This window comes from Zingiber officinale, chromosome 2B (assembly GCF_018446385.1).
Source record: "Zingiber officinale cultivar Zhangliang chromosome 2B, Zo_v1.1, whole genome shotgun sequence".
Lineage (NCBI taxonomy): Eukaryota > Viridiplantae > Streptophyta > Magnoliopsida > Zingiberales > Zingiberaceae > Zingiber > Zingiber officinale.
Window position 1 is genome coordinate 148203453 of NC_055989.1, and position 144179 is coordinate 148347631.

At 39.4% G+C, this 144179-nt stretch overlaps 7 protein-coding genes and 3 pseudogenes across 9 annotated transcripts; 4 read left to right on the forward strand and 6 right to left on the reverse strand.

Moving 5' to 3' along the window:
- Positions 1–6726: 6726 nt before the first annotated feature.
- Positions 6727–6910, reverse strand: LOC122049728 (annotated as a pseudogene).
- A 2400-nt stretch (positions 6911–9310) lies between these two features.
- LOC122049657 (transcription factor WRKY19-like) lies at positions 9311–10771 on the forward strand. Its single transcript, XM_042611014.1, has 3 exons — positions 9311–9726; positions 9802–9927; positions 10075–10771. Exons 1-3 carry the CDS (start codon positions 9413–9415, stop codon positions 10631–10633), a joined length of 999 nt encoding a protein of 332 aa, XP_042466948.1. The 5' UTR covers positions 9311–9412; the 3' UTR covers positions 10634–10771.
- Positions 10772–14223: 3452 nt separating this feature from the next.
- Positions 14224–15186, reverse strand: LOC122048838 (pathogenesis-related genes transcriptional activator PTI6-like). Its single transcript, XM_042610357.1, has one exon. It carries the CDS (start codon positions 15184–15186, stop codon positions 14224–14226), a length of 963 nt encoding a protein of 320 aa, XP_042466291.1.
- Positions 15187–21042: 5856 nt separating this feature from the next.
- On the reverse strand, positions 21043–69875 carry LOC122048839 (annotated as a pseudogene).
- A 111-nt stretch (positions 69876–69986) lies between these two features.
- Positions 69987–75345, forward strand: LOC122047733 (annotated as a pseudogene).
- A 13757-nt stretch (positions 75346–89102) lies between these two features.
- Positions 89103–90937, forward strand: LOC122047734 (probable membrane-associated kinase regulator 2). Its single transcript, XM_042609187.1, has 2 exons — positions 89103–90601; positions 90687–90937. Exons 1-2 carry the CDS (start codon positions 89332–89334, stop codon positions 90752–90754), a joined length of 1338 nt encoding a protein of 445 aa, XP_042465121.1. The 5' UTR covers positions 89103–89331; the 3' UTR covers positions 90755–90937.
- Positions 90938–102059: 11122 nt separating this feature from the next.
- LOC122047735 lies at positions 102060–104273 on the reverse strand. Its single transcript, XM_042609189.1, has 4 exons — positions 104121–104273; positions 103461–104011; positions 102765–102950; positions 102060–102656 (listed from the first exon to the last, which is right to left on the reverse strand). Exons 2-4 carry the CDS (start codon positions 103926–103928, stop codon positions 102378–102380), a joined length of 933 nt encoding a protein of 310 aa, XP_042465123.1. The 5' UTR covers positions 103929–104011; positions 104121–104273; the 3' UTR covers positions 102060–102377.
- A 359-nt stretch (positions 104274–104632) lies between these two features.
- On the reverse strand, positions 104633–106377 carry LOC122047736. The gene is made up of 3 exons (XM_042609190.1): positions 106190–106377; positions 105974–106092; positions 104633–105062 (listed from the first exon to the last, which is right to left on the reverse strand). The coding sequence occupies exons 1-3, from the start codon at positions 106342–106344 to the stop codon at positions 105043–105045; spliced, it is 294 nt and encodes a 97-aa protein (XP_042465124.1). The 5' UTR covers positions 106345–106377; the 3' UTR covers positions 104633–105042.
- Positions 106378–109327: 2950 nt separating this feature from the next.
- On the forward strand, positions 109328–120322 carry LOC122047737 (peroxisomal fatty acid beta-oxidation multifunctional protein-like). The gene is made up of 18 exons (XM_042609191.1): positions 109328–109591; positions 109776–109847; positions 110094–110156; positions 110255–110311; positions 110423–110490; positions 110567–110648; positions 110732–110787; positions 111111–111413; positions 111819–111905; positions 113977–114151; positions 114318–114439; positions 115308–115471; positions 116719–116973; positions 117774–117895; positions 117977–118098; positions 118894–119042; positions 119238–119376; positions 119878–120322. Exons 1-18 carry the CDS (start codon positions 109498–109500, stop codon positions 119923–119925), a joined length of 2178 nt encoding a protein of 725 aa, XP_042465125.1. The 5' UTR covers positions 109328–109497; the 3' UTR covers positions 119926–120322.
- Positions 120323–120784: 462 nt separating this feature from the next.
- On the reverse strand, positions 120785–123209 carry LOC122047738 (transcription factor bHLH68-like). 3 transcript variants are annotated; one of them, XM_042609192.1, is made up of 8 exons: positions 122901–123209; positions 122531–122789; positions 122340–122435; positions 122206–122271; positions 122063–122128; positions 121772–121834; positions 121350–121400; positions 120785–121256 (listed from the first exon to the last, which is right to left on the reverse strand). In XM_042609192.1, exons 1-8 carry the CDS (start codon positions 123065–123067, stop codon positions 121110–121112), a joined length of 915 nt encoding a protein of 304 aa, XP_042465126.1. In that variant the 5' UTR covers positions 123068–123209; the 3' UTR covers positions 120785–121109. The 3 variants fall into 3 exon arrangements, with proteins under 3 accessions (XP_042465126.1, XP_042465127.1, XP_042465128.1); XM_042609193.1 differs by having other exon boundaries at positions 122340–122420; positions 122901–123207; XM_042609194.1 differs by lacking the exon at positions 122340–122435.
- Positions 123210–144179: the final 20970 nt, after the last annotated feature.

Sequence of the window (144179 nt, forward strand, 5' to 3'; positions counted from 1 at the left end):
AGTCTCAATTTAGGTTTTCAAAATGGACCTAAATTAGATCGACGTCTACTGTCCTCTCAATCGGGACACATCCTCACTTAGTTACTCTCTTCCAGTGACTTACCTGCTAAACATCTAGTCCTTCAGACCTATTTGGACTTTGGCCTTGCTTAGTATCTGACTAAGCTGATCTACTAAGACTTGTCTACAATACTAAGTTAGTACAATATATAAAAAATGGTAAAAAAATAGTGTTAGCATTATTAATAATTTGCTGGTCAGGTGGTCTGTGCATGGTCGACCGGAAACTAGTCAATCACATATTACATAGGGTTACCTCCTCCTAGGGTTGCCCAGCTTCACTCACTAGGATTTTCATTGTCTGTTTTCACTCACTAGGACTTCCACCACCTAGCTTCATTCACTAGGGCTCAACTTCACTCACCAGGACTTCCACTATCTAGCTTCACTCACAAGAGTTCGACTTCACTCACCAGAACTTCCACTACCTATCTTCACTCACTAGGGTCCGACTTCACTCACCAGGACTTCCACTACCTAGTTTCACTTATTACGGTATGACTTCACTCACAGGACTTTCACTACTTAGGGGCACTCACTAGGGTCTAGTTTCACTCACCAGGACTTCCACTACCTAGCTTCATTCACTAGGGTCTGACTTCACTCACCAGGACTTCCCTTTGCCTGACCTCCAGTTAGGACTAGTCACTCAGTAGACTTCTCACCTGCCTATCCTTCGATTAGGACTTACCATTGCTAGTCATCTAATCTTAACTAGGCATTTCTCTTCCAAACATTAAGTCCTGATTGGATCAACCCCTGGTTAAACTGACCAGACTTAAGTACATTGTCATATGTCAAAGATCAAAACTCTAGAGGTCGATTGTACTAATACTATTCACCCCCTCTAGCTGGCTTACATGGGACCTACAAGTGGTAACAAAGGCAGACCACTCTAGAAGGACTAACCGCATACTAAAGAAAGGAGACGATGGTCGGATTAAGCATCTATCCACCAAAATTAGAGGGGGGAGCTTACACTTTGAAAACGCCAAATGGAGGTATTTCCAAAACTGATTTTGAAATTATTTTAATAATCAAATGTGGTTTTATATAGTACCTAAAGATCAATAAGGAGAAGAAAAAGAAGAATATCTTTGGACCAAGAAGGAGCAAAACGACTCCATAGCCAATGGCAGAGCGGAATTCTACCTACTAAGTGTGCTACTACCTAAAGAAGTCAATATAATCAACGCCTACGGATCAGCTAAAGAACTCTGGGAGAAATTCCTGAAGTTACACGAAGGGATCTCAGATGTCAAACTCGCAAGACATGACCTACTCTAAAACCAACTCAACGACCTCTAAATGGAAAAAAAAGAATCAGTAGCTCATCTACATGCAAGAATTAAGGAGTTAATCACCGGACTCACGAATCTCAGAGAAATGATAGCAAATCAAGACTCGCTAAGGTATGCATTGAATGTTTTCCCATGAACACTTGAGTGGACGTCCATAGTAGACCCTTTCTACATCTCCAAGGAACTCGAGGTAAGTGTTAGGATGTATACTAAAAGCTTAGCTTTTGGTATAAACATTTATCTAGAAATAAGAATCACATTGGTCAAATGTCTACATTTATGATAAATGTAATTGTTCAATTAATTTATATTGTAGATAACATGGTGTGTGGTGTCACACACAGAAGATCATGTTATCGGTTCCTTATAAATTATAAACAGTAGCTCACGACCAAGATGGAAAGGAACAAACCATTAGAAGGTCGTAGTGTAATTAGGTATTAGTCTATCTTAACTATATAATTATACTAGTACACTTAGAGTGTATTGAGTAGGACCATTTGAGGTCGTTTCTTTTATACTGACTTTATAAAGGAACAAAGACCTCAGTTATTATGGAAGTGTGTGCTCTTAATCCTAATATAATAACAAGCACATATATTTGATATTTATTTCTTTAATTTATCAATGGGTGAGATTTAGTTCGATAAATCAATAAGCTCGATAAGTTGGGAAATGATATCACTTATAGTGTGTGTTGTTGATTATAGAAGGAAACTGTGTCCTAGTAATCTAGGTTGAGAATGTCCCCAAGAGGAGCTCATAAGGATTGTCATGTTAAACCCTGCAGGTGGACTTAGTCCGACATGACGATAAGGTTGAGTGGTACTACTCTTGGACTAAGATATTAATTAAATGAGTTGTTAGTAACTCACTTAATTAGTGGACATTCGACATCTTAAACACAGGGAGACTAATACACTCATAATAAGAAGGAGCCCAAAATGTAATTTGGGATTGGTGCGGTAGTTCAATAATAGTTCTCTAGTGGAATTAATTATTATTGATAAAATTAAGTTGTGTGTTCGGGGCGAACACGGGATGCTTAATTTTATCGGGAGACCAAAACCAATTCCTCCTCTCGGTCCCTATCGTAACATCTTAATTATAGAGTACTATATCCACCTATACCCACCTTCTTACCCATCCCATAGGGGCCGGCCAAGCTAGCTTGGAGACCAAGCTAGGGCCGGCCAAAGTTTGGTTCATGGGTGCTTCAAGGTGGTCGGCCCTAGCTTGGGTTCAAGCTTGGTGTGGCCGGCCCAAATTAAAATAAAAGGATTTTTATTTTTTAAAATTTTCTTATGTGGATAACATGATTTAAAAGAGAGTTTAAAAATTTAAAAATTTCCTTTTATAAGATTCTACAAAAGATTAAGAGAAGACCTAAATCTCTTTCCTTATTTGTAGATTAAAAAGGTTGATTTTAATTTTAGTAAAAACTTTCCTTTTAACCATGTTCATGATTTAAAAGTTTAAAAAATTAATAATTCTCTTTTATTAGTTTCTACAAAAGATTAAGAAAAGATTTGATATCTTTCCTTATTTGTAGATTGAAAGGAGATTTTAATTTTTAGAGATAACTTTTCGGAAATTATCCACATGTTTAAAGAAAGATTTAATTTATAAAATTTCCTTTTAACCAATCATGAAGGGATAAAAATTATTGGAGAAGTTTTTTATAAAATTTCCGGAAGCAAATAAGGAAGTTTTAATTTGTGTTTAAAATTTTATTTGCTTGGAGATTTGGTTTGGCCGGCCATTATAATAATGAGAAGAAAATTTATTTTTAATTAAATAAATTTTTCCTTTTGCAAAAGAATTAAGGAAGTTTTTATTAAAATTTCCTTATTTGCCAAGACCAAGGATTATAAAAGAGGAGGTGGAGGAGCCTTCATGGGTGAACAACCTCTATTCTTTTCCTCCCTCTCTTCCTTGGTTTTGGTGGCCGGCCCTATTTCTCTCCTCTCCTCTTGTTGGCCGAAACCTATCTTCTTGGTGGAGCTCTTGTTTGTGGCCGGATCAAGGAAGGAGAAGAAGAAGAGAAAGCAAGCCTTGTCTCTAGCATCCCTTGGAGCATTGGTGGTAGCCGAAATTCTTCATCCTTGAAGAAATTTATTGTGGCCGAAATCTAGAAGAAAGAAGGAAGGTGGTTCTCATCTCGGAAGATCGTTGCCCACACAATGTCCGAGGTTAGAAGAGGAATACGGTAGAAGATCAAGAGGTCTTTGTCTTCAAAAGAAAGGTATAACTAGTAATGTTTTTCCGCATCATGCTAGTTTTATTTCTTTGTAAAAATACCAAATACAAGAGGCATGCGATTCTAGTATTTCGAATTTATTTTCGATATTGTGTTTTTTTGTTTTTCTTTTTCCTTGTGATTTGATTATTTTTTTCGGTTGACCTAAAGTTATTTAAGGAAATTAAATATTAGCTTTCCTTAAAAGGCTTTGTCTAGTCGGTGGTGGTTGATCCCATATCCAAGAAGGTCATGTGCCTTGCCACGTCAGTACTGGAAGCCAATTTTGGAAATTAATATTTAATAGAATTAATAACCTAGGTGATTTGGATCGAAAGTGTTAAGTTCCGCAGGAGATCCAAGTCTAAACCTAAAAGAACAAATAAATTAAACTTAGGATCAAACGTATTAAGTTCCGTAGGCGATCCGAGTTTAATTTAAAAGAACACATGGTAGCTAGGAAAAGGTTCAGACCTTTGTACAAAATTTTTGTACAGTGGAACCATTAGGTTTTCCGAGTAGCAACCAACAGTAAGTACTTTAGAGAATCTATTTTCAACTTTTGGACTTTACGAGTTGATATGTGCAGGTTTAAGAAATAAAAAAAAAGTTAGTTCAAAACCTAGCACTAAAAGCTAACCAGAAAGATGAATCAGATTCTGACATATCACTCGACGAAAATGAATTAAGCCGCTTTTATGGTAAGGAAAATTTTCAAAATATTTTAAGTCAAATAACTTCAGTAAGAAACAGACAACGAAGTTAATCTAAAGTAGAAGGAAGGTTCGATATTACAACTACCAAGAAAATTGATACATAAAAGATGACTGTCTTAAGCTGAAGAAAAGGGAGAAAGAAAAAGAAAAAGGGCTAAGATAGACGAAGCACAAAAATTTAAAATCCACGTGGGCGAGTCTTTGTCAACGTTTGAGATCGAGGCCTACGCCAAACTTGCACTTATGATAAATCATCAAGAAGTTGAAGGCAAAGCAAGATCATCCGAAATGATCATCGAGAGCATCGATGAAGAGGAAACTTCAAATTATGAGTTTGATATGATAAGTGAGGTACGACTCTTATCTCCTGATCAGTTATGTTGTATGAAGGTGTAAAAATGTTAAGTAGACCATTATCTAAAATGAGATCTAAGTATATAAAGTCAAAGAAAGACAATGAATGTTTATTAGAAGATTATGATTAAATGAAAATTGAAAATGAGAAATTAAACAATCAAATAAAAATATTAAAAAAGAATTATACATGTTCAATGTTTAGAATTCTAGAAATTTTAAAGAGCTTAATTAGTATTTTAGATTTCTTAAGAATTAAATTTTAAAAAATCCTAGAAATTATATTTCATAAATTTTTTTAATAAATTCAGTAACTAGGAACTTATTTTTGGATTCTAACAACATGTTTAACTTGATTAAAATTAATTTTTGTGAATGCTTTAATTTTAATTTATTTTAATTTTTAACATTGATAATAAAATTAATTATTTTATATATTATGTGTTGAAATTTTTTCTTTTAGTAAATGGTGATAATATCTACTAATAGAAATTTTTTTTTGAGATTTTTCAATAATTATATAATTTTTTATAAAAATGTAATTTAAAATTTTTTAATTTAGTAAAATTTAATATCTGCTAATTACTGTTGTATTTTGAATGTCTAGAAAGATCAGCCAAATTTTTTAGATTCAAAAATTATTTTAAATACTTATTTTTAAAAATAAATTTATCTTTTTTAAAATATTTTTTTACGATTAAAATAAAAGAAGTTTTATACTTGAAATTTGTATGATAGTTTCAAATTATTATGATTATTATTAATAAAAAATTTCAAGATTTTTTAACACATTAAAATATTTTTAAAATTATTTTTTAAAAACATCTAATTATATTAAAAATTATTCCTTTTTGAATTTAATTTTCATAGAAAAATAACTGATATTACTGGCTTATACACTAGAAAAAGTTTCACTATTTTTTTAACTATTCTTTTTCCTATTTTTTATGTGATCAGAGGGGAGACTTAAAAATTAAGTTTAGGGGAGGTGTATATTTCAAGATTTTATTCTTTACTTGTTATAATTGCCAATTTATTGTATTTAATTGCACAATTACTTACTTTATTATTTTTTTACACTAACTTAATTTATGTTGATGCACATCAAAAAGGGAGAGATTGTAAATATCCCGAGTGACTTTTGATGTGATCAATCGGGTTAAATTAGACTCTTCATTTTTTATGCTTTGTGTTTAAGTGTGCAGGAACTTAGGAACACAAGAAGTTGAGTGGAAAACACAGTAGATAAGAAGGATGACACAGGAAGCAAGTCGACGGGCTCGGTACATTAGAGGAATGAGAAGCTGTAGAAGAGTACATCGGCAGACGACAAGGACGCACACTACGCGTCCGAGAAGCTAGAGAGGAAGACTATTCGAGGAGAACGCCAGAGTTGGGTTCGGGTGAGCTCAACTCTAGATGAACGGAGAATCACCCAAGCGATTGAAGCAGCAGCTAAATAAGTTAACACAAAGTTGACTTGTCCAGGTGCCTCGACTTGACCAAACTTCAAGCGTCCGAGCCACCCTGGTATAGCACAGGGGCCTCTTTGACCGTTGCGGTGAGGATAACTCTCGAACTTCATGTCAGCACTAATGTAGGCGCCTGAGCGAGGATAAAGACTTATCATCAAGCAGTTGAAGAGTCGTTGCGAAACAGATAAGGTGTACCGCTAGAGGTACTAGGACCTGCTCTAGGTGCCTAGACTTGGCACATCAGCCAATGGACAAATTCAACTAGTAAACTATAAATAGAGCTCTGATCCTTGGAGTTCAACACAACACTCGCTTCTATTGTTTTACTACTTTCCATTTTTCTATACGTAGTTGTTGTAAGAGGTTACTCCGTTAGAAGGAGATTTTTGATGAAGCTTTCAAAGTCTTAGACTAACAACCTCGCTGGTTATAATTAAGTAATTCGTTCTTGCCTCATACTATTATTTTATGCATCTATTTCTGTTTAATTAATGTGGATTCTCTTTGCCAAAAAGAAAGCAAAAGATAATTGATTTTAACGTGCAGGACGCCATCCACCATCTCTAGCCTGCCTATACGGGACCTACAGCGCCAGACCCATGCAGTAATGAAATGCAAAGGCGACGTTAGAGAACCCCAGTAGCAAGCTACTGTAACGGGCTCTCCCTTATAAAAAATATAATTTAATTTTTTATATCAAATATTAAACTGCTAATTAAGAACAAATACTACACTTGATCTTAGCCAATAGACTGAGAAATGTATGTTTTCTAACGTCCCAAACTCAAGGTATTAATAGAAGATTCTCTACTCCCGGTGTTGCCAATCCAAAGATGTAAGACTAAAGAAATCCATGATAATACATATTTTTTATTTAAAAAATAACTAGAAAAAATTACTAATAAAGCTTAAATTTATTTTTTAGCGTGAAAAGAGAAAAGGACATTAACATAATTTAATTTTGAGCTCATTAAAATTAGTTATTAAAGGGTCCAGATTTTTAATTAAATAGTGAGATATGATAAAAATCAAAAGGCCATCCTTATTTTTTGGAATCATCCAAATATGTCCCTCTTTGATTTTTTTTTTTTTACCTTTTTTTTTAATGGACGACTATCCTTCATTTTATTATTTCTATTATTCTCTCTCACTTATATTTCTCATTTAAATTGTGAACAAGAGATGCGCCGCTATAGCAGTTACTACTACATAATTATAACAACTATTATTTCGTATATGTCTGTGTAGCAGCTACTAAACTGTTGTTATTACAACGTGAATAGTTAAGCCTTGAAATATTATAACTTTTGAATCGAGTTTAATTATGAGATACACAATATATAAATTGAAGTTTATTCAGAGATCTACATTTATTACTATGTATAATTCACAATTCTCTATCTTAGGCCTAAAAAAACATCGTTTAAAGTATTTTCAAAAGATCCAAAGAATTTTAGTTGTCTTTATTAAGGTTATTTTTCATATTATAGCAATTACGAAATCATAATAGCTACAATTATTGTTGGATCGAGGCATGTGAGGGGGAGGGAGTGAATCACATGTATTTAAAAAATGTTTCTTTTTCTTTTTAAACAAAAGTGCGGTGGAAATAAAAACAAAAACTAAAAGCAAACGAGACTCAGTCGTCGGTTTACTTGGTTCGGAATCTTTGTCAATTCCTATTCCAAGACCTACGATCCCTTGAATAGTATCAATGGATAATTCACTATAAAACTCTCTGAAACCGACGGAAGAGGAAATCAAATACAAGTATGAAAATAAGGAAAGTGTAACAACTTACACTTTCCTTTTGTAAGTATGACAAAAGTACAACATCACAAAATCGTTATCAACACTTGAAATTGTAGAGTCTGAACGGGCTCGTGTGTCAGTGTCGGTGTGTTGGCAGCGATCGGATGTCTTGGAGCAGTAGTGCAACAGTAGAATGGAGTTGAAGCAACGACAGAAGAGGTGTTGAAGCTTATAAATGAATTGTCAATTGATGACTGTTCGTCAACTTCTTTTATTGATGATCCGAGGCACCTCCTTTCTTTGAAGGCGCCTCCGATTAATCTGATCTTCACCGAAGATAATGGTTCTTATCCGCACAGAGGGACATCCTTCCCACTGAAGGTGCCTCGGTTCATCGAGGCTCTATCCTTCACGACCACAAGCCTTAGCTTATTCGAGTGGGGAGGCATGTCAGTGCATAGAAAAATAATATACCCTATAAAATTGAGTTAACACAATTTATGAGCATTATTAATTAAATCTTGATCTCTAGACCATGACCAAGTCTTGATCTCAACTTAGATTTCCAAAATGGATCTAAGCTAGATCAGCGCCTAAGGTCCCTAATTGGGGCTCGTCCTCACTGGATTACTCTCTTCTAGTGATTTATCTTTACTTACCATGTAGAATCACTTAACTCTCCTTTGATCCACCGGATCTTCCTGTCAGTTGTCAGGTCCGCAGACCTAACTGGACTTCGGCTAGCTGTTAGATCCCGCAGATCCAGTCGGACTTCCCGCCAGATATCGGGTCGCTCCTTGACCTATATGGATTCCCATCAGCTATCAGATCCCGTACATTTAACTGGATTTCAGCTTGGTATCAAGTCCTCTAGACCCGTTAAATTCTACACACTTAGTAAAAATATTAGACAATATAAAACCTAACTTTAATTATTTGTCATTTATCAAAAATTTAAATTTGATCATTGATATTTACTGCATCAATAATTATAACTAGTTATAATTATTGTAGTTATAGTATTTATGAAATAATAACTACCATAACACTATTTATTTGAGAGAATAATAAAAATAATATTAGAGGATAAATACGTCATTATCATAGGTGGGACGAATCATTCTTTTGATAAAAATATATATATATAAAGCCCTTTTACCTTTATTTCCCATTAACAAATTGAATCAAAATTAGAGTGCAAGCTCTTCGATTATGACTGACGTCGCACTCACGCGGCGACCAAAAGAACAAAATTGTAGACTAATCAAAATCTTCTTGATCAGTCAACCACTTGCTTTTCTATTCTGCTAATTGCCTGCTGTAGCTTTGAATCCTTCAACCATCTCCTCGTCAAACTGATCACATTCCTCGTCGTACGGACTCAACCCCTATTTGATCCTCCACTTTAAATTCTCAGTTCCTGCTTCCCTTGTCTCGCAATAACGCGTTGCATGATTATTCTGCGTATGCGATTCCAATTTCAGTTTCAGAGACACCTTCGTGCATCAGTTGGCGATGGAGGGCGCGCTGGATTTGAGTTCGCTGCTCAGGCTGCTGTCGCAGGCGGAGCGGCAAGCCGGGCAGCTCATGGCGCAGGTTCACGCCGATGGGAACCAGTACCGCCGAACAGCTCTGCTGCAGCAGATACGGTCTTGTTTGGAGGACGCCATCGCCACGGCTAAGATCATGGAGCCCGAGCCGTCGAACCTACCGCCGCAGTTACCCCTTTCCGACTCGCCGCCGATTTCAAACAGCGGCAGTCCCCGGAGCGAGTGCTCCGAGCGAGTACTGTTCAAGGAACACGAGCGCAGGGAGATGTGCAAGAAGAGGTGAGCTCCTGCGGTCGCAACGATAGGCACACGGCAGTTCAGAGCTTTCTAATTAAATTCTCTCTGTGGTTTCAGAAAAACTCTACCGAAATGGGCGAGCCGAGTTTGCGTGGCCGGCGGCGGGCTTGCGGAGGGGTTGGAAGATGGATATAGCTGGAGGAAGTATGGGCAGAAGGGAATCCTTGGAGCCCGGCATCCAAGGTTTGTAAATCTACCACATATATTTCATCTTTCATGGCGGAGGCATGAAGAGGCTACTGCATTCAGTAGAATTGGGCTCCTTTTGGTGGTTATGTTTTGCCCTTTTCAGTTGCTGTAAATAAATGATTTTTTATTTCACTCAACCAGAGGCTACTACAGATGCACTCACCGGAACACCGCCGGCTGCCTCGCCACAAAACAAGTGCAGAGATCCGACGACGACTCTTGTGTCTTTGACATCACTTACCGCGGCGACCACACCTGCCAGCAGAAGCTACAAGCTCCGCCGACTCCGGGAGCAGACGAACCAGCCACTAGCCAAAGCCATGACCACCACCAAGCTCAAGTTTTGAACTCTTCCTTCTTCTTCCCTTCCTCGTCCGCCCAAATCACAAGTTTCCCCCCTCAGAACCTCGTCTTCTCGTCGACGGCGGCAGTTGAAGACCACCACCGCAACTACTACACGGGGAGCTCCACTCCCCTGTTCATTTCGCCGGCGACCTCGGATTCCAATTACTTCCCAGTGGCTCCTTCTCAAGTAGCAGTTCATCCGAACGCTTCCGAGTCTGAGCTCACTGAGATCGTCTCGGCAGCCGCTTCGACGACCAACTCACCGAGGATGGACGCAAATTTTATGCTCGATCAGGCGGAGTTTGGTCCGTTGTTCAACTTTGATCCGTCCAACTTTTTTGGATCGAGTTTCTAATTCCTGAGCAAGGAATTGACGTAGTCAAAAATGTTCTTTCTAGTTTTGCCCATCTAGGATTCCAAAAATCTGGAATTTATTTATCTCTTATGTAATTGCTGAAACTTTAAGTTGTTCCTATGTTTTTTTTTTTTGCCCTATTGTGACGTTAGATTGAAATCGCAATAACTCGAATATATTATTAAAAGCAGTGACATTTTTAATGAGAGGAGACGAATTTAAGTTGGTAAATTCAAGCTCGCCAGGACGGAGGGCATGCTACTAGGTCGCGCCTAACCTTGCGACCTCACTGTGAGGTTGTGACTAAGGCGAGACCTCACTGTAGGACGTTAAGAGAGGTGAGGATTTTGATGGCTAAATTAGAGTTGGGAAGACAATAAGAAAACGATTAGGGGAGAAGAAAATATGGGAAGGAGAAAAAAAGGTTCAGTTCAGGGAAAAGATGTTCGGCTAGTGGATTTTAATTTTAATGGGACATTTTACCAAAAAAAAATGTCCATTTTTTTAAAAAAATTTATAGTTAGATTTTTTAAAAGGTTTCCCTAATATATTATTATTTTTTAAATTCCCAAACCTAGTTGCTACTATTAAAAATCATGAATAGCAAACCCACACAAAAACCTTCTGGATATGAATAGTGATGCACTTGTAATCCCCATCCTGGCATATATACCCGGACAAATCTAAGCGTGTTCACTAGAGACGTGACAAGTACTTGAGAACACACCTTTGGAAACATTATCTAAAATGACCTAATAATCAGATTGTTCAAATGAAAAAGTAGCGGTCCACCAGTCCTGTACGTAAAACCAGCAAGGGAGCATCCTTGCTCAAGAATGTCCTCAACACACCATCTAGGCTACGAGAACACCCTCAGTCAGGACATCTCCCCTGGACTTCTGCCCCTCCTCTTACTCTACTTCATCATTTATGCTAATGTCTCTCTAACTAATACTATCCCAGGCAATGAGGTAGGTCTCCCTACCTATGGAGAAGATCTCCCTTAGACCTCAATTATTCGAAACTGTGAGAGTCTCTACCTAGGGAGACCTTCCCTAGATATCACTATATCAAATTGTGAAAGTCTCCCTACCCATGGAGATCTTCCCTAGACATCATTATCTCAGGCTACAAGAGTCTCTCTACTTGTGAAAATCTTCCCTAAACCTCAACTATCCGAGGTTGCGAGAGTCTCCTTCCCTGCGGAGATCTCCCTTGGACCTCAACTATCCGAGGTTATGACAGTCTCCTTACCTACGGAGATCTCTCCTGTATCTCAACTATTTTAAGGCTGCAAGAGTCTCCCTACTTAGAGAGATCTCTCCGGATATCATTGTCCGTGAGAGTCTCCCTACCCGTAGACACCCCCCCTAGATCTCAACTATTCGAGGTTGTGAGAGTCTCCTTACTTGCGGAGATCTCCCTTAGATATTACTATCTCAGGCTGCAAGACTGCAAGAGTCTCTCTACCTGATAAGATCTTCCTTGGGCCTCTACCAAATCTAACTATAGACTCAATCCATGTTTTCATGGTCTGTGAAAAAATTTATATTTTTTTGAGATGAGTGTATTATGTAGATTCGATCTGAGTCCCTTTTAGGCTGAGTTTAATATCCTTTGGGTCATGTCTGATCCACTTGATTTTGATTTTGAGTGACAGCTCAACAAGACTCTTAGCCACGTGAGACACGTGGAGACTGAGACATCCGCTGTATCAATAAGATTATATCCAACTGGATTCAATAGGTAACGAACCAATAAAAGTTCTTCGATCGTTTACAGGCAACACAATTAATAAAGTAAATCGGAAGATTGCAAAACCAAAAAGGTAATTTAAAAGATTGTTCATGGACCTGGAATTCACCATGCAACTACATCTCACTTCACGATCTAGCCGTCAGTGCCGCATCAACTGCGGCGACTCTGCCGTAAACCCACCCCGGCAAAGCCATCAGACGAAGCTTCGGCACTCTCAGCCTTCTCCACCGTTCCTGAAAACCCAAACCCAATTAAGTCAGCAGGCCGAGGGCTCTGCTTCCTTAATTGACGTCGCAGTGGAACCACTCGGAATAATAGTTTGACGGGACTGGAAACAACACCAGAGCATATCTTCTTCTTCGCCGGTGGAGGTTCCGGTGGTGTGGTCATGGAGCTGAGCTTCTTCATGATGGAACGGAGCTCATAGGAGTCGTAGAGAGAGCTGTTGCAGTCCCAAATCTTGTACTTTGATTCATCACCATCCATGATCAGGAGAATTATATATATTACAGGAGGATTTGGAAATTGGAGGAGGAGCTAGGAACAATTAATGAAGAAGAAGACTCCAATTAAATTAAAGTCATACACAACGTTAATAATTGTGTTTAAAGCATCAACCAATATTATATTTAATTGGAGCACCAATATTATATTTTAAAAAAAATAATTAATCAAGCCTGTGATGATCGGTCCGATCCTACGAAAATTTTCCACCAACCACTAAGGTAAATCGGGAAGTGCTGAAAGCTTAGGACTCCAACATCTTTTAGTTGCGGTAGAAGGTGAATACGCTCGCCCCTAGCGCCCCCGCAAATTCGTCCCAGGTCAACACGGAGAAGGTAAATCACGGACAGCTACTAATCTTTGGAATAATGACTAGCACAAAAGGGAGGTATTTACCTCGACTTTGTCGAGATTCGAACTCTAAATCTTATGATGATAATATCTCATGTGTTAGTCATTAGATCCATGTGAGAGAACAAATTATATATTTAGTGGATACATATGTGATTAACGATAGTTAACAAAAACCATTAATCACGAGGTAAGATTTAGAGGAAAACTAGTTTTAAAACTTAAAATACTATTCGTACAATGAAATATTATATATTTAAGATGGTCACGAGTTAAGTATATATAAATAACCTTTTTAAGTATGACCATCTTATTTATTTAAGACTCGAAAGGGGTCTCATATTCAAATTATATTTCTATCCAAGACTAAGTTAGATTTCTAATGATACATAATCAAGGCCCCCTTGGCCATCACGTCAATTAAATTATTCACAAATAAACTATTTAGTGTTCGTATGGTCTTTGTAATTTTTTTTTTCAAACAAAATAATAAAAAAAAAAAACTATGCGATCAACTATATATTTTAATTTAATAAGGGAAGTCAAAGTTTCTTTACGTGTTTTTTGAGCTTTGCTAGATTTTCACACTATTTCTTTTCTGTGTGTGTTTTCTCTGCCGAGAACACTATGCATTTTTTTAAATGAATATACATCCTCTGGTAGTCTTACGTGGACCAGAGCCGACATTGAGATGCCAAATTCTACCGAATCTAACTATGGACGCGATCCACGTGTTCGTGGTCGTCGCCGGAAAACCCTTTTTGTTTTTGCAAGTAATAGTGAATACTGTCAGTTTTCAAAAGCAAGATAAACTATCAGTTCATCACCGGCCAAAATATCGCTCTATTACAAGGGGACAAAGAAAACAAACAAAAATTGTTTTTCTTTTGCTAAATGGTTGACGGCGCCGCCTTCCGGCGACGAAATCACAGTCGATGACTTTCGAATGAACATTAACATGGCGGCGAAATTACCGGCTACATCCGGAAGAAGTCGCCGATGTCCGAGAAGAAGCTGTCGCCTCCTCGCTTGAAGTCGAGGTCAAGCCCGGAGCTGAGGTTCAATACGTCTTTCAAGTCGTCGACTAAGAAGCCGGTTGGCAAGTCGCCTTCGTCGTTGAAGAAGTTGAAAGGGGAAGTCTTTTCCAGGCCGACGAAATCGTCGAAGAGCTCTCCGTCCTCGACCGGCAGCAGGAACCCGCCGGACTCCACCGGAGGCAGGCTCGTCTCCTCTTCGCCGTCGACATGCCGGGAGGGGGAAGTGGAGAGGCCGAGGACGGAGGTTGGGGAGCGGTGGTTGTGGGCCTTGCCGGTTCGGGAGGCCACGGTGCTCTTCTTCGGCGCCGGAGAGGCGCGGACCTCGGTGGCGCCATTACTCGCGGCGGCAATGGAGACCGACGCCCCAGGCCGTGGAAAGTTCGTGATAGCGTCGGCACCGCGCAGCTCGATGGCGGCGGAGTCGTACACCCTAGCCGCCTCCTCGGCGGTGCCGTACGTCCCCAGCCACACACGGACTTGCCGCCACGGATCACGTATCTCCGCCGCGAACTTCCCCCACGGCCGCCTCCGGACACCGCGGAACCTCGGCGGCCCGCTGCCATCTCCACCTCTGGTTACGTTAACCAAGACGCATTTCTTCCTCGTCGCGGCTACGGCGGTTTTCTTCCCAGTATTGGATCTCCGAACCTCAGCCGCGGTCTGCGCCTTCCCTCGCCGGACCTCTATTCGTATCTCCTGCACGATCCGCCGGACGCTATGGCCGCCATCCGCTTCCTCGTCCCCGGACGAGTCGGTGGCGCAGTAGTCGTCGTAGAAAACTCGCACCGTGCGCTGCCGAATCTCCGCATCGCCCGACCCCCTGCCCGGCATCACCCACATGACCTTCGGCGTGACTTGGACGTGCTCCGTCCGGTTCACCGGCGTCGAAGACACAGCGGCCATCACCATAATCTATTCTCAAACACCTGCATCAACCATCAAAATCCAATCTTTTCCTTCCCAAAACCTCGAATCGAACGCGAAGATCAACAGAAACACTAAAAGCAGGAATTTTTTCAGCAACACAAATCTAAACATTCCACGACTCAAACCTCTGCTCTGCTCTGCTCTGTTTTGATCGGCAGAGACAGAAGAGATCCAAAGACGACGACGATCGAACACTGAACCAGAGGAGAAGAACAGAGAAGAAGAACGAAATTGAAGAAAAATGGTACCAAGACTTGCAGTTTTATAGCATCGACACACTATCGAATATGGAAACCTCAAGATCTGGCGCGTTCTTATTGTTTTTCCTTTTATGTATTTTCTTCACACTCAGATTTAATACTTTACCATGAAAATGTTTTTTTTTTTCGTTTTATTCCATTAAATTGTGTTTAACAGACGCGGCCGGTGTTTTTACAAAACACCCTGAACTTTTCAAATTGGACCAAAATATTTAATGACATTGCAATTGCGCTTTTATTCGGTAATTAATTTTAAAGATCTGGGGAATTTTGAAAATTTAAAAGTTAGGCGAAGGGGAAAAATAAAAATAATAAAAATAAATTAATTATGTGACAAAAGATAATTTATTCGTTCCAGTATCCTTATTAATTTATCCCTAAGTCAATACGAATAAAATAGATCACATATAATTATTAATCATTAATGTAAATGATCAAGACATAACGTATCCTTATTAATTTATCCTCAAGTCAATACGAATAAGATAGATCACATATAATTATTAATCATTCATGTAAATAATCAAGACATAAGGAAAGATATACTCGGATGCATCGAAAATTCATTAGGTTGAGGAATGTTAATACATAGATTGGACAGCTAAATTAAGAAGCACGTGTTGAGTGTGTATCAGTGTAGAGATTGTACAAAATTTTATTTTATTTTTTAAAAAATAAAATAAAATGTTAAAAATGGTAAATCTTAGTTCATTCACTCTTCGGGGTCGATTTTTTTGTTCAATGTTTATTAACTACATTCCAAAATGAAAAGATCGATGAGATCTAGATGATATACATGAATAGGTGCATTGTATGATTTTATAACAACCCACGGCAACTTTATTGATTTAATTTATTCATTTTAAGGAGTTAGCATAATTAATTATCAGTTGATCAATAACTGATAAATTAATTATATATGATAGAAAAACTATAATATATATGTGGTGTATAGTATAATTAACTGATGAAAAAAAATGATGACCCATTTGATATAATTCCTAATCAATAAACACACAAAATTGAAATACTGTAAATACCTTATCAAAGAACAATGTAAATCTTTGTGTTTTGTAACTTTTGTTGTTGATTAAAAAAAATAATCAATGTTCTGGTCTGAGAATGAGGGGTGGATTTGAATCTTGAAAATAATCTTATTATCATTGAAAATTTTTTGTTTATTTGTCACGATATTTAAATTTATAAATTCATGATTTTTAATCTTCTCATATATTAAATTCATATTTATATTATATTTTATGAGTTTAGATTCATTTTGAGACTTGATGTGATTTATCTTACATTTGTGGAATTATTTCTAAATATTTGAATGTGATCTTCTTTGTAGGCAACCAAGGGAACATAGATTAGAGTTGGATCAAATTTAGAGTCAAATCTAAGGAAGAGATCCAATCTGGTCTAATATGGATCATTCATTCAAGATTCGAGAGATCTAAGTCATCTGTCAAAGATCTAATCCATCCAAGTCAAAGGAGAGTAAATCATAGTCATTGATAAAGATTTGAGGCCTTTGATCCAAATTTGAACTGATCCAACCATTGATCCAGATCTGGAGATTTCTTAGTTGTCCATCCAAATTCAGTTCAAATGAGAAGCTATAGTTAAGAAATGGATGAAGCATTGGGGGGAGGGGGACAAAGGAGGTGGGCGCGAGGTTGGGTAGTGGAGGAGGAAGACGACCGGAGCATCACCAACAGAGGTAAGGTGTTTTTCTATTCCGCAACCATCATCGGTCGGAGTCGTCTTCCTCTTGAATCCATCCACCAACGATCGTCAAATTCTACAGTAGAAGCTCGCGCGATGCAAAGGAGATCGCCGATCCAGTTCCTTCATCTCCGCTAGCCACTAGTGATCATCCATCTACCGTCGAGGAGGGTTATGGGATTTTCTTGCCCTATTCAGATTCGATGATCCATCCTATTCACAGACATCACCATTCAGGATTCCTTCTTCTTCCACTAATGCTGATAATCCATACTGCAAGCCACAGTGAGGACAAGGGTGTTTCCTTCCTTGGAGAATCATTTCTATTCCTCCGGCATTCCTCACAATTGTAATCATCCTTCTTCCTCCATCATTTCGATCAACTTCATCCACCTTTGTTGAGCATCTCTTCTTCTTCATCCTTGCATCAAATCTAACCATATGAGCTAGGTTGCCCTAGCTTGAATTGTAAGTACCCTTAGATTTATCAGTCCTCCAAGTAGAAATTAAGAAAGAAAAAAACTAACCGTATTATTGAATCCAAAAAGAATAATATGAATATAGAGTATAAACCCTTATATACTTAAGTTAAGAAATTCTAAACCCTAAATAGAAAAGGAAAATAGACTAAATTGCTCTAAAAGTTATAAACAAATAAATATATATAATCTAACATCTTCCCTCAAACGTACGATACTACAACTAGAATCATTGAGAGTTTGTCAGACAAGAAACGAAAGTGTGAAACAGAATGTATCTTGGTAAACATATCAGCAATCTATAAATTTAAATGAATGAAAGATAATGTGATGATGCCAATCTGAAGATGATAATGAGTAATGTGACAATCAATTTTAATATATTTCATATGCTTATGAAAAATTGAATTGCCCGCAATTTGAGTAGCACTCTGATTATCACAATATAGCGGAATAGGTTGATGAAGAGATATACTTATATCTGCAAGCAACCAAACTATCTCACAAGTAGTTAAGGTCATGACATGATACTCAACTTTTGTGGAAGATATTGAAATAACATCTTGTTTCTTACTCTTCCAAGAAATCAAGGAATCACCAAAAAAAATGCATAAACCAAAGGTAAATTTGTGATCCGTAGGATCACCAGCTCAATCAGCATCAAAGTATGGATCCAACTCTAGAGATGAAATAGAAGGAAATAAAAGGCTTTGAGATAACTCCACTCAACTAACTATAAAGAAGTTCAAGTTCCTCTCTGTACCCCATTTAAGAGCTTTAGAGAGCCTTCGTACCATGTGAGCAGCGGTAAGAATTGCTTTCAACCAAAAGACTCTAGCAACACTGACAGACAATAAAAATGAATAGGTTATTTCAACAAGATACCTATGTTTCTATTCAGCCACATCATATCTATATACGAGATTTGATGAATAGTACCATCATAAGTAAGTAAATGTGAAAAATGATTCAAAGTGTATTCACCTCCCAAATCACAATGAAAGCACTTTATGATACTAGAATGTTGAATTTTCACGAAAACTCTAAAGTTGTTGAAATGGGTAAAATAATCAGACCTATGTTTTATAAGATAGACTCAAGAATAACGAGTACAATTATCAATAAATAAAACATAAAACTTTGACCTCCCTTGTGTAGGAATAGGATAGGGTCCCTACACATCAGAATAGATAAGATCAAATGGAGTAGATGAAAAAGAAAGACTTTTAGTAATTGGACAGGCAAAAAATTTGACCAGTTTACAATTACTGCAATAAAAAATATCAAAACTTTTTAAAGGTCCTAATACTCTTGTAAAAGTTAAAAACTACAAACGAGATACTGAAACATGACCTAAATGAGAGTGCCACAAATAAAAATCAAAAGATGAACGACTCAGACAAAAAGATGATAAATCCACATTTGAAGCTGCAACTTCTAGTAGAGTTGATCCAAAGCATAGAGTTCTCCTTACCTATGACCTGTCCCAATCAGCCTATGAGATCATGAGTCATGATCATAACAATTAGATGAAGAAAAGGAGATTAGGTATCCAGACTCACATAATTAACTAATAGAAACAAGATTTAAAATAAGACTCAAAATATAATAAACATTAGTAAAAGATAAAAAGATGTAACAATTGAACCAACATCTACTTATGATATAAAAGTATCATCAGCGACCACAATAGATATAGAAGAACTGGGAGAAAAAAATAAAAAATGATAAATTAGATGACATATGATGGGAGACACCAGAGTTCAAAATCCATAAGGAAAAAGATATACTTGAAATATTAGATAATGACAAACATATATGAGAGGAAGCTGACATGGTAGAGTGCTGTGAAGCAAGGAACTGTTGATACTGCTCAAGTATATACGGATCATATTTCTATGAAGCATTTGTACGACCATGCATGATGACAGAATGAATAATGCTCAGAATAACCAAACTGCACGGATACCTATCGCGAAAACTGTGGATTGTATTTAAAGTTCTTCAATCAAACTATCGAAACCATGAAGATGAAGACTCTGATATCATGTAGAAATTAAAAAGAGGAAAAAATTAGCCATATTATTGAATCCCAAAAGAATATTAGAAATACAGAGTATAAAATCTTATATAGCTAAGTTAAGAAACCCTAAACCCTAAATAGAAAAGGAAAAAAGATTAAATTATCCTAAAAGCTATAAATAAATAAATATATATAATCTAATAGTCCACTTTTTAGTGTAGTTTTCTTTTCATGTTTGGAAGAATGTTGGGGTTTAATTCCTTATGCAATTGGTTTAAATTCATTTGATTGGTAGTTGTTGTTTTGCATCTAAGTGTTCCTTGCTCATGCTCAATTTCTATATTATGGCAGATTAGGGATAACTAGATTGATTGTGTTTTAATAGATTGAGTTAGTTTTTCTTCACAGTATAGTTTCTTTCACTCTCTTTTGATGCAAACAGGTTAAGTTAGCTTAAATTTCATTGAATGGTTCGTGTTCCTTAAGTTGGGATTCAACTAAATGAGCAAAGATCTGACTCGCGTTTCAAATTGAGCCCAAATTCTGAAATCCTTCCCCCTCGCTGTCGACTGCTTCCTTCTTGGACGATCAAGGTCATTTTCTCCTTATGGTTATTGAAGCCCAGAGAGAGCATCCTTTGGGCGTCTTGTTAATGGCTATCCTCCACGTTACATTTCAAGCTTGGACTCGGTTTCGGTTACTTCATTCTGCATCTAATTATGTTCAATATTAAGAGCTTTAAACTTCAGGGACTTGTGCTGTTCTAGCTATTGACTTATCAATCATCTACTGTATGTCGACAAATATTGGATGTGTCAATATTGCCTCGTGTTGTTGTGGACATTACTCGTGGTAAGCAGTTGGTCGTTTTAAGAATTTTGAGTCATTTGTGCTTTCCCGTCTCTACAATGGAGAGAAGAATTTTGAGTCATGTGCATATATTGTTGGATTTCAGTTTTTCTGTATGCCTAGGTCGGTCTATTTCATTTTCTTTCAATTTTACTGTGTCGAACGATTTTGAGTTGAAACATTTTATTTAGTTTACTTATACAAATTGCAGATGAGCTAAACAAGTTTATATAAATTTAGCGACTATCACTGATGATGTTAGGGATTGTGGAAAGGAAGAAGAAAAAGTGGTGGTTCCCTAATGGTGGAAGAGGCTCAATGAATTTGTGTTTGTTCCACTTAACTAGAATTGAGTACATAAATTTTTGTTTTTTGATAGGTTAGGTGTTTAAATTTCATCTGATTAATTTTGGAGGTGAATGGTTTTTTTGTTTGTTTGTTTTGATTTGTCTATTAGGTAAATTTGAAATACAGTTTATGCACATTCATTGGTTAGTTTTAGCAAATTAAAATTGAAAAGCAATTGATTTTGTCCAACATAAGAACAAGAGATTCAACTAGTTTTAACTCCTTTGAGATGTTAGTGAAGAGAAGTAGAAAACTCAAGGGTATGTAACATATTCCCCTCTTCCCTTTTAAAAATTTATCGATTCACCGTCGACTCGAGACTAGCGATCCGACAATGTAGGCTTCTAGCTCTCAGGTGTTTAGCATCGTCACAAAGCATGCACTCTTCAAGAATGCAGGCTATTGAGGAAGGGAGCATTATTAGTGGAGAAGTTCATTAGTAATTGTACTGTTTTGGATCGTTGAGCAAGACATTGTCCATTATGGCGGACCATGCGAAGATCTTGCTAAGTTCACATAAGGAACAGATGAAATGCTGATGCCACAGCGTGTACAAGATCTTGAGTTTCGATGCTTTTCAACAATGACCTGAAAAAGAAAAGCACTGTCATGGCCCTCACAAAGATTTCATTAGCTGCATAACAAAATGACTAGGATTTCACTACCAGTGATTTGCTACTCCAAAATGAGGAGTTAGGAATCTGCCATAGTTGCTCAGAAATCAACAGACCCACATTGTTTGCTCTGAAAGTTGGAATCAGTAATTTTGGGAACAGAATTTCCGTGCTTCCATTGCTTCTTCAGATCATTGTTGCCTATTGTTCTTCCGATACCGAATTCATAGGAAGTTCAACTAATGGATGCCACTTCAGGCTTCAGCCATTGACTCTGTTCCTTGAACAGCAAAAATTGAGTTTTCCATGACGATGGTTTCTTGAGAGCTTCAAATTGAACAAGATAATGCGGCATATCACCAATTCATAGGTTTCAAACAAACTTAACTGCCTTTTAGGTAAAAGAACATCATGAACTTTCAGGAAATCTTAAACTACTGTGCTTGTCCTGTAAGATTAGATTCAGCAATGAGAAGTTCAACATTAGCAATCCTGTCAATCATGCTATTAATCAAATCAAATTCCTATTTGGTGGTCCGGCAGAAAAGTAATTAAGAGAGGTGAAAGGAATAGCTATAAACCAAAAAACTTCTGAGCAATGAAAAGGTGTGGTTTTAGTACCTGGCTAGACATATAACTGCAACGTTCACAGATTCCTTGCTCTGGCAACTTGGTGCATGTTGCAATTCGAAAATTCTCACCTGATCTAATAATGTCAAGTATAGATCTAGGCCTGCAGGAGAAAGAGAAGATTAGTTGAATAATCTCTACTAAGAAACCTAAATTTATTTATGTGCATACGATTATTTAATCCGGCTTTTGAATTATAGACATAGGCAAAGAATTTACCTTATTCTTTCCAAGTCCTTGATTAATTCACGAGCAAACCCACGATATGCATTAGGTGAGTAAATGCCTGCACATTCATTATCAGTACTAAGAATTGACGAGACAAAATAAAAGTGCTCTGCGTAACATATAAGTCTGGTGTGTGCAAAACATATGACAAAAAAAAAATCAGAAAGCCACTGCACAGAACAAATTTCTGGGAAACGGTAAATCTACAGATCAATATATTAGTCAAAAGAAAAGGAGATCATTTATATTAACTGCATTCCAACAATATATGGTCATTTAGGTACCAGCATGTCCTGAGTCATGCACCAAGTCTGTTTTGTAGTGCTAGCACACATAAAATAGCAGCCATGACCCATTTTCATATGCATAATATTTCCATTTAATAAGTTGGCTGTACTTGACAAGCTACTACATAAGTTCCCCTAATCACCATTTATTCTAAATGTGCATGCCAAATCTCAGCGAACGAAAAGTATAAATAAGGGAAGGGCATGATAGATTACATTCGGTGGAGAAATAATCCAGCTTCTTGAAGTATGCATACGTGAAACTTGGTTAACGTCTGACAGTATTAAAAATCGACAAATTATCTGAATAAACATACAAAGACTGCATAAAAGAATTTCATTGCCAAGGATATATAGCAATTTCTTTCTCACAAGTGTATTTGAAAGGCTTGCATCTCGGAATAGGCCCATCTTCCCCAGTAGTAATGATTGTACACCTACTCAACCTAAGAGAAGTCCATGATTGTGATTATTATTTACTATTAAGAGAAATTGTAGCAGTAAGTGAAATGTGGAGAGTACATTACCTAGCAATATCACCTGCATTATGGCCAGTAACAATTTATATCTGCTTTCATTAATGCAGCACCTCGATCTAGAGCCTACAAGTAACATGGCATCCTACTGTCCATTATCACAAGATTGGCTCTTCATATAAGGAATAAAAATAAAGCATTAAAGAGAGCGGTCCGTAGATGTAAGGAATAAAATATTTGTTGTATTCTATAAGCAATAAATATAGTAATGTATTTGCACAAAAACAGCTAGCATGCAATAAACAGATAAATAAAAGAACAGGGTTAGAAAATAGTTATCCGGGGTTGAAGCGTCGGCGTGCCGACTGTCTTTAGAGAATTTATCGTCGCCTCACGGTGCAAAGGCTCTTCGGCAAAATCCTCCCAAGATCCGACAACCACTCGTGACGATCGTAGGTGCACTCCAAGACGATCGTCACACTCGAACCCAACCTCAGATCGCACAGACTAAGCCTCAGGACTGTAAAACTCGGGAATCAGAAAAAGACCTCAGATCGCAGAGAAGAGAAGAAAACAGGAATAGCTTGAGTGAATAAGAGAGGCACAGCGCCTCCCCTTTTATTCACTATGAAGAGACTCGAAGCACTGCTTCGCCAGCGAACAAACGCGTCGCTGTTTCGCCTCCTGCGTCCTTTGCTTCGCCAACGAACAAACGCGTCGCTGTTTCGCCTCCTGCGTCCTTTGCTTCGCCAGCGAACAAACGCGTCGCTGTTTCGCCTCCTGCGTCCTTTCCTCACGCGGGAGTGTCGCTTCGCCTTCTGAGTCCGGAGGCTAGCAAAAAACGAACAGAACCGGAGAATCAAACCAACTGGTTTGGTTCAGACCGAACCATACCAGAGACTGGCATAAACGTGTCGCGCCCGGTTTATGGATTTCCGGCTCGAACCCCCCGAACTCACTTGATTTGGGCTTGATCCACGCATGCGTGTAGGTCCACCCAACTTTGCTAAGCAAGGATGGAATGACTCCATATATAAGGTCATTCCAACCTTCTTTGCTTAGCAATGTGGGACTAAATGCATACACATATGCATTACAAAAAACAAAGAAATAATTTGAATTTTCAAAAGAAAACAATTTTTTTAAAACAAAATTCAACAATATTAACATTCAAAGGAGAGATGCAAATACACATGGAATAACCATACTCATACTAATGGTATGTTTAATTGAACAGAAATGGGATAAAAAAATAATTAAAGAAATGAATTTGTTAAAAGAAGAGAAAAATGATGGGAATTCCATCTAATTCCTCCATTTATTTTCCACACAATTTTGTAGAGGGAGAAAGGAAGTTTGAGGTTTGAGTTTCTAATAGAAATAACATAAGTCGCATTACCATATTTCTTTTGGTTTTGTTCAAGCAAACAAGTAATGTAATACTTTTTTTTTTTATCTCTTCTCACATAATCTATCTCCTTCCTCCCATATTTATACCCCTTCAAGTAAACACCAGATAATGGTAGGCACTTGGCAAGTGGAAGATTACCAAGATGGCTACAATAAAATCGCAACTTTAATCCTCCTTTTAATTATAATAATGGTAATACAAGCTAGCAATTTTCTTTTGTTGAAATGTAGTATCGAATGTAACTTATTTAATTAATTAATTTAGTGATATGCTCAAGTGATTTCTAGATCCACACGTCATTGTGTTCTTCACTTTACAAACACATCCAAAGATCAAGAATGGGAACAAAGAACAACAGGATTTAGTTAGCAGAACTTTTTTTTTAATATTCTAAAATTAATTTATATATCAGCCATTAAATTTGAGAAGACAAACAGGATTTAGTTAGCAGAACTTTTTTTTTAATATTCTAAAATTAATTTATATATCAGGCATTAAATTTGAGAAAAGCTTTTAGGACCAGAACTTTTCAGATTTTTTTAAAAAAATCTGTAAAATGATATTTGCAACTTAAAAAGCTGGGCAACCAAATAGCCAAAAAAAAGAAAATTCCACTAGTGCACAATCTACCAAGTAACTTATGATACCTGACGATGAAATACTCCACAAAAAGTACAGTTGTTTTTAAGCCTATTGCCTTCACTATCTCATCCATTGTCCAACCATACAGATCTTTGTAAGAAACCACCTTCAGGGGCAATCCATACTGCAGCAGATTTGTAACGCTAATAATTTAAAAGATATACAAGGATGGGTTAACTTCAAGAAGATGTGACTATAAATCATTAAATCACAAAAACAAATAATAACTACAACAACAATTAAGTCTTATCCCACTAGATGGATCTGCTAAAAACAGGCAATAACTAAAGTAGTATAATTGCGTAACCAATAGGGGTTAAAACAGTAGATTTTGCCATCCTTTGAGACAGTAAATTTAGTTCATGATACATTAGATGCAGATATTCTCTTTGGAGAAAAAGAGTCAATGGCAGTTAATTGTCTAAAATACTGGTGTTTCAAGGCTACATTTCTTTACCTTAATGGTACCATGAGGGAAGAGCAAAGATACAAGCAGTTGAATAATGCATATTATCCTTTATTCCAGAACTATGTCTACACGTGGCATGACAGAGCAAAGATACAACAACAACAAACAACAACAACAACAACAACTAAGCCTTTTCCCACTAGATGGGGTCGGCTGTATGAATCTTTTTATGCCATTGAGCGCTATCTCCTATTATATCATCATCTATATTTAAATCAATTTTATCTTGTTTTATTGTTGCTAACCAAGTTTTTTTTGATCTTCCTCTTCCTCGTTTGATATGCATGTTTATCATAGTTTCACATCGCCTAACTGGAGCATTTATTGGTCGTCTAAGTACATGTCCATACCATCTTAAACGTGTCTCTCGAAGTTTTTCCTCAATAGATGCAACTCCGACTTTCTCTCTAATGCTCTCATTTCTTATTTTATCCATCTTCGTATGTTCACACATTCACCTTAACATCCTCATCTCTGCAACTCTCATCTTCTGCTCATGTGCTCGAGTCATAGCCCAACATTCAACTCCATATAACATAGCAGGTCTAACTACGGTTTTATAGAACTTACCTTTAAGTTTGAGGGGTACTTTACGGTCACATAAAACACTCGACGCTCCCCTCCATTTCACCCATCTTGCTTGTATTCTATGTAAGACATCTCTCTCAATCCCTCCATCATTTTGTACAAATGATCCTAAATATTTAAATCTTTCGGTTCCAGGCAACTCGTCCTCTCCTATCTTAACAGTTGTTTCATTACTTCTAATATTACTAAACTTAAATTCCATATATTCTGTCTTTAATCTACTAAGTTTAAAACCTTTTCCTTCTAGTATTTCCCTCTAAGATTCTAGCTTAGCATTTACTCCTTTACGTGTCTCATCTACCAAAATAATATCATCTGCAAACAACATGCACCACGGTACTGTGTCTTGAATGTGCGCAGTGAGTTCGTCCATAATTAGTGTAAAAAGATAGAGACTTAGAGTTGATCCTTATGTAACCCTATCTTTATTGGAAATGCTTCAGTTACTCCGCCTGAAGTCTTTACTCTAGTCGTTACATCCTCATACATATCCTTAATTAGTTCAATATATGTTACGCTAACACCTCTCTTTTCTAAAATTCTCCATATAATTTCTCTTGGTACTCTATCATAAGTTTTTTCTTAGTCAATGAATACCATGTGTAGATCTTGTTTTTGCTCCCGATATTTTTCAATTAATTGTCTAAGAAGATGTATAACTTCTATTGTCGACCTTCCAGGCATGAACCCAAATTAATTTTCTGTCACTGTGGTCTCCTTCCTTAATCTTTTTTCTATTACTTTTTCCCAAAGTTTCATAGTATGACTTATTAGTTTAATACCCCTATAGTTTGCACAATTTTGTAAGTCTCCATTATTCTTATATAAGGGAACTAGAATACTTATCCTCCATTGATCAGACATTTTTTTCATTTTCAATATCATGTTAAATAATTTTGTAAGTCATTCAATACCTTGTTTCTCTAAGCACTTCCATACCTCTATCGGAATATCATCTGGTCCAACGACTTTTCTATTATGCATCTCACTTAAAGTTTGTTTTACTTCTGAAGTTTGAATTCTACGATAAAAATTAAAATTTCTCTGCTCATTTGACCTAATTAAATTACCTAAGTTAAGTTGGTCACCTAAACCTTCATTAAAAAGTCGATGAAAATACCTCTTCCACCGCTCTTTTATTTCTCCATCGTTTACTAATACCCTATTACATTTATCTTTAATACATTTTATTTGGCTAAGATCTCTTGTTTTCTTTCTCTCACTTTAGCTATTCTATAAATGTCTCTTTCCCCTTCTTTTGTATCCAATTTTTGATATAACCGTTCAAAAGTTTCATTTTTTGCTTCACTCACTACTTTCTTAGTTTCTTTCTTGGCTATTATATATTTTTTTAAGTTTTCCTCGTTCTTACAAATATATAATTCCTTATAAGCTATTCATTTTTCCTTTACTTTCTCTTGTACTTTCTCATTCCACCACCAAGATTCTTTGCTTAGTGGTGCATGTCCCTTTGACTCACCGAGTACACTCTTAGCTACTATTTTCAATTTTGATACCATCTTATCCCATGTTGTATTAGAGTCATTATATATTTCACCTAATGCTTGTACTTCTACCTTCTCCTTAAATATATGTTGCTTCCCATCTTTTAACTTCCACCACTTAATTCTAGGAATTGTATATATTTTCTTTCTATTGATACTATGTTTGAGGCGTATATCTAACACTATTACCCTATATTGGGTAGTTAAGCTTTCTCCAGGGATGACTTTGCAATCTTTACAAATCTTTCTATCCTTCTTCTGAACCATAAGAAAGTCAATTTGCGATTTATTATTCCCACTTTTGAATGTGACTAAGTGTTCTTCCCTTTTCTTAAAAAACGTATTAGCTAATATAAGGTCATATGCTATCGCAAAATCTAATATAGTTTTCCCTTCCTCATTCCTCGTTCCAAATCCATAACTCCCATGTAATCTCTCATATTCCTCATTTTTCACTCCGACATGCCCATTTAGATCACCTCCTATAAAAATCATTTCATTTAGTGGAATATTTTGTAATATTTCATCTAAGCCCTCCCCAAACCTTGATTTGGTAACTTCATCTAATCCTACTTGTGGTGCATATACGCTAATTATGTTCATAGTTTCTTTCGCCACTATTATTTTAAGGGCTATAATTCTATCCCCTTTTCTAACTACTCCTACAATTTCATCCTTTAACAAACTATCTACAATAATACCCACTCCATTTCTTGCTTTACTCTTTACAGTGCACCATAACTTAAAACCTGAGTTTTCTATCATCTTTGCCTTCTCACCTGTCCATTTTGTCTCTTGTACACACAAAATACTAATTTTTCTCCTAATCATCATATCTACTACCTCCATTGATTTACCAGTGAGAGTTCCTATGTTCCAAATCTTAGATTATTAGTTTTCCTATCATATTTGTTCTTATCTAACCTATGGTGTGAGAACTCTTGCCTATTTAACACTACACCCAAGTTCTCATGGAGATGTAGCGGTCCTTGCTGAGACGTTACAGTCGGACCCTGTAACGCGAACTCTTGCATATTTATCACTACACCCGAGTTCTGGAGATGTAGCGGTCCTTGCCGAGACGTTACAGTCGGACCCTACAACGCGTTCCTTCCGGGGAACAACCTAGCATTAGCACAATAGTTTAATGGATTCATTCATTGAATATTTGCCATAGTTTGACGTTGACTGGCAACCTAACATAACCCTCTTCCTTATCCGGGCTTGGGACCGACCATGACCGGTCATCATGGTCCAAAACTATGCTTACACATGGCATGGTAATATAAAAACTAGGCAGCATCGTACATATCCTGATAACATTAATTTATAATTTGTTATTATCTCAATTTTACTATAATTTATCTTACCTATCAAAAACCTAATACTATTGCTAATGAGTAACAATATATAATTAACAATTAGAATATAATTAAGTTACTATTATAGCATTACCAATTAATAATAATATTAATTATTAGATTATTACGCTAGTGCTCATGAACGAAGCCATCCTCTTCTTGTGAGCTTGGATTCATATTCCTCGTTCTCTTCTCCCAAAGCCATAAAGCTCAATCTTGTCCTTTGCTTCCAACTATCCCATAGCCCAATTTTCTCTTCCTCATTGATACGGCTGGTAATGGAGGGACCCAAAAGAAAAGAGTGCGAAAGGTCAAGGTCATATAGCGGTCAGAAGTTAAGGTGACTTAGCAGTCAATAGTCAAGCCGACGGGGCAGTCAGAGTCGAGCATAGGGGATAGTCAGAGGCCAGGCAGACTTGTTGAGCGAAGGGGCAAAGCAGTAGGAAGACGAAGGGAGACGACAAGCGAGGTACAAGTCACAGGTCGGGATCGGCAGAGCTGTTTAGAGATGGCTCGATCTACAGGCCTGCGATGCAAAAGACTGGAAGTACAAGTCACGGGTCGGGATCGGCAGAGCTGTTTAGAGATGGCTCGATCTACAGGCCTGCGATGCAAAGGACTGGAAGTACAAGTCACGGGTCGGGATCGGTAGAGCTGTTTAGAGATGCACGGCTCGATCTACAGGCCTGCGATGCAAAGGACTGGAAGTACAAGTCACGGGTCGGGATCGGCAAAGCTGATTAGAAGCAGCTCGATCTACAGGCCTGCGGTCGAGGGCCAGGAAACACAAAGCGCAGGGTACAGACTGGGATTGACAAAGCTATTCAGAGTCAGCCCGACTGGCAGGTGATGCGTAGAGGTTGGATCTGATCGGAGGATGCAAGGCAGATGCAGGCCACAATAGATCGGATGAGCTAAGCCGTGCGGGAGTCGGGGAGTCACAATTGTCCGTCAAGGGGTAATCACTACATACCAGCGATATGTGCGAAGGCGAAGGTTTCTAAATGAGAAGATGCTTTCACAACCAATAGCAGCCTGACAGATGGCCTTCATTACAAGACAAAACCCATGTGTAAAGGCGGAGGTTTCTAAAACAAGAAGATGCTTTCACGATCAATAGCAGCACGACAGGTGTCCAGGACTACACGACAAAGCCCAGCGTCTAACGCTTTCTGACAGGATGGCAGGTTCTAGAAGCGAGAAGGGGGCATAAAAAGGGGAGTCTTCTTCGTACGCGGGTACACTCTCTCGTCACTTTTTTCGACAACTTTTCACTTTCAGTCAGTTTTTTCCTTCTCTTTGCGTTTTCCGGGGAAAAAGTACCTGACTTGAGCGTCGGAGGGCCTGATCCGGGGACTTTTTTCCTGGGTTCTGGTCTCTAACGTGAGGAGGGGGATCGTCTGAGTGTGTGCAGGGGCCTGCAGCATCGTCAGCCGCCCGTGGGAGCCAAATCACCCACGACTTTCCATCAACAACCAGGCCGTCGCGACCAGCCTTCGTCCGACTCAGCTTTCGGACAGGATCAAATTTGGCGCCGTCTGTGGGAAACACAACAGCCTGATCCAAAGCGTGAAGATGGAGGACTCTGGTCGAAGTTCCAGCAGGAGGATTAATGTCACCATGACTGCGGGGGAGTGCGAGCTCTTCAAGGAGGTCAGAAAGCAAGCCGCCTCTGAAAAACAAAGAACAGTTTCACAACCTCGCCTAGCGCCTGAAGCGTCCAAAGAACCAGCTCCTGCCTCCGACAGGGGCTCAAAGAGTAAGCAACAGGAAGAACCCCCTCATACTTCATTCCGAGAGCCTCGCCGCAACTATCATCAGCCTGGACCTCGCGAGCATAGTCCGAAGAAAGAAGAGCCACAGGCGTCGGTGGCGGAGAGCTCTCTACATCCACCCCGGGATTCAGGAAAGGGAAAAGCTATAACCCCTTCCAGAGATTTGCCTGAAGACCCGGATGACAAGGTACCCTTCTCGGCTCAGATCTTGAGGGAAAACCTTCCAAGGGGTTATCGAGCCCCGAACATTGGAGAATACGATGGAAGCAAAGATCCGGAGGAGCATCTGCGAAAGTTCAAGAACGCGGCTATGCTATATCAATACAGCAATGCTGTCAAATGCCGAGTATTCCTACACACCTTGTCGGGTTCGGCGCAGAAGTGGTTCGATGGATTGCCCCTAGAATCCATCAATCGCTTCTTGGATTTCAAAACGGCCTTCTTGCGTCGTTTCGCCAGCAGTCGTAAGTATCAAAAAACTGACCACTGTCTTTTCGCTCTTAAACAGGGTCCAACCGAGCCTCTACGAAGCTACATCAACCGGTTCAGTCAGGTGGCCAATGACGTCCCCTCCGCCACCTCGGAAATACTGATGAGCGTCTTCTCCCACGGATTGCTGGAAGGGGAATTCTTTAGGGATCTCATCAAAAACCCCGCCCGAAGTTTTGATGACATGGTGGAGAAAACTTCTTGCTACATCAAAGTGGAGGAAGCTCAGGCAGCTAGGAGGAAGGCCGAAAAGACAGTGGCTCCTGGCAACCGACCTGAGAGGAGAGCACCACAGCCAGCTCAGCCTCTTCAGCGCATTCAACCCAGGCCTGCCCCTCAGCCTGCTCAGGGAGTCAGACCAGCCCCGCGAGTCGCTGCCATACACGCGCCCAGGCCTGGACCAAGGGGAGCACCATATTGCACATATCATCGGTCCAGGACGCACGATCTCAGTAACTGCTTCCAATTCGCCCGTGACTCCAGGCGAGCTGCAGAGCAGGGCTTGCCTCCCCTGGAGTTAGCACCCCAAATACAGAGAATGGAAGAAGAACGGGCTGCAGCGGGACGTGCTCGTCAGACCCGGCCCGACCTAGCCGGTCCTTCTAACCAAGCTGGTCCCGTGGAGGACCGAAGAGATATCGAGGAGCTAGAAAACCGAGGTAACGCCGCTGTACGAGAGATTGACATGATTTCAGGAGGGCCCACTGACGGGGACTCAGGCCAAGCCCGTAAGTCACATGGTCGGCAGTTGTATGTGGGAGCTGTGGGGTGCAGCCACGAGCAGGCGTCTGACCCTGTCATTAGCTTTGGGCCACAAGATTTGGAGGGTCTGGAACTACCCCACGACGATGCTCTCATAATCAAGGCCGTTATCGCTAACAGCCGAGTGGCCCGGGTCTTTGTGGATACCGGGAGCTCGGCCAATATTTTGTTTAGAGCTGCGTTCGAGGAGATGCAGATTGACGCCGCTGAGCTCCAACCCGTAACCACTTCTCTATACGGGTTCACAGGTAATGAAGTCAAGCCCATGGGTCAGATCAAGCTGGCCATATCCATGGGCACTGAGCCACTGGTGCGCACCAGGAGGAGCACCTTTATAATGGTGGACTCTCCTTCCTCCTATAATGTCATCCTGGGAAGGCTAGCTCTGCATGAGTTTAGGGTTGTTGTCTCTACTTTCCACCAGAAGATTAAGTTCCCGGTCGGCGAGCAGGTCGGAGAAGTCAAGGGAGAACAGAAGGTGTCCCGAAGTTGCTATATTGATATGGTCCGGGTGGAGGCACGCAAGAGCAGGAAGACTCAGGATGGTGGCGTACACGCTATCCAAGAGGAGCTTATCCCTTGGGAAGAGATTCAGTTGCACACTGACAGAGCAGAAAGCATCACTCGCATTGCCAGTGACTTACCACCGGAGCTTAAGTCAGAACTGATACAGTGTCTGGTCCGCAATAGGGACGTTTTTGCTTGGTCCCCGGAAGAACTGCCCGGAATCAAACCAGAGATAGCCGAGCACAAGCTGCATCTGATACCTGAAGCCAAGCCAGTCAAGCAGAAGAAGAGAAATTTCTCTGCCGACCAGAATAAAATTATCCGAGCTGAAGTGGATCAGCTCAAGAAGGCGGGATATGTTCGGGAGGTGCAATTCCCGTCCTGGCTTTCTAACATTGTATTAGTAAAGAAGCCTAACAACAAGTGGAGGGTGTGCATAGACTTCCGCGACCTCAATAAAGCCACCCCCAAAGACTGTTACCCTCTCCCGCGGATCGATCAGATGGTGGATTCAACTGCTGGCTGTGAGAGGATATGCATGATGGACGCTTATCAAGGATATCATCAGATACCCTTTGTTGGTTGCTACTCAGAAAACCTAGAGGTTCCACTGTACAAAAATTTTGTACAAAGGTCTGAACCTTTTCCTAGCTACCATGTGTTCTTTTAAATTAAATTTTGGATCGCCTGCGGAACTTAACACGTTTGATCCAAAACTTAATCTATTTGTTCTTTTAGGTTTTGACTTGGATCTCCTGCGGAACTTAACACGTTCGACCCAAGTCTCCTTAAGTTATTAATTCCATTAAATATTAATTTCCATAATTGGTTCCCAGTACTGACGTGGCGAGGCACATGGCCTTCTTGGATATGGGAGCAACCACCATCGACTAGACAAAACCTTTTATAGAAATCTAATATTTAATTTCCTAAAATAACTTTAGGTTAACCGAATAGAACAATCAAATCACAAGGAAAAGAAAAAACAAAAGAACACAACATCGAAAAACATATTCGAAATTCTAGAACGTAAGCCTCTTGTATTTGGTATTATTTCCATAAATAACTAGTATGATGCGGAAAGAAAAATTACTAGTTATACCTTGTAGAAAAACCTCTTGATCTTCTATCGTATTCCTCTTCTAACCTCGGACGGTGTGTGGGCAACGATCTTCCGAGATGAGAAACCACCAACCACCTTCTTCTCCTTCTAGCTAGGTTCGGCCACAAAGAAAGAAGCTTCACCAAGGAAGAAAATCAAAACACTAACCAAGCTCCAAGAGATGCTAGCTTCCTCTCCTTCTTCTTCTTCTTCTCCAAGTAGTATCCGGCCACCACAAGAGCTCCAAGCCTTTGAGAGAGGTTCGGCCACTAAGAGAGGGAGATGATGATGATGATGGCCGGCCACACCAAGGAACAAAAGAGGGAGAGAAAATAATAGAGGTTGTATCTAATGAAGGCACCCTCACCCCTTCTTTTATATTCCTTGGCCTAGGCAAATTAGGAAATTTAATTACAATAAAATTTCCTCAATTTCCTTGATATGATTTAATTGAGAAAAAAATAAAATAAAATTTCCCAAATTAAAATCTTATGGCCGGCCACATCAATGAAATCAAATTGGACAAGTTTCAATCAACAATTAAAACTTCCTAATTTGTTTCCGGAAATTTTAAAATTAAAATTTCTCTTCAAAAATCTCTTCATGGTTGATAAAAGGAAATTTCTATAATTTTAATTTTACAACATGTGAATAATTTTTAGAGAGAAAATAAAATATCTCACCAATCTACAAATAAGGAAAGAGATCTAATCTCTTTCTTTAATCTTTTGTAGATCTTTTATAAGAGAGATATTTTAATTTAAATTCTCTTTAATAAATTATTTCTTCCACATAATAAAAATTAAAATTAAAATTCCTTTTTAATTTAATTTGGCCGGCCCCCAGTAGCTTGGGTTCAAGCTAGGGCCGGCCACCCAATCTAGCTTGGTTCCTAAGCTAGCTTGGTCGGCCCCCTATTAGTGGGTATAGAAGGTGGGTATAGGTGGGTATAGAACTCTATAAATAAGAGGCTACGATAGGGACCGAGAGGAGGAATTGGTTTTGGTCTCCCGATAAAATTAAGCATCCCGTGTTCGCCCCGAACACACAACTTAATTTTATCAATAATAATTCATTCCACTAGAGAACTATTATTGAACTACCGCACCAATCCCAAATTACATTTTATTGGGCTCCTTCTTATTATGAGCGTGTTAGTCTCCCTGTGTTTAAGATATTGAATGTCCACTAAGTAAGTGAGTTACTGACAACTCATTTAATTAATATCTAAGTCCAAGAGTAGTACCACTCAACCTTATCGTCATGTCGGACTAAGTCCACCTGCAGGGTTTAACATGACAATCCTTATGAGCTCCTCTTGGGGACATTATCAACCTAGTATCTCTAGGACACAGTTTCCTTCTATAATCAACAACACACACTATAAGTGATATCATTTCCCAACTTATCGGGCTTATTGATTCATCGAACTAAATCTCACCCATTGATAAATTAAAGAAATAAATATCAAATATATATGCTTGTTATTATATTAGGATTAAGAGCACACACTTCCATAATAGCTGAGGTTTTTGTTCCTTTATAAAGTCAGTATAAAAGAAACAACCTCAAATGGTCCTACTCAATACACTCTAAGTGTACTAGTGTAATTATACAGTCAAGATAAACTGATACCTAATTACACTACGACCTTCTAATGATTTGTTCCTTTCCATTTTGGTCGTGAGCTACTGTTTATAATTTATAAGGTACTGATAACATTATCTTCTGCATGTGACACCTCATGCTATGTTATCTACAATATAAATTAATTGAACAACTACAAACAAATGTAGATAATTTGACCAAATGTGATTCTTTATTCAAAACAAATGTTTACAAAAGCTTAGGCTTTCAAGATACACCCAACAATCTCCCACTTATACTAATGACTAAGTCGCCATATCTTCTACCATACATCTGATTCCCATTCCTTCCACATGTCGATCGAAAGCTAAGGGCCTTAGTGAAAGGATCCGCCAGTTATCCGCCGATGCAATCTTGGCGATGACAACTTCTCCTCGCCTCATGATATCTCGTATCTAAACGTAGCCTATATGTTTACTTGCCTTATGAGCTCGTGGTTCCTTCGAGTTTGCAATCGCTATTATCACAATAAATTGTGATGATTTTGGGCAAACCAGAATCACATCTAAGTCCATTAGAAAGTTCCCGAGTCATACTGCTTCTTTAGCTACCCTGAGGTCGCTACATACTCGCTTCCATGGTTGAGTCCAAACGCATTTCTGCTAACACTCCTCCATGAAATGGCTCCACCTCCTAAAGTAAACACATAGCCGATGTAGACTTCATTATCTCTATCGGATTAGAAATCAATCCGTGTAACCCACGCACATCATTGGTAAACTAGCATATAATCTCTAGTCCTTCTCGTGTACTTTAATATATGTTTTACCGCAGTCCAATGTCCTTGTCGAGGTTACTCGATATCTGCTGACCATGCCCACAAAGATATCCGGTCTCGTATATAGCATTACATACATTAGGCTTCCTACAACCAAGCATAAGGAACCGCTTTCATGTCCTCTATCTCTTCGATGTCTTTGGAGACATCTCTTTAGATAGAGCTACTCCATGTCTAAAAGGTAAGAAACCTTTCTTGGAATCCTGCATGCTAAAACGAGCAAGGATTGTATCTATATATGAAGCTTGGGATGACACAACATTCTTTTCTTACGATCCCTTATAACTTTGATCCCAAGAATGTGTGCACAATCTCCTAAGTCCTTCATATCAAATTGTTTGACAACCATACCCTTACGATAATACCTTGACATTGTTGCCAATTAACAAAATATCATTTACGATAGTACAAGAAATACCACCACGTTTCCGTAATTTTTATATACACAAGACTCATCCGGACTTTGAATAAATCCATATGATGGATTACTTCATTAAACCGGATGTTCCAAGACCTCAAGCTTGCTTTAGTCCATAAATGGATCGATTGAGCTTGCACACTAGATGCTCTTTGCCTTTTTCAATAAACCCTTCTGGTTGCTTCATATGGATGTTCTCTTCAAGACTTCCATTAAGGAAAGATGTCTTGACATCCATTTGCCAAATCTCATAATTCATATGAGCGAATGGATAAGAGTATCCGGATAGACTTAAGCATGGCCACCGGTGAAAAGGTCTTCTCATAATCGATTCCTCTTTCCGAGTGTACCCTTTCGCAAGCCTAGCTTTGAAGGTTTCTACCTTCCCGTTTGTCCTCTCTTTCCTTTTGTAAATCCACTGCATCCACGGCTTTTACACCATCAGTGGTTCTACAAGCTCCCGGACCTTATTAGAGTACATAGACTCTATTTGAATTCATTGCCTTTGCCAAGAGATCTATATCTTGGAGTGCTTTGTCATATGTTCAGGATCAGGTTCATGTTTACCCGGATCAAGTCCGAAGACTCTCCCAAAACATGAATCTCTCAGTTGCCTTACAACCCTCCCACTACGACGAGACATTGTCTGCGTGGTTGTGTATCATGTGACACGTGTTGGTCTCTTGTGGTACTTCATCTTGTACTATTGGTACTCAAGTAGACGTGTCCTCTAAGTTCTTCTAAAACAACTTTACATCGGGCTTGTGATCCATTATATAGTCTTCTTCTAAAACGGGCATTGATGCTAACAATGACCTTCCGATCTTTAGGACTATAAAATAAACCACCTTTCGTTCCTTTGGGATATCCTACAAACACGCGAACTTCAGAGATTCTAACTTATCGATCGGTTTCAAAGACATGTCTTGGACTACCCCAAACCGAATATGTCTTAGACGGGTTTCGCCCATTCCACAATTCTACGGAGTAGAAGAAACTGATTTAGAAGGTACTAAGTTCGAACACACCTTTTCAGAGCATATCCCCAAAATTGTAATTCTGAATAACTCATCATCGATCTAACCATCTCCATAAGAGTCATATTCCTTCGCTCTGCCACACCATTCCATTGGGGTGTTCCGGTGCGGACAATTGGGATTGAATCCTAGCCTCGATAAGTAATTCCTAAACTCTCCTAAGAGGTATTCGCCACCACGATCGGATCGTAGTGTCTTGATACTTTACCTAATCGTTTCTCTACATCGGCCTTGTATTCTTGAACTTATCAAAGCACTCTTGTGTAGCATTAGGTAAATGTATCCGTATCTTGAATAATCGTCTATGAAAGAGATAAAATATTCAAAACCTCCTCTTGCTTGGACAGACATAGGACCACACAAATCAGAGTGAACCAATTCTAACACTTCTTTGGCTCTATACCCCTTGGCCTTGAACGGCCTCTTGGTCATTTTTCCTTCTAAGCAGGATTCACAAGTTGGAAAATTTTCCAACTCTAATGAACTCAAAAGTCCATCGGCTATAAGCCTCTGAATTCTACTTAAGTTAATATGACCAAGCCTTAGATGCCAAAGATATGCTTGGTTCATTTCCGAAGGTTCTTTTCTCTTATTAGAATTAGAAGATGAGTTATAAATTTCCATGTTATGCTTTGTGGAAGAAATTGGATTTAAAGTATACAAATTGCCAACTAATGCACCAGAACAGATAATCACTTTATTTCTTTTAATAACTACATCGTTACTAAAGGAAACTGAATATCCATCTAAAAACAGTTTAGAAATTGAAATTAAATTCTTTCTAAAACTAGATACATAAAGACAATTTCTTAAAATCAAATTTCTATTTCTACTAAAAGATAAGTAGACGTCTCTCACTGCAACAGCTGCCACTTTAGTAGCATTGCCCATGTAGATGGTAATCTCTCCTTCAGATAGTCGTCGGGTTTCCTGGAACCCCTGCAGGGAATTTGCAGACATGATCAGTGGCTCCCGTATCTACACACCAGGTGCTGGTAGATAACACCGCTAAACATGTTTCAACAACTAGAGCATGAGATATACCTTTGTTTTGGTTCCTACGAGGACAGTCCGCCTTCCAATGTCCTGCCTGCTTGCAGATGAAGCACTTGCCCTTGGGCTTCTCCACTCCAGCTTTAAATCCTGTACTCTGAGATTTATTCACTTTCTTTGCTGAGCCAGCTTGTTTCTTCTTCTTCTTTCCTCTCGGTTTAGAAGTAGAACCATTTTCAGCATAGTGAATTTGAGAATTGTGACGAAATAATCCTTCTACCGCTTGAAGTTCTGTCAGTAGTTCCCCTAATAAATAAATCCTCTTATTCATATTATAGTTCAGGCGGAACTGCTCAAAACTTCTAGGTAGCGTTTGGAGGATCATATTGATCTGGGTTTCCCCATCAATTTCTCCTCCAAGGATCTGTATCTCGTTCAGATAAGCCATCATCTTTAGGATATGATCCCTTACAGGAGTACCCTCTTGCATGGTGGCTGTCATTATCTTTCTCATAGCTTCTTCTCTAGAAGCCCTATCCTGATGACCAAAGAGTTCCTTGAAATCTAATATTTAATTTCCTAAAATAACTTTAGGTTAACCGAATAGAACAATCAAATCACAAGGAAAAGAAAAAACAAAAGAACACAACATCGAAAAACATATTCGAAATTCTAGAACGTAAGCCTCTTGTATTTGGTATTATTTCCATAAATAACTAGTATGATGCGGAAAGAAAAATTACTAGTTATACCTTGTAGAAAAACCTCTTGATCTTCTATCGTATTCCTCTTCTAACCTCGGACAGTGTGTGGGCAACGATCTTCCGAGATGAGAAACCACCAACCACCTTCTTCTCCTTCTAGCTAGGTTCGGCCACAAAGAAAGAAGCTTCACCAAGGAAGAAAATCAAAACACTAACCAAGCTCCAAGAGATGCTAGCTTCCTCTCTTTCTTCTTCTTCTTCTCCAAGTAGTATCCGGCCACCACAAGAGCTCCAAGCCTTTGAGAGAGGTTCGGCCACCAAGAGAGGGAGATGATGATGATGATGGCCGGCCACACCAAGGAACAAAAGAGGGAGAGAAAATAATAGAGGTTGTATCTAATGAAGGCACCCTCACCCCTTCTTTTATATTCCTTGGCCTAGGCAAATTAGGAAATTTAATTACAATAAAATTTCCTTGATATGATTTAATTGAGAAAAAAATAAATAAAATTTCCCAAATTGAAATCTTATGGCCGGCCACATCAATGAAATCAAATTGGACAAGTTTCAATCAACAATTAAAACTTCCTAATTTGTTTCCGAAAATTTTAAAATTAAAATTTCTCTTCAAAAATCTCTTCATGGTTGATAAAAGGAAATTTCTATAATTTTAATTTTACAACATGTGAATAATTTTTAGAGAGAAAATAAAATATCTCACCAATCTACAAATAAGGAAAGAGATCTAATCTCTTTCTTTAATCTTTTGTAGATCTTTTATAAGAGAGATATTTTAATTTAAATTCTCTTTAATAAATTATTTCTTCCACATAATAAAAATTAAAATTAAAATTCCTTTTTAATTTAATTTGGCCGGCCCACTAGCTTGGGTTCAAGCCACCCAATTTTATACCTAGGCCGGCCCTAGCTTGGTTCCCAAGCTAGCTTGGCCGGCCCCCTATTAGTGGGTATAGAAGGTGGGTATAGGTGGGTATAGAACTCTATAAATAAGAGGCTACGATAGGGACCGAGCGGAGGAATTGGTTTTGGTCTCCCGATAAAATTAAGCATCCCGTGTTCGCCCCGAACACACAACTTAATTTTATCAATAATAATTCATTCCACTAGAGAACTATTATTGAACTACCGCACCAATCCCAAATTACATTTTTTTGGGCTCCTTCTTATTATGAGCGTGTTAGTCTCCCTGTGTTTAAGATATCGAATGTCCACTAATTAAATGAGTTACTGACAACTCATTTAATTAATATCTAAGTCCAAGAGTAGTACTACTCAACCTTATCGTCATGTCGGACTAAGTCCACCTGCAGGGTTTAACATGACAATCCTTATGAGCTCCTCTTGGGGACATTATCAACCTAGTATCTCTAGGACACAGTTTCCTTCTATAATCAACAACACACACTATAAGTGATATCATTTCCCAACTTATCGGGCTTATTGATTCATCGAACTAAATCTCACCCATTGATAAATTAAAGAAATAAATATCAAATATATATGCTTGTTATTATATTAGGATTAAGAGCACACACTTCCATAATAGCTGAGGTTTTTGTTCCTTTATAAAGTCAGTATAAAAGAAACGACCTCTAATGGTCCTACTCAATACACTCTGAGTGTACTAGTGTAATTATATAGTCAAGATAAACTAATACCTAATTACACTACGACCTTCTAATGGTTTGTTCCTTTCCTTTTTAGTCGTGAGCTACTGTTTATAATTTATAAGGTACTGATAACATCATCTTCTGTATGTGACACCACATACTATGTTATCTACAATATAAATTAAATGAACAACTACAAACAAATGTAGACAATTTGACCAAATGTGATTCTTTATTCATAATGAATGTTTACAAAGCTTAGGCTTTCAGTATACACTCCAACACCCTTAGCTAGGGAGGATCAGGAGAAGGTTAGCTTCATAACGGCTGATGGTACTTTCTGCTATACGGTCATGCCATTTGGACTTAGGAATGCTGGGGCCACCTACCAAAGGATGATCGACAAAAGCTTTCGGGGTCAGATCGGGCGGAACGTGGAGGTCTATGTTGATGACATCCTAATCAAGTCCCCCCTGGCGTCCAGTCTAATAAAAGATGTAGAAGAAACCTGTGGGACTCTGAGGCAATATGGTGCAAAGCTGAATCCCCTGAAATGTCTGTTCGGGGCCAAAGGAGGGAAGTTTCTGGGCTATCTGGTGACTGAACGAGGGATAGAAGCCAATCCTGAGAAGGTTCAAGCACTCCGAAACATGCAGATCCCTCAGAATCTGAAGGAGATGCAGAAGTTAGTAGGCAGGATAACGGCGTTGTCCAGATTTATCTCCAGATCTGCAGATCGAGCCGCGCCCTTCTTCAAAGTCCTCAGGAAAGCAACTAAGTTTCAGTGGACGGAAGAGTGCACACAGGCCTTTGAGGAGCTAAAGCAATACCTGGAATCTTTACCAGCGCTGTTCAAACCTGTTGTTGGAGAACCCCTTTGGGTCTATTTATTGGCCACCCCCGAGGCTGTGGGGGTCGTGCTAGTTAAAGAGCAGGATAATGTACAACGGCCAGTGTATTTTTTCAGCCATCTATTGAAGGGGGCTGAGTCTCGGTACACAGCCCTGGAAAAGTTGGTTTACGAACTTGTTCTCATGGCTCGGCGCCTCCGACCATATTTTCTGGCACATCCTATTACCGTTCTGACAAACAGTACGATGGGGCGGGCTCTCACCAAGGTAGAGGTAGCAGGTCGACTTATCAAATGGGCAACCGAGCTAGGGGAATATGATATACAGTATCAGCCCCGAACCGCGATCAAGGCGCAGGCTCTGGCGGATTTCTTGACAGAGGTTTATCAAGCGGATTCGGAGGAGGTTTGGAAAGTTTACGTAGACGAGTCGACATTATGCAGCTGGCTGTACGGCTAAATTTCAGAGCTACCAACAATGAGGCAGAATATGAAGCCCTATTAGCAGGTCTGCAAGCAGCTCGGCATGTGGGGGCAAGCCAAGTAGCAATATACTCAGATTCGCAGCTAGTGACTCAACAGGTGACCGGACATTTTGAGGCAAACAACGAAAAGATGCAAGTTTACAAGGAAGCCTATGAGAAGATGAGGAAAGATTTTAAAGAGGTCACAGTCACTAAGATTCCCAGGACTGAAAATGAAAGAGCAGATGAATTAGCTAAAATGGCCAGCTCCCTGACCACTTGGGTACTTGACAGATCTATAGCACAGACCTTCCTTATAACTCAGATAGATCTACAAAATAACCTGGGAGGAGTAATTGATTGGAAGACGCCCATAATAAATTTCCTCCAGCAAGGAATTGTACCAACCAACTTAGAAGAGGCGCGTGTGCTCAGGAGACAGGCTCATTCTTATGTTATGATTGGAGATCAACTATACAAAAGGTCTTTCTCCAGACCTCTGCTCAAGTGCTTGGGTATGGAAGAAGCAGATCAGGCCTTGCGGGAGATACATTTGGGGTGCTGTGGCAATCATACAGGCGGAAGAACGCTGGCTCGGAAAGTACTACTGGCCGGGTATTTTTGGCCTACCCTGCAAAAGGATGCACAGAAGCTGGTGAATACTTGTTTGTCATGCCAGAAGTATCAGAACTTGACGCACCGACCCATAGAGCTGCTGAGAACTTCTATAGTGTCTTGCCCGTTTGACCAATGGGGTATGGATATCGTGGGACCTTTCCCGATGGCTACAGGGCAAAGACGTTTTTTGTTGGTAGCAGAAGACTACTTCTCCAAATGGGTAGAGGCGGAAGCTCTGGCCAGAATTACTGAAGATGCGGTGATCCAGTTCTTGTGGAAGAATATCTTTTGCAGATTCGGCTTACCTTATAAGTTAGTGTCGGACAATGGCAGACAATTTCAAGGACGCAAGATACAAAATTGGTGCAAGGGGTTCGGCATAACTCAGGCCTTTACTTCGGTGGTGCATCCTCAGAGCAATGGTCAGACAGAGGTGGTCAATCGAGAAATAGTGCGAGGGCTCAAGGTCAAGCTGGATCACACGGGAGGCAATTGGGTGGACGAACTGCCGAGCATTTTATGGGCTTATCGTACGACACCCCGAGAAAGCACAGGTCTGACGCCTTTCCATTTGGTATATGGCAATGAAGCAGTGGTACCTCTGGAGGTCGGGATACCGTCCGTCAGAAGAATGATGTACGACGAAGGGAACACAGAGCGACGGCTGGCCGAACTAGATTTCATCAGCAAAATTCGCGAACAAACAGCTGCCAGGCTGGAACCCTATAGACAGAGGATGAGACAAAACTATAATAGAAAGGTGATCCCTTGACTCTTCGGAGAATGAGACCTAGTCTGGAAGCAGGTGAAACCCTTAGGGGAAGTGACAAAGCTGGCGCCTCAATGGGACGGACCATACAAAGTTATCAAGAAACTGGTATCAGGGGCCTATTATTTGCAGGATGCTCAAGGAAGGAAGCTAGACCGACCTTGGAGTGCTAACTACCTACGGCCCTATCGGGTTTGAGGGTGCTGACTCTGTTGGTATAAGCCAGGTCAGGTGAAGGGCCTGAGGATAGCAGGGTAGTCAAGTAAAAGCTCAAAGATACATATGTACATGTAAAAATCTCATCAGTTTAAGTAGTTGGTACAGATCATTTAAAAGGGGCAAAGATCTCATCCGGAAAGCCTTGAATGATCTTGTCTTGATCCAAGAAGTTTGCGAGAGGGATGGAGCTTAGGAAGTTTTGTGCGTGAAGTTGCCGAATAACTCCAGCCACCGTGTAGGGCACGGTTGCAGAAAAGCGTGCCCCAACCTGGGATAAAAATTCAGGAGAGCTCAGATACAACATCCGACTTCGAAGGCAACGATCACTCTCTCCTTCCCGATAGACCGCCAAGGCGGTGGATACTCCCGTCAAAGCCGCTCGAGACTGGGATAGTTCTGCTTTCAGATGTTGGTTGCTACTCAGAAAACTTATAGGTTCCACTGTACAAAAATTTTGTACAAAGGTCTGAACCTTTTCCTAGCTACCATGTGTTCTTTTAAATTAAATTTTGGATCGCTTGCGGAACTTAACACGTTTGATCCAAAACTTAATCTATTTGTTCTTTTAGGTTTTGACTTGGATCTCCTGCGGAACTTAACACGTTCGACCCAAGTCTCCTTAAGTTATTAATTCCATTAAATATTAATTTCCATAAAAGGTTCCCAGTACTGACGTGGCGAGGCACATGGCCTTCTTGGATATGGGAGCAACCACCACCGACTAGACAAAACCTTTAATAGAAAGTTAATATTTAATTTCCTAAAATAACTTTAGGTTAACCAAAGAGAACAATCAAATCACAAGGAAAAGAAAGAAACAAAAGAACACAACATCGAAAAACATATTCGAAATACTAGAACGTAAGCCTCTTGTATTTAGTATTATTTCCATAAATAACTAGCATGATGCGGAAAAGGAAAAACTACTAGTTATACCTTCTAGAAAGACCTCTTGATCTTCTACCGTATTCCTCTTCTAACCTCGGACGTTGTGTGGGCAACGATCTACCAAGATGAGAAACCACCAACCACCTTCTTCTCCTCCAAGCAAGGTTCGGCCACAAAGGAAAAACTTCACCAAGGAGGAAAACCAAAATACTAACCAAGCTCCAAGAGATGCTAGCTTTCTCTCCTTCTTCTTCTTCTTCTTCTCCGAGTAGTATCCGGCCACCACAAGAGCTCCAAGGGAGAGGGAGAGGTTCGGGCACCACAAGAGGAAGAGAAGGAGATGATGGCCGGTCACACCAAGGAACAAAAGAGGGAGAGAAATAATAGATGTTGTATATCATGAAGGCACCCTCACCCCTTCTTTTATATTCCTTGGCCTAGGCAAATTAGGAAATTTAATTACAATAAAATTTCCTTAATTTTCCTTGACATGAATTAATTGAGAAAAATAAAATAAAATTTCCCAATCAACTTGTAATGGTCGGCCATAATCAAAAGGAGCAAATTAGGAGAGTTTCAATCAACAAATTAAAACTTCCAAATTTGTTTCCGGAAATTTTAAAAAATAAAATTTCTCTTTAAAAATCTCTTCATGGTTAATAAAAGGAAATTTCTATAATTTTAATTTTATTAACATGTGAATAATTTTAAAGAGAAAATAAAATATCTCTCCAATCTACAAATAAGGAAAGAGATCTAATCTCTTTCTTTAATCTTTTGTAGATCTTTTACAAGAGAGATATTTTAATTTTAATTCTCTTTAAATTATATCTTCCACATAATAATAAAAATTAAAATTAAATTTCTTTTTTAATTTAATTTGGCCGGCCCTACTAGCTTGGGTTCAAGCTAGGGCCGGCCACCCAATTTTATACCTAGGCCGGCCCTAGCTTGTTCCCAAGCTAGCTTGGCCGGCCCCTATTGGGTGGGTATAGAAGGTGGGTATAGGTGGGTATAGAACTCTATAAATAAGAGGCTACGATAGGGACCGAGAGGAGGAATTGGTTTTGGTCTCCGATAAAATTAAGCATCCCGTGTTCGACCACACAACTTAATTTTATCAATGATAATTCATTCCACTAGAGAACTATCATTGAACTACCGCACCAATCCCAAATTACATTTTTGGGCTCCTTCTTATTATGAGTGTGTTAGTCTCCCCGTGTTTAAGATATCGAATGTCCACTAATTAAGTGAGTTACTGACAACTCATTTAATTAATATCTAAGTCCAAGAGTAGTACCACTCAACCTTATCGTCATGTCGGACTAAGTCCACCTGCAGGGTTTAACATGACAATCCTTATGAGCTCCTCTTGGGGACATTATCAACCTAGTATCTCTAGGACACAGTTTCCTTCTATAATCAACAACACACACTATAAGTGATACCATTTCCCAACTTATCGGGTTTATTGATTCATCGAACTAAATCTCACCCATTGATAAATTAAAGAAATAAATATCAAACATATGTGCTTGTTATTATATTAGGATTAAGAGCACACACTTCCATAATAACTGAGGTCTTTGTTCCTTTATAAAGTCAGTATAAAAGAAACGACCTCTAATGGTCCTACTCAATACACTCTGAGTGTACTAGTGTAATTATATAGTCAAGATAAACTAATACCTAATTACACTACGACCTTCTAATGGTTTGTTCCTTTCCTTTTTAGTCGTGAGCTACTGTTTATAATTTATAAGGTACTGATAACATCATCTTCTGTATGTGACACCACATACTATGTTATCTACAATATAAATTAAATGAACAACTACAAACAAATGTATACAATTTGACCAAATGTGATTCTTTATTCATAATGAATGTTTACAAAGCTTAGGCTTTCAGTATACACTCCAACAATCTCCCACTTATACTAATGACTAAGCTGCCATATCTTCTACCATACATTTGATTCCCATTCCCTCCACATGCCGATCGAAAGCTTTCGCCGGAAGGGCCTTAGTGAAAGGATCTGCCAGGTTATCCGCTGATACAATCTTGGCGATGACAACTTCTCCTCGCTTCACAATATCTCGTATCAGGCGGTACTTGCGCTCTATATGTTTACTTGCCTTATGGGCTCGTGGTTCCTTCGAGTTTGCAACTGCACCGCTATTATCACAATAAATTGTGATGATTTTGGGCAAACTATGAATCACATCTAAGTCCATTAGAAAGTTCCTGAGTCATACTGCTTCTTTAGCTGCCTCAGAGGCTGCTACATACTCAGCTTCCATGGTTGAGTCCGAAACGTATTTCTGCTTAACACTCCTCCATGAAATGGCTCCACCTCCTAAAGTAAACACATAGCCTGATGTAGACTTACTGTTATCCCTATCTGATTGGAAATCTGAATCCGTGTAACCCACAGGGAGCAAATCGTCTGTTTGATAAACTAGCATATAATCTCTAGTCCTTCTCAGGTACTTTAATATATGCTTTACCGCAGTCCAATGTCCTTGTCCAGGGTTGATTTGATATCTGCTGACCATGCCCACGGCAAAACAGATATCAGGTCTCGTACATAGCATTGCATACATTAGGCTTCCTACAGCCGAAGCATAAGGAACTGCTTTCATGTCCTCTATCTCTTTTGATGTCTTTGGAGACATCTCTTTAGATAGAGCTACTCCATGTCTAAAAGGTAAGAAACCTTTCTTGGAATCCTGCATGCTAAAACGAGCAAGGATTGTATCTATGTATGAAGCTTGGGACAGACACAACATTCTTTTCTTACGATCCCTTATAACTTTGATCCCAAGAATGTGTGCACAATCTCCTAAGTCCTTCATATCAAATTGTTTGGACAACCATACCCTTATGTCTGATAATACCTTGACATTGTTGCCAATTAACAAAATATTATCTACGTATAGTACAAGAAATACCACCACGTTTCCGTTACACTTCTTATATACACAAGATTCATCCGGACTTTGAATAAATTCATATGACTGGATTACTTCATTAAACCGGATGTTCCAAGATCTTGAAGCTTGCTTTAGTCCATAAATGGACCGATTGAGCTTGCACACTAGATGCTCTTTGCCTTTTTCAATGAACCCTTCTGGTTGCTTCATATGGATGTTCTCTTCAAGACTTCCATTAAGGAAAGCTGTCTTGACATCCATTTGTCAAATCTCATAATCCATATGAGCAGCAATGGATAAGAGTATCCGGATAGACTTAAGCATGGCTACCGGTGAAAAGGTTTCCTCATAATCGATTCCCTCTTTCTGAGTGTACCCTTTCGCAACAAGCCTAGCTTTGAAGGTTTCTACCTTCCCGTCTGTCCCTCTTTTCCTTTTGTAGATCCACTTGCATCCAACGGCTTTTATACCATCAGGTGGTTCGCTCCCAGACCTTATTAGAGTACATAGACTCTATTTCAGAATTCATTGCCTTTTGCCAAGATGCTGCATCTATATCTTGGAGTGCTTCGTCGTATGTTCGTGGATCAGGTTCATGTTTACCCGGGATCAAGTCCGAAGACTCTCCCAAAAACATGAATCTTTCAGGCTGCCTTACAACCCTCCCACTACGACGAGGCACTGTCTGTGGTTGTGTATCATGTGTGACACGTGTTGCAGTCTCTTGTGGTACTTCATCTTGTACTGTTGGTACTGAAGTAGACGTGTCCTCTCTAAGTTCTTCTAAAACAACTTTGCTACTAGGCTTGTGATCCATTATATAGTATTCTTCTAAAAACTGGGCATTGGTGCTAACAATGACCTTCTAGTCTTTAGGACTATAAAATAAACCACCTTTCGTTCCTTTGAGATATTCTACAAACACGCGAACTTCTGTATGAGATTCTAACTTATCTGCATCTGGTTTCAGCACATGTGCTGGACTACCCCAAATCCGAATATGTCTTAGACTGGGTTTTCGCCCATTCCACAATTCTATGGGAGTAGAAGAAACTGATTTAGAAGGTACTAAGTTCAGAACGTATACTGCTGTTTCCAGAGCATATCCCCAAAACGAATTTGGTAATTCTGAATAACTCATCATCGATCTAACCATCTCCATAAGAGTTCTATTCCTTCGTTCTGCTACACCATTCTGTTGGGGTGTTCCAGGTGCAGACAATTGGGATTGAATCCCAGCCTCTGATAAGTAATTCCTAAACTCTCCTAAGAGGTATTCGCCACCACGATCAGATCGTAGTGTCTTGATACTTTTACCTAATCGTTTTTCCACATCAGCCTTGTATTCTTTGAACTTATCAAAGCACTCGGACTTGCGGCGCATTAGGTAAATATATCCATATCTTGAATAATCATCTATGAAAGAGACAAAATATTCAAAACCTCCTCTTGCCTGGACAGACATAGGACCACACAAATCAGAGTGAACCAATTCTAACACTTCTTTGGCTCTATACCCCTTGGCCTTAAAAGGCCTCTTGGTCATTTTACCTTCCAAGCAAGATTCACAAGTTGGAAAATTTTCCTACTCTAATGAACCCAAAAGTCCATCGGCTATAAGCCTCTGAATCCTACTTAAGTTAATATGACCAAGCCTTAGATGCCAAAGATATGCTTGGTTCATTTCTGAAGGTTCTTTTCTCTTATTTGAGTTAGAAGATGAATTATAAATTTCCATGTTTTGCTTTGTGGAAGAAATTGGATTTAAAGTATACAAATTGCCAACTAATGCACCAGAACAGATAATCACTTTATTTCTTTTAATAACTACATCGTTTCTGAAAGAAACTGAATATTCATCTAAAAACAGTTTAGAAACTGAAATTAAATTCTTTCTAAAACTGGGTACATAAAGACAATTTCTTAAAACCAAATTTTTATTTCTACTAAAAGATAAGTAGACGTCTCCCACTGCAACAGCTGCCACCTTAGTAGCATTGCCCATGTAGACGGTAATCTCCCCTTCAGATAGTCGTCGGGTTTCCTGGAACCCCTGCAAGGAATTGCAGACATGATCAGTGGCTCCCGTATCTACACACCAGGTGCTAGTAGATAACACCGCTAAACATGTTTCAACAACTAGAGCATGAGATATACCTTTGTTTTGGTTCTTACGAGGACAGTCCGCCTTCTAATGCCCTGACTGTTTGCAGATGAAGCACTTGCCCTTCGGCTTCTTCACTCCAGCTTTAAATCCTGTACTCGGAGATTTATTCACTTTCTTTGCTGAACCAGCTTGTTTCTTCTTCTTCTTTCCTCTCGGTTTAGAAGTAGAACCATTTTCAGCATAGTGAATTTGAGAATTGTGACGAAATAATCCTTCTGCTGCTTGAAGCTCTGTCAGTAGTTCCCCTAATGAATAAATCCTCTTATTCATATTATAGTTCAGGCGGAACTGCTCAAAACTTCTAGGTAGCGTTTGGAGGATCATATCGATCTGGGTTTCCCCATCAATTTCTCCTCCAAGGATCTGTATCTCGTTCAGATAAGCCATCATCTTTAGGATATGATCCCTTACAGGAGTACCCTCTTGCATGGTGGTTGTCATTATCTTTCTCATAGCTTCTTGTCTAGAAGCCCTATCCCGATGACCAAAGAGTTCCTTGAGATTGTTCATAATATCATAAGCTGTTGGTAAATCTTGATGTTGCAATACATTTGACATTGAAGCCAAAATGTAACACCGCGCCATCTCATCTGCCTTTACCCATCTCTTATGATATTCAATCTCCTCTTGGGTAGATTCACCAGTGGGTGCATCAGGACAAGGTTCAGTCAGTACAAATTTATAGCTTTCAGCAGTCAGAACAATATCCAGGTTTCTTTTCCAATCTATGTAATTTGGTCCAGTAAGTCTATTTTGTTGAAGTATGATGGACAGTGGGTTGAAAGTCATCCTAAGAATCACAAATAACTTTTGGTCAGAACTCTAAATTTAGAATAATATTGATTCCTCAAACAATACTATTTTAAATTAACCAACACCTCATAACACCGTGAATTTTGTATGCCACGTTAGTGTGGACGTATACAATTTCAACATTTGTAAAAGGAGGGTTTTAACCCATTAATTTTATTATCTTGTCAACCTAACTTTTTGACAAATAAAATTAATAGTTGGTATTATTTGGTCACACAAATAGCAGTGACTCCGTTGGGGAGGATACTATTAGATGTGTCTAAGTGTACACCATTACTTGACACTAAGTCCATTAATAAGATTATGCTCCTTCCGTTGGGGAAGATCACACGCTCTTAATTAACTTCCTATAGTCATCCAAAAATGGAAGTCTGATCTAGTGATCCGCAAACAAGCTCATCCGTTATGGAGGAAGGCACTCAGAGCCAACGCACAAGCTTGTTTGCATCACTTACAAACCAGTAATGGAGACCATGGGATTTACTTAAAAATCCCTCTCCCACTTAGTTATTTATAAATGAGGAATTTTAACTATGCTAGCCTACTAAACTTATAAACTAACATGCACACACAGCACAATATAAAAGCAATAAATAGAAAATCAAAGTTTCAACTATTATGGCTTTTATCTTTAATTGTCTTCCGTGTGTTGTCATCCGAAGCTTGGCCACCGCCACCGGGTCTAACTGTCGCATCCATCTTGCTCCTAGTTCCGCTGCGCCTCTGGTCCTTAGAAGGTTCCACGCTTTGCAAGATTCGATCCGCGACATAAATAGAATTTTACATTTTTGATCCTATATTCCATAAAAGGAATGTACATGTATCTAGATCAAAAATAAAATCCTAATAAAACTAAATACAGCTCCTGCTGTATTTTAATACAATCATGCACACACATATAAATGCCCTTGACATGTCCAAGGGTCCAATTACACATATAATAACTAAAAGCCATAATAGTTGGATCCTGCATCTATAGAGTTAGCACATCCTACTATTAACCTGCCTAAATTATGTATGACATGTGCATAATTAACCTAATACCAAATACACAGAGGCAAAACCCTAGCTCTGATACCAATTGTTGGTTGCTACTCGGAAAACTTATAGGTTCCACTATACAAAAATTTTGTACAAAGGTCTGAACCTTTTCCTAGCTACCATGTGTTCTTTTAAATTAAATTTTGGATCGCCTGCGGAACTTAACACGTTTGATCCAAAACTTAATCTATTTGTTCTTTTAGGTTTTGACTTGGATCTCCTGCGGAACTTAACACGTTCGACCCAAGTCTCCTTAAGTTATTAATTCTATTAAATATTAATTTCTATAAAAGGTTCCCAGTACTGACGTGGCGAGGCACATGGCCTTCTTGGATATGGGAGCAACCACCACCGACTAGACAAAACCTTTAATAGAAAGCTAATATTTAATTTCCTAAAATAACTTTAGGTTAACCAAAGAGAACAATCAAATCACAAGGAAAAGAAAGAAACAAAAGAACACAACATCGAAAAACATATTCGAAATACTAGAACGTAAGCCTCTTGTATTTGGTATTATTTCCATAAATAACTAGCATGATGCGGAAAAGGAAAAACTACTAGTTATACCTTCTAGAAAGACCTCTTGATCTTCTACCGTATTCCTCTTCTAACCTCGGACGTTGTGTGGGCAATGATCTTCCAAGATGAGAAACCACCAACCACCTTCTTCTCCTCCAAGCAAGGTTCGGCCACAAAGGAAAAACTTCACCAAGGAGGAAAACCAAAATACTAACCAAGCTCCAAGAGATGCTAGCTTTCTCTCCTTCTTCTTCTTCTTCTCCGAGTAGTATCCGGCCACCACAAGAGCTCCAAGGGAGAGGGAGAGGTTCGGCCACCACAAGAGGAAGAGAAGGAGATGATGGCCGGCCACACCAAGGAACAAAAGAGGGAGAGAAATAATAGATGTTGTATATCATGAAGGCACCCTCACCCCTTCTTTTATATTCCTTGGCCTAGGCAAATTAGGAAATTTAATTACAATAAAATTTCCTTAATTTTCCTTGACATGAATTAATTGAGAAAAATAAAATAAAATTTCCCAATCAACTTGTAATGGCCGGCCATAATCAAAAGGAGCAAATTAGGAGAGTTTCAATCAACAAATTAAAACTTCCTAATTTGTTTCCGGAAATTTTAAAATTAAAATTTCTCTTCAAAAATCTCTTCATGGTTGATAAAAGGAAATTTCTATAATTTTAATTTTACAACATGTGAATAATTTTTAGAGAGAAAATAAAATATCTCACCAATCTACAAATAAGGAAAGAGATCTAATCTCTTTCTTTAATCTTTTGTAGATCTTTTATAAGAGAGATATTTTAATTTAAATTCTCTTTAATAAATTATTTCTTCCACATAATAAAAATTAAAATTAAAATTCCTTTTTAATTTAATTTGGCCGGCCCCCACTAGCTTGGGTTCAAGCTAGGGCCGGCCACCCACTTAGGCCGGCCCTAGCTTGGTTCCCAAGCTAGCTTGGCCGACCCCCTATTAGTGGGTATAGAAGGTGGGTATAGGTGGGTATAGAACTCTATAAATAAGAGGCTACGATAGGGACCGAGAGGAGGAATTGGTTTTGGTCTCCCGATAAAATTAAGCATCCCGTGTTCGCCCTGAACACACAACTTAATTTTATCAATAATAATTCATTCCACTAGAGAACTATTATTGAACTACCGCACCAATCCCAAATTACATTTTTGGGCTCCTTCTTATTATGAGTGTGTTAGTCTCCCTATGTTTAAGATATCGAATGTCCACTAATTAAGTGAGTTACTGACAACTCATTTAATTAATATCTAAGTCCAAGAGTAGTACTACTCAACCTTATCGTCATGTCGGACTAAGTCCACCTGCAGGGTTTAACATGACAATCCTTATGAGCTCCTCTTGGGGACATTATCAACCTAGTATCTCTAGGACACAGTTTCCTTCTATAATCAACAACACACACTATAAGTGATATCATTTCCCAACTTATCGGGCTTATTGATTCATCGAACTAAATCTCACCCATTGATAAATTAAAGAAATAAATATCAAATATATATGCTTGTTATTATATTAGGATTAAGAGCACACACTTCCATAATAGCTGAGGTTTTTGTTCCTTTATAAAGTCAGTATAAAAGAAACGACCTCTAATGGTCCTACTCAATACACTCTGAGTGTACTAGTGTAATTATATAGTCAAGATAAACTAATACCTAATTACACTACGACCTTCTAATGGTTTGTTCCTTTCCTTTTTAGTCGTGAGCTACTGTTTATAATTTATAAGGTACTGATAACATCATCTTCTGTATGTGACACCACATACTATGTTATCTACAATATAAATTAAATGAACAACTACAAACAAATGTAGACAATTTGACCAAATGTGATTCTTTATTCATAATGAATGTTTACAAAGCTTAGGCTTTCAGTATACACTCCAACATCAGAGCCCTCAGTTCAGCTGCTTGAGTTTCCAGTTGAGCTGCCTGAACCTCCAATTTCTTGTTCCTCTCCTGCAGAAGGGTATCCTTGGACTGTATTTCCTGAGCCTGGTGGGCTAGTTGTTGCTGGTACCCTGCCTCGGATGCAGCTCTCCCCTCCTTCAACGCGTGGAGCTCATCCTTGACTTGTACCAGGGACCTTTTCTGTCGGTTGGTCTGATTGGTCATGGCTTGGATTTCTGCCCGCAATGCATAACTAGCTTGGGCTGGGTCATTCAATTGCAGCTCTAATTCAAAGACCCTCTCTCGGAGTTCTTTGCTTTCATGATGGAGGTTGTGGAAAGACTGGTTCAGAACTAAAGATTCTGCATGAGTCTGGATGGAAGATATAACCTTCAGTTAAGGCAAATTAATAACAAGCGTAAGGTATGGGGTACTTACTTTAGCCCAGGACTTCGAGAACCTATCCATCTGGACTAGTGGCGGCGCGCTATCCATTTGACTCATGCTCTCTGCCCACAAGCTGCCAAGACAGCCTTTCATCATCAGAAGGCTCGTGGGGACGTCATGTCGCCGAACTAAGGCAGCTTCAGAAGGGATAGTGGTCTTGTAACGATAGCGACCGGAGAAGGAAGGTTGAGAAGGGCCGACGGCAGAGCCGGGAGGAGCAGGAGGAGGCCCTGGAATGTGCTCAGGTGGCGCTGCGTCATGATGCTCGCTTGAGCTAGATTCCTCAGCAGGGGTAGGGGCAGAGCGGGATGTCGCTGGTCTTCCCCTGTAAGGGTTGGAGGAGGCTGCCAGATAAACAAAACAAGAATGACGAGGGGAATGGTGTTAGAGCCAGCCACAGTGGCAGCGGGAGGCAATTGGGTAGTAAAAGGAACATGATCAAGCGTTTGTGAAGTCAGACCTGGTCTCCGACGCCGTCTGTTAAGCAGGTGCTGGTTGTCAGAATCAGAGTTATCAGAGCAAGGCTGACCCTGTGGAAAGGCGGAAGCACCCCCGTCTGTGGCGCCCCGACCGGATGAGCCTCGACCTGCGCGATGGAGGGCTGCGCGAGCACGTCTAGAGGCCCGGGAGGCTCCTCGGAAGACGCATCTGGCCAGACGGCCGGCTTGATCGAGACCCCGACCTCGGCTCGGGACGGCAGGTGAAGGAGAAGCGTCGTGTGAAGCGGGGCTGGAAGTAGGCTGAGTCGTTGCCCCAAATGAGGTGGACCCAAGATGAGGGAGTAGCCTCCTCTCCAAGATTGCCCGACCACACCGCAGTATTTCCATATCACTGAGGGGTAAAGGCATGTAACGCCCGAAAATTCTCAAAACTGTTTTAGGAATATAGTATGATTTTTCTGGAATTTTTAGATATTTTTCCGGAATTTTCCGAGTAGCGAAAGTAGCAAAAACAATTAGAACCGCAAAATAGCTTAGGCGGGAATCGAACCCGAGACCTATGGTTTCGGGATAATGTTAGTAACCGGTTGAACCCAGCAGGGCCGTGCTGAAAGGAAAGGGGATCATGTATATTTATAGTTGGGTTGGCCGAATTAATCACTTGATTTAAATAGGAAGATTAATAAGGTGAAGAGTTATTTGGTTTTATTTTCACCGTGACCTATTCCTCTTCCAAAACTTCACCGCCGCCCACACCTCCTCCTCCTCTTCTCTCGGCGCCCAAGCCCCAAGGGCCCTCGGTTCACCTTCCGGCGACGACTCCAACACGAAAGAGGTTCTTCTCCGCGAGAGGAACGCGAAGACGTGATCGGATCGTCGAGAGGATCATCTCCACCAGAACTCTAGCGAAGAGAATCGTAAGAAATTACGATCAAGAGGTAAGAAACCCCTCACCTGCAGTATAATAGCTTTCGTTTGATTGCATATTGTTAGATTTAGCTATATGCAGGTTTTTCGGCACATAGGGTGTGTTTTAACCCTCCTCGAGGATTTAGGGATCTAGTTGAACACCTCTAGACGGGCCGGACACGTTGTTCCCCTTTAGTTGGAGATTCTAGACGTTGTCGGGTGCCTAGAGGTGATCTCCCCATTAGAGGAGAGAGTTGGAGCACACCAAGTGTTCGGTAAAATGTTAGTGTAGCTAAATACCACCTCAGTTATGTTTAATAGCTCAGTTAGATGCATTAGAGGCATTTAAACCAGCACATTAGTTTAGTTCAGTTTTATGGGACTACGGTCCAATGGGTGGGCTCCACGTCGCCTCTAGGTTCAGATAACCTAGCTCTAGGTTGAGATAACCTAGAAGCGACATGTTATATCGATTAGCTATAGATATCAGATTTTATTTTCGGTGCATCTTGGATTAGATATCCATTGGGTTGGACTCCCGCAGTCGTCCCTAGGTTCAGATAGCCTAGACAACCCCGCTAAATTCGGGACTTGCAACCCGGGTCTAGTAGGGATGCTCGCACAGTAAGTACTGGGCCCAAACAAGATGTTTAGTATTTTCACTTATTATGTATTAGATTTCAAAACTCAAAATCAATTATGCTAGTTGAGTTTGTTTCTAGTGACAGATTTAGTTTCAGTTAGTTTAGCTTATGTTCAGTTCAGTGCTTTTATTGCTTGCTACGATATGATCAGTGCTTTTGCCATGCTCATGTGTTGTGCTTTATGATTTCAATATACCATGACTTAGCAAGTTCAGTGCATAATTTCAAATAGCATGCTTTAAAAACCATATTGCACCGAATGCATGTTTTTGTGAGGTAGATGGTTTCTTACTAAGCTTTAAGCTTACAGATTCTACTTTTCCTTATACTGCAGATAAAGGTAAAGGAAAGATGGACTAATAGAGGAAGCTGGAGGGCAATGCAAAGATGGTGTGTGTGGCAGGAACTGGAATCAAAGATCTTTAGGGGACTTAAACATTCTAGCTTAGAATTATGAACTTCAGTATTTTGCTTTTTATGCATTTTAAGTTGTTCAATGCTAGAAATTAAAGAACCATGCACTATAACAAGTTAGATTGCTAGTCATATGTTATTAGAGTGTTTATTATGCATTAGATAGTTGTAGTGTGAGGTTTTGGCACGAACCAATGCTGAAATCAGAGTTTCAGTGCGAAATCAGACACCCCAATCGATCGGTGGATCGATTCGGGCAACTTGCTCCGCGAACAGTAGGTTTCTGGATCGATAATCCGATCGATCCAGCAATTTCTGTCGCGAACAGAAGGTTCGGGGATCGATCCCTGGATCGATCGGTCAGTCTGGATCGATCAGCCGATCGATCCAGAATATCGTCCCGAGCACAGTAGCGTGCTGGATCGATCACTGGATCGATCCAATTTATGTCCCGCGTACAGTAGCCGGCTGAATCGATTCCTGGATCGATCCGACGTTCCAATCGATCAACGGATCGATTGGGAGGTCTGATAATAGCCGGAGAACGTTTATTTCAGCTCCTTGACCATAGGGGATGTAGTATATGTTAGGTATACTTTAGATTACATCCTTCAGTACATGTAGAACCAGGAACAGTTATCAGTTAGCAACTAAAATTTAAATTAGATCAGTTTTCCGCACAGTTAGCACAGCATAACTGTAGCGATCGGCCTTACAGCTTAGTACCTAGAAGGCGGGTCGTTACAAGGCAGGACCTCTGATGCGCGATGCAAAATCTCAGCTGTGTGCACCAACACGAAAGGTTATTATAGCGGAGAAAATGATCGAAAGGAGGGGGGGCTCAGCGCGAACTTACCTAAGGAGTGCGGTGTTTCAGGAGAAGGGGGGCTTAGCCTGAAATAAGAAAGTAGGACGTCGGACAACAGTCTCGTCAAATTTAAGCGCCAATCCTCCATGCAGGTCGCAGCCACAGTATAAGGAAGGTCCATATGGAAGTCTTCCAACGCCGGAGTCAGAGGCAGCGCAGATTGTCATCGCAGAGGCCAGTCCACTTCCTCTGGAAACCGGAGAAAAAAGAACTTTTTCCTCCAGTCAGCGCTGGGAGGAGGAAGAGGAGAGAAGAAAGCAGTGTGGCTATGAGCTTGGACATAAAAAAGACCGTCAGTCTGCCGAGCAAGAGCAAAGAAGCAGTGAAAAAGAGGAGCTGACCAGGAAACCTCACAAACTTCGCAGAGTATTACGAAGCCACACAAAATCTTTATGGAATTGGGAGTCAGTTGACCTAGGGGAATCTTAAAGTAGCGGCACACTCCAGATAAAAAAGGATGTGAGGGTAGACGAAGGCCAAATACAAATTGTTCGGTAAAGAAAGTACAAGAACCAGGCGGAGGATCGAAGTATAGGTTCACACCTGTAGAGATGATGGGGTGAAAGCTAGTAGGGATTTCATAAGTATACCTTAGGTCATCCTAATCCAACTCAGCAAAAGTCGAAGCACCCGGGAAGTGCTTCGCTAACATGGAGAACCAAGAAGAATAGGTCATTACAAAAGAGATTACCTCCAAAGGGAGAGAGAACAAACGAAAAGAAGAAACCTGGAGAAAAGGAAGGATCTCGGCAGAGTCTCGGGAGAAGTCAGTCTGCGGCGGCGACGCTTGAGTGCTCCGTGGTGACGGCGAATCATAACAGAAGGAAGAGAGTAAGAAGATACTTATAGGTATTGCGGAGGAAGGACATTTTCGTAAGTCGACAACGGACGGTTGATACAGGGGCTGAGATAGGCAGGGGACGCCTTGTAGGAAAATATAACCAGGGGGCATTATAGGAAAGGCAGGGGCTCAAGATGCGAGGCGCCTCATAAGGTACGAAAAAAAGAGGAAAAAGAAAAAAGGGGAAAAAAAGGGCACACTCAGTTCAGCCAGCTTTTCGTCGAGCAAGTGATCGCCTCGTAAAGACAAAAGTGTACGGAAGCGGCCATCAGAAAGATAGGTGGAGCAGATCAGCCGGCTTCGTGGACATGCGTCAAAGACAAAAAGTAAAATCTGGCCCTCGCCAGGCTCGGTATAAAAGCGATTATTGGGAGGAGAGCGACGTAGCAAAAGCAAAATAAGCAAGGGCAAGCTGAGTATAGTCATCAAAAGTGCAGCATGATCACACAGATAAAAGAAAGATTCAACATCACAGCATGTCTCTGGTTACACAGCATTCGGGGAAGAGGGCGCAGGACCAATGGAGGCCAACGGAGGGAGCACGGGCTCAGCCAGCACTACGGAGGAGGGCGCGAGATTAGCAGACGCTGCAGGAACGGTAGCGGGAAGAGCTTGGGCAGAAATATCATCGGAGGTCTGGTCGGCCGCAAGGGGAGGAGCCTCCAGAAGGAAGAGTCCATCATCCACTTCAAAAGAAGGAAAAGTTTCCTCCGGCAATTCCCTGGATAAGCGAGCTGTGTCCAGAAAAGTGGCAGGGGGTGCTGAGCGTAGAAAGTCTTGCTCGTATGCCTGTCTGACCCCGCCAACGGCCCCGTGGCATAGCAGCAAGATCATCCAGCTCCCCAGCTTTCGAAGGAAGAAGGAAGAGCGGACATAGGCCAGTCTGTACGCCTTCAGCCGCTCTGATTCGCCAGCTCGGTACATTTCCAAACTGTTCTTGTTCTCGGCAACCTCGACGCGGGCCACGGATAAGTCGCTCAGGCCCTGAGTTGCTTCTTCCTGGGCCTTCAAAAGATCTGCTTGCAAAGACTGAAGAGTGGCTTGGCACGCTTCCCATTGAGCTCGCATGGTCGCCTCCCGATCAGCGGCAGCAAGGGCCAGAGCTTGGGCATCGGCCAGTCCCATTTGCAAGATCTTCTGACTTTGACGTAGCAGTGTCAGCTCAGCTGATCTGGAAAGCAGCTCGGCCTCCTTATTTTTCAGTTCAGAAAGCGATGTGCGATGGCCCTCCGCCTTAGAGGCCAATGAGGACTCACTCGTTTTCAAGACCGCCTCCAACTTCTGTAGCTTCTCAAAAGCGGCATGGGAGATGGCTCGGGCAGAGGCCGCAGATTCCCCAACGGCACGCAGATACGCATCCAAGTTTCCCAATGAAGGCTCAGGGGGAGCTGAGGAAGCCACAGGAGGCTCTAGTTCCCGAAGGCGGGCCTTGAGCGCCGCATTCTCTCGTTGAAGCTCGGCCGCTTGTTGAACGGTGCTCAAACTCGCGGAACAGGTCTGCAAATGGTCGCAGGAAAGGAAAGGGGGTTACAGAAATGTATGAATATCCAGGAGAAGAAAAAGAGCTCACCGATACCAAGGAACGGGCGATTTGATCAAATCCCTCCAAACGGGAACTGCTCTCCCAGAATTGACGATTTGCTGATTGCCAGGAGGTAGTCAAGTCCCCATAAAAGTCAACCCTACCAAGGATTGAAGATAGGGCGGCAGCAGGTGCATAAGCCGGATCGGCCTCGGAGGGAAGTCTCCAGGAAGCCTCGAAAGATAGCTCCGTGGAAAGCAGTTCATGGGTCGGTGAGGCCGAGCTTGTAGGCATAAGAAGAGGGGAGGCTGAGGGAGTCTCCGAGCCCTGGGGCTGGTCGCTAGAGGACGAAGGCGGGGCAGGTAACGAGCTCTGGACAGGCACCGGAGCTATCACGTCCAATGGCAGGTCTGCAACTTCCAGATCAGAGGCCCTCTCCTGGGCGAAGCCTGTATCCGAGGACCTGGAAGGAGAAGAGATACCAACTACACGTTGACGGCGAGGGGGTGGCGAAGAAGTTGCGGTGACCGGTGCTACTCTCTTGCCCCTGCGTGCAAGACGCAACTTCATAGTAGGAAGGGGAGAAGGCACTTGCCTTGCTGGCGATGGCTCAGTTGCGGGTGGATCAGAGACTCGGAGTGGGGCTGAGTCTGCAGGGCTGGGAGCAGGTGGTTCAATAAGTGTCGAGGTGGTCATTGCGTCAGCAGCTTGGGGTTCCGAAGGCTGTAGACCGGTGGAGGCAGCCGGATCAGAAGACAGGCTTTGTGTTAACTCTTCATTTAGAGTTTGCAGAACAGCCACAGATGGTTTTTCCTGGCTGGCAAAAGAACGGAGAATGACAGCCACTGCAAAAATAAGGGGAAGAAACACCTCAATTAGCGAAGAACGGCATATGAAAAATAGCAACTTACCAAAAGGAGCTCCGATTTCTGTCGAAACAGGGCTAAGACCAAAAGCGTGCAGAATGCCTTCTAGCATCAGCACGGACAAGTGAACAACAACACCAATCAGCTTGTCCGAGGCTGTGGAGCAGGCGTGTTCATGAACATGTGAAGGGAAGTCCGAAGAAAGGATGGAACGCCATTGAGAAGACCCAGCTAAGGGGACGGGGGGTTTAAGAAAGAAAAAGCGAGATCTCCAGCCTTTGTTGGAAGAAGGTAAGTCATCAAAGAATTTATAGCCCGGCTTTGCCTGTACGTTGAACACCCCCGGCTCGGCCCACCTGAAGGAGTAGAAATGATGGAATAGTTGAGCGGTCAAGGGAATTTGATAAATACGGCACAAGATGATGATTCCGCAGACGGCTCGGAATACGTTGGGGGCAAACTGAGAGATACCAATACCGCAATACTGACTCAACTCGGAGAGAAAAGGGTGTAAAGGAAAGCGAAGACCGCCTAAGATTTGATCCCTAAAGACAGTGATAAACCCTTCGGGAGGAGAAGAAGGATGTTCATCTGGCGAGGGAAGACGAAACTCATAGGCGGCGCCTAGCCCCAAGTTGGATTGCAGTGAAGACAGGTCGTGATGGTCTAAATCAGAGATGTAACGTGAATACCAGAAGAGTTCCTTACCATCCATGATTACGAGGAGTAAGCAAGTGAGGAGGTTGAAGACAAGAGGGGTCACAGGTCGGGCGCAAGCAGGGAGACGAGGAGTTGCACTGCCAGAAACGGCCACGAACGAAGGGAGGAGGATAGCGAAGTGTCAAAGTAAGGACGGCAGACTGCCTTTAGGGTTTATAAAGCCTATTCATTCCTAGGAAACATCGAGAGTCGAGCTGAGTATCTTTTTGGGTAACACGCCCCAGCGCCGTCTGATAGGAAGTAAGCGCCGAAGGGTGCAAAAAAGGGTCAAAAGCTGGCGTCAGGAGGCGTGAGCAGTAAAGGCGTCGAACATGTGTCATCCCGAGAAGAAGTGCATTAAGGATTGACATGGCAAGACAATCATAAAGGGGCGTGGCCTACAAAAAAATGCATTCTCCTCGAAAGGCCCGAGACTAAGCAGGAAGTTTCATAAGGCTGCGGAATCCAGGCAATTCAAAAGGGCCGAGAATGAGACAGGTCAGGTCAACAGGAGTGAGTGTCAGATCAGAGAAATAGCGAGCAGGCCTGCGGGGATGTTGCTTGCTCGGAGCATCCGAGTAAGTAGGTCCGCATAGGCATCTCCAGATCAGATCATTTAATCAAGAGCGTCGCGAGAGCTACGGGGTCGTCACAAGCTACGAGGGCGTTATGGCCCAAGGGTCAAGTAAGGTTTATGTACTTCCTTCTTTATTCTTAGTCCTATACCATACATAATGCGGTTGCAGGGAAAAAGGTGGTGCGGATGAGTAAGCCTAGGGCTAACAATATCGACCAGATCGACAAAAGCCATCAGGTCGGCATAGGCGAGATGGATGAAGGCGGAAAAGAGCAATACCTTTGCCGTTTGGGGTACAACTGGTCTCGGACCAGCGCCATCGCCACCGGTCTCGGACCGGAGTATCATTACTGGTCTCGGACCAGCGCTATCGCCACCGGTCTCGGACCGGAGTATCATTACTGGTCTTGGACCAGCGTCATCGCCACCGGTCTCGGACCGGAGTATCCCAGACTCTCGCCTCAGTGCGAGTTATAAGTGAGCTCTGTTCTCACGCCCAACGACCTTTCAGGTCGGCTCCCATGCGAGAATCAAAAGTGAGCCCTGTGCTCACGCCCAACGACCTTTTAGGTCGATTATCCCAGACTCTCGCCTCAGTGCGAGTTATAAGTGAGCTCTGTTCTCACGACCAACGACCTTTCAAGTCGGCTCCCATGCGAGAATCAAAAGTGAGCCCTGTGCTCACGCCCAACGACCTTTTAGGTCGGTTATCCCAGACTCTCGCCTCAGTGCGAGTTATAAGTGAGCTCTGTTCTCATGCCCAACGACCTTTCAGGTCGGCTCCCATGCGAGAATCAAAAGTGAGCCCTGTGCTCACGCCCAACGACCTTTTAGGTCGGTTATCCCAGACTCTCGCCTTAGTGCGAGTTATAAGTGAGCTCTGTTCTCACGCCCAACGACCTTTCAGGTCGGCTCCCATGCGAGAATCAAAAGTGAGTCATGTGCTCACGCCCAACGACCTTTTAGGTCGGTTATCCCAGACTCTCGCCTCGGTCACGAGTTATAAGTGAGCTCTGTTCTCACGACCAGCGACCTTCGGTCGGCTCCCATCGAGAATCAAAGTGAGCCTGTGCTCATGCCCAACGACCTTTAGGTCGGTTATCCCAGACTCTCGCCTCAATGCGAGTTATAAGTGAGCTCTGTTCTCACGACCAGCGACCTTTCGGTCGGCTCCCATGCGAGAATCAAAGTGAGCCACGTGCTCACGCCCAACACCTTAGGTCGGTTATCCCGAGACTCTCACCTCGGTCACGAGTTATAAGTGAGCTCTGTTCTCACGACCAGCGACCTTCCAGTCGGCTCCCCATGAGAATCAAAGTGAGTCCCTGTGCTCACGCCCAACGACCTTTAGGTCGGTTATCCCAGAACTCTCGCCTCGGTCGAGTTATAAGTGAGCTCTGTTCTCACGACCAACGACCTTTCAGGTCGGCTCCCATGCGAGAATCAAAAGTGAGCCCTGTGCTCACGCCCAACGACCTTTTAGGTCGGTTATTCCAGACTCTCGCCTCAGTGCGAGTTATAACTGAGCTCTGTTCCCACGCCCAACGACCTTTCAGGTCGGCTCCCATGCGAGAATCAAAAGTGAGCCCTGTGCTCACGCCCAACGACCTTTTAGGTTGGTTATCCCAGACTCTCACCTCAGTGCGAGTTATAAGTGAACTCTGTTCTCACGACCAACGACCTTTCAGGTCGGCTCCCATGCGAGAATCAAAAGTGAATCCGTCACCCATGCCTAACGAGCTTTCAGACTGATATGCCTCACGCTGAGCAGAGCGTTTTCAAATAATCAGGTTAACTACATCTGACTTTATTTTAGCTCCTTTATGCAAATTGCGAATATGCAGCAAATATGCGAGGTACCGAATACGGAGGGCCATCCATCACACTCATAAAGCATCAATATTAACTGCGAAATCAGGTTTTGCCCGTTCATTACAGTTTTAATTTTCAAGTATTATACTGGTTTAATTATCCAAAATTCATAAAAATGAGGCATGATGCAACTCTTGTCTCTTACATACGGATCGGTTTCTAAGAATGCTTGCTAGATGAAAATTAAACAGGAAAGACTAGGCAGGAAAAAGACAAATATACAGGTATAGCAGCACAGCTCGATAGGTGGGCGATACAGCCAAGGCTATAAGAAGGAACATCCCGTGGGTCAGGGGCCACGGAGACAACTGAAACCCCGACTAACTTTAACTCGGGGAAAGAATTGGTTTTGGAGCATGAGCACTGCCGTGTGAAGAAACATCTGGGGACCCAGGAGCCCCTGGGGCGTTCAAAGCCCGAGCCAGCTCCGCGTGTAAGGATTCGATGACTGCTTGTTGCTGAGCAATCGTGTCTTGCTTGACGTCAAGGCACGTGCGGAGAAGAGATAACTCCGTCTCATGCTCCCGCTGCAAACGTTCTTGGAGGCTAAGTTGGTGTTGCAGGCTAGACTGGTATTCGTCCTTCATCGCCTTTTCCGCATGCACGTGAGATTTCGCAAGACGATACAGGGCGTCCATGTCCCGCAAGGCAATCAGCTGACGAGCTTGGTCCCTGGACAGGCGCTCCAGTTCGCGTTCTTTCTCGGCAAGTTGCGAGGTGAGTTGATCTATCCGCATTTGGGAGGACGGTTGATCAACTTCGTCAGAGGAAGGAGAATGCATCGCGTGGGGAAGAAATTGGTGGAACGCAGGTTATCAAAAGGAAGTAGGGAAGCATGAAGGAAGAATGGCATGACAAAGAAGCGGCTGGACGGCTCTTTATAAAGGGGAGCTTGCCTTCAAGTCAAAGCAATTACGTAAGCACTGTGCCCCAAGCGACTGGTAAAGTAATTAAGGAGGCATAGTATCCCAAGCGACGGGACACAACGGTCAAAGGTGGGTACGTGATGGCAGAAAGAGGACGCAGGGGGACGGTAGAACACAGAGATATGCTGAGATCGCAAAGATATGCTGAGATCTTGGAGATGTGCTGAGGTTTAGTCAGTCAGACTGTTGTCCTCCTTCGACTAGACTTGTGGGGAGGCTTGTAATACGGCTGGCAATGGAGGGGCCCAAAAGGAAAGAGTGCGAAAGGTCAAGGCCATATAGCGGTCAGAAGTCAAGGTGACTTGGCAGTCAATAGTCAAGTCGACGGGGCAGTCAGAGTCGAGCATAGGGGATAGTCAGAGGCCAGGCAGACTTGTTGAGCGAAGGGGCAAAGCAGTAGGAAGACGAAGGGAGACGACAAGCGAGGTACAAGTCACAGGTCGGGATCGGCAGAGCTGTTTAGAGATGGCTCGATCTACAGGCCTGCGATGCAAAGGACTGGAAGTACAAGTCACGGGCCGGGATCGGTAGAGCTGTTTAGAGATGGCTCGATCTACAGGCCTGCGATGCAAAGGACTGGAAGTACAAGTCACGGGCCGGGATCGGTAGAGCTGTTTAGAGATGGCTCGATCTACAGGCCTGCGATGCAAAGGACTGGAAGTACAAGTCACGGGTCAGGATCGACAGAGCTGTTTAGAGATGGCTCGATCTACAGGCCTGCGATGCAAAGGACTGGAAGTACAAGTCACGGGTCGGGATCGGTAGAGCTGTTTAGAGATGACTCGATCTACAGGCCTGCGATGCAAAGGACTGGAAGTACAAGTCACGGGTCGGGATCGGCAGAGCTGATTAGAAGCAGCTCGATCTACAGGCCTGCGGTCGAGGGCCAGGAAACACAAAGCGCAGGGTACAGACTAGGATTGACAAAGCTGTTCAGAGTCAGCCCGACTGGCAGGTGATGCGTAGAGGTTGGATCTGATCGGAGGATGCAAGGCAGATGCAGGCCACAATAGATCGGATGAGCTAAGCCGTGCGGGAGTCGGGGAGTCACAATTGTCCGTCAAGGGGTAATCACTACATACCAGCGATATGTGCGAAGGCGGAGGTTTCTAAATGAGAAAATGCTTTCACAACCAATAGCAGCCTGACAGATGACCTTCATTACAAGACAAAACTCATGTGTAAAGGCGGAGGTTTCTAAAACAAGAAGATGCTTTCACGATCAATAGCAGCACAACAGGTGTCCGGGACTACACGACAAAGCCCAGCGTCTAACGCTTTCTGACAGGATGGCAGGTTCTAAAAGCGAGAAGGGGGCATAAAAAGGGGAGTCTTCTTCGTATGCGGGTACGCTCTCTCGTCACTTTTTTCGACAACTTTTCACTTTCAGTCAGTTTTTTCCTTCTCTTTGCGTTTTCTGGGGAAAAAGTACCTTACTTGAGCGTCGGAGGACCTGATCCGGAGACTTTTTCCCTGGGTTCTGGTCTCTAACGTGAGGAGGGGGATCGTCTAAGTGTGTGCAGGGGCCTGCAGCATCGTCAGTCGCCCGTGGGAGCCAAATCACCCACGACTTTCCGTCAACAACCAGGCCGTCGCGATCAACCTTCGTCCGACTCAGCTTTCGGACAGGATCACTCATGAAGGTGAACTCGTGACATCATGTCAGTTGGGCACTCCCTCAGGTGGCTCTAGCATGGGATGCGATGTGAATATCTTAGCAGTGGCAATTGCATCCAATGGAAGAGCTTCATTCTTCCAGTGCATTTGCTTTTCTTCCATGCCTTCTTTCTGGTTGGCCCAAAATAATAATTCAGCAGGAATCAATCAATTTTGAGAAAATCACTGATCCCTCTCCATTTTTCTTGATTTGATCAGTTAAAATGAGATATATATCAATTCCCATTGCAACTATAGTGTCCCAGCAAACCCCAAACACACTTCTGAGTCATCAGGCAGAATTGGATCAGCTCTTATCACTTACTATCCAGCTTGGCCGATCTGTATCACAATTGGCTGAGTTTGACAACCACGATAGTGGCAAGGTTGAATGAGTGAATAAATGATCTAGATAAGACTCATAGCTAAGCAATTCAAGCGAGTAAAAACAAAAAATTTTGGTCCTTGTGTGACTTCGCTAGGTTTCAATGGGACTAGGTCAATCGAGTTTCTAACATCAGCCCAGTTTTAAAAAATTCAATCCACTTGCACTCTCTAGTTGAAAAAATTTCAAATGATTTGATTGATTTTCTAAAAAAAAATATTAACTCATTTCTAGCTAGTTTTAGAAAGTCTAGTTTGTCAAACTTCTCCACAATCTTATTGAGATGCTCAATTTTATAAGAAAAACTGAACTGTTTATGCATGTACCTATCCAGCTGGGGCAATCTGTATCCATATAAGGCGGCCAACTTTGACGACCATGATTAAATCAATAGTATCTCATAGTTAAAAATAAACTTATGCACTGCAAAATAAATAAAAAATGTAATATGAAATGATAATAACCTAGATTACTAAGAGCATAATAATATAACAGAACCGCCACCAAAAAAAAAATCAAGAAGTAACAAAATTCAATTAATAAAAGAAGAATTCCTAACATGGTAATTATACCATAGCCTTAGAAAGTAGCAGTTTAACTAAAGTTAATACCTCAATTTCATTTCTTTTAACTGTTTCAAGTGAATCATCTTTGTAACCTGTAATGCCTTCATCAACAGATAAAAGGAAGAGATCTAATCCATAGTTGTGTCGGCGATTCAACTGTGACATAACATATACAAGAACAGTTGAATCTGCATAGAAGAAATTTATCATTTGTGTGAGAGGAAATTAGAAAACATATTCATCTTTGAATTGAGGTAATTCTAATTAAATGGAGACTGAAACTATTTAATCTTGGAACATGACAGTAAAAGTTTCCAGTAAACTCCTGTAGAAGCACTGTGTTAATAAAGAAGCTTCACCTTGTATATACAAACACATTTTTGTTAAAGGGGAAAAGAATAAATATGACTCGGCATTTGATACTTGTAAAAACTTGTCATTCACCTTTTCCTCCGGGAGCTACAACTGCAACATGCTCACCAGGTCTAAATAGGTTGTTATCCATAATAACATTATGTATCTCGTCTTCAAAAACAATGTAGAAGCATTCCTTACAAATCTACAAAAAAACAAAATGAAATATTCATTGAGTGTATGCCATTTTACATATGTAACATTCAAACTTGTTCCTAGGAAATTGCAATTAGTTTGTGTTTGAAATATAGGCCTCAAAGGAAGAAGTATTTCCCAATTTCTAGATCATCCCCATCATGTCATTGAAGCTTTAATTTGAACCCACCTCAGAATGCAATCAGTGAAGGTCCTTCCACAGAAATTTGGAATCCAAAATCCACAATAGTAATTTCATCTTAATCTTAATCTAAGGCTATTGGTTAACTACATATTCCTTTCTTTTCACAATAAGTGAAAGTGTCCAGTACGACATCTAAGCTACAATCGCCAACAATACCATCAACAAAATTAGCATATTCCACATTTGAGGATATATTTAATTTCATAGAAAAAAGATCAAGATCATCAGGAAATATGGATGATTAGTGCATCTAGTGTAGCTTTTGCATCCCACATTGAGTAGGAATTGTTTTGTGCTCATAAATATCTGCCAAAAAAGTTATCGAGTATTGTGGAGCTACCACTATAAATACAATATTAAATTGTACAGATACCTCATGAACTACATTATTAAAATTGTGTAGATACCTGATAACAAATGTGTACCAGATGGTTTGAACTTGATTCTAAATATATGTTAAGCCTGAAAACTTGAGCAGTTGTACCTTTTGATTATGGTATGATATTGTCAGATAGGAACATGGGGCTACTTTTCTGTTTGCCATATCTTCACTAGGTGTTTATGGAGTCAAGTCTAAGAGATGATCCGGACTTGTTAAAGCTAACAGCTTTTTTGAAACCATATGAAAACATGAATTCACATTCATATTTTGTTTCTAAGTTTCAGTGCTCCATAATGTTGGTCCAGTGATAATGACTTGGCATTAAGGAATCAGGCATTGTAGAAGCCATGCCAATCACTTCTCCCCTATTAACAGACTAAGTTACGCAAGTTTGCATTTTTAAGATGACCAACAATTCATGGGTAACGAAAGTTGACGATAATAATTATCTTTACAAGTTTACTAGTCCTGTCTAAAAAAATCTGCAACAGATTGAACAAAAAAAAGTGAATCACAACCATAACATTCACCCTATCCAATAGAATTCCAATTCCGACGCATAAACAATCCCTCCTAAGAAAGAGCGGAAAGAGTAGTCCTGCTGCAGGGTTTTAGGTGGTTGCAGATGGAGCAGAGACACGCGGCTGCTCTCTTCGACCTGGAGCTGGCGTCAGAATCCTCCATGTAGACTGACCCCTGCCGCAAATTGCGGTAGAGGACTGGGCGGAGGGGAGATCAATATCTAAACCTGCGAACAGAATGCCGTATCGATCGCCGTTGTGCCTCCGCCGCGGACGAGAAAACGTCGTCGTATTGATGGGCAACACCTTGCTGATGCTTATGGGCCGTAAAGCCAATAAATGGGCCGAACGATTTTTGGGCCACCCTATAATATATCAGGTTTGATTCGTGCTGTGAATATTATAAATATAAATTTTACTCATTCATGAAGAAAAAAAGTTTGATGATTTTTTTTTAAAAAAAAATGAATAAACAAAGTTGTTGAACGGTTTTGTAATTTTCTAATATTAAAAATATGCTCAATCCTACTCGCATAACCCCGTCGATCTCTCCCACACCATGGCGACGGCAGCCACTCCCACCACGACGTTCCCTCCGACCAGGACTCCACTTAACCGGAACCGGCCGTTTTCCCAGTTATCCCGCCTCCGGTGCTCCGCCGGTGCTAAATCCCCGATTTTGACCGCCTCCACAGCCTCCAACCTCACCGACCCCTCCCCGGTGTTCCGATCTCTCACGGCCTTCGCTCGCGCCACTGTAGCCAACCTCGGCCCCGGTTTTGACTTCCTCGGCTGAGCCGTCGGCGGTGACCTCTGCGACACCGTCACCGTCTCCGTCGACCCCGCAGCCGCGCCCGGTACTCTCTCGATCGCCGAGATCTGTGGATCCTCTTGTGCCTCCAAGCTTGGGCGTGACCCGCTATGGAACTGCGCTGGCATAGCCGGTATAGCCGCGATGCGCATGCTCGGCGTCCGCTCCGTCGGCCTCTCCCTGTCTCTTCACAAAGGCCTCCCGCTCGGTAGCGGCCTCGGCTCCAGCGCTGCTTCCGCCGCCGCCGCGGCGCTCGCCGTCAGCGAACTCTTCGGCTGCTGCCTGACCCCTGACGAGCTCGTTCTCGCCGGGCTCGAGTCGGAGAAGAAGGTAAGTGGCTACCACGCTGACAACGTGGGGCCTTCGATCTTGGGAGGCTTCGTCTTGATCCGGAGCTACGACCCGTTTGAGATCATCCAGCTGGAATTCCCACATGACCGGGATCTCTTCTTCGTGCTGGTGAGCCCCGATTTCGAGGCGCCCACCAAGAAGATGAGGGAAGCATTGCCGGCAAACATCCCATTGAAGGACCATATTTGGAACTCGAGCCAAGCCGCCGCCTTGGTGGCCGCTGTGGTGCAAGGCAATGTGAGGGTTCTCGGATCTGCAATGGCAGCAGATGCAATCGTCGAGCCAAGGAGGGCACCTCTAATTCCGGGGATGGTGGGTGTGAAGAAGGCAGCAATGGAGGCAGGTGCCTTTGGTTGCACCATCAGCGGCTCCGGGCCGACTGCTGTAGCAGTCATCGACGAGGAGGAGAAAGGAAACCAGATTGCGTCGAGGATGGTGGAGGCTTTCACCAAGGAGGGTAATCTCCAATCCATTGCAACTGTGGCCAAGCTTGATAGAGTTGGAGCAAGGGTCATTAGAACAGAAGCAGCCTAAAACAAACAGGTAACTTTCCTCTTCACTTCTCTCATCCACAAACTTGAAGTGTTATTTCAACATATCAAAGTTTCCATTGGCATACTTTCCTGTACCTCATCTCTGCTAATCATATAGACTGGATGAATGTAAATCCAATCCAATTCTAGTTCAGTAAGATTCATTATTTTAGCTTTCTGAATTATCATCCAAACTACTCACTCTGTTAAGGGTTAAAATTAAAAACTTTAAAGATCATTGACAAAATCATTAGATGTTACAGCCCATTTTAAAAATCACCCCTAACCTGTGAAATTCTATGTTCCTTTTGCAGAATGTTCAGGGTTGGCCGCTGCTTAACGGGGAGGTTTGAGCACACAGGAGATGAGTTCCAAGCAACAAAGAAGTGTCAATCCTTTGATTCTTACCAGCAAAGATCAGCTGTAGTTGTAACAGGATATTGTAAACCTGGTGAGATTGTCATATTCCTACTAGTATATTATCACTTTGATCTAGTGTTTTGAATTATAGTTTATCTGGCGGTGAAATAACTTTTTCCTTCAAACCTTCTTGTGGGATGATGTCTACAATATTTATTTGTTACTTATTTTAACTGCAAGCTCTGTTATTTCTCTTTCCCTTTTCTTGAAGCACACTTGGGTTTTGACAAGGAGATAGGCTATCGTTAATCACTCATCTCCACCAAACATTAGATCATCATCAATTGTCATCATCGTTAGTAGTTTTGATTGTTCATGGATCATCATCGACTATTAGGTCTGATTGTTAAATATTTGTTAGCCATCGATTCCCATTGCTAGTTTGTTAAAAGGGTCCATTAAGTTTCATTTTCGCTATACTAGAAAACCTCAGCTGGTTAAGCCTGTTTTACCAACTCTAGAGTAAAGAATGCAACAGAAATAAAAACACGTATAATACATAAATACCATGAAAAGATAAGAATGTGGTTGGTGGCGCCAGGGAAGATCTCAACCAGAAGAAATTAAGGCCATTGCCTAATGCAGCCAGTAGTTTGGAGCCAGGGGTTCGTGTCGCAGATAAGAACGCGGTGACCGAAACGAAGGAGCAGGACAAAGCTGTTGGATTCACATTTTCAAGGAGATATCAGGATATTGTGGAAGTAATTCATGAGATAAAGAACTAGTTTGATGGGGCATCTGCTTCAGCCGATCATGTGGCCAAACTGCTTGAAGTGGGAAAATTTTTCTATCACCACAAAATTCTGCATATAAAGGTGGAGCTATTGTTGCAATTCTTTTTTTCTGAGTATTTCTTCATCTCGTTGTGCAAGATTTCCAGCAAAATCTGAGTTGTCTTTTCTTTTTTCCTTGACTTTCTTTCCCTCTAAGCAGTTTCTGCAAGGATGATTTGTGGTTTGTCTCCTCTTTTAACCTCAAAATTGATGATCTTTTGGTGTTTGAGGAAGATGAGGTAATTGGCACTAGATATCTTTCATCAACTCTACAGAAGATTTACAATTGGGAATTAAAACTCCTTGAGGAAGCATGGTCAGTATAACTAGTTTTCTTGTTTTCTATTAGTCTTATTTTTTGCTTTGATATCTTTGCGGAATGCATATCTACAAGCAAATCAAGAAGGGATTTACCTTTTTCTTCGATTTCATAATTAAATTGGTTATTTTAGTCATCTTTTAACAAGTTTCTTTCATCCATAAGGTGACTTTTTATTTCTCAAGAGTTCGGCTTCAATATAGTTATCAAACAAAAACATAGAGTTTTTAGAAACTTCTCTGATTTTTTTTTTCAGAATCACTACTGATTCTGTTTAGAACTTAATTTTTATTTCCTGAAAAGTTCAAAAGACATTGACAATGAAAAAAATTATCAATTATTTTTTATAATTATTTTATTTATATGTTATATGTATTGGGTGTTAATAATTAATTGTAGTGTAAATAAAGAAAAGATAGTCTTGCAAAAAATTATATTTTTGTAATTGGTATTAATCATTTGATTATTTTTAGAATTTTTTTCTTTTAATAATTATTTGATAGTGTCACCAAAAAAATAAAAATAATACTTTGGTATTAAAAATAAATACATCTCGAATAGATTGTATTTATTTATTTTAATCATGAATTTGCTACTGAAATATTGCTTCTATATGACCAAACAACATTTCATATTTTTATCTACCAAATTATTTTTTATTTTTTATATTTAAATTAGAATATATATATATATATATATATATATATATATATTTATGTATATCATTTTTCAAAATTATTTCATTAAAAATGAAAAAAAAATTTAAAAAATCTTTTGCCGTTATGGTTCCTCCTTGTATCATATTCATTACAGTTTTACTCAAAGAATATCTAAGTACAATCAAATAATTAATAACACATATACCTCGAACGTTCTTTCTTTATCATTTAAATGACTTCTTACATTTCATATGATCTTGAGCTGATCTAATGGTTGTAGCACTATGCAGGTTTCTTTTTACATTATTGACATCCTAGGTCTTAAGACGAACCAAAAATGCCTGAAATATATCCATTGTTTAGTTCCTGGACTACGCATCCACTGTGGCTTTTTCTTCTTTTCATAACATTGTTAAAAAACAATATTGGAGTACTTTTCCTACTTTGTGATAATATTAAATCCTCTTCAAATAGAGAACTTTTATTGATTGTTATAGTGACAACTTCTCATGCATTTGATTGTGTACTCAAACAATAAAGATGTGTGTAATTGTGTAGCTTACCTACATTCTATTTAAACTTCATATAGGTCGAGGAAAAGATGAGGGTTTTATACAATAGAATGTGAGCAGCTGAATCGACTAAGTAAAATGTGTGCAGAGGCTGAAAAGCTGGCGTCAGTTGAAGTGTTCATCAGAAAGCTATCTCTGAGGATACAAATAGCCATACAGATAGTAGGTTCAATTTCATGTAAAATCAATCAAGTCAGGGATGAAGAGTTGTATCCGCAAGTTATTGAACTTATCCATGGGTAAGCCATTCTTGATTATTTATTATGCCTTGTTCTTATATTTGTGATTAATTCTGAGCTTGCACATGTGCTCATCTGGAAGTAGAATAATTTCTTCATATTCTATATGATTCAGATCTGCTACGACTTTGTGTATTGGCATTTTACTTGATCTCAATTTTTTTTTTATATAAATAGTAGAATCTGTATTTTTATAATTAGAAAAATGAAATCGGGTTAAAGGTGTTAAGGTGGAGGGAAATCAAAATAGAGTAGAAGGTGTTAGGTTAGGTGGAACTTAAAGAAAACACTACTTGTGATTCTTGAGGAAGGGATGAGCTTGGTGCCCTTTCTTGTATGGTGCAGTGAAGAGGATGTGAGGTAGGGAGCTAGGTGAAGATTGAGGCTTAGCTTGGATCGATCGGTCAATTGAGATTGTGGTAGTTGAAAGAGAGGGACTAGAAGCCTAGGGCTCAGATAGTAGGTTGCAAGCAAAAAAAAAAAAAATAGTTAATAACTCTGGAAACTCCCCTCTACTTGGATATATCATTAATGAATGCATATTAATACAACCATGTCCCGACATTAATGCTAAATTTGAAATTTTTGTACTCATTTCATTTTTTGATTAGAGAAGGTAAAATAAACCATTAGATTAGATTGTTTAATTAAATTTGTGGTATGAGGGTATAGGTTCAATTTAGGTAGCCAAGATTGTTTAACTACTGGTTATTTTCTTTATCTCTATATACGGACTTTCAATCATTTAGCGAACCTACTTTTCACTTGTTTTATGATGTATGATGATTTCTTTTGGATCAATTTGACATTTCAGATTTAGAACAACGTGGACAGTTTTGTCAAAATGCCATCATATTCAATGTCAAGCAATATCAGAAGCTAAAAATCTAGATTCTATTATCGACGGAGTAAAGCTGAATGACCATATGGATGAAATAAAGCGACTGGAGATGGCCATAGTTGATTTGGATGTTCATTTTTCTGGTTGGGTCAATGCTCAAAGGAGCTACCTCAAATCCTTGAACGATTGGCTTATGAAAGGTGTTTGTTCTATACCTGAAGAAACAGACGATGGCATTGCTCCTTTTTCACCTAGGAAATTAGGTGCACCTTCTATAAAAATATTGTTTAGTATATTTTTTAGTTTAAAAATATTATTGTTGTATGAATAATTGTTATAATATAATGCATAATATTATTATATTAATTTGGTGAATTTTTTAAAATTTAATCAAAATTATTTTTATTGGGTATTATTATTGTGTTTATGGAGTTTTTGATTAATTCAAAAGTAATTTTAATAAGTTGATTAAAAAAAAGTATTTTGATATAATAGTAATTTATAGATAGTAATTTGATAAATTAAAGTAATTTTATTTTATATTATAATAATTAATTTAACATATAATAATTATGTTTTATATGGTACAATAATATCGAAATATAACGTTTTTAAAATAAGAAATATGTTAAATTTTCCTTTTAATATATTTTATAAGAGATAGAAAAACACTAATAGAGTAATATGTTAGGGTGTAAATGAAGAGTTAGGTGGCGTTTGATTTTCTTGTAGAAATCGGAATGAGAATTGATATCATAGTATTATAGAATGAGTATGAGTTTGAATATTATTTTTAAAAATAATATTTGGTTAGTTGAATATTTTTATTCGGAATGAACCTAAATTTCTTTTTTAACCCTTAGAGGAAAATAAGAGAAAAAATTATGTGGGAGAAAAAGTTAAATGTGAGAGAAACATATGATGAGAGAGAATGATGAGAGAGAAAGTGTGATGGGAAAAAATAAAAAGAGAGAAAGTATGATGTGAGAAAATGAGGAAAGAGTGCATGATAGAGAGAGATTGAGAAGAGAAAAAGTATGATGAGAGAGAAAGTGTGCTGAGAGAGAAAGAGTGATGGAAAAAATGAAGAGAGAGACAATATGATGAGAGAAAATGAAAGATTGAGGAGAGAGAAGTATGATAAGAGAGAAAGAGTGATGGGAAAAAATAAAAAGAGAGAAAGTGTGATGAGAGAAAATGAGAGCTTGAGGAGAGAGAAAGTATGATGAGAGAGAAAGAGTGATGGGAAAAAATAAAGAGAGAGAAAGTGTGATGAGAGAAAATGAGAGCTTGAGGAGAGAGAAAGTGTGCTGAGAGAGAAAGTGTGATTAGAAAAAATGAAAAGAGAGTGTATAATGGGAGAGAATGAAGAGAGAAAATATAATAAGAGAAAATGAGGAGAGAGAGTATGGTAAGAGAGATTGAGGAGAGAGAAAATATGATGAGAGAGAAAGTATGATGAAAAAATAAAGAGGAGAGTGTGTCATGGGGGAGAAAGTGTGGTGGAAGAGAATAAAGAGAGAGAAAATGAGGAGAGAGTATGTGTGATTGGAGAAAATTGGAGAAAATATAGAGAGAAAATGATAAAGAATATGTGATGAGAGAGAAAGTGTGATGATAGAATAAGGAGAGAGAAAATATGATGAGAGAGAATAAGGAGAGAGAGTGTGAAATGAAAGAAGAATTGAATAAATATGCTAAGGGTATTTTTGTCCAAAACTTAATTTACATTCCTATTCTATCAAAATCCAAAGGAGGGGTGAGTTTCATTCATACCCAAGTTTTTGATTTTCATTCCAAAATCTTGATTCCATTCCCATCAATCAAATACAAGATTTGGTAATGAATCCATTCCCTTATTCCTAAACTCCTAAACCAAACGTTACCGTAGTGTTTTGTTTGGTAAGAGATTATTTATATTTGTTTAATACAAACAAAATTAATTAAATTAATAAATTCAAACAATTTGTTAAATTAAACAAATGAACTTGAATATTTGTGAGCATGTTCATAAATAATGTTCATCAATAAAACTCTCATCATATTAAATAAATATATAATTTTTTAAATGAATATATATATTGATCAAACTCAATAACCAAACTCAATAATTAACTAAACAATCTTAAAATATAAAAATTTCAAATAATCAAACAAACTTAAATTAAGAGTTTGATGATATTTAAACGAACCAAGGTCAAGCTAAACTTGAATTGAACTCAAGCTCATAAAAAAATTAAGTCAAACTTGAACAATCAATTCAGTTCATTTTAGATTCGACTAATTTGGTTCGATTGTCTTATCAAATAAATTTGAATACTATGAAGCTCGATTCAAATTGGCTCGTTTACCATCCTAGTAATATTGAGTGCACTTTTGATTCTTCCCATCTCTCATGCTATTTCATACAATCGGACAAAGTTGTTGAACAGCGAGGACTCAGGAGGGTTTTGTAATTTTCCAATATTAAAAGTAGCATTTAGATAATTGCTCAATTCCTACTTGCAATCTGACTCATTAACCAAATTGCGAGCGCATAACCTGTCACCATCCTCTCCCACTTTCGCCCTTGGCGACGGCAACCAATCCCACCAGGACCTTCCCTCCGACTAGGACTCCACTTAACCGAAACCGCCCGTTCTCCCACTTCTCCCACCTCCGATGCTCTGTCGGTGCTAAAGCCCCGATTTAACTGCCTCCACAACCTCCAACCTCACCGACCCCTCCCAGTGTTCCGATCTCTCACGGCCTTTGCTCTCGCCACCGTAGCCAACCTCGACCTTGGTTTCAACTTCCTCGTTTGCGTCGTCGACGGTGGCCTCAAGACACCGTACGTTAACCTCGTAGTCAAGGGCGGAAGTGGGAGAGGATGGTTGCATGTTAGGGTTGATTGACGGTTTATGCGCTCGCAATTTGGTTTGACTTAATTGAACTGAATTGATTGTTCGAGTTTGACTTAATTTTTTTTTTATGAGCTTGAGTTCAGTTCAAGTTTAGCTTGAACTTAGTTCGTTTAAATATCATCAAACTTTTAATTTAAGTTTGATTATTTGAAACTTTTATATTTTAAGATTGTTTAGTTAATTATTGAGTTTGGTTATTAAGCTTGATAAATATATTTATTTATTTAAAAAAATATATATTTATTTAATATGATGAAAATTTTATTGATGAATATTATTCGCGAGCACGCTCACAAATATTAAACACATATGTTTAAGTTTATTTATTTAATTTAACAAGTTGTTAAAATTTATTCATTTAATTAATTTTATATTTATTAAATAAATATAAATAATCTTTTATCAAACAAAACACTAAATTGTTCATTTACACCCTAACATATTACTGTATTAGTGTTTTTTGTTTTGCCTCGTATAAAATAAATTAAAAGGACAACTTAACATATTTCTTATTTTAAAAATATTTTATTTCAATATTATTATAAAACATAATTGTTATATGTTAAATTAATTATCATAATATGAAATAAAATTATTTTAATTTATCAAATTATTATCTCTAAATTACTATTCCATCAAAATACTTTTTTAATCAACTTATTAAAATTACTTATGAATTAATCAAAAACCATATAAATATTATAATAATACCAAGTAAAAATAATTTTGATTAAATTTTAAAAAAACACCAAATTAATATAATAATATTATGCATTATGTTATAACAAAAATAATATTTTTTACACTAAAAAAATATACTAAATACTATTTTTTATTTTAAAAATATAATGTTTAGACCAAAAGATAGAGCACCTTTTGTTTTTTTTAATAGGAATAGATAACTGTTCGATTTATTAAATAATTGTATAGAATAATTTATATTTTATAAATTTAAAAATAATATAATTAATTAATTTTATTTCATACAGCTGTTTGGTAAAATAACACAAAAAATAATTTAAAATTTCAATTTTAGTTTGTAGGATAAATTTAATAAGCTACTTTAATTAACTGATATATGTATGCTTTAATTTGATTAATACAATGAAACTAATAAAAGAATATTTTTTATTTTTATACCTAATTTATAAGAATTTTATAAATAATAGATAAATCTCCTAAGTTAATGAATTAACTACCTTAGATATCAGTGATTCTCAATACAGATAAAGAATTAAATGTACATCACTAACCTTATGCTTCGTGTCATGATTGGAAAGTTCAATAGAATTAGAAGTGACTATAAAAGCGACAGATACTCGTGAACTTATACTGTCTTATATTCTTCAGCATCATGCACAACAGTACCTTGGTGCTAGTGGTCATGAGAACTAACACTGCTTTAGTACCAGCATCATGAGCATCTCACAGCTTCGACCGAGCGATAAGTGTTTCGAAACAGGGGACACTGCAGTTTGGTGATGTTTCAGGAGAGATGCATCAGATACCAGTATCGATGGCATTTTCAAACATTTTCATACTACTTCATAGCTTGTGATCAAGTCTTACCCAAAAAGTGATGAAAAGCACTATAAGATGCTCTCGACATATCTGTACCACTTACTTATCTGACATATTGTTAGTTTGTAACGGTCGAATTTCACTTAGGACCAGACGATTGGTGGTTGTACCAATCGACTGGTGGTGAAAAAACACTTGATGTTTCCCTCCCGAGCTCTATTTAATAGAGCTGGGTGCTTGGGCAAAGTTGACAAAATAGACTTAGTTAAAGTCTATTAGAGTCTCCCAAGCTCTCGTGTGATCGGTGTGCTTGTATTCAAGTGTTTGTGGTAAGGTTTCTCTACCAACAAGGAGCTTGAGCTAGCCGCAGGTTTTTCGGAGAGTCATCCACCGACATATCAAGATCGTCCACCTTACAGATAGCAGTGGAGTAGGAGTAAATAATCTCCGAACCACGTTACATAAACGTGTCAGAGGTTTGACATGTCTTGGTTATTGCCTCTAGGTTTAGCTTTTTATTTGATAAATTTGTTTTGTATTTTCGTTGTGCACCAACAAGCATAGGAAGCGACCATTTGGGTGAGACGTAATTCACCCTCCTCTAGTGGACGTCAAGATTCCAACAGAAACTGGCCGACTCCCTACCTGACGATGTGCTAGACTACTTAGAGTAGTTTTTACCTTTTTAATTGTAACTTCCTTTTGTCACCTTTCATTTTGAATGAATGCTTTTTTCTTGGTAGGGCTGTAAACAATCTGAGCCGAGCAGAGCTTTGAGGTGTTCAAGCTTGTTTGATAAGATAACTGAGCCGAGCCGAGCCGAGCTTAAAATGAACCGAGCTTTTGAAATAAGTGTTCAAGCTTGGCTTGGTTTATTTTTTATGAGCTTGAGCTTGTTTGAAGCTTGGCTTGAGCTTGGTTCGTTTAGATGTTATCAAGCTCTCAATTCAAGTTTGGCTTGAGCTTGGCTTGAGCTTGGTTTGAGCTTGACTTGAGCTTGGTTCGTTTAGATGTTATCAATCTCTCAATTCAAGCTTGTTTGATTGTTTGAAACTTTTAATTGTTTGATTGGTTATTAAGATTGATAATTTAAATTTATTTATTTATTTTATTTTATTTTATTATTTATTTAGGATATTGAAAAGAGTTTTATTAATAAATATGGTTCGTGAACATTGTTCATGAACGTTGTTCACGAACATTGTTCACGAACGTTAACGAGCTGAACACATATGTGTTCAAGCTTGTTTGTTTAGCTTAACGAGCTGTTCAAGCTTGTTTGTTTAATTAATCCTATGTATATTGAACGAACATAAACAAGCTCTTACCAAGCCGAACACCAAGCTTGTTCACGAACGCTTGGTTCATTTACAGCCCTATTTCTTGGCACCTTTCATTTTGAATGAATGCTTTTTCAGCATGTTTTCCCTTTAGACTCGCTTTTCCTTCCGTTTGGGCTCATTCGTTAGATTGTCGTCGTTTGGCTAATATAGGGTCGGTCCAAATCGAAGTCAATTTTTCACTTAGCTCGAACCGCTCTTATAACAGAGATGCGTAGATAAAGTATCAGACGTTGACCGCGGGCGTCCGATCGGGCTGACCCTCTTCAGCGAGAGGTTGCCCTTTGACCATTTGTCCCTCGCGGGCTAGAGTTTAAGGTCGCCACTCGACCGTTGATGAAGTTCAGGGTCTAAGGTCGCGTTGGTGGAGACAAGGATTTAAGGTCGTCGCTCGACCGTCGATGGAGACAAGGATTTAAGGTCGTCGCTCGACCGTCGGTGGAGACAAGGGTTTAAGGTCGCCTCTCGACCATCGGTGGAGACAAGGGTTTAACATTGTCCCTCGACGATTTGGCGTAGACTAGGGTTTAACGTCGCCGCTCGACGATTTAACGTAGACCGGAGTTTAATATCGTCACTCGACAATTTGACGTAGACCGAAGCTTAACGTCGCCGCTCGATAATTTGACATAGATCAGGGTTTAACGTCGCCGCTCGACTATTTATTTTGTCGTTCGGCTAGAAGCCTAAAAGCCTTATTTTTACTCTTTTCACTCCTGCACTTAAAGAGGCATACAAATTCATTGATATTCACCCGCGCATCTCATCCTGCCCTGTAGGATTGGAGATGATTCACACTCCATGGTTGGTCGACCCGCCTCCCATGCTTGTCCTCAACGTAATATGCTCCCAACTGTAGCTTTTGGATGACCTTGAAAGGGCCTCCCATGGCGCTTCTGGCTTGGCGACGTCTCCGACCAGCTTCATCCTCATTCATACCAGGTCGTCAACTTGAAAAGATCGCGGAATTACTCTTCGATTGTAGCTTTGCTTCATCTGCTGTCGATACGCCGTCAACCGAACAACGGCTTTGTCCCGTACTTCGTCGACCAGGTCGAGTTCCATTTCCCTCCGTCCGACATTCTACTCATCATATTGTTGCACGTGATCAAACTCCACCCCCACTTCGATGGGTATCACTGCCTCGCTCTCGTATACAAGATGAAAGGGTGTGACGCCAGTTGGCTCCTTTGGAGTAGTACGAAGAGCCCACAGGACACTGTAGAGCTCGTCCACCCAACTACCCCTTGTGTGGTCGAGCCGAGCCCGTAGCACTCTTAAGGATTTCCCGATTAGCGACCTCCGCTTGACCATTGCTCTGGGGATACGCCACGGAGGTGAAAACTTGTTGAATGTCATAGTCTTTGCACCATTCTTCAAGCTTTTGTCCGGCGAATTATCTCCCGTTGTCCGAGATGAGCCGCGCGGGGAATGCTGAATCAACATAGAAGATTCTGCCAATTGAATTTGATAACTATCTGTTCAGTTATCTTAGTCAGTGGCTCAGCCTCCACCCACTTGGAGAAGTAATCAACCGCCACGAGCAGGAATCTTTACTGAGCAGTTGCCATGGGGAATGATCCTACTATATCCATGCCCCATTGGTCGAACAGGCAAGACACCACGGACACCTTCATCTCCTCGGTTGGTCGGTGCGGGATGTTATAGTATTTCTGGCAAGACAAGCAAACAACTACTGTCCGAGCGGCGTCTTCTTGCAACATTGGTCAGAAATATCCGGCCAGGAGAATCTTCCGAGCCAACGACCGACCACCCGGATGTCCTCCACAGGAGCCTTGGTACACTTCCTGAAGAATGTATTTAGCATCCTTCGGTCCGATGCACATGAGCAAGGGGCTTGAAGAAGGCTCTCTTATATAGCTGATCGCCAACCAGGGTGAACTGGCTAACTCTCTTCTTCAACAAACTTGCTGCTTCTTGATCAGCTGGTGTGACGTCCGATCGGAGGAATTCTATAATTGTCGTCCTCCAGTCGTTCGGGCAAACTGCCGCTCTCGTTCTGTCAATATGTGCTACCAACGTGAGTTGCTCTATCAATTGACCTATCGCGATTGGCGGCAACGAGTTGACTAACTTAGCTAGCTCATCTACGGCCTGATTCTTTGCTCGGGGGATCTTCTGTATAAGGACCTCTTGGATGTTCACCTTCAGCTTCTCGAATGCATCTACATATAGCTTGAGTCGGGTGTTGTTTATCTCAAACGTCCTGGTCAGCTGTGAGCGACCAATTGAGAGTCCGAGTGAATGAGAACTCTTCTAGCTCCAACATGCCGAGCTGCCTATAAGCCGACTATCAATGTTTCATATTCGGCTCCATTATTGGTAGCCCGATAATCTATCCGCATGGAGAATTGCATCTGATCTTCCCTTGGTGAAATTAGAAGTACGTCGATCCCGCTGCCTTGCCGAGTGGAGGAGCCATCAACGTATATCCTCCAAGTTGCTTCCGTCTCAATGTTCTGGATCTTCGTGACGAAATCTGTCAAGGCTTGTGCTTTGATGGTCATCCGAGGCTGATATTGAATGTCGAACTCTCTAAGCTCTGTCGTCCACTTGATTAACCGTCCGGACGCCTCGGGGTTGAGCAGGACTCTACCCAAGGCGTTGTTGGTCATCACAATTATGGAATGCGCAAGGAAGTACGGGCGAAGCCTTCGAGCGGCGAATACTAATGCGTAAGCCAATTTTTCGAGACCAGTTTAGCGAGACTCAACATTTTTTAATATATGACTTAAAAAATACACTGGCTGTTGCTCTTCGCCGTCCTGCTTAACTAAAGCCGAGTCAACCGCGTGTTTAGTAGACGATAGGTAGATCCAGAGCGGCTCACCAACACTTGGCTTAGCTAAAACAGGCAGGGAGTTGAGGTACTCTTTAAGTTCTTCAAATGCACGGTCGTATTTTGTGCCCCATTGGAATTTTGTTGCTCGGTGCAGTATCTTGAAGAACGGCAGACTCCGGTTGAACAACTTGAAGATGAATCTGGATAATGCAGTGATTCGTCCGGTCAGCCGTTGAGCTTCCTTCAGGTTGCGAGGTGAGGGCATATCTTGTAGTGTCTTTACTTTGCTTGGATTCACCTCGATACCCCGTTCGATGACGACGTAGTCAAGGAAGCACCCACTTCTTGCGTCGAACATACATTTACTTGGGTTTAGCTTTATCCCATAGGTCCTCAACGTCCGACAGGTCTCCTCAATATCTACGCATAGATCAATGGCTCGGAGGATTTTATCAATATATCGTCGACGTATACCTCCAAGTTACGACCGATCTGTCGTCGAAACACCTTGTTCATTAGCTTTTGGTAGGTGACACCCGCATTCTTGAGTCCGAACGGCATAACGTTGTAGCAGAACGTTACATTGGCCATGATAAAACTAATCTTTTCCTGATATTCTCGGGTGAGCGGTACTTGGTGGTAGCTCTGTTAAGCATCGAGCATGGAGATCAATTCGCACCCCGCAGTAGAATCCACCATTTGGTCTATGCAAGGCAACGGATAGAAGTCCTTCGGACACGCTTTGTTAAGGTCGCAGAAGTCAATGCAGACCCGTCATTTGTTACCCGGCTTGTAGACCAGTACGACGTTAGCGAGCCAACTTGGGAATTGGACTTCTCGTATGTGGTCGGACTCCAGCAGTTTCTCTATCTCCGCTCGGATGATCAAGTTCTGCTCGACACTGAAGTCTCATTTTCTTTGCTTCACCGGCCGAGCGTCCAATCGGACATGAAGCTCATGCTGAGTCACGCTCAGGTAGATTCCGAGAAGCTCATGTGTCTACCAGGCGAACACATCATGATTTTTTATGAGGCAAGCGACCAACTCTGCCTTCTGCTTATCCTCCAGATCGGCGGCTATAAAGGTGGTCGCCTCCATACGACTTGGATGGATATGCACTTCCTCCTTGTCTTCGTACACCAGTCTGGGTGGCTTCTCCATGATGGCATTAACCTCTGGCGTGGATTCTTCCGGGCGACCTTTGCTTCGGACTTGATCATCTCGATATAGTAGCGCCGAGGGACTAACTGATCGCCTCTGACCTCGCCCACCTGGTCCTCCACATCCTCCGCTAGGAACTTAATTTTTTGGCAATAGGTGGATACAACCACTCAGAACTCATTGAGGGTCGGTCGGCCTAATATGACATTGTAAGTCGATGGTGCATCCACCACGATGAAGTTCGTGGTTCGGGTCCTCTTCAAAGGCTCTTCTCCGAGCGAAATGGCGAGCCTTGCTTGGTCGATCAGCAAGATTTCGTTGCCTGTGAATTCGTAAAGCAGGGTCGTCATGGGCAGCAGTTCACCCCGATCAATCTACAGCTGATCGAACACCTTCTTGAAGATTTTTAACCGAACTACTTGTGTCAACAAAATCCAGTGCTCTTGATGTCACTCTGGTGTTGGCGACTGGCAACGGTATCCCCGTGGGGCCTGTCGGTTTGCGATTGGTGTCATACTATGATAATCGCGGGTATTATGAGTCGTCGATTGGTGGAACGAGTAAAACATAGGCATCCACCTTTTTCCTTTGCCCGCCCGTGGGTGCTCGGCCTCCACATATTGTACCGCATGCGTCCGTGGCTCCGAGTAGTGTTGAGCTCCTACCGCTCGGGGCCCTCTGGGGGGCTGGTGGTTGCTTGTTAACCGTCATTCAGGTACGGCTTGAGGCTCGACGAACGCTTCCTTTCTCCTTGCCGCCTGAGCTTCCTCTACATTGATGTATTCGGTGGCCTTCTTTTGAAGTGGTTGAAATCCCTGGGCGGCCTTCGAATGAGTGATCAAAAGAACTCTCCTTCGACGTACCCTTGGGTAAAGGCATTCACCAGTATGTCCATTGCCACTTGATTGAAGCGTTGAATGTACGCCCTCAATGCTCTGGGCCCTTGCTTCAACGAAAATACATTTACGCTGGTCTTCTGGTGGTGGCGGTTGCTGGCGAAATGGTGTAGGAATGTCGCTCGAAAATCCTTGAAAGTACGGATTGATCCACTCGACAGTCTTTTGAACCATCTCTGGGCCGGTCCAGAGAGAGTAGTGAGGAAGACCCAGCACTTCATCCCGTCTGTGTACTGGTGAAACATGGTCATATTGTCAAACTTGGCCAGATGATCGTCAGGGTCGGTGCTGTCGTTGTACTCCCCGATCGCCAGTGGGGTGTAATGTCTAGGCAGGGGATCGTTCATGATCCCCCATGAGAACTACTCGTTGATCCGCTTGGGCGAATCATCGTCCCTTGGTGTCTTTCCTTTCCTGGCATCTCGAACGGGCGCCTCATCAGACGAAGATCCTCTTTCTCTGTTTACTTGGCCCCGCTCATCCGATAGGGTTCTAAATAGTGCTCAGTGTAAGGGAATGAGTGCATTCGGCGCTGCTCCGCATGTGTCAAACGACCTCTTGTTGTTTTCCTGAGTGAATGCTGGCTCCGCTCTGTCACCATGCTCAGCCGGTCTGCCGGCAGCGGACAAAGCGGGCTCGTGTACTTGGCGTTCGGTCAGCGCCTGTTATTGCTGTTGCTCCACTAATTTCGCCGCTCGGGCTTGTATCAACATGTCGAGCTCTTCTAGCGTCAGCGTCACCGCGGTTAGTCGTCCGACGTCCTCCATCTTCTTGCTTCGAATGCATGTTACACTCCCACTAACGACGCCGATTTGATCATGTCCAGAAGCTGAGAAGGTGGTTGCCGGGGATGTGGACGCTGAGCTGGCTACACGTAGGTTGTCCTCGTCCCTGCAACACAAAATTGTTAGTGCCGAGCCGGGGAAGGGGTCCCCGGCGGTGACCCTCCTACGTTCAAGTCAGTCATCGGAGTAAAGAAGCAGGGTAACAGTAGAACAGTAGCGCACAAATATGAATAGTAGAACTATGCACATCTCCACCAGTGTTGGACCCCCCTTTATATAAAGCTCTTGTAGCTTATGGGCTTGTTTCCCCATACGGGCGTGCTTTCCCAAGTTTCCCATGAAAAGACCAAGCAAGAAAGTGCTCCATACCTTAACGGGGCGTGCATATCTTATGACAGTACGGTGGAAGCTTCCACCGTACGATCCGCCCACTGGCCATGCCGCCTGTCAGTGATACTTTCTCCCAAAAGGATGTCGAAGGTACTAGCGATCCTGCTGCCCGGCAAGCTGGGTAACCGCTTGGGCGTGGCTTTTCCGTCCGGCCAATTCGAGATGCTCCGCGCGGGTTGCTTTTGACCTTCGCTCGCGTTTGTTGCCCGCGCGGCAGGGCTTGAGCTAGGCTGACCAGTCTTTGACCTTAGGTCGATCGGCCTCTCGGTCGGTTTCGACTGACAGACGCGTTGATTCTCTTGCCTTTTCCTATCGGTCGGGCTTGACCCTGGGCCAACCGGCTGCTCGGTCCTCCATTTGGACATATGATGGAGCGTTGATCATTTTAACTTTGACCTCCATATCACCCATTGACTTCCACAGGGTGGAGGCCCTCTTCTGCCCACATCAAATATGATATTGATTTTTAATATGATATCCTTCATTAAAACTATTTTTTTAAAAATTGTAAGTATTTTATTCTTAATTATTAATATACTTAATAAATAAATAAATTGAATAATCAAATATGAAATAAAAGTACTGATTTAAATAGGATTGGGATCGAACAAAATCTAACCGGTAGATGAAGATAAACAATATGTTGGCCTAAATCAAAATTAATTTAAATTTGATTTGATAAAGTTACGATCAAGTTAAATTTAATCTAGATTAAACTGATTTATTCCTTTTAAAACTGAGTTAGGAAGTTTTTTCAAAGAAAATATTCATGCACCGATTTCTTCTGATTTTTTTTCCAACCATATTTAATTATTTTTTCTTATTCGTGTTGTTTTCTTTTTATATATACAGAAACTTTATTTTTTGTAACCGTGGCTTGGGCTCCGTAGGTAACCAAACGTTGCCCTTTAAGATTACTCTGCAGTCTGCACACTGCGAAAGGTATGCTGCGAGCAATTGTGGCAATGGGCTCATGTGCCAAGTTAATCGTCACCCAATAACAACAGAGGAAAAACAGAGTCATGTGAGCAATACGTCAAATCATAGTTTGTAAAATCACGATCCAGATTATAAGATCATACGATTTTACGATCCGAAAATCCAAAATCGATCCAGAATCATGCAGAATCGAGTTTTGCAGTAGGATCGCAGCAGGATCGGTAGGATCGGAACAGAATCGGTAGGATCGGAACAGAATCGGAGCAGAATCGGAACAGGATCGGTGAAAGCTTTAAGAGGTCATAACTTTTGACTCGAATTGAACCATGAGGCCTATAATATATCAAATTAAAGTTCGTTCAGAGATCTTTAATAAATTTCAAGGTTTATCCTTAACCACCCTATTTCAAATCTAAAAAATATCATTTAAATCCTTTTCAGATGTCTAAGTAGATTTTATCTTTTTTTTTATTATCTTTTTTTCATCTTATTAGGGTTTTAAAGTATTTAAACATATGTTTAATTATTTTTGAGTTAGTTTTTTATCAATAATATTCTGTCATTTCTTTTCCCTAAAATAATGAATTTTTGGATATCTATTATCTAGTATTGTGTGACATCAACTAGTCTTTAAAAGATTATTTCCAACGTTCATATTTGAATAAAGGATTCAATAATTTCTTAGGTGCTTTGTTGGCCTGTAAATTGAATTATCTTATAAATCAAGAAAATATTTATTACATTGAATGTGTTATTATTATTGTATTAATAGAATTTTTATATTTTTTTTTATTTTAGATATGAAAATATAAATTTTGAGGTGTTGAGTGTAAATGATTACACATATATACAAAATTAATTATTTATTTATATGTAAATAAGTTTTTTAGGTATTTTTTCTAATTATTAATCATGTATGATAAGATTTTAAGAATTTTTGATAGGATCGTACGATTCTACGATCCGATCCTGATCCTAAATCGATCCTGCATAGAATCACGATTCTACAAACTATGCGTCGAACACATAGGGATTCGCTCGCTCGTCCCATTACTGTAACACTACTACGCCTCTGCCACTACAACCATCACGTCTTCCAGTCCTGCATATGCTCTCCGCTCGCATCCACGCACGCGTGCAATCTCTGACGTTGATCGGACGCCGCGCCCGCAAGGGCTCGCTCGCCACCACCACCTTCATCGACGAGCCGAGCCTCGCGTCGGTCATCTGCCGATTCGTCCTCGCGCCGTACCATGCCATGTTCCTCCCCCTCCCTCTCTCTGGCAAAGAGACGAACAGGTGGTGGGCGTCACGGTGCAGTGAAATGGTCCACAGTGATAAATGATACCCATTGCAGTTACAGGGGCTCTGTTGCATGGTTGGATCATTGGACTGATTGCTATTATAGATTTATCGGTTATAAAAATATTAGCATAAATCATCGGTGTTTTTTTCATTTAAATTTATTTCCAAATTCGAATTAAAATGAGTGTGAAAAAAAATGGCATTAAAACAGTGCGTGGCAGTGGAACCGGCAGAGATCGCTGAAGGAAGAGAGAGACACGACGACGACGAGAGTTAAAAAAAAGCGAGAAAGAGGCTTCTCCTTTGCATTTACTGACCATGGATTCCTTCAGCTTCCTCAAATACTTACGCAGCGGCGGCGGCGGCGGCGGCGGCGGCGGCGGCGAGGCTTCCTCCCATGCCGTTGACCCGACCGGCGCCGGCTCCACCCTCGCAGCCTCCGTACTCTGCTCCTCGAGCGATAACGAGGAGGAGGACGATGATAGCGGGGACGACGAGGGGCCTTTTTTCGACCTCGAGTTTGCTGCCGTTTCAGACGGCGAGGAAGAGGATGCGTCGGAAGAGAAGAGTCTCGAGGAGATGACTGGCGCGGGGAAGGAGGTGGAGAGGGAGTTTAACTTCGCTGTGAGCTCCGATGGAAGCGGCGATGGGGTGGGTTTTGATACCTTGTCCTCCTCCGATGACCTGTTGTTAAAAGGAAAGTTCGTTCATTTCGACCCTTCTTCCATCGTAGTCGCTGACGGCAGTGGTTCCGAGGCTGATTCGAAGCCCCAGTTGCCGGCGTACTTCCTCCGGACCGCCACCAAGTTCCGCGTCTTCTTGCTCGGGCTTCGAAAGCCGAAGTTATTGCCAGAGGAGGACGAGCCCGCCGCAGAAGTCTCCGGCTCCATAGCGACGGAGGCAGCGGCATCGGCATCCCCTAAGAAAGAGCAACCCCAGCAAAATAAGTTTTTTATAAAGTTCAAGGTGGTGGAAGCCCCCTTAGTCTCTTTCTTCTTGAAAGACGGCGGTTCCCGCAGCACTGGCGGAGGCCGTGCAGCCAAGCCCCTGGCGGAGGAGTCAACCGTCGCTGGCGCACCGACCACGGAGGCAGAGAAGAAGCTGGTTCGAGAAATGCTGCAGAAATACCTCGACAAAATTAAGCCGCTCTACGTTCGCGTGTCGAGGAAGTACGCAGAGAGGCTGCGGCTCACCAGCCATCTACCTCCGGCTGCCGATGCGGTGGCCGCAGAGCCTATCGCTGCCGAGGTCGAGGCCGAGGAGACAGACGCGGAATCCGAAGACGCACCGCCACCTCCGCCGCCGCAGGCAGAGGAAGCCGCCCCGCCGGTTACGCTGCCAGCTGAAGAAACGCTGGAGCCTTCGCCGCAACCTGTATCGTTCGCGGTCGCAGGCGGCGGCAAAATCCTGGCTGCAGGGTTAAGAGTAGTCTGCAAGAGGCTTGGAAAAAGCCGCTCCGCGTCGGCTGCCGTGGCGGCGGTTCCTTCGCCGCCTCCTCGCCGGCGCGACGACTCTCTCCTCCAGCAGCAGGACGGGATTCAGAGCGCCATCGCGCACTGTAAGCGTTCGTTCACCGTCGCGGAGCAAAGTACGATGCTGCAACAACTCTCCATATACATCACATTTCTTCTGCGTCGCCGAATTAATCTATGAATCGTCGGTATTCTTTTCAGGTTCCGAGACTCCGCTGGCGAGATCGATGAGCAATCCCGGCGATGGCAGAGCTGAAGCATCTACCTGATCTAGCTCTTAATGCTCTGTTTTAGCTCATCTATATGTCTGTGTGGTATTAGTCTCCATGTAGAAGAAGAGAAAGACTCCGTCTTCATCTCTCTGTCGATTTATTAACTAGTTACTCTACTCGTTCATGTGTCAATTAATTCTCCCCAATCCCCATAATGCAAATCAGGTGTTATGATGCGAAGAGATGGCCTGGAAAACAAATAACTTTCTCCGTGAGATTGATAGCATAAGTGACGAGGAAGATGTGAAAGATCTCCACGGCATCGGGAAAGCTGCTGTCATCTTTCCCCAATCACCATTGCTGTCCGACTGCACCAGCGCTACTGTTTCTGTACTATGTCGTGTTTCTTGTCCGCCATCTCTTTCACCTTTCCTCTGTCTCCCTCTCTGCTTTCCCGGCGTGGGTTGGTTTGAGGTAACTCGAAGTCCCTTGCGTTTCCGTGTTCGGGCGAGAGAGAGATGGCAAAAGGCCATCTTTCCTTCGATTCTCCGTCGCCTTTTCCTCCTGCTTCAAGTTTATGGTAGGTTTTGGAGGAATAGCAGCGAGAGGTCAGCGCACCTCGTTCTCCACGTACGCTGCCGCTGTTTCTGGCTATAAGTTCTCGCTCGTGCTCTTGCCAGTGCGTCTTCTTGTCTGCTGGAGTTGCAGGAGACGTGCGACTTCGCCACTGCAAATGTTTTTTACGTCGCCATTAACGATCGCTGAGGACGGTGAAACAGAGAGATGTCAGCTTTGTGTATACGGATCGCAGTCGAGGACGCGAGCGAATCCGATGCTCCGTTTTGCTTGCGACGGGCGGGCAAATTAATCAGCTTACCCGATCCGCAAAAGCCTAACTAAACGGATCCAAAGTGGAGTTTGGATCCAAACTGATCCTGTCCGTGCACTGAGTCGACGGAATTTGGGGATGTGACATTCTCTGTGATGCTCCCAAGTGATTTTCACAGTGACGTAAACCTCCGATGAACCTGCAACCAAGTCGGGCCGGGAAAGGGTTTTCGGCGACGATCCTTCGACGCTCAAATCAGACGATGACGAGAAAAAACAAAGGTAAAATAAAGACTGTGGCTAAGAAAATCATACCTCCGTCGAAGTCCGAGGGTCCTTATATATAAGACCCCGGAGAGCCGCGTGCACGTTTCCCAAGGCGTGAACGTTCCTCAAAGCATACCTTGAAATGACTGTGTCAGAAAAGCATGTTTGACGTCATACCTCAATTGTCCGAGCATATCTCTGTTATGGCAGCGGAAACTTCCTCCGTACGATCCTTGGTACGGCCCGGCCGTCGACCATGCTACTTGTCGGCGGCAGACGTCTCAAGAATTATATCACTAGTTGCCTCTTTTGTCCTCTTCTAATCCATTTGTCTTTAACAGGGCCGATCGGGCTGATCGCTTGACCTCCTGGGCGCCCGGGTATACACGCACCTCGGACTGGGTGAGACGGTCGATCGATCACATACTCGGATGGGACACCGACTAGTTGTTCCGTCGTTCGGCCTAGCAGCTTACCTATTCGGCATAGCGGTTTCTCTATAAAGGAGCTTGTGAGCGTCGGAAGCTCAACCCGAGGTCGAGCTGTCTTTATGCCGGTCCGGAGTCTATCCAGGCCGTTCGGCCAAGAGATTCCTCCCTGTTCGGTCAGACCTTTGACTCTCCCGTGTCATTGATCCCTTCCTCTTTGGACCCCCAATCTTTATCACCGGATCCCAAACTAATCATTTTTTATTTATTTTTATTGAGTTACACGTATAAATTATATTTAATTATTTTTAATCGTAAAAAACTTAATTGTCTTAACTTTAAAATAGTAAATCGGTAAAAAAAAATAAATAAATAAAATTGCTGTAAAAAACCTTCCGCATCGACTCAGGAAGTGGTCAGAGATTTAGTGGGGGTCGATTAATGCTGCCTTTTCCTCGTGCCTCTGTGAATGCATTGAATTAAATCCAATATTAATTAGTTTATTTTATTTATTTATTTATTTTATGTATATATAAATTTTTTTTAATGATGAGTCCAAAATTGAATCAATGTGGGGTAGTGGTGCGATACTTGGGAATGATTGTGATGGTGACAATTGATTTAGTGTTATGAATTACACATGATTCATAAATCATTTTCATAGCAATAGGTGACTATGACATTGTCTTTCACACACTGATTTTGTCTAATTATAATATTTTGACAGAAATTTATTAGACAAAAAGTTAAGAACGTCGTTATTTCTTCAATTTTATTTTAATTTTTTAAAATATCCCATCATCTTATGAAATGACATAATTATTCTTCGTTATATTATTTGATATTATTATACTATTTCTATTATTATATTTTACCCATATTTCTATTTAAATCTTAAATAGGAAGTGAACCAACTTAAAACTTATTGCTTCCTTCATTGTTCAGATAAAAAAGGCCGTGCATATCATTATCTCACGTTAAGTCAGAAAATTTAAAAATGATAGAAATTCTTTTTTTTTTTTACTTTTTTATAAAAATTCGATTCAGGGTACGAATATCTTCATCACATAATTTAATAAAATCTATTGAATCTATATCAATGTCAAATTGGTATATGTAACAATCAAGTAAATCTCAGTTTGATTGGTTAGTAAAAATAAACAAGAATGTATTGTAGCACTTACAATTTATAATTATTATAATATAAATATTAGATAAATAACTTTAATTCACATTATATATTAACGCTGGACATATAGATCAAAGTAAAATTTTCTTATATATTTTCATTTAAATAAACACACTATCAGTAAAATTTCAAAAACATAAAGGTGAAAATGGAAATGAATAGAATAATACGAACAAAGGAGTAGAGTTAAAAAAGGAAGGCCTCAATGAAGAGCCAAGTGTCCCTCCTCATTTTGTGTTTGTCACTCACTTGGTAAACTTAGAGAAAAAGAGAAGCAGCTATTTATGTGCCTATATTTTGGATAGTTATTTAAATTCAATTTCCTTATCTATTTATGTTATAATAACTACGAACCCCGTATCTGTTATAATTATATAATAATTATAAAATCATAATTGTTACAATTATGTGACAGCTTAGTTGTAATAATTACGAAATCATAATTACTACAATTATGTAGTAAATACGAGTTCGTAGTTGCTACAGTACGCCCTAGTATGCACTCCAGATTCAAAATTTAGGTGAAAAATATAGATTAGAGATAATAATAAGGACAATATAGTGGATGATAGTTGAGTTATTTTACAAGATGATGAAATATTATTTTTATAAAAATAAATAAATAAATAAAGTGGGCATCTTTTGACTAATTGAAAAAAAATACCCTTTTAATTTTTGCCCAAATTTATTTTTTTTAAAAAAACTATTAGTTTAAGCTAAAAAAATTAAACTTTAAAAGTGATCATCTTTGATTCTTATAGTTTTTAATAATGTGAGCTAATTTGTAAATTAATTTGCAAGATTAAAATTTAAAATTCATGCCAAATTCAGATAACAGCATTCCTTATTCACCACATGCAATTTTGTCTATAAATCTAGTTCCCAAATCAGAACACAAAATACTTCATACTATTTTTCCATTAAAACTAATTCCTAAGTTAGAATTTATATAAAATGGCAGTGTTTAAATTTTTATTCAAAATTTAGATTACAAATTGCTTTGTAATTTTCTTTTGAAAATCTCAAAATTCAAAGAGTATTTTGAGAAAAAGATTATAATTGGTTCATATTTTGATTAAAAACTAACTTGTCCCAAGCATAAAACGATTTAGTCATCATAAAAAATAAAATAAAAGTAAATAACATATCTTTTTCGTGAGGAATGGGAATAGGAATGGAACTCATGATTTGAGTAAAGAACTGCCTTCATCATGACGTTTGTATAACTCGACTTCTTTCTTGCCCTTTTTTCCTTCCATTCATATCAACCTTTATCCAAATGAAATGATGAATTCCCGCACTCAATAAAAATTGATTATTTTTTTTCTTAATTAGGGGAGCAAGTTGATCTCAAAGCCACATAGTACGTACGGGCCATTAAATGATCAAAAACAACACTTCACTATTTCCTTTTTTGAAAAAAAAAATAATCAAACTATAAGTTTTATAATTTTTTTTAAAAGAAAATTTGAAGGAATAAGAATAATAGATTGTTTATCTCAGTCCATTTACCTATTTTAATTATTATTATTATTATTATTATTATTATTATTATTTAGTTATATGACCAATTTAATTTTATAAAAAAATTTCATTGACCACAATAAATAAAAAAATGTTTAAACAATCTATCAACTTAATATTCTTAGATTAACTACATGGTTTCAAAATTGATAGCACGGCAACTTGCCATGCTTTTTCTCATCATAATCAACAAATATCGTCTCATTTGCAATTTAGTAAACTTATCGAAGAAACTTTATAATTTTAAGAGCGGTGAATAAACAATTTTAGCTATAATTTAATTACATGATACAAGACAATGGCATTTTCTGAAGGGAAAAAATGATATTTAATTTAAATACTTTGAACTACAGCTAGACGCTGTCTCAGTGAGTGGAGTATAAATTATTCTTATACAAACGAGGAACATGCACAGAAAGCCAAGCTAAATTTACTAATGGAGAACTAGTTCGATTCATTTCACCCAGTTGGAAGTATTCAGTGAATCAAGACAAGGAACATCAAAATCGATTAACAAAGTTCATGAATGTAATTAATGTTTAACAAACCAATTAAATTGCCCAGCAAAAAGCTTTCATAGTATATCAGACATCATCAATTCCTAACCGTGGCACATTACAAATTAATTTGTTTCAATGGAAATACAACTCTCAAACGTTGGCTACAGAGCAACCAGCCATTACATTTTTAAATTTACTTGAATAATCGGTAAAAAAAACCTTTTTTTTTATAGAGCAATTGATCAATTTGAAAAAGTATTGAATTATAAAAATAATAAAACCAATAAATTAATCATCACCGTGAACCATTTAAAATTTTTTACTTGCAGTAGAATGATAAAGATATGCTGGTGTCCAAGTAATTCTATTCATCGTTCATCTAGAGGTGCGATCCTACTAAAGTTTTCACTGTCGATAAATTTAAAAAGCACATATAAATCATATGGATGGCCTAACATCACAAATAATTCAAACACCATAGACATTAATTTACTCTATGTTAGAAACAAACTTTTTTTACAGGAGAAATTTATTCGTTTACACATAACACCTAGATAAACCAGAGAAATACATATAGAGGTTCATCTGACAATCAATATTCTTAGGTCCACTATCCATTAAAAAAAAACATCTATAATACGTTAAAAATTATAAATGAGAAATTAAAAGGTTTAAGTACCTTTTGGATAGTTAAAGGATGACATCTTATGAAGAGGTAGTATGTCTTTTAGGAAAGGATGCAATCTACATCATCCAATTCAAAATGGATGGATGAGATCTAGTTGAACCAAGAAGTTCTTATATCCCTCATTTAGTATAAATAAAGTCCCTTGCATCATTATTTCACTCACTCAATTCCTTCCAAACAAAGCAAGCATTGCATTCATACTTGCATTGGAGAGTTCAAGAAGCCTTCTTCGGTTCGGAGGTCTTACAATTTACAGTGCTGCTATCACAAGATAAATTCGTTGTATCTTGAGAGACGATTACCGTGTTCCGTGAGCACTGTGTGCGGGGCAAATTCGCCTTAAAGAGATAGAGTCTAACTCTAGTCTCGACTCAACCAAAACGGTGGTATACCGTCATTCTGTCCGAGCTCAGATTGCACCAAAACAAAGATCCCAACAAGTTTAAGATGAATTTTTTTTTAATCGTGCAAACTGATGGCTGGGATCAACGACGGTTCAACCACCATTCCACACGAAGAAAAGCCGGAGAAGTTCAACGGAACCGACTTCAAATGATGGCAACAAAAGATGTTATTCTATCTGACAACGCTAAACCTCGTATGATTTTTGTATGAAGACCCATCGGCTGCTATGGAAGGCAACTCTGATAATAAGACTGCACGCAATACATGGACGCACGGAGATTTCCTATGCCGCAATTACGTTTTCAACACATTGGACAACACGTTGTATAACGTGTATTGCTTGATGGAAATGACAAAATCTCTGTGGGAATCACTTGAAAAGAAATACAAAACTGAAAACGCTGGATTGAAAAATTCATTGTCGGACGGTTTCTAGATTTCAAGATGATGGATTCCAAGAGCGTGACATCTCAAGTCCAAGACATGCAACTGATAATATATGATCTGGATGTCGAAGGCATAAAGCTGAACGAGTCATTCAAAGTAGTCGCGGTAATCGAAAAACTCCCTCCGTCATGGAAGGATTTCAAAAATTACCTAAAGCACAAGCAAAAGGAGATGGACTTGAAGACATAATCCTAAGGCTACGAATTAAGGAAGATAATCGAAAGATGTCCAACTCCAGAGGAAAAAAGTGGGCAGTCGACGAGATGTCGAACCTGGTTGAGCCAAAAGCCAAAAAAGACGAACCAATCCAAAAAGAAGGCTCAAGGCAAGAAATTCAATGACATATGCTACAACTGTGGAAAATCTAGGACACATGTCCAAAGACTGTAGACACCCAAAGAAACCAGTCAAGAGTCAGAAGGATGCTGCGAACCAGGTCGTAACTTCTGATGACATGGAATTGGATCGCATTGTGGTTGTGTTTGAAGCCAACACGATGATGGATAACCCGAAGCAATGTTAGATCAATACTGGAGCAACACATCATATCTGTTCTGATAAGACGATGTTCTCCAAGTATACTCCGATAAGTGGAAGAAAGCTCTATATGGGCAATTCCACGACATCCCCGATTGTCGGACTCAGGAAGGTTATTCTGAAAATGACGTCTAGGAAAGAGCTAACACTCATTGATGTGCTCCATATTCCCGACATTAGGAAGAACCTAGTTTCTGGATCAGCACTTGTTAAAGTCGATTTCAGACTAGTGTTCCAGTCAAATAACTTTGTACTTACGAAGAATGGTGTATTCGTAGGTAAGGGGTACTTAGAACAAAGTCTGTTCAAAATGGTTGTAATAACTATACATCGTGACTTTTATGGTAATAAAATAAAAGCTTCCAGCTACGTTGTTGAGTGTTTTAATTTATGGCACGATTGACTTGGGCATGTCAATAATAATACTCTTAAATGTCTCGTCAAGTTAAATTTATTACCAAATGTCAATATGGACAAAACACACAAATGTGAAGTGTACGTGGAAGCAAAAATGATGAGACTACCTTCTCATTCAGTGGAAAGGTCAACGACTCCTCTAGAGTTAATACATAGTTATCTATGTGACTTAAAATTCGTGTAAACTAGAGGAGGTAAAAAGTATTTTATTACTTTTATTGATGACTGCACGAGGTTCTGTTATGTCTTTCTTTTAAGAAGTAAAGAAGAAACCTTAGAAGCTTTCAGAACCTATAAAATAGAAGTTGAGAATCAACTTGATAAACGAATTAAAATAATTTGTAACGATACAGGTGGAGAATATGGTTCACCGTTTGATGAGTTTTGTTCAGAATCTGGTATTATCCATCAGACAACGACGCCTTACTCACCTCAATCAAATGATGTTGTCGAACGTAAAAATCAGACATTAAAGGAAATGATGAATGTCTTGTTGATAAATTCATGCTTACCCCAAAACTTGTGGGGGGAAGCTATATTATCAGCAAACCACATTCTTAACAAAATCTCTCACAAGAAAATCGATAAAACACCATATGAGCTATGGAAAGGCTACGAGTCATCGTACAAATACCTGAAAGTGTGAGGGTGCTTAGCAAAGATCGAAGTACCCAAGCCAAAGCAAGTAAAAATCAGACCTAAAATGTTTGATACGATATTTGTCGAATATGCCCATAATAGTTGTGGATATCATTTCATAGTTCACAAGTCAGACATTCCTGATATTCATCTGGGAATAATCATGGAATCTCGGAATGCGATATTCTTTGAAAACATATTCTCGAATAAGAAGGGAAACATTCAAAGTGATAACAACGGAAGTTTTAACAAAAATGATGTTTTTGAACTTAGTTGTCATAAAAGAACTATTGACAATTAAAATGAAGGGTCACGTCGGAGCAAATAGACTAGAGTTGAGAAATCGTTCGAGCCAGACTTCATGACTTTTATGTCGGAAATGGACCCAAGAACAGTAAGTGAAGCTCTCTCAAGTCCCAATGCCCCATTGTGGAAAGAAGCTGTCAATAATGAAATCGAGTACATCATGAATAACCATACTTGGGAATTAGTGGGCCTTCCTTCTGGTACTAAACCATTAGATTGTAAGTGGATACTAAAACGCAAGTATAAAGCTGATGGATCGATTGACAAATATAAAGCCAGACTTGTAGCCAAAGGATACAATCAAAAGGAAGATATTGATTACTTCGATACCTACTCACCGGTGGCAAGGATTACGCTCATACGAGTGCTGATAGTCATCGCAGCACTGTTTAACCTTGAAATACACTAAATAGATATTAAGACTGCATTCTTAAATGGTGAGTTGGAAGAAGAAATCTATATGGAGCAACCAGAGGGGTTCGTAGCTCCAAGAAAAAAGGAAAAGGTGTGTCGACTTGTTAAGTCGTTGTACGGACTTAAATAAGCGCCTAAACAATGGTACGAAAAGTTTGACAAAACAATGTTGTCAAACGAATTCAAAATAAATGAATGTGATAAATACATTTATGTCAAACACACACCTAAATGTCATGTAATCGTTTGCTTATATGTAGACGACATGCTTATAATGGGTAGTAATCATGAGTACAAAGAAAATATTGACTAAGAATTTTGATATGAAAGATATGAGTCTAGCAGATGTTATATTGGGAATTAAAATTCTCAGGACATCCGATGTGATAGTTTTGACACAATCCCATTATGTAGATTCAGTGGTGAAAAGGTTCAATGCGTACGATCATTCTATAGTAAAAACATCTATGAATCTAAGTCAACACTTAGCGAAAAATTATGGTGAGCCCATATCGCAATTGGAATATTCTCGGTTAATAGGCAGTTTGATGTATCTCGTAAACTGCATACGTCCAGATATTGCTTGTGTGGTAAATAAGCTGAGCCGTTTTACGAGTAATCCAAACGACACCCATTGAAAAACACTGATGCGAGTTCTTAGATATTTGAAATATACTATGAACTACGGATTACATTACGGAATGTATCCCACTGTCTTAGAGGGATATTGTGATGCTAATTGGATATCAGATACAAAAGATTCTAAATCCACTATTGGGTATGTATTTACAATTAATGGAGGAGCGGTATCTTAGAAATCCACAAAGCAGACATGTATCGCTCGGTCAACTATGGAATCCGAGTTTATAGCACTAGACAAAGTAGCAAAAGAAGCTGAATAATTGAGGAATTTCTTGGAAGATATTTCGAGCTGGACGAAACATGTGCCCTCCGTACTTATACACTAGGATATTCAATCGGCGATTGGAAGGGCACAAAGTAGTATGTATAATGGTAAGTCTCGATATATACGTCGTAGACACAATACCATTAGACAGTTGATCTCAAACAGAGTGATTACAATCAACTATGTCAAGTCAAAAGATAACTTAGCAGACCCTCTTACGAAGGGGCTAAGTCGAGATCAAGTATACTGCTCATCGAGAGAAATGAGACTAAAAATCTACAGCTAAAACGATTGTAGTGGTAACCCAACCTTGTTGATTGGAGATCTCATGATCTTAGTTCAATGGTACAACAAAGTTAAAGAAGTTGTATTATAGCACACGAGATATATTATCTCTATCCCAATCATAAGATGAACTTGTGCTATCATACCATATGTAGTGAAGTTAAGCGTATGCTTTTAATGATTTTTATACCTTTATAAGGTGGAGTATGGTAGGAAACTCTTGATAGAAGTGTCATCTATGTGAGTGTGAAGACTGACCGCTTCAATGAAACACTCATAAATCCAAGATGATATCCATGGTCAAAACGGAACCAACCATGAGAATCAAAAGTAGGTGAGATAAGTCTCTATGTGGGTGTTATTATCTTAGTATACACAAACAACTGAGCAGTTCAAGACATCACGTTCACTGCACAGCCTAGTATGCTCGATAGCATTCCACTATGGAAGGTTCAAAGCCACAAGCTACCTCTCCCGATGCATTAACTTATCGATCGAACTCTCCTTAAGTGATAACATGCATGCATTAATTTTCATTTATGTGGGGGATTATTAGAAATTATAAATGAGAAATTAAAAGGTTTAAGTATCTTTTGGATAGTCAAAGGGTGACATCTTATGAAGAGGTAGTGTGCCTCTTAGGTAAGGATGCGATCTACATCATCTAATTCAAAATGGATGAATGAGATCTAATTGAATCAAGAGGTTCTTATATCCCTTCATTTAGTATAAATAAAGTCTCTCACATCCTCATTTCACTCACTCAATTTTTTTCAAGAAAAGCAAGCATTGCATTCCATACTTGTATTGGAGAGTTCGAGAAGTCTTCTTCAGTTCGGAGGTCTTACAATTTGTAGTGCTGCTATCGCAAGATAAAGTCGTTATATCTTGAGAGACAATTATCGTGTTCCGTGAGCACCGTGTACAAGGTAAATTCGTCTTAAAGAAATAGAATCTAACTCTAACCTTGACTCAACCAAAATAATAATATATTGTCATTCTATCATGCTCAGATTGTACCAAAACAAAGATCCCAATATAATATACCGTAACTGAATATCTATAATATACTATACTGCTGTTAGAATTTTGAATTTCAAATATCTAAATTTTTACAGGAGGGTCTGACCAAGCCCCGGGGCGCTTGCTTATAGTAGAATTACATATTCATACAGGAGTTGCGATGAATAATAATTAACAACAAAAGTTGGACTGGATCTTATTGATTAAGGTGAACTTTCTTTTATGACAAATGACTTATAGCGCCACTTTGTTCTTTAGTTTCTTGGGTAGAGAGACAGCTAATATTCTTAGCTTCAATGTTGCGTAAAATAAAAAGAAATAAATAAATAAATAAATAAAAAGTTGCTCGACCTTAACTTTCCAGTAAATGAATCAAATCAGTTCCGACTGTGTTTAATAATTAAGCAAAAAAAAATGGTGTGTGTTATGAGCTAATTATGGATAGGAGATGATGAATCTTCTCATCATAGAACACAAGAATTGATTACAAATAGTTATGGTGGTAAAAGATGATTCACTCATCTCCAACACCTCCATCAACCCATTCACAGGTCAATATGAAAGAAGTAAATTCCGTATAACTACTAACCTTGGACAGATAAAAAATACATGGAGAAAGATAGGTATCTGGCTACTAGCCAGGATTTGACCACATGATTACATATAGCCATAATAATCATCGAAGAGGTTTTTAGAAAACCATAAGAAGTTTCATTTTAAATTGCATCACAAACATTACAACAAACAGAGAGCTAACAGCAAAAGCATCCAGGTAACTCTTCGGAAATCAGATTTAAATGTTATTCTTCTTCATCTCCTCATTCTGAAGATAACGAGTTGCACGATATTTGCTGATTTCCATTTCATCGACATTGCTCAAAAATAAGTGCAAGCTTTTTGGGAGAACTTTATAGGTTTGGTTTTGCTTGAATCCACAACCAGAGGACAAGAAATGTGCTTTTGGTGTTTCACCCTCACCAACTTTCCGATCACATATCCGCGTGATATGATGTCAAAGTCGAGCGTTAAGGGCACAGCTCCACCGGTGCTGGACAAAGTCATGCTGGCTCCAGCACCATACAAGGGGACCTTTTCACCACGCAACACAACTGATACGGTTCTACGGCTCTTTCTACGTTGGTAATACTTCTGTAACTGCAATGAGGAAGAAAACAAGGCAATTAGCTCATCCAAGAACTAGAGTTGTTCCATTTAAACTTCAAAACCTCTTGATAAGCGTATTCAGCAGATAAGAATACTCACCTCTCCGGTAGCAACTGCGATTTCCGAAAACATTAAACGGATTGGGCCTGAAGTAACATGAATGCCAAACATAGCAGCAGTGTTGTACACACTCATCTTCACTGAGCAGTTGAGTGTTACCATCTTAGTCGGGACACCAGTTGCATCAGTACCCTCCCCAGCATAAAAGTCATCCATCGATAAGCTCTGAGAAAAGGCAGTGTGTGTTACATAATGCAACTCCAGACAAAAAATCTATCAAGCACACATAACATTTTGAAACTTGTACAAAAGGACAGTCACATATCTCTTAAATGGGATGACACAGTTAAGCTCGCCGCAACATGCCTAACACCAACTAAACAATTTGCATCACAGTAAGAAAGACAAAAATCCATGAGAAATAAGCTTTGATAATCTAAATCACCAATCAAATGGATAATCATCTCAAGGTTCTGTTGGTTTCATTGATGGTAGAATCTCCAACCGGATCTTAGAGCCACATGCATATTGAGTTTCTTAGGTGAGACTATCATGATGTCCTAAATTTAAGTAGAAGGAAAAGTTCATCACCTGAAGCTTAAAGCTTTTTACACAGTAACCTCCAATGAGTAGCACATGTACAATGTGATCCCAAATAAAGAAGATGGATTGAATTGTGAATGACAAATTGAAAGGAAATGACAATAAACTATATCTTATCGACCAAGTACATACCTTGACGATAACGTCTGGCTTATACGGCCGTGCTGCTCCCCAAATGATTAGAGAGAAGAGGGTAAACAGCAGGACGAAGCTTACAAACCCTAGAATGATCTGACAACGGCGCGACAACCCCTTGTCGTCGTCAAGGTCATCATAGGACCCTTCTTCCTGGATCACATTGCACTCAGGCCAACCTTTATCGTTCACTCTCTTCCTGTACCCCTTCCGGCCAGAGGAGGAACGTAACGGTCCGGAGAAACGGCTGGCGGACGAGGTCCGCGAGTGGCGCCCGAAGGAAGGGTGAGAGGGCGACTCCATTGGGCTGTTGAAAACAGGGGTCGCCTGCATGGTCGACGACTTGTCGCCATCGTGGGAATCCCGAGACGGGCTCTGCACGTAGTAGGCCTGCCTCTTCGGCGATCGAGGCGGCGACGATGGGGCTAAGCTGGTAACATCGGACTCCGACTTGGCGTGCAGCATCTCGATTGAAAAGAATTACGCCGGCAAATCTCAACCCAAATCGGAAACACCAAAGATTCAAACTTTTAACATGAATCGGCAAGCTGATCGAAGAAAACAAAAAGAAAATTATAAATTTCCGAACGAGAAGCCAGGAAAAGATAAGGAAAAGTGGATTTCTGGCATCATTCCAGCAATCAATCTTTGGCGAACCTGCAAGTTCCGCCCCTAGATGCGAGCTTTGCTTGTGGGAGGCCTCCGGAGCCAAAGAATGGAGAAAGGAAAGCTGCCAAGGTAGGAAATGGAGCGAGCATTCACTCCGCTGCTAAAGAGCTCCACCGCCGACGAGTGGAGGTGAGAGGTCACCATCCGCAGGATCTGCTGTTCTTTCAAAGATAAAAATGACCGAATACTAAATGTATTTATCACAACTATAACAATTAAAAGGTGACACGTCATCATATATCATGGATGCTGTGCCACTATGGATAGGTGATTCACAGTGTGCGCAATGGTTAAGAAAAGTCACAGCTAGCTGGAAATTTGGCATATGCAGTGTCGGCAGAATGATATTAATATCGATTAACTTTACCTTATTATGTTTATTTGCTAACCAAATCTTCAGTTGATCATTAGTGCCAAGGGAGTAATAATTATAATACCATGCAAAGTATCATCAGAAGAACATTTGACAATAATAGTGCAATTAAAGGATGCGAGTTAGATACAATCCAACCAAAATTCATTATCCAAGAGCTTCAAAAGTAGATTTACAGACATTTCACCATGAAAACAAAGTCTGATCCATCGATATCAGGTAGAAAACCAGGTAAACAAAATGAATCACTGTTGTCACAAACATTGCAAGGCTTTTTCCCTCCATCCTAATTAAAAAGCAATCAGACTACTGAAGCCAAATTATGATGAAGAGCAATGACTTCAAATTGCAAATGTTACTTTTAAATATGAAAATGGTTTATCAAATCTTCACTGACAGAACTTTCAGCTGGAATTCATTTTTCCAATAAGTTGTGTTCCAAGGAAAGAAAGAATGTTTCCTGAAAGCTCAAGTGGCATGAAAATCATGTCTGATGTATGAGACTCATGCATTCAGATGCCATATCGACAGGTGCCATCATAAAGGCATTGAGATACCTGCAAAAATTGAAATGCAATGACAACGTCAACATGTGAAATACAAGAAACTTTAGTTTACAATATCTTCGACTTGTTAAAGTGATCGCATCACATAAACCATTTTCAGTGTGATCTTGTAACAGAGTAAAATGACAATCATCTACAACATAGAAGTAAAGGACATAATATTCAGGATCAGGTGGTGTTGTGTTGCAAGGCAAGCAAGATAATAGATTTGTTTAATACTTTTTATAGGCTTACTGAATCAAATTATCATATAGATACAACTTGCTCCACTGAAGGAGTCTTCCAAGATATCAAAGAAAATGCACTCAAGGACAAGACTTTTTTTCAGCATGAGCATTACAAAGATGTAGCAAGAAGTAAGAAAGGCATTGTTTAATTTGCAGTATATCCTATGCAAGGACTCTACTATAACAGTAATTATAGAACCATAAGAAAGATATGCTTTGATACCAAAATTGTTTAAACTAGCAGATTTTTCTATAGGTTTATATTAAGTAACTACAGGTTTCACTGCAATTATCAATTCAACTAGTTGCTTGGCAGATTAAAAGATCAAATTTACATGCAGTAAGAGAAAACAATTCGCTTCTGGAGATACTATTGAATTCTAATTGATAAACAATCATTCTGATAAGAATTAAGAAACAATTCATAAACTCAAACCCTTATTTTCAATTTATCACTGTTATGCATTTGTCCGACGCCATAAGAGATTGTTAGCTCTCTAATTGCATACAAAAATTGATACAAATTGTTAACTTTGACAAACCTTTCTATATGACATCTGCTAAAGTATCCAACAAATACATACATGCTATCACTACATTTTATAAAGTAGAAGATTAGTGAACAAGTTGTTTAAGTTATCAAGATGAAGAAGAAATGACTGAGAAACAATGTACCTTGTGGAACCAAACCCCATCGTTGGGACTCCGCAGCGAGAACCGATTGCAGACGAGCGGTGGCAATCGCGCTGTGGAGAGGAAGCATCGACATCAAGCAACTCGAACTTGCCGGTAACCTTCATAACCGGAAGAAATCGAATCAAAATCCTAACTTGTTGGAAAACCTACGAGAAATCTCTCCAACGACTCGAATATGAGCAAAAAAACACATACCTTGGAATGCAGGAACTACGCTTCCTTAATGAAGAGAGCCGCGATACGGGCGGAGATGCCTCAAGCTCAATGATCACGTTTTTCCTAGCCCTGAGTACTGCCGAAATCGCTGAAGCCGAAACCCTAGAACGCAGCGCGGAAGACAAAGCCGCCATTTTGACAACACGCTGCAGAGCTGAGAAAAGACTAATCGCGTAGGGTTTTACCTGTTCGTGAGTTACAATAAAGACCGTCGATTCGATATGAGGATGACTGTAATCGACGGACGAGATGTTAGATCGTCAACACGATGTTGATTGCTGTTATTTTTCATGATCTCTAGCTTGTTTGTTGAACATATGATTGTTATGCATGGCTTTTTATTGGTTTTGTGCTTCTAGGGATGTAAATGGATCAAACAGTTCATGAATTATTTAGAATTCGATTTGATAAAAGGTTCGTTCAAGTTTATTCATTTATCTTATCGAACCGAGTGTAAGCTCGGTTTCGAGCTCGACAATTTTATCGAACCGAGCTCGAGCTTAAAGATATTCGGCTCGTGAACCCACGAACATGTTCGTTTATAGGCTCGCGAGTCAAAAAAAAAAATGAACAAAAAAAATGAGCTCTAAAACGAGCTTTAAAATGAGCTTTAAAATGAGTAAAAAAAATGAATTCTAAAACGAGCCAAAAACGAGCCTGAAAATAAGTGTGAGCTCGTTTAACGATTTAGGCTCGTTAACTTTGATAATCGAGCTAATAACGAACCGAGCTCGAACTGTTCGCGAATTTGATAATTCTAGAACGAACCGAGCTCGAGCCTTGTGATAAAAACTTGATTAGAGCTCGAGCCCGAATATAACTTAAATAAGCCGAGCTTGAGTCTAATACTGTTCGACTCAGTTTGACTCGATTCGACTCGTTTATATCCCTATGTGCTTCTAACTACCTATCGGACAGCAGTATGCACACTTGTACGAGTGAATCATATGTTAGAAAATGACACTGCCACCATTTTTATTTTGTTCTCACTAAATGTCCAACTCTCGTCTCTAATATGAACCAGCATTACCAGTCAACTTTTGGATTCTCTAACGACAGACAACCTTTAACAGGCAAGTCTTTATTCAATTCTGTGTGTTCATATCATTGACTCAAGTCTTCAACAACCATCTTCATAGATCTTTATTTTAAGGCCACTGTTTATCATGAACTCAAGTCTTCAGCAACCCTATTTTATAGGTCAAAAATCAACATTCAAGTCAGTCAATCCAAAGTGCCTCTTTCGAAGAGGATTCGAGGAAATTAAACAGCATATTCTTTGTTCACAAGATAGTATTGGTCAATCAAGATTTCTAAAGTTCTAACTACTGTTTGGAATTTACTCACTAATTCTGATGGACTTGCTTACGAATTCTCTCTTTTGCTAAATGAAAGGTTTAGAAATTTCACTTGAAATGTGTCTAATTTTATGGAATATAAATAAAAAATATTATAAATATACATTATGTTAATGTAATAAATTCTTTTAAAATTTTTGCTGTTTAATAGGAATATAATTAAGATTTATATAATTGATTTTAGTAGTTGGGATTAGCATAGTTGTTATTAAAATATTAGCAAAACTAGCAAATTATGTTAGGAAAAAAAATTGGCGTAAAGAATTATCATATTTCAATGGGTTAATTAGTGAATAATTTTTAATAATAGAAGAATTACTTTATCATGTATTTTATAAGTTTCAAAGTTATAAACTATATAATAAATTAATTATTTTGAAAAGGGTATATAATCGATTTATTAAAATTTATAAAATATATAATAATTTGGCAATTAACCTTATTTTAGTTATATGTCTTTACTGTGATTTACTATCTACCATCCTGATCTTTTACCCTTTTTATCATTAATAAACTATCCTAATTTTATGCATTTCACTTATATAAAGTCATTTTTAAGTTGAAATTATTATTATTATTATTATTATATCAATAATTTCAATATTCAAATCATATATTTAAATTTTAAAATTATCAAATTACATATTTAATATCCATTTTACTCCTCTTATTGATAATCGATTTTCACAGTGTGTAGCAATCGATTAACTCTGCCAATCAATTAAGAATAATTATATGATTGTGTAATATTCTATCAATTAATTATCATATTATATTAACCAATTAATGGAATTTAACTCGATTAAAAATGAATTAAAAAAAATATAATATATCTAAATTGATGTTTAAAATAATGTATATAATTAGAAGAATTAAATAAATACATAAGATATGGTTTTATATTATTCCAAATTCTATGAGTCTATTTTAATTTTAAAATCGGCATGGATATAAGAAATTTGGAATAATATAGAATAGTCTAATATTTTTATTATATTTATATCTTTAAACATAAGTTTCATAGGTGAATAGTAATTTTTTTAATATGAGTTAATTTTTTTAATTGTTATTAATAATCGATGTGATGTACTGATGCATGTTATAACAATCGAGGAAAAAAAACATGGACATGTGATTTTGATATTCTAGAATTTCAGTGGTTTTGACGTATTATTATTATTATTTTTTTGATAGAATGTACTTGATTTTCGATTTTTTAAGAAATTAATTTTCATGAGTGTCTTTAAAAAGGTAAATGAATAAAAAAACAATTTAAAGAGTTTTTAACTTATCGGGAACGGCAAGCATTTCCCACTCGTACACGTATATGCTGACGTCCGGCTCGTATCCTTGTTGTTGCCACGTCTGTAAAATCATTTTTATTAGTGAATGATGTCCTGATCCGGCAATATTATCTCTTTCCTAGTATTACGTGCCCAGCTAGGTCGTTCATCATGTCCAGCAGATGGATCCATCTGAACCGTTAACGGTTCTGAATTTTTCCATCGAACGGTCATGATCGACTAGTATAGTGCTGGTACCAAAATTTGCTGTTGTTGTTATGGGTTTACTCAAACAGGCGTCAGGAATGCTTCATTCACATGTGCTCTCGCAATACCTTTAGTTACCTAGTTCTACCTATGTTTTGGCCATGGATTTGCCAACCTAATCATGCCACGTAGATAGCGTACTCTTATGAAAGACTAGTTCAGGATGAAGTTACCGGAGTTGAGTATCGAGATAAATATCGTCGGTTGCGGCCATTTAGGCAAGTCTTGCTCCCATCCGCTTGCTGCCCTTTGATCGCGCTTTCTCGCTCCTCTCGATCTCGACTTGGAATTGGATTGGCGGAGATCTTTGCAGCGATTCGGCAGAGGCTTGGAAGCTAATTTTGGAGGGCAGGTTTCGATTCCTTTCTCGATCTGATTGATGGCTTCTATTCGGGTGACCATGGAGGTTGGGGGCGATGGAGTGGCGATCATCACTATCTGCAACCCGCCGGTCAATGCTTTGCATCCCACGAGTATGTTCCAGTTACTTTTTGTTTACCTTTCCGTGTTTGTGGATCTGACTTGTTTTAATATTTTAATAATTTTTCCAAGATCAGTAGCTTCTTGGTTGGCGATTTTGTTGATAGTTACGCTTGTACTTTTTTTTGTATTTTTTTTTATATATGGATAATATTGATCGTAGTTGGATTTTTGTAGTTATTGCTGGGTTGAAGGAGAAATATTCGGAGGCGGTGAAAAGAAGTGATGTTAAAGCAATTGTCTTGACTGGTGAGACTTGGCACTCTAGATTTTTTTTTCAGTCTTTTGTTATCCTCATTTTTTTTTATTTTAACATCTGTAGCTGAAGAGTTTTCTGTAGATATAGTCAACAATTTTGAACTCGCTGATTGTGCAAGCGTTCTCGTTTATGAAATTTGATTATCACGCTAGAGTTGTTCTCAGTGTCTCTTGCATACTGAGTTTTGTTTCTTATATATGTGGATCTGATGCTGTTGGCAATTTCTTTTCTAACAGGTTATGGAGGCAAGTTTTCTGGTGGTTTTGATATCAATGTTTTTGCTGAGATTCATAAATCAGGTGACCATATATAAAAGAAATAACTTTAAATTTGTCTTTTATGGGCATATGGACGAGTGAGGAATCAGTGTTTTCACTAGTGTAATTGTTATTTTCAGGGAATTTATCACATCTACCAGATGTATCTGTTGAACTCGTGGTTAATATTATGGAAGGTTGCTGCTACGTAAAGCTTCTTTTGTTTTTGGTTAAATTGCTGCTACTTAACTACTTATGATATGCACCAACTCAAGGAATTAATATTTAAATATTCTATTGGTTTACAGATGCTCCAAAGCCATCTGTTGCAGCCATCCAAGGGCTTGCACTTGGTGGTGGTCTCGAGCTAGCCATGGTTTGTGCTATTTTACTTTACCAGTTGATATATACTTTCCAACCTACTTGCTATATGAATAACAACTGTTGTGCAGGGTTGTCATGCACGAGTTTCTACTCCAGAAGCTCAACTTGGATTGCCAGAGTTGACTCTTGGTGTCATTCCTGGATTTGGAGGTGAGATATTCCATGTGTCACTTGACCTTTTTATGTTAGCCTGTTTGTCATCGTCTCACTGTAACTTCTCTATGCTCAAAAAGGCACACAATGTCTTCCAAGGCTTGTTGGGCTGCCAAAAGCACTAGAAATGATGCTGGTAAGTTGATCAATTAGTTAATATAATTTGGTGTTTTTGATGTACCCATGCTTGTCTAGATGTATCTCTTCATTCCTTAGTTTCTCAGAAGGAAGAATTGATTTTGGCTTTTTATTTCTGTCAAATTCTATAAAGTTAAATTCTTTTTCTTTGCTTTGCCTTAGCAAGTTGTATATGATGCTTTGTAGTGTGGTGGGCCTTCAATATATTTATTGATTTGGATGATAAACATCGCTGTGCTGTATTGGTTATGTATATTACTTCATTTATAACTGGCATAGTGAATTACTGATTAAAGCCTTATTACTAATGCTTCAATCTAGCAATCAAAATCAATCAAAGCAAAGGAAGGGGAGAAGTATGGTCTCATTGATGCTATTGTTTCATCTGAGGATTTGCTCAAAGTTGCACGAGTATGGGCGTTGGAAATTGCTGAACGGCGTAGACCATGGATCAGTTCTCTTCGTAGGACTGATAAAATTGGTTCTCTTTCTGAAGCTAATGAAATACTGAAAGCCGCCAGGAAACAAGTTAAGAAAATAGCTCCTAATATGCCGCAGCACCAAGCATGCCTTGATTCAGTTGAGGAAGGTGTAAAGTTTGGTGGATATGCCGGCGTGCTCAAGGTATGCATGTGACTCTTAAATCAGTATGTAACGTAATGTGCATGGCCACTGGATAATAGGTTATCAGTTCAATGTGCACAGAACACTGTTAATTCCATCTTATTTTGTTGGTCGGCATACATTATAATTGTTGTGTACTTATAGTGTACTGAAGTTAGAAGTAGGTTAGTCAACAAATGAGAACTTCAGTTCTTGATCAGGTTAAGTCTTTTCTGTGAGCGATCTGTTAAAAACTATGATAAACTTTGTGACATGAAAAACCAACTAACTTATGATGCCATTATAACTTTTTCCTCTTGAAAATAAAAAGGAAAACTGTTGCACAACAACTTCAAGGGAGGATACCGTCCTTAAGCTTTTATTAGATACTAATTTTCTCCTTGTCTAATGATAAAACAATATCAGGAAGCAAAGGTTTTCAAGGAGTTGGTGCTTTCAAATACCTCAAAAGGGCTTGTTCACGTCTTTTTTGCACAACGAACTACATCGAAGGTAATTTTGCTTCTATTTCTTTTTACTTGAAGTGCTTTGGTTCCATGTAATTAACATTCTTCCCTGCCGTTCCTATAGTTTGAGGCTTGTGTTTTTCACAATACAAACCTAAAATTGCATGTAGATAATGTGGAAAGAGTCAAATACATTCTTCAACCTTTGCCTTTATGCATTTCATTCTTCAAACTAGTTAATTTTCAAAATCATTGATGATGTATCTCCAGTTCATACTGCTGCACTTACTCTTTAATTTGTGAATTGGCTTGAACTAAATTTTTTACAGCATTTCTTTTTCTCTTTGGAGTGTCATCGTTTGGTGTATGATTAAATCAAAATTGAAGCATTGAAACATACTTTGAGCAATATATAATCATTTTTGTGCTTGTACCAAACATAATTAGCGTATATGCACCACAAGTGAGATTAGATGAAGCTACCAAATCAAGGTTTTGGGAGGACTTAGATAAAATATTACAAAATATTCCACCAAATGAAATGATTTTAATAGGAGGTGATCTAAATGGGCATGTTGGAGTGAAAAATGAGGAATATGAGAGAGTACATGGAAGTTATGGGTTTGGAACGAGGAATGAGGAAGGGAAAACTATATTAGATTTTGCGATAGCATATGACCTTATATTAGCTAATACGTTTTTTAAGAAAAGAGAAGAACACTTAGTCACATTCAAAAGTGGGAATAATAAATCGCAAATTGACTTTCTTATGGTTAGGAAGAAGGATAGAAAGATTTGTAAAGATTGCAAAGTCATCCCAGGAGAAAGCTTAACTACCCAACATAGGGTAGTAGCGTTGGATATACGCCTCAAACATAGTATCAATAGAAAGAAAATATATACAATTCCTAGAATTAAGTGGTGGAAGTTAAAGGATGGGAAACAAAATATATTTAAGGAGAAGGTAGAAGTACAAGCATTAGGTGAAATATACGATGACTTTAATACAACATGGGATAAGATGATATCAAAGTTGAAAATAGTAGCTAAGAGTGTACTTGGTGAGTCAAAGGGACATGCACCATTAAGTAAAGAATCTTGGTGGTGGAATGAGAAAGTACAAGAGAAAGTGAAGGAAAAACGAATAGCTTATAAGGAATTATATATTTGTAAGAATGAGGAAAACTTAAAAAAATATACAATAGTCAAGAAAGAAGCTAAGAAAGTAGTGAGTGAAGCAAAAAATGAAACTTTTGAACGATTATATCAAAAATTGGATACAAAAGAAGGGGAAAGAGATATTTATAGAATAGCTAAAGTGAGAGAAAGGAAAACAAGAGATCTTAGCCAAATAAAATGTATTAAAGATGAATGTAATAGGGTATTAGTAAATGATGGAGAAATAAAAGAGCGGTGGAAGAGGTATTTTCATCAACTTTTTAATGAAGGTTTAGGTGATCAACTTAACTTAGGTAATTTAATTAGGTCAAATGAGCATAGAAATTTTAATTTTTATCGTAGAATTCAAACTTCAGAAGTAAAGCAAACTTTAAATGAGATGCACAATGGAAAAGCCGTTGGACCAGATGATATTCCGATAGAGGTATGGAAGTGCTTAGGGAAACAAAGTATTGAATGACTTACAAAATTATTTAACATGATATTGAAAACGAAAAAAATGCCTGATCAATGGAGGATAAGTACTCTAATTCCCTTATATAAGAACAAGGGAGACATACAAAATTGTGCAAACTATAGGGGTATTAAACTAATGAGTCATACTATGAAACTTTGGGAAAAAGTAATAGAAAAAAGATTAAGGAAGGAGACCACAGTGACAGAAAATCAATTTGGGTTCATGCCTGGAAGGTCGACAATAGAAGCTATACATCTCCTTAGACAATTAATTGAAAAATATCGGGAGCAAAAACAAGATCTACACATGTTTAAGCCGACCCCACCTAGTGGGAAAAGGCTTGGTTGTTGTTGTACCAAACATAAAATTAAAGAGGGAAAGACAATATTTTGTAGTATGATTTACATTTTGAGCAATATCCTTGTTTGTTGTTTAATTGTAGCTTTGATTTACATTTTTGTCATTTAACTGTCTTGAACAGGTACCTAATGTTACTGATATTGGGCTTAGTCCAAGGAAAATAAAAAGAGTTGCTGTTATTGGTGGTGGTTTAATGGGTTCTGGAATAGCTACTGCCCTTATCTTAAGTAATACGTCTGTTATCCTCAAGGAGATTGATTCTAATTTTCTTCAGAAGGGACTGAAAACAATCCAAAGTAAGCTTGTAAATATTGATACAAGTATGCGGCAGCTGTACATATGGATTAAGAGAAATATTGATACAGGGCTAGCTGTTAATGTCACCATTATAGTTCCATTTTTTCCTTCATGAGTATGATAGTTTAATTATACTAAGTGAATTTTCCCGTGTTGCATCTGCAGCTAACCTTGAAGGCCTTGTGAAGAAAGGTTCATTGTCTCAGGAGAAAATGAACAAAGCATTATCACTTGTAAAGGGTGCTTTAGATTACTCAGAGTTCAAGAATGTTGACATGGTTATCGAGGTCACTCTTCTGACTCCTATTTTATTTGATTAGCATTCTATAAATTAAATTAAAGGATATTTCAACAGTTGATAACCCCAATAAATTGGATATCCAATATTAATGATCTATTTAGTTTTCCTCTCTCCTATGTGTAGTGCAAACCGAAAAAGAATATTGGGATAGTAAGAAACTTGAATGCATGGTGCTGGAACTACGTTGATGTAGAAAAAGCGCGTGATTATTTTGTCTTGTGCCCATTTGCATCCTCATAACGTCAACTTTCTCTTCCTCACAATAAATACTCTTTTTGTAGTGCACGCCATCTCATATAACTCCTGTAACAATTAAAGCTTTGTCATTTGAACCGCAAACGTGTCCCATATATCTTCAAATGTTAATTATTTGTGTCTGCTGTCTTCCAATCCTGCCCTCAGGATTGCATCTGAGACTGTTGCAACCTAATTCCACTGTATGTCTTCCCTCTGCAAAAAGTCCTCTTTAGCAATCATCTAAACTTAAAGAAGCTTCTGACCTTCTTTTCACTATATAATAAAATGAAAAAATTGTGCTCTAGTCGCTTGTCAAATGTCCTTTGTTGGGAGAAACAAGCACTGTGATCTTCATCACTATTATAGTCCTAAAATATTTACCTGTTGAATTCTCGAGATAGTACTGCAGATCATAATAACACATCACATTTAAGCTTGTTTTGAGGTTTTAAATAATTGAACTCCTTTTACGATTAGTTAATTCAGGTATCATAATTAACCAATTATTTTGTCCACATCCCACCGCCACCACCATTTTTGTCTCTTAATAGTTGCATTTAAAATTTTTTTATATTTAATTTTCTTATTTTACAATCTTATCTTCATTGATTTTGTAGGCTGTTATTGAAAAGGTTGCACTTAAACAGTCAATATTTGCTGATATAGAAAGGGCTTGTCCTCCACATTGCATTTTGGCAACAAACACATCCACCATTGATCTCAATATTGTTGGTGCCAAGACTCATTCTCAAGATCGAATTGTTGGGGCTCATTTTTTCAGGTTGGTGACAATTGGTCTTGCGGTAGTTTGTGTTCAATAGAGGATTATTTAAGGAATTTATGTTGAAAATAAACAACTGTGAAAATCCTTGACAAAAATGACAAACTAGAAACATAGAGTTACAAAGACCACTTTTACAAATCTTATTTTTGATCTGCCTTTGTTGCATCAAATACTAGCAGTTATCTGTCATCAAAAGCATACTTTGACTATCAAGTTCACTGGTTGAATTATAATTAGATTAGGTTAGTGTATGAATCGAATTCTTTCCCATTGCCAAATTGCTGTAGTCTCTCAGACTTCACAATAGGTCTTGTTTAGGCTAAACTTGGAAGATGAGCACACTTTATTCTGGTTCATTTAGTAAATAGGCATTGTACAAAAAAATTTCATGTAATTATTTTTACTGTTAGTGTTTATAATTTAAAATCATTAATAGATAGGTATCATACTATCGAAGCTATATAGATCTCACTCTGTCGAGTCACTCATTATTGCTCAATTTCAGCGTCAATTCTCGAGCTTGCTGTTATCCTCATTTCCAACTCCACCTCTATGCACCATCCATCCGTCGCTCCTCTATCATCATGCAAATCCTCATGAAGATATTTAGCTTCAACATTCTCCATCCTGAGCTTTGCCTATGTGCTTGTTCCAAACTTCTGTGTCTTTACTATCCCAGGCCTTCTCAAGCTCTGCTTGTGCCAAATCTCTGCCTTATTCAATGATGTTGTGGTAGTTCTCTGTGGGTACCTGATTTCCAGGCAAAGCTTTGATTGGTTTGGACACTAAGGAGGAGAACGAACATATTTCGAGAGTGTAATCCTTTTTTACCTCACAGGAGCAACTTTATGTTATGGAGCAGATGAATCTTCTTTGATTAGGTTTCAAGTAATAAGGCTCCATTTGGAGTTAATATTTTCAAATTAAATCATATTCAAAATAAATTTCATGTAGAGCTTCTTTTTAACTACCTGTGTGTTTGTATACATATATGCATTTCCCATGAATGCCAAACTTTATGAGCTTAATAATCTTATCCTTTATTGTTTCAAGAATATTTTTTCTTACATCAAGTCCTGCTAGAATTGAAGTGGAATCTACACCATGATTTTCACTGCCCATATTTGCAACTGAATATTCTTCAAAAATTTATATGACCTTGTTATTTACTGCATCAATCATGTTTATGCATATGCATAATTGAAGAATCTGACTAGCCATTTGTATTATATCTTATATGGCAGTCCTGCTCATGTGATGCCTCTGCTGGAAATCGTTCGGACAGACAAGACATCCCCGCAAGTAATCCTTGATCTTATGACTGTTGGGAAAGCAATAAAAAAGGTTCCTGTTGTGGTAGGAAACTGCACAGGCTTTGCAGTTAACCGTACATTTTTTCCATATACCCAAGGGGCGCAATTATTGGCCCATCTAGGTGTGAATTTGTTTAGAATTGACAAGGTGGTCACAGACTTTGGTTTGCCAATTGGTCCTTTTCAGTAAGTTTACAATTCTATATTAACATTAATTATTTTGAAAAATTCAACTTAAATGACAGCACTATTTTATGAACAGTGATAATAAGAACAGCTTTCTTCTTTTCTCTTATTTTTTATTTTTATTCTGCCAGCAAAACTTAACTTTCTATAAGTGGTAATATGGCTATTATTATTAACAGGCACAGATGTGTCCATATGCACATACATGTAATATCAAGATACATGCATGCATATACTTGGCGTTCAAATATGATATAAGTCTTCACCTTCTTTATAACATTATAGCCTTGTACATATTGCTTATGCTAATTGTTTACGTGGAAAACTTTCATTCAAGGGGGTAGGTCATTTGCGTGTGTAATGAAAGTACTTGTTTTTAGACTTCATGTTTGAAATTATAGATTACTTCATAGATCTATTACTAAAAAATGAGCAGATGAAAATAGGAAAGGGAGGAAAAAATAATTGGCCTATCAGTTTTGAATTCATCATAATTTGGCAAGAAATTGGAATAGAAATATAACATTTTACATATTGCCACCATATATGGAACAATCTTTAGTGCATAACCAACCAAAAAGGTTTCATATTAATTGCCTGCTGATTTTGCCAAAGCGTTGCCATGGTTGAGATGAATTCTACAATCGTGCTTCCTCTTTTCAAACCACAAGAATCATTATTAAACTAAAATGTGTGTTGTTTGTCTTCTCTTTTGGGTATTTGTCAGTTTCCCTTGATGAAATAATTTCTTTACCAGTGTGATAACTTCCTCGAGTTTTTCCTATCTGTTATTTGAACAGGCTACAAGACTTGGCAGGATATGGAGTGGCTTTGGCAGTGAAAGATATATATGCTTCTGCCTTCAGGGGACGTACATTTGAGACTAATTTGGTTGAATTGCTGGTTAAAAGTGGGCGCAATGGTACAAATCTGTCTCGTTCATCCTAAAGATTCCATCAGCTTGTAATTTCTTTAGCATTTCATGAGGCATTCTTCTTGGCAGGCAAAAGCAATGGCAAGGGTTATTATATATATGAAAAGGGACAGAAGCCTAAACCTGACCCAAGTGTGCAAGCTATCATAGAGGAATCTAGCAGGCTAGCCAATGCCATGCCTGGTGGAAAGGTATTCAATCCCTTCTATCTCAATTTGTAAATATGTGTGTGCATGTATAAATGTTAGCAAAGTGATATTGAAACTAAAATAACTGTTCATTGCCCTGCTAGTCCAGCAATATAAGATGTCACCCATGGAATTTGTAGCCAGTAAATATGTTTATGAGGGAAAGTCCATAGAATGATAAATATGTATGCCCTTAAAAATCGATTAGGGATTGAGCAGAGTAAGAAACTGAACGTGTATAAATATTTCTACACATTACAATCAATTGATGATGTCAGGGCATTTTTGTTCAATAACACTGATGGTTACTCTGTAATCTCTGATTCGAAGCAAGGGTCTCTTTCATATGACAGAAGAAAATCATAAAGAAGATAAAGTAACAAACATTGGAATGAAGCTCAAATCTATTTAAAAAAATAAATTAAAAATGTTCTTTTAAAAACATTATTTATTTATTTATTTTAATCTTTGACAAATAAAGTTGTTAGATTTTTCCTCTTTCTTTTCTTCTACAAGCTTAAATGATAGCATAGAAAATGTTTTACAATAATTTTTTCTATGTTTTTTTTGTCAGCCCATGATGTTTCCTTGTTTTCATTGTACGCTTGTAAATATTAGGAATTTGGTAACCATAGCAGCCAAAATAAGACTGAACCATAGCAGTCAAAGTATACTGGATAAGTTTTCATTGGGGGGATTCTATTTATTCAGTTGACTAGGCTTACTACATATTTATACTTCCATGTGAATTCACTGTTCTTCATCACTAAGTTTAATTTTTATACTGTTTTATTATAGCCTATTACTGTAAGCGACCAAGAAGTTTTGGAGATGATATTCTTTCCAGTTGTGAATGAGGCTTGCAGAGTCATGGCGGAAGGGGTGGTTGTTCGAGCTTCCGACCTTGATATTGCATCTGTTCTTGGAATGAGTTTCCCCAGATACAGGTGAGTTAACTATTCCCATACGTTTGCTCTGTATATCTCTGTGTGCATGTGTATATGTTTGCTCGATATATTTATGTGGACATGTATATCCATTCACATACGCTAGATGGTATACTAAAGTGGACTCATGTAATGATCATTTGACATGGTAGATCCGTAGATGGTTGTGTTCTGATAGTTAGTTTTTGTTTGAAGGGGTGGTATTGTATTTTGGGCCGACTTGGTTGGTTCTGATTACATATATGCCAAACTCAAGAAATGGACTGAGCTGTATGGTGGCTTCTTCAAACCGTGCAAATACTTGGAAGAAAGAGCCGTCAAAAGATTGCCATTGGTAAGAACCTTGCTCGTATACTCTTCATGCTTTGGAAACTAACCATGATTTACATAGGACCAAGATTTACAAGATGTATTTGCAGTAGTTATAGATACTTCATATCAAAGGTTTGAAATATGATTCTGAGCTAGGGTTTCAGTCATCAGCTGTACCAATAGTATGTTGGTGTCATGTTGGACATGCCGACAGTTAGTGGAATTATACCAGCAAAAGATTCATCGTCACAGTTCTTGTTACTCACGGAAGCTCTGTAGTCATTGTATTGCTTGCAGAAGTCTTGTAATGGTCACTTGTGGAGGCTATGACATCTAAAGCTCGACTCTTCATATCGAGGGTTTCAGATTTGTGCCGTCACAATATCCCTGCTGACTCTTCAGCCAGCATGGAATGGATTTTTTAAATCATGCTCCTCCATTGACACCTTTTTTTTTTGGATAGAACCTGCTTGCATACCTGTCTCCGTGGGACTAATTTCGCTCTTTTTTTTTTCTTATTCAGAGCATGATAAACTTATCAGAATCCCAGCAGTCAAGGGCTCGCATGTAATTCGCTGGAGGACCAAGTGTTGACAATAATATCAGTTGGCGTTCCATCTACCATCGCCATCAAGGATGTGTTATTGGTTAGTCAAATAGTGAATGAATGAAACTATCTCCCACTCTTTGTTTCAGACCCAGTGCCGCCTCCAACTAATTCTAAGTTAGCTCGCATCAATTTTATAATGTCAAGCTATTGTCATCGTAGCTCTATAAAGGGTACGAAAAGTGGATTGTTATAGTAAGCTTTACACGCGACTAAGACTAGATACTTTGGACTCAATTGTTTTGTCATCTTGCTCGTCTTTTGGAACTAGGGACCGGTGTAACACATCCTAGGCCTTAGCTAAGGCCTTCGTAATAAATGCTTCAAAATTAATAAATTGGAAAGCAAATTTGGTTTTGAATCATGTTTCAGTTCAAGCATTGCAACATTAGTTAACTCTGAATTATCAGCTAGCTGCTCAGAAACCATATATACCTTTGGCATCAAATTAAACAAGAAACTTCATTTGCTCCACTCTACTCGTTCACGCTCTGTTTTACTCGGTGTGTATGTTGGGTTAAAACAAACGAGGTGCATGTTGGTTTTCCTTTTTCTTTTTAAAAAAATGCAGGTTCGATTTTTTTTTGTTCTTGTTAAATTAAATCCGTAAATTAAACCTTTTGCTGATAAATAAATAATTAGTAAACTTTATACATAATCTAAAATGAATGATTTAAACAAGTGGCGACTGGCGAGCAGTTGGTCAGTAATTAATCCAAACTGAATAATAAGAACAGAAAAATATCATAATTCTGCCAATTAACTTCTCATTGTTGATCGATAGATCACAATATAAAATAATGGTTGCGATTACAAGAGAAGGGGATTAACTTCTTAGTGTTGATCAATCTCATAACTGATATACATCAATGGCATTACCAAATGCCATGGCATGTGTGTATATATATATATCTCATGTAATTAATTAAATGATTAATTAACCTTAATTATATTCAATTCACTGAGGGCAGAGCTTGTTATCAGAATGACTGCTAACGATGTTATGCCCACCCCCATCAGTCCAGTTCTATCCACTCCTCTACGTACTGCAAGCCTCCATGCACGCACGCATGCAAATTACTTGCTCATAAAATTAATTTTCACGTAAATTAGAATTAATAATGGAGTCCCTCCTCCTCCATCTATGATCAGAGTTCTCCACCAAGAGCAGGAGCCCAGAAATCTGCACCATTGTCGCCTCCTACGTGCATGGTGAAGGACACAGGGACAAGACACAGCCCTCGACTCCTCAGGTCCTCGTTAATTTCATCTTCCTCACCATCAGCATCCTTTCCCTGTTAAATAATTTAAACCATCGATCCCTTGATATATATACTTAAATTCCAATTTAATCAAAGTGTATATATAAAATAGACGAGAGTAGCAACCAGATCATGTCGTGATTTGCTTTTGCTCCTGCTGTTTTGAACATTAAAGAGCTGCATAAAATAGGCAATTAGAAACGTACGTACGTAATGAGTGCTTAATTCTCAACAAGGGCAGATCATCCAGATGTGACATGGATAAATACACCCGATCTATATAGCTAATTTTATCATCATTCATTAATTGGATCAGGATGCATGTCTAAACATATTTCAAATTTTTTTTGAATAAAAGTAGTTAATTAATTATCATACTCATACAGCATATGCAAGTTATTTAAGTGCATTTACATATACTATATTGGTGTAACTATATACATCAAAATACAACAAAAAAATCTATATATATATTTTTTGTTATACTTGCACACATGTAAAATCTATAATAATGTCTCCAGAATAATAATTATTCATTAATTACTCACTGGTCGTTGCTGCTGTTGCCTCACGGCCTGCTTCTGCTGGTGCAGGTAGGGCGAGCTCAGAGCCTACAAATTAAGACAAATGTATATATATTTTAAAGAATGGAGATCCATCGATCGAACCTTATGACTTTATAAAATATACTGCATAAAACAAAACCAATACACGATCGACTAGCTACCCCTGGCCTTGTACTGCGTGCGCACCTCCAACTTTTTTGTTTTATAAATCACAGAAAACACTTCGCTCGCTTTCAGTTCCAAAGTTAAAGAGAGAAAGAGAAAGAATTTGACCTCGATTTGACTCTGGAGGAATCTGATGTACCCAATGGCTTCTTGCAATACCGATGCCGTGTCAGTCTAGAATAGAAAGAACAACTCCAGGTCAGTTAAAATTCTTAATCTATAATTAAACATGCAATATATTAATTCCATACCTTGCCAAATGGCGACACTAATTGGTGCAGTGCTGTTATTCTATCCCCTAGCTTCTCCTTCCTCACCTGTAATTTTATCTGATTAAAATATTTAGATTTTGATGAAGCTAATTAAGTGATATATATATCTCAACCTTGAGTGTACTAAATTTCGGAGAGGGAGAGCCTTGAACCCTAGTTCTCTTCAAAGCCGAAGCAGTTTCTGTGCTGTTTCCCTTAATTATCACATACTACGAAATTTCAGAAAACAACTTTTTCATATGATCGTAAAATATCTTCTTCTTCTTCTTCTTCTTTTTTTTTTTGCTCAAATATAATACAATACCTCAGATGAGTTGTTGTGATCTGCAAGTTTGTGTCCGGGCTTGGCTGCGAAATCCAACATGCTGTTGGGGCTGAGACTGGTGGTGACACAGGATCTGGGAGATGAAACTTGAAGAACATTGTTTTGTGTCCATGAGGATGACCCATGGCCACCCTGCACTTGATGGTGACGACACACCACCTGCTCATTTAGCAGTGACTGATCAGCTCCACAGTCATGCTTATTCTTCTGGTCTAGTTCTTCCCCAACAAACCCTCCGCTGGATTGAACAAATTAAGACAACGAAAGTAGAAACCCTAGATCTAACTGATTTATATATGACTGAAATCAAAAATTAAGGGAAAAAAGAAAGTTCAATTTAATTTCTTACAGAAGAAGTTGGCACCATGACTCTGCAGGCAAATCTTGGCCGCCGTGATCACGATCTTGAAGCCACATCTCAGAATTGGAAAGCCGAGGAAGAGCCATGGAGGTGTTGGAGCTCCATTTTGTGGGAGCAGAGCTGCCTTTTCTTCTCCCCTCCATCATCTGCTGCATGCATCGAAGTATTATCGGAGCTGCCTCTCAATTAAGTAAACTTAATTTGAAAGGAAAAAATTAATAATAATCGAATATATAAAATTGATGTTGCTACACTATTTGAGTGAAGAAAAGGTTGGAGACTTTGTTTTCGTGTGCTTTTTAATTTCTCTCGATTGTTAAATCGTCCTCTTCCAATTATTTTTTGGAGTGTTTTTTTTTTCTAATTCCTTTCAGAAAAATATAATATTAATTTCCAACTTTTGGCTCTTTTTAATTGCTTTTGCTTTATGTTAAAGTAGAGGAAAAGGGAGTGGCTGTGCATTCAGACACGGAGTGGGTTGGGACTTTAATTGAGGGGTCGAAGTGCATAATCGACGACAATTATCGTTAATGACAATAATTAGGTCATAGCTAGGGTTGGCAAGGGTAGGTTTAGGTATTTAGATTATAGGAAAGCAGAATTTAATCTTCGAGATGCCAACTAAATTTACTGGTCGAGTGGAATAAAGGACTGACACGATGAGACACGAGGGTTAACAAAAGAGAGGATAAAGGCGTAAAGCTACGGCTCATAATTGAGAGAAAAGATGATTGCACTGTGGCAAATGTGTCTATATATATATTTATTTTTGATACAGTTAAAATCTAGTTAATTTTTTTAATTTCTCTCATCTTCGTCTAATAATTTTTTTCTCTCGTTTGATTATATGCAATAATTAATTTTTTAAAAAAATAGCATCATCTTGGTATTAGTTTTTAAAATGACACTAAGGCGGTGTTAGTCGTGTCGGCACCATCAAACCGGCACCATCCACATTGATGCTGGTGGTGCTGACACTATTTTAGTATTGGTTTGTAAAAATCAACATCCTAAATCTTAAAACTAGCACCCAACATTACATTGATGTTAGTTCTTAAAAATCAACACTAAGATGATGTTGGGTACTGGTTTTAAAATACTAACAATAACTTGGTACTAATTTTTAGAAACCAGCAACACCTAATCAACACAAGGTAATGCTATTTTTTAAAAATAAGATCATAATGATTGTTACATGTTATTAAAAGAGAAAGGAGAGAAAATTTTATTTTAATAAAAGAAGAAAGAGAGCAAAATTATTGTATACAGATGAGAAAGATTAAAAAAATTAGATTTTGATTATGTCTGATATGTCGTCCACAATCATTCAGCTAAGGATGTGCAAGATATATATGTTGTTGTTACAGGCAAATATATATATATATATATATATATATATATATATATATATATATATATATATTACTGAACCATGTAATTCTCAAATAGGTATCATATTTTTGAAATATCTTGCTTTTTCTTTATAAAGAACTCTCAATGATTTCAACCTAAAATCAATATTCTTTTAAAAATATTCTTAATATATTTATGTCTCGGATTTAAATTTAATAATGTAAATTGAGAATATTAAAATTTTAAACTTACAAAACTTAATAAAATTTATCTTAAGCATTTTCTAGAACTCTCTTGATTCACAAAATATTAAACTTCACTTTTGAATTTTTGAACGGTATACGTCAATCAATAAATTTTGAACCAAACTGACTACTAGACTAAAATTTTTTTGAATCATTTCAAAAATATATTTAGATCCTTATATTAAGAACAGTAAAATTTTAAATTAGTAGAAAAAGAATTTAGAAATGTACTATCGATTCATGTTAAACAAAAACATAGATCTGATAACATAAATCAAGAAGATTTTCAAAAGTATAATATTTTTCATAATGAAATTAAAACTATATATTATATTTTGTCAGATGTTAATTATTATAATTTAAGAAGAAGAAAAAATGAAGGATTCTTTTGTCTCGTAGTGGTCACTGGGTTACGTTATTCCTTTCGGTTCGACTTCGAGGCCGAGTAGGACGGTTTGGAGCCTAAAATCCTGGAGGTAGAACAGAGACAACAGAAAGCTTCTCTTTACAGTTAAGCTTCCAAGGCATGCAATAAAAATTCAGTGTTTTATTCATCTCATTTTCTATGGCTTTTGTCTTCTTTCTTTCTTTCCTTTTTCAATAAAGCTCAAGTTTTTTGAGATCAATTAATAAAACGTTCCAAGCTCAAAGAATAAAAATTCCCTGAATGATGAAATAATTGCTCTCTAACTGGCTTCTTTTAAGAAGCTCCAGTAATGTCACTTGTCTCTTTGTACTTGAAGCTGAATCCAGAATTACTTAATTTTCTCAGTTCTTTATGTTTCTTGACCAGAGATAGAGAGAGAGATGCTGATCAAACTTCCTTAATTAAGTAACTACTTAGCTACTATCCATTGCATGATTTTATGCCAAAAGTTGCATTTTTTATCATTTTAATTGGCTAACATTTTGATAATTAATTTTGATTGTCCATTATAATTTTAGGAAATTCAATGTTTTTTTAAATGATTTTTTGTCAAGAAAACCAACCTACTGTTAGCAGTTATATTATTTGTCCTATATATAAGCTTCTTCCTCTTGACTTCGCATAAGGCCAAAGAAAAGCAAAGAAACTTTGTACAATGAGCATGTGAATGGATTCTTGAGGATCTGATCCCTTCTAAAACAATCTTTAAATTCCTTTCGGACTTTTTCAGTGCATGTTGTTGGGAATAATTGATTTGCCTTTTTTTTAAAAGAATAATTGATAAATTTGTACCTTTTAATTGACTGGATATCCGTGAGAACATCTTTATAACATTTAATTGTGACAAATCAATATTTACTATTATAGTTTTTTAAATATCTATATTTTAAAGCCACTGATGTAGTCTTGCTGTAAATATTAAAAAATAAAAATAAAAGAATGCTCTATATATATGAAAAAAAATGACTCAAATTTGAGGATTGTTCAAGAACGAGTGGCTCTACATTAGAGATGGAATTAGCATTCCATTTCTAATTTGAGACGAATTCAAAGTTCAGTCTTTAAATAGAGATGAAATTATATTTCTATCTTTAATTTGATTGTTAATAAAATAAATATAGACATTTAAATTCTGTCACTATTTAGCAACGGATTTTTAAATTCCGTCGCTACTTAGCAACGGATAATTTATTTTCATCGCTAATATTATTACTATATTAAATATTATCGACAACATAAATTAATCCGTCGCTATATAGCAACAGAATAAATAATCCATCACTAATATTGAGATATAGGGCATCGCTTGGCCCTGATCTCCCAAAGTGTTCTCTCCTCTGGCGATTCTCGATCTCTCTGGCAACCATGCCCTCCGATCTTCGGCGTACTCTCCTTCGGTGATTGTGTCCTCCCATCTCCGACATCCTCTCCTCTGGTGACTGTGCATATATGATCTTCTTCCTTCGCTCTCCTCTCATTTTTAACTTAACGGCGGCGATCTTGGTCAGCCGCAAGCTTGAATTCGTAATCTTGGCCATTCGTGAGCTCGTGGTTGTGAGCTTAACTGCCTCTGAGCTCGCGGTCACGAGCTTGGCTGACCCTGAGCTCTCTACTGCGAGCTTGGCCACTTTGATGAATCTACCGCAAGCTTGACCGAGCCTAAGCTTGCGGCCAGGAACTTGGCATGATGTGAGCTTGGCCGACCAAATCTGCCCCAGCTGCAACATTAGCCTTGACCACCAGGCCTCGACCAACTAGTTTGTTGTAAGGCTTAGGAAATAAACCTAAATATGATTCTTGATAATTTTAATCTAGTTTGGCAAATTATAGAATTTTAACCTAGTTTCATTGCCTTGATTGAGCAACTTCTTTTATATTTATTTTTTTATGTTCATGACATGCTTAGTTGAATAATATGTATAGTACGTCTCTTATATTGATGGATGCATGCTTAATAATATGTTAAGTTTTGTATTACCTCACTTATACATGGAATCATGTTGTAGTACTTCTCTTGTATTAATTGTATAATTGCTGAGTATTGTATTCGTAATGTTGTCAATTTTATGCTCATTAGGATACAATGTACATGAACAAAGATTGGATGTACAACATATTAGAAAATGTATTTATCCAAGATGAATATTTTGTTAGAGTTGAAGAGTTTATGAACTTTGCAAAGAGTCATCCAGAATGTATGGATAGTGTCATATTATGTTATCCGTATAATCATTCCAAATGTAGAAATAAAGATTTTTGTGACGAGGGCATTATGAAAGTACATCTATGTAAAAATAGATTTATTCCAAATTACTACAAATAGTATCTCACGGAGAGTCTTATTTGTATCATCGTATTGGAACTTCACTTCCTTCTTCATCTGGCACAACTCCTCTAGGGGAATTATCATCTAATGAGAATGTAATACAATCAATAGTTTATGATGCAATAAATATAGTTGATCATTCCAATACAACTGTATGACATGTTAAAGGCTAGTCAAAGAGAAGTGTGAAAAGGAATTCCGTCTGATCATTCTCAAATATCAGCTACTGCAAGGTTATTAAACATCAAGGTAGAGCATCATTTCTCAAAACGATGTTACGATGACATTTATCAATTGATGTCAGAGTTGCTCCCTGTTAATCATCTAATGACTGATAGCTTATACAGTACAAAAAAAAATTAGTGAGGGGTTTAAGTTTGCCTGTAGAGAAGATTGATTGTTGTATAAACAACTGCATGATATTTTGAAATGAAAAGATAGTAAACTGATTAAATGCAGAATTTATACTCACCCTCGTTATAAGCATGACTGCATACCAGGGAATAAGAAGAAAAAGATTGTATGGAAAATTATGTATTATTTCTCGTTAACTGTGCATTTACTACAATAACAAGCCACATAAGGTGGCAATATTAACATGTGCACGAAGAAGGTATAATGTGTCATTCTTATGACTCTCCTATGTGGAAACATCTTGACACAACATTTCCCTCCTTTGCAATGGAACAACGTAATATGAAACTTGGATTTTCTGAAGATAAATTTCAACCATTTGGTTAGTTGGCACAATAATAGTTATCTTGGCCAGTTATATTACACCTTATAACTTTCCACCATAAATGTGAATGAAAAATGAATTCATATTCCTTACTATACTTATTACAGAGCCAACGAATCTGAAAGAGAAGATAGATGTTTTCTTATAATCTATGATTGTCGAGTTGAATGAATTATGAAATAAGTGACTTATGACATTACAAGTAAAACTAATTTTACATTGCATGCTGCCTTATTATGGATGATTAATGATTTTCCAGCATACTTAATGTTGTCGAGATGGAGCATACCTAGTAAATTACCATGCCCATATTATATGATAGAGTCAGATGTATTTTCATTACCTTGCAATAGGAAGGTATCTTGGTTTGATAATCACTATAAATTTTTACCAATTGAACACTCTTTCAAGTGAAATAAAAAAAATTATTAAGAATGTCGTAATCAGAAAACTTTTGCCAACAATCAAGTTAGGTGTAAAAATCATTGACCAAATAGACAACTATGGATTTCTATCGGTATCTTAGCCTAATTATTGTAGGTGCAGCGGAGGCCGGCAAGAGGGAGGTGAATTGTTTCTGAAATCAAAAATAAAACTACCCTCCTCGGATTTCAACTCAGAAATAAGATCAGCAGTAAAAATAACTAGCAACAATATAAAATTAAAGACAGAAATAAAACGGGAGATCGAGGTTTAACCTGGTTACAACCAAGGAGGTTGTTAATCCAGGACAATCGAAGATCGTACTAGCAGAGTCTCCTTCACTGTAGGCGGAGAAGCCTTTTTACACACTTAATGATCTCACAAGTTGCTAGGAATTGAAAGCTTGAATGAATAATGAATTCCTAGGTCCAGGGGTCCTTTTATAGCCCCTGGAAAGTCTATCCCGAAGCTCCAAGGCGCCTCCAACAATGGTCCAAGGCGCCTCCAAGCAAGTGTTCGGATAGAACTCTATCCGAAGCCAAACGGTCGATTTGACCAGACTCAAGGCGCGTTAAACAAGCCTTGAAGGCGCCTTCAAGCATGATGAAGGCGCCTTGAGCTGCCTTTTCAGCTCCTTTGCTTCTTTGCTTCGTCTTCCGTAGTTCCGGTCTTTTGGGTGATTCCGGCCAACCGAAATAGGGCTCACCCAAACTCAATTTCCGGCATTCCTCGAGCAGGCTTCCGTCTGACTTCTCGTCCCTCGAACGCCGCGCACGTTCTTCTCGTTCCACCGGAGTACTCTTCCGCAGCTCTCTCGTCCTTCGGACGCATCGAGCCCGTCAGCTCCCTTCCCGTGTCGTCCTTCTCGCTAGCTGCGTCTTCCGCTCGACTTCCTGTGCTCCTAAGCTCCTACACACTCAGACACAGGGATCAGACAAAACAGAGGACCTAACCAACTTGGTTGATCACATCAAAACACCCACGGGGTCCAACAATTCTGATAAGATAAATAAATACATTGTTAGGCAGTACAAGTGTGGTTAAAAGAAAAGAAGCATTTTCTGGGAGCTACCATATTGGAAGTATCTACTCATTCGTCATAATTTAGATGTGATGCATATTGAGAAAAATTTCTTCGATAATATCTTTTACACTGTGATGAATATGCCTGAAAGAAATAAAGACACTTCCAAATCACGTGAGGAATTAAAAGAACTAGTCAACAGACTAGAGTTGCATCAGGATAAAACAATCAATACATTCCCAAAGGTTTATTATACATTAGACAAAGATGATACGCAAACTTTATGTAGTTAGTTGAAAGAAATCAAATTCCAAGATGGGTATGTCTCGAATATTACTCGATGTGCGGATGTGAACAGGGTAAGATGTTTGGAATGAAGAGTTATGGTAGTCATGTATTCATGCAAAAACTTATTCCAATAGCTTTCCATAACTTATTTCTCAAAATATTTGACAAACACTCATAGAATTGAGTCTATTTTTTAGAGATTTGACAGCGAGATGTATTATGATGGATGATATGTTTCAGCTAAAAACAGATATTCCTCTCATACTATGTAACTTTGAGCGCAGTTTCTCACCAAGTTTTTTTTTAATTTAATGGGGCATCTACCAGTTCACCTATCTTATGAGGCACAACTAACTGGTCATGTGCAGTATAGATGAATGTATTCATTCAAACGATTTTTGAGAAAATTAAAGAATAATTTTGTAACAAACCAAAAGTTGAGGGCCCAATATGTGATGTTTATATGATTGAAGAAGCATCTTCTTTATGCTCAAATTATTTTGTTGATAATGTGAAAATAGATATCGTAAGTGCCCTAGAAATTCTGATGATACTCAACCGATAGACCTATCAATGCTTTATATTTTTAAGTTTTTTGGTAAGACAATGGGTGCTTCTGTTTCTAGATGGTTAACTCAACAAGAATACTATGCTGCAAGAACATACATACTGCTAAACTATGATGAGGTCAAATCATATATAAAGTGAGTTAACTTCTCTAATTAAACATTTATCAAGTTATGTTTGCTGGTTATCCCAATTATCTTAAAATTACCTTCTACAACTTCTATGACCAATAACTATAACTACAAAATCCATCAATGGATGCAAGTGAGATAGCTGAAAAGTTATAGACGAAATTTGTAGTATAGTTTCAAATCTATATAAGTTAGAGAATAATTTAAATTTCATACATCCGTATCAAATTTGAGCTTAATTTATATCATAATTATTTTTATAGCTGAATGATCGTAGAATATTAAATGTGCAAGATTTCATGATAATCAATCTTGCATCTAGACCTCTCCATAAGATAATAGTGTACTCTGGTTACTATGTTAATGATTTTAAATTTCACATGACACAACAAGATTCATGCAAACTAATTTTCAATTCTAGTGTTTGCGTAAAAGGATATATCAACATCAATAATTCTGAGTTAGATTATTACGAACGACTTGAAGAAATAATAGAGGTTTAATATCTTGCCTTACCTATCAAAAGGTGTGTTATTCAAATGTTCTTGGTATAATCCGACTCTAAGAGAATGTGTACCAGAATACATTCAAACTACAATTTGGTTGAGGTAAATGCAAATAAAAACTTTAACAAATATGAAACTTTCATTTTCCTAGTACAGGTCAGATTTTCTATCTTGAATATTCGACGAAAAGAAGAAGAGCTGGTGAATGGTTAGCAGTTTATCGAACGAAACCTCGCTCTACCATACAAATGTCAAATTCCATTACGACTCAAAGTTGATTAGAGGTTGGTGAAACATCGGAGTCACTCTCCTGCGACCTATGTGGGCATTTTCATCCCCCCTCCCCTCTTCCTCCTCTTTCTCTTTTACTTCACCAGTGCAAGGTGGAGGTTTTTCCATCCGTTGGATTTCTTTCCTCTCCTTGTTTCTCTCTCTTTGGCTTTCTGGTTTCGTTGGCCTCTCTAAATTCTACATTCATTGTTCAAAGTGGTTGGTGGTTTATGGAGGAGCTGATTTTCCCGATGGTGAATTCAAGTGGCTGTCATCTCCTGCCAAGTTTTGCCAAAGAAGGAAAGTTTTCGACGGCAAATCTCTTCATTAATTTGCATTCATTGCATTAATTGCCAAATATCTTCCCATTGGTTGTCCAATTGTTCTTTTATTTGATTGGGTGGCTTTGAAATCTTGGATGGGGTCACCTTCCTAGTTTCAACGACAAATCTTCTTATTCGGTGACTTTTATTTGGGAAGCTAATTATCTTGAAGTGTGCTTAGGTGTCAACTTTCCACAATGGAAAAAAAAAGAAAAAGGGACTCAAATATTCTCCCTTGTGTCAAGCACGTGAATTGCAAATTGCCTCATATGAAGAGCAAAGATTTAGCCACATTGAAGCGGTCAACTTGGCAGCCAATGAATTTCATGAAGTGGACAAGCAGTTTGAAGTGGACTCTCGATTTGGTGAGGTGGACCAATTTGTGAAGGATGTTTATGATGATAACGCTTCTAATCTTAAAAATGGTGCTGAGGTGGATGAACACGGAAAGCCGGAGACTATTGGTGAGACTAACAACGTGAATGAGGCTACACTAATGGAGGGGGTGACAGTAAAACCAATACCAGGGGCTAGAGATGGTGATAATCAAAAGAATGTTGTTCCACCTACCCAACCGGCACAGGCGACGCAAAAGAAGAAGACTTGGGCAAGCTTATTCAGAAACAATCGGAAGCCAACATCAGACGTGTCTCTGGAGCAATATGAAGCTAAAGGCGAGAAGCTGTCTTTCGATTTTGATGATATTGATGACATTGAAGACATCATGGATTTTTGTCTTGTTGGTTGTTTCATGGGCCAACATCCGAGAAGAAATGGAGTCTATACGATTGTCAATCAATGGAGGGTTCATTACAAATTTTTTATGCACAAAAGTGGGTGGGTGGTCTACCGTTTTGATACAAAAGAGGATCGAGATGGTGTATTGCAAGGTGGGCCTTATTTTGCTTTTGGAGTCCCCATTTTCTTGAAGCTTATGTCAAAGTGTTTTCTCTTCCATGAGGATGGTCGACTAGTTCCAGCTTGGATTCAAATCCATGGGTTACCACCAGATTGATGGTCACAGAAAGTACTGAATATGATTGGTTCAGAGATAGGGAAGCCTCTATACACGAATAACTTGATGAGATCAAGGGAGCGACTAGAGTATGCTCGTCTCTTGGTGGAGGTTCTGATCATTGGAGATAGAATTTATGAGGTACCAATCACGTTATTGTTAGGACCAAAAGTAGCTAGAGGGGGGGGGGGGGGTGAATAGCTCGTCGCGTTCGCTCGGTGGTCGGCGTTGCTTGTTCCTTCAAAGATGTGCAGCGGAAATACAAAGAAACAATCACACAACGCTAACACGGTTAGTTTACTTGGTATCCACCTCACAAGAGGTGACTAATCCAAGGATCTACACCAACACACACACCCTCCACTATGAATAACACTCCTTTATGGTAACTACCAAAGGCGGAGAAGCCCTACAAGACTCAACACAAGAAGAGAGGGAAAGGATACAAGAAATACAAGCTTACAAGCTTACAATAAGTACAAACCCTAACCCTAGCTTCTCTTCTTTGCTTTGATCCGCCTCTTGACTTGGAGAACTTCCAAGATCCTTCAAGAACTGGCGATCTGAGCTTTGTGAATACTGTGGAGGAGCTGGCGAGAGATCTGGAGTGAATCGGTGAAGAGATGCCGAAGGAATCGTGCGCCTGCGGCCTTTATCGACGCCAACGGTCGGATCCCGATCGATTCGAATGTTCCCAATCGATCGGGGAGGCTTTGGATCGATCCACGGATCGATCCAGAGCGCCTCTGTGCTCTGGAAAAACGCCTGGATCGATCCACGGATCGATCCAGCGCTTATCGCGCGAAGCAGCAGCGTCCCAATCGATTCACTGATCGATCCACGGATCGATCCAGAGGCTCTCTGTTCGCTAGAAAAGGCCTGGATCGATCCACTGATCGATCCAGCTCCTGGATCGATCCACTGATCGATCCAACACTTTGTTTTTGCCCAAAACCAAGTTCCAAGCCTCTCAAACCAACATCCGGTCAACCTTGACCTGTTGGTACATCACGCCTAGCATCTGGTCACTCCTTTGACCTGCTAGGACTTCCCACCAAGTGTCTGGTCAATCCCTTTGACCCACTTGGACTTTTCTATTCATGCCAAGTATCTGGTCACTCCCTTGACCTACTTGGACTTCCATCAGATGTCTAGTCAATCCCTTTGACCTATCTGTATTTCCTTGTGCCAAGTATCCAGTCAATCCTTTGACCTACTTGGACTTCCCAACACCAGATGTCCGATCATCCTTGATCCATCTGGATTTTCCCTTGCCTGGCTTCACTCACCAGGACTTTCACCTAGCTTCACTCACTAGGGCTTTCACCTGGCTTCACTCACCAGGACTTTCACCTAGCTTCACTCACTAGGGTTTTCAATCTGCCTAGCTTCACTCACTAGGACTTTCCTTCTGCCTGGCTTCACTCACCAGGACTTCCATTCTACCTAACATCCCAGTTAGGACTTCCCAGTCAAGTATCCGGTCAACCTTGACCTACTTGACTCTTCTTTAATCAATTTCTTATTGTCAACCTTGCCTAGCTTCACTCACTAGGACTTTCCTTCTGCCTGGCTTCACTCACCAGGACTTCCATTCTACCTAACATCCCAGTTAGGACTTCCCAGTCAAGTATCCGGTCAACCTTGACCTACTTGACTCTTCTTCAATCAATTTCTTATTGTCAAACATCTAAACTCAAACCAAGACTCAGCTTGGTCAACCAGGTCAACCTTGACCTGAGGGATGTTGCACCAACAATCTCCCCCTTTTTGATGTTTGACAATACCACAATAACACTTACAATACCACATGTAAGTTAGGATAATCCTATAGCCTCAATCTTCATGCCACTAGGTAATGAACGCATAAATTAAGCTCTTCAATCTCCCCCTAAGAGGGCACACTCCCTCTAGGTAATGAAAGCCTAACTTACACCCAATCACAGGTCCTTTCATTCTCCCCCTATTAGCACACATCAACCCATCTTTGGGCACACATCAACCCATGCCCCAATTTTGGGTACACATCAACAAATCCATTTGTTGACGATTCTCCCCCTGAAGAGTTGCTCAACGTTGTTCACAACATCGCTCGTTGTGATCAACACGATAATGAAGGTCTCATACCCTTCATTTATCCTTAACTTCTCCCTCAATGTAGACAAATATCCAACCTTGAGCATTTTCTAACCACTTGAGTTCCCACTTGAAATAATGAGGATATCCACTCCCCATTTCAAGTTCAAAAGCTCATACATGAGCATTTTCTTTAAAGAAGGTTAACCACCTTCCAAGGTTCATGAAAAATAAATTTTTCATGTCTTTAAAGAGTCCCTCCCCCTAAAGATATGGTGGTAACTTCTGTCATTGCACCAACAATGACTTGGAATCCCTAAACCTTTAGGAAATCCAGATTTAGAAGTTTTGAGGTTCAAATACTCAAAATTTGAAACAAACCTCAACCTAAACTTCAATGACGCCTTCCTTAACCAATCCATCCTTGTTTTCACATGAAAACACCCTTTGTATGTATACAAATGTATTTTGGGGGTTTGGAATGGTTACCTAGACTCAAATAGGTTCAAAGATACTGAAATCAGGCCTTCCCAGCCAAAATCAGTAACTTGGATCGATTGGAGTGGGGTTCCAATCGATTGAACCTTTCTGAATCGATCCACTGATCGAATCGATCGGCTGATCGATCCAGCGAGCTTCTGCTCGCGGGAGACTTGCCTTCTGAATCGATCCACGGATCGATTCTGGCACTCCAATCGATCCATGGATCGATTGAAGCTTTGATAGTTGCTAAAATTCCATTTCAGTCAACTTCAGAAACCCCTATAAAATTCTACAAAAATCCAAAAATCATAAAATTTCGTGTAGACATTATTTAGGGCATACTTAATCATGGAAAAATAGTTTTCTATGAAAATACATCATATTTTCAAAGATTGACACAAGCTTGAAAACTTGCTAAAACTTTAGCGTTTTCTTCAAGTTTGTGTCTAACTATTCAATGGTGATTATTATCAAAAGATAGCCTTCACCATGGTTTTCCAAAAGCATTTTTAAAACATTTTCAAAACCAATATCCCATCATGTTCCTTGGGCATAATGCACATGACTTGTACATTAGCTTTCCCAATGATGGGAAAACACATAACTATGTGTTTTGATGAACCTAAAAACTCAAAAGAATGCACTAAATCAACATCTTGAGCTTTGTTCATCATCCTAACATCTCACTTGTATCTAATGTGCACTAAAGCACATACAAGTCACCTTATAGTCTTTGTGAGATGTAGATTTTGGTTTTGCCCTAATCTAGGGATCATGCATATCTATCTAGGCATTTTAAAGATATTAGACATCCACCTAGGATGTCACTTGTTAATAAGTGTTGTTAAATGTCATTTGTCCTTAATTACAAGGAATTAAACTTAATGCATGATAATGTTATGACATACATCAAAAAGAAATAATTTTCAAAAGAAAATATCCTATAACTACATGATGTATGAATGTCATGACATGATATTTTTTAGATTTTTCATAATAAAACATGAATGCAAAAATAGACATGATGTCATGGCATATGATGGGCAAAACAATCATGGCAAGATTTAGCATAAATAAAATATACCTAGATTAACTATCTAAGTATCCTTAAAATCTTAGCTAAAGCTCACAACTTAAACCTAGATTGCCCTAAAGTGCTTCAAGAAAATGCCAAAGCCTAAATTGGCATTTCTAATTCCCTTGATTAATGTATGCCAATTGAAAATAAGCATATCCTCAAATGTTGGCATATTTCATTTTTCAACAAGAGTAGCACCTTTAAATTAAGGCCCGGATCGCCTTAAATTTCCTAAGAACATACCAAAATCCCAACTTGGTAGTTCTTATGAATTTCCAATATGTGTCATTTAAGATTAAAATCAATTCTTCCACCATTAGGCACATTTTACTCTTTCAAGGAGTAAATAATAATTCCATTTCATTTTCAAAGGTTAACAAAACCTTGAAAATGCTCCTTGAGTGTCAATTTCCTCAAAGTTGGGTTAACTACCCGTCTAATCGGAGTTGACACTCTCTAACCCATTTATGGGGTAGAGAAAATGCTCCTAGGAACCCAACACCTATTGGTGCTCCTTGGATGCTCTAGGTACTCACTAGGGATAACTTCCCTAGATACCTTCCTGTTAGGACCAAAAATAGCTAGAGGGGGGGGGGTGAATAGCTCGTCGCGTGCTCGTCGCTTGGCGTTGCTTGTTTCTTCAAGGATATGCAGCGGAAAATACAGAAACAAATCACACAACGCTAACAAGGTTGGTTTACTTGGTATCCACCTCACAAGAGGTGACTAGTCCAAGGATCCACACCACGCACGCACCCTCCACTATGAAACACTCCTTTTCGGTAACTACCGAGGGCGGAGAAGCCCTACAAGACTCTCAGTACAAGAAAAAGAAAGGGAAATACAAGTTAAGCAAAAGCTTACAAGATGTGCAGTAAAAACCCTAACCCTAACTTCTTCCTCTTGCAATAGATCCGCCTCTTGACTTGGAAAGCCTCCAAGAACCTTCAAGAACTGGCGATCACGTGCTTGTAGAGAGCTGTGGAGGAGCTGGAATGAATCTGAGAAGCTCGTAAGCGATGCCGAAGACCACGCTCCTGCGGCTTTAAACCCGACGCAACGGTTGGATCCCGATCGATTCGAATGTTCGCAATCGATGGAGGCTTGATCGATCCACGGATCGATCCAGCGCCTATCGCGAGCGGCGGATCGATCCACGGATCGATCCACGCTTATCGCGCGAAAATAAGGTGATATCAGCTGATCGGGGCCTCTGATCGATCCACGGATCGATCCAAGCTATTCCAAGATCGGATCGATCCACTAATCGATCCACCGGATCGATCCACGGATCGATCCAAGACTTGATTTTGCCCAAAACCAAGTCCCAAACCTCCCTAACCAACATCCGGTCAACCTTGACCGTTGGTACATCATGCCTCGCATCTGGTCACCCTTGACCTGCTAGGACTCCCCACCAAGTGTCCGGTCACTCCCTTTGACCCACTTGGACTTTTACTCGTCGTGCCAAGTATCCGATCACTCCATTGACCTACTTGGACTTCCACTAGATGTCTGGTCAACCTTGACCCATCTGGACTTCCTTCCTTGCCAAGTATCCAGTCAATCCTTTGACCTACTTGGACTTCCCAACACCAGATGTCCGATCATCCTTGATCCATCTGGATTTCCTTCCTTGCCTGGCTTCACTCACCAGGACTTTCACCTAGCTTCACTCACTAGGGTTTTCCATCTGCCTAGCTTCACTCACTAGGACTTTCACCTGGCTTCACTCACCAGGACTTTCACCTAGCTTCACTCACTAGGATTTCCTTCTGCCTAGCTTCACTCACTAGGACTTCCTTCTGCCTAACTTGCCAGTTAGGACTTCCCAGTCAAGTATCCGGTCAACCTTGACCTACTTGACTCTTCTTTGATCAATATTTTATTGTCAAACATCTAAACCCAAACCAAGACTCAGCTTGGTTAACCAGGTCAACCTTGACCTGAGGGATGTTGCACCAACAATCTCCCCCTTTTTGATGTTTGACAATACCACAATAACACTTACAATCCCACATGTAAGTTAGGCTAATCCTATAGCCTCCTTCTTCATGCCACTAGGTAATGAACACATAAGTTAAGCTTTTCATTCTCCCCCTAAGAGGGCAAACTCCCTCTAGGTAATGAAAACCTAACTTACTTCCTTTCATTCTCCCCCTATTGGCACACATCAACCCCCTACTAATAAAACACATCAACCCGTGCTCTAATTTTGGGCACACTTCAACAACTTCATCTGTTGAAGACTCTCCCCCTGAAGAGTTGCTCATCGTGATCACAACTTCACTCATTGTGATCAACACAATAATGAAGGTCCCATACCCTTCATTTATCCTTAACTTCTCCCTCAATGTAGACAAATACCCAACCTTGAGCATTTTCTAACCACTTGAGTTCCCCCTTGAGTTCCCACTTGAAATAATGAGGATATCCACTCCCCATTTCAAGTTCAACTGCTCATCCATGAGCATTCTCTTAACAGAAGGTTAACCACCTTCCAAGGTTTATGAAAAATAATTTTCATGTCTTTAAAGAGTCCCTCCCCCTAAAGACATGGTGGTAACTTCTGTCATTGCACCAACAATGACTTGGAATCCCTAAACCTTTAGGAAACCCAGATTTAGAAGTTTTGAGGTTCAAATGTTCAAAATTTGAAACAAACCTCAACCTAAACTTCAATGAAGTCTTCCTTAACCATTCCATCCTTGTTTTCAACACGAAAACACCCTTTTTATGTATACAAATGTATTTTAAGGGTTTGGAATGGTTACCTAGACTAAAATAGGTTCAAAGTGCTGAAATCAGGCTTTCCCAGCCAAAATCAGCAACTTGGATCAATTGGAGTTGGGTTCCAATCGATTGAACCTTTCTGAATCGATCCACTGATCGATTCAGAATACCTGGATCGATCGGCTGATCGATCCAGCGAGCTACTGCTCGCGAGATTTGCCTTCTGAATCGATCCATGGATCGATTCAGGCACTCCAATCGATCCATGGATCGATCGGAGCTCTGATAGTTGCTGAAATTCCATTTCAGTCAACTTCAGAAACCCCTAGAAAATTCTACAAAAATCCAAAAATTATGAAATTTCGTGTAGACATTGTTTAGGGCATATATTATCAAGGAAAAATAGTTTTCTATGAAAATACATCATCTTTTCAAAGATTGACACAAACTTGAAAACTTGCAAAAACTTTAGTGTTTTCTTCAAGCTTGTGTCTAACTATTCAATGGTGATTACTATCAAAAGATAGCCTTCACCAAGGTTTTCCAAAATCATTTTGAAAACTTTTTCAAAACCAATATCCCACCATGTTCCTTGGGCATAATGCACATGACTTGTACATTAGCTTTCCCAATGATGGGAAAACACATATCTATGTGTTTTGATGAAACTAAACTCAAAAGAATGCACTAAATCAACATCTTGAGTTTTGTTCATCATCCTAACATCTCACTTGTATCTAATGTGCACTAAAACACATACAAGTCATCTTATAGGTCTTTGTGAGATGTAGATTTTGGTTTTGCCCTAATCTAGGGATCATGCATATCTATCTAGGCATTTTGGAGATATTAGACACCCACCTAGGATGTCACTTGTTAATAAGTGTTGTTAAATGCCTTTTGTCCTTAATTACAAGGAATTAAACTTAATGCATGATAATGTTATGACATACATCAAAAAGAAATAATTTTCAAAAGAAAATATCCTATAATTACATGATGTATGAATGTCATGACATGGTATTTTGTATTTTTCATAATAAGTCATGAATGCAAAAGTAGACATGATGTCATGGCATATGATGGGCAAACAATCATGGCAAGATTTAGCATAAATAAAATATACCTAGATTAACTATCTAAGTATCCTTAAAACCTTAGCTAAACTTACAACTTAATCCTAGATTGCCCTTAAGTGCGTCACGAAAACGCCAAAACCTAAATTGGCATTTCTAATTCCCTTGATTAATTTATGCCAATTGAAATTAAGCATATTCCTCAAATGTTGGCATATTTCATTTTTCCACAAGAGTAGCACTTTAAAGTTAAGGCCCGGATTGCCTTAAATTTCCTAAGAACATACCAAAATCCCAACTTGGTAGCTCTTATGAATTTCCCAATATGTGCCTTTTAAGATTAAAATCAAATTTTCACCACTAGGCACATTTTACTCTTTCAAGGAGTAAATAATAGTTCCATTTCATTTTCAAAGGTTAACAAAAACCTTGAAAATGCTCCTTGAGTGTCAATTTCCTCAAAGTTGGGTTAACTACCCTTCTAAGCGGAGTTGACACTCTCTAACCCATCTATGGGGTAGAGAAGATGCTCCTAGGAACCCAACACCTATTGGTGCTCCTTGGATGCTCTAGATACTCACTAGGGATAACTTCCCTAGATACCTTCCTAGTGACCTTGTTTGGCTTCTTGGAGGCATTGGTCACACTTTCTAGGTCAACTCTAGGGATAGCCTCCCTTGTGACCTTGTTTGTGACTTTCTTAGACTTCTTAGAAGCCTTAGTCACATTTATTGCAAGAATACTCTTAGGGATGACTTCCCTAGTATTTTTGGCTTGACCACTAGACCTAGGGTTTGTTCCATAACTATATGGAACTCTATGGTAAGAGGGCACATCCTTCTTAGCCTTTAGTTTGTATCCCAAACCTCTATGGCCATTGGATGACTTTTGTACCCCTAAACCTAGGTTATGCTCTTTTTGCCCTAATAGGATATTTTCCATCCTTTTTAGGGTCTTTTCCATTTTATCAAGTCTTGACCTCAAGACTTGATTTTTCATCACTAAGTCCTTAGTTTTTGTTTTTCCATTAAGTTCATGAGCATTTTTGTTTCTAGGCTTGTAGCTACAATCCTTAGAGTTCTTGCCTAGACTTTTACCTACATTCCTAGCCTTAGATGTAGTAGTTTTGGCATGTAGGGCCACATGCTTTTCCTTAAAGCCCTCATGCTTCCTATTCTTATGGTAAATTGCATTAAAATGATAAAAGTTAGAACTATCATGCTTTTTACCATAATGTAAAGGGGTAGGCTCAATAAATGTTACCTTCCTTTTTACCTTAGAGGCTCCCCCTTGACTTGAGCTTCCTCCTTGAGCCTTGACCATCTTCTTCCCCTTAGGGTATTGACTCCGATAATGCCCCTTTTGATTGCAAGAGAAGCATATGATATGCTCCTTGCTCTTCTTTGTTCCGGGAATGGTCTCCTCGGGCTTCTCCTTGCCCTTTTGTGCCACTTGACCCTTCTTCTTGGCCAAGTTGGGACACTTGCTCTTGTAGTGCCCACTTTCCCTACACTCAAAACATATGATATGATTTTTATTATTAATTGAAATGTTTATACCTTCTTGTGTAGGGATGGCACTTGCTCCTCCATTTGATATTTCTTGAATTTCGGAGGTGGCACCATCTTCTTCTTCTTCACTTGACCCGGATGTAGAAGCTTCTCCTTCTTCTTGATCCGGCGTCACCAAGGATTGCTCCCCCTCAATCCTAGAGGTGGAGGCTTCATCATCTTGAACATGAAACAAGGAGTATGCTCCCTCCTTGTTCCCTTCGTTGCATTCCCTTGAGGATGAAGCTTCTTGGATTTCCTCTTCTTCGGAGGTTGAGCATCTCTCAACCTCGGAGTCCTCCTCTTGATCTTGCTCCAAAGAGTCACCCTCTCTGGATTCTTCATGATCTTGTACAGTGGAGGGGATCTCTTTATGAAGCTTGTCCAATTTGCTCCATAATTCCTTTGCATCTTCAAATTCTCCAATTTTGCAAAGGATGGTGCTTGGCAATAAATTGACCAAAAGCTTGGTCACTTTGTCATTAGCCTCGCACCTTTGGACTTGCTCTTGGCTCCACTTGCTCCTCTTGAGAACTTTACCCTTTGAATTTCTTGGAGCCTTGAAGCCTTCCATTAGAGCAAACCATTGCTCTATCTCCATCATAAGAAAATTTTCGATTCTTGATTTCCAAGAATCGAAACTCGTAGAAGTGTATGGTGGAGCCACCCTTGTGTCAAATCCAAGCCCATCTTGGAATTGCATCTTAAAGTTGAGCTTGATAAAGTCTTGAACTTGAAGAATTTGCTCCAACTTCTTCACCCTCTAGCTTTTCTTGATATGCTTGACCCTTCCGGCGATGATTCCGGTGAAGAGCGGCCTCGCTCTGATACCACTTGTTAGGACCAAAAATAGCTAGAGGGGGGGTGAATAGCTCGTCGCTTGGCGTTGCTTGTTTCTTCAAGGATATGCAGCGGAAAATACAGAAACAAATCACACAACGCTAACAAGGTTGGTTTACTTGGTATCCACCTCACAAGAGGTGACTAGTCCAAGGATCCACACCACGCACGCACCCTCCACTATGAAACACTCCTTTTCGGTAACTACCGAGGGCGGAGAAGCCCTACAAGACTCTCAGTACAAGAAGAAGAAAGGGAAATACAAGTTAAGCAAAAGCTTACAAGATGTGCAGTAAAAACCCTAACCCTAACTTCTTCCTCTTGCAATAGATCCGCCTCTTGACTTGGAAAGCCTCCAAGAACCTTCAAGAACTGGCGATCACGTGCTTGTAGAGAGCTGTGGAGGAGCTGGAATGAATCTGAGAAGAGCTCGTAAAGCGATGCCGAAGACCACGCTCGCCTGCGGCTTTAAACCCGACGCAACGGTCGGATCCCGATCGATTCGAATGTTCCGAATCGATCGGGGAGGCTTTGGATCGATCCACGGATCGATCCAGAGCGCCTGTGATAAGCGCTGGATCGATCCACGGATCGATCCAGCGCTTATCGCGCGAAGCGATCGTGATCGGCGATCCAGGACCTGATCGATCCACGGATCGATCCAAGCTTTCCACGGAAGAACTGGATCGATCCACCGATCGATCCACCGCTGATCGATCCACGGATCGATCCAAGACTTGGTTTTTGCCCAAACCAAGTCCCAAACCTCCCTAACCAACATCTGGTCAACCATGACCTGTTGGTTCATCGTGCCTAGCATTCGGTCACCCTTGACCTGCCAGGACACCCTCACCAAGTGTCCGGTCAATCCCTTTGACCCACTTGGACTTTTCTCCTCGTGCCAAGTATCCGGTCACCCCTTTAACCTACTTGGACTTTCCAACACCAGATGTCCGATCAGCCTTGATCCATCTGGATTTCCTTCCTTGCCAAGTATCCAACAATCCTTTGACCTACTTGGACTTCCCAACACCGGATGTCCGATCATCCTTGATCCATTTGGATTTCCTTCCTTGCCGGCTTCACTCACTGGGACTTTCACCTAGCTTCACTCACTAGGGTTTTCCATCTGCCTAGCTTCACTCACTAGGACTTTCACCTGGCTTCACTCACCAGGACTTTCACCTAGCTTCACTCACTAGGGTTTTCCATCTGCCTAGCTTCACTCACTAGGACTTTCACCTGGCTTCACTCACCAGGACTTTCACCTAGCTTCACTCACTAGGATTTCCTTCTGCCTAGCTTCACTCACTAGGACTTCCTTCTGCCTAACTTGCCAGTTAGGACTTCCCAGTCAAGTATCCGGTCAACCTTGACCTACTTGACTCTTCTTCGATCAATATCTTATTGTCAAACATCTAAACCCAAACCAAGACTCAGCTTGGTTAACCAGGTCAACCTTGACCTGAGGGATGTTGCACCAACACTTCCTAGTGACCTTGTTGGGCTTCTTAGAAGCCTTGGTCACATTTTCTAGGTCAACTCTAGGGATCGCCTCCCTTGTGACTTTGTTAGTGACTTTCTTAGACTTCTTAGAAGTCTTAGTCACTTTGGTTGCAAAGATACTTCTAGGGATATCTTCCCTTGTATCTTTGACTTGACCTCTAGACTTAGGGTTTGTTCCATAGCTATATGGAACCCTATGATAACTAGGCACAACCTTTTTAGCTTTGGGTTTGTATCCCAAACCTCTATGGTCATTGGATGACTTTTGTACCCCTAAACTTAGGTTAT

Excerpts from the sequence above, each read along its gene's own strand:
- LOC122049657 (XM_042611014.1), top strand. The coding sequence starts at position 9,413 with ATGGAGGGCGCGCTGGATTTGAGTTCGCTGCTCAGGCTGCTGTCGCAG. Across the intron at positions 9,727-9,801 it reads AGGGAGATGTGCAAGAAGAG|AAAAACTCTACCGAAATGGG; the intron begins GTGAGCTCCTGC and ends CTGTGGTTTCAG. Across the intron at positions 9,928-10,074 it reads CTTGGAGCCCGGCATCCAAG|AGGCTACTACAGATGCACTC; the intron begins GTTTGTAAATCT and ends TCACTCAACCAG.
- LOC122048838 (XM_042610357.1), bottom strand. The coding sequence starts at position 15,186 with ATGGCCGCTGTGTCTTCGACGCCGGTGAACCGGACGGAGCACGTCCAA.
- LOC122047734 (XM_042609187.1), top strand. The coding sequence starts at position 89,332 with ATGGATTCCTTCAGCTTCCTCAAATACTTACGCAGCGGCGGCGGCGGC. Across the intron at positions 90,602-90,686 it reads GTTCACCGTCGCGGAGCAAA|GTTCCGAGACTCCGCTGGCG; the intron begins GTACGATGCTGC and ends TATTCTTTTCAG.
- LOC122047735 (XM_042609189.1), bottom strand. The coding sequence starts at position 103,928 with ATGCTGCACGCCAAGTCGGAGTCCGATGTTACCAGCTTAGCCCCATCG. Across the intron at positions 102,951-103,460 it reads AGCCAGACGTTATCGTCAAG|AGCTTATCGATGGATGACTT; the intron begins GTATGTACTTGG and ends GCCTTTTCTCAG. Across the intron at positions 102,657-102,764 it reads TCGCAGTTGCTACCGGAGAG|TTACAGAAGTATTACCAACG; the intron begins GTGAGTATTCTT and ends TCCTCATTGCAG.
- LOC122047736 (XM_042609190.1), bottom strand. The coding sequence starts at position 106,344 with ATGGCGGCTTTGTCTTCCGCGCTGCGTTCTAGGGTTTCGGCTTCAGCG. Across the intron at positions 106,093-106,189 it reads CGTAGTTCCTGCATTCCAAG|GTTACCGGCAAGTTCGAGTT; the intron begins GTATGTGTTTTT and ends CCGGTTATGAAG. Across the intron at positions 105,063-105,973 it reads ATGGGGTTTGGTTCCACAAG|GTATCTCAATGCCTTTATGA; the intron begins GTACATTGTTTC and ends CAATTTTTGCAG.
- LOC122047737 (XM_042609191.1), top strand. The coding sequence starts at position 109,498 with ATGGCTTCTATTCGGGTGACCATGGAGGTTGGGGGCGATGGAGTGGCG. Across the intron at positions 111,906-113,976 it reads CACAACGAACTACATCGAAG|GTACCTAATGTTACTGATAT; the intron begins GTAATTTTGCTT and ends TGTCTTGAACAG. Across the intron at positions 119,043-119,237 it reads ATGAGTTTCCCCAGATACAG|GGGTGGTATTGTATTTTGGG; the intron begins GTGAGTTAACTA and ends TTTTGTTTGAAG.
- LOC122047738 (XM_042609192.1), bottom strand. The coding sequence starts at position 123,067 with ATGCAGCAGATGATGGAGGGGAGAAGAAAAGGCAGCTCTGCTCCCACA. Across the intron at positions 122,129-122,205 it reads TAGTGTCGCCATTTGGCAAG|ACTGACACGGCATCGGTATT; the intron begins GTATGGAATTAA and ends TTTCTATTCTAG. Across the intron at positions 121,401-121,771 it reads GGCAACAGCAGCAACGACCA|CTCTTTAATGTTCAAAACAG; the intron begins GTGAGTAATTAA and ends TATTTTATGCAG.